This window comes from Oryctolagus cuniculus, chromosome 3 (genome assembly GCF_051225735.1).
Source record: "Oryctolagus cuniculus isolate XC-2025 breed Fujian yellow rabbit chromosome 3, ASM5122573v1, whole genome shotgun sequence".
NCBI lineage: Eukaryota > Metazoa > Chordata > Mammalia > Lagomorpha > Leporidae > Oryctolagus > Oryctolagus cuniculus.
This window is the reverse complement of record NC_142869.1, coordinates 104339198-104483376: the sequence shown is the minus strand read 5'-3', so window position 1 is coordinate 104483376 and position 144179 is coordinate 104339198. Positions and strand designations below refer to the sequence as shown.

At 39.2% G+C, this 144179-nt stretch overlaps 1 protein-coding gene, 1 long non-coding RNA gene and 1 pseudogene across 3 annotated transcripts; 2 read left to right on the top strand and 1 right to left on the bottom strand.

The window, feature by feature from the left end:
• Positions 1 to 10561: 10561 nt before the first annotated feature.
• Positions 10562 to 17875, bottom strand: LOC149127448 (uncharacterized). 2 transcript variants are annotated; one of them, XR_016231575.1, is made up of 3 exons: positions 17761 to 17875; positions 11599 to 11762; positions 10562 to 11111 (listed from the first exon to the last, which is right to left on the bottom strand). It is a non-coding gene; the product is annotated as an uncharacterized LOC149127448 (long non-coding RNA). The 2 variants fall into 2 exon arrangements; XR_016231574.1 differs by lacking the exon at positions 17761 to 17875 and adding an exon at positions 16852 to 17024.
• A 41616-nt stretch (positions 17876 to 59491) lies between these two features.
• Positions 59492 to 124793, top strand: SPOPL (speckle type BTB/POZ protein like). Its single transcript, XM_089329245.1, is given in 14 exon segments — positions 59492 to 59632; positions 97061 to 97196; positions 97385 to 97506; positions 97766 to 97917; positions 99567 to 99694; positions 102166 to 102203; positions 102205 to 102226; positions 102228 to 102257; positions 110792 to 110969; positions 111050 to 111105; positions 113269 to 113391; positions 116445 to 116587; positions 116676 to 116729; positions 120621 to 124793. Coding segments are annotated over 13 exon segments (1269 nt in total). The 5' UTR covers positions 59492 to 59632; positions 97061 to 97118; the 3' UTR covers positions 120766 to 124793.
• A 14718-nt stretch (positions 124794 to 139511) lies between these two features.
• LOC127491919 (small nucleolar RNA SNORA51) lies at positions 139512 to 139636 on the top strand (annotated as a pseudogene).
• The last annotated feature ends 4543 nt before the right edge of the window (positions 139637 to 144179 follow it).

Genomic DNA, 144179 nt, shown 5'->3' with positions numbered 1-144179 from the left:
GTCAATCTCCTGAGAGGGAAATGGGATTTCTGCATAGCTTTAAATTGTTGAGTTCTTTACCAATGATGTTGTAGTTAAGTTGTGGTATTTCTTTTGGTGCCTAGTCTTTATCTAAGCTTCATGGTCAGTTTTCTGGAGGATCTATATCTCTATGCTTAACATTTCAGTTCCATATGTTTTCCTATGTCTTTAATTATAAACTACAAATGTTTTGTCATATTTACTTTGCTCGTGGTGAGCTTTGTTCACTTGGTTTTTGTGTATAAATGTTTGTTGATGTTACTGTTACTTTGAATATTTTATACTACCAAGTTATCAACATTTTCTCTTACTTCTGCTGCAGTTTGGGTCTTAGAAAACTTTCCCCTATGCCTAGGGTATAGGGTATTTGTCTTGTTTTGCTTTAGCAACTATATGATTTAGTTTAACTCTGACATATTTGGAATTGATCCTCATGTGCAGTATGAGAATTTTACCAATTTTCTTTTACTCTGTTGCCATCCACTTATGCGAACATTAGTCATATAAGTAAATTCAACTTTTCCTCCACTGACTATTAGATTATTTCATATCACATTTGCATATGTACTTGGATCTACTTTTTCTTTCTATCCATGCTGTAGCTATACTAATTATAATGACTTTCCAGTATGTTTTAATATATTTTAGGCTTAGTTTCCTTGTACTGCATTTTTAAGGTTGTAATTCTATTATCATTTTTTGTCTTCCAAATCAACTTTATAGGCAAGTTTTCTAATGGCACGAAAGAAAAAAGCTTGTGGAATTTTTATTAAGGCTGTGTTGAGCTCATTAATTAATTTAGGAATAACTGAATTCTTTATAGTGTTATATTTTCCTATAACAGAATATATCTTTCCCAGTTGTTCAAGTATAAAATTTTTCCATTGGAATGTTATTTCTATGAAGAGAACAGATTTTATGTATTTTGTATATAGGATTTTTAAGAATATAATGATATCAAGGGTAATTTTAAGTCTCTCAGCAGTGCTTTGGGATTTTCTTTTCCTTTTCTAGAATTTATTTATTTATTTGAGAGATAGAGATAGAAACAGGCAGACAAAGAAAGAGAGTGCATCCAGCTATGCACTCCCCAAATCCCTGCAACAAACAGAAGAGCCAAAGCAGGGAACCAGGAACTCAATCCAGGTCTCCCATATGGCTGGCAAGGACAACTCTGTGAGCCATCATTGCTGCCTCCCAAGGTCTGTGCTAGCAGGAAGCCGAAATTAGAAACCAGAGCCATAAGGCGCTAGGATGTGGGACATGGCTACACAAGCTAGTAGCTTAACTACTAGGCCAAATGCCCTTCTCTGTAGCTTTCTTTATAGAGCCTTGGAACATTTGTTGTTGAGCTCATGTCTATGAATATACAGGATCTTCAAAAAGTTTATAGAAAATATGTAGTAAGATAAAATTAAGCATGCATTTCAAAATAATTTCTGCACCAAAATAAACTAATCTTTTAATTCTATGCCACAGCACCGGCCCCCACTATGAACTTTTAAAGCACCCTCATATCTGTGTGTTTTTAATCATCTGTATGTTTTTTTTTTTTTTAAAGATTTATTTTATTGGGGTGGATGCTGTGGCATAGCAGGTAAAGCCACTGCCTGCAGTGTCAACATCCCATATGGGCGCTGGTTCAAGTCCCAGCTGCTCCGCTTCTGATCCAGCTTCTGCTATGGCCTGAGAAAGCAGTTAGGAGATGGCCCAGGTCCTTGGGCCCCTGCACCAGTGTGGGAGACCCAGAAGAAGCTCCTGGCTTCTTGCTCTAAATGGGCTCAGCTCCAGCTGTTGCCGCTAATTGGAGAGTGAACCAGCAGATGGAAGACCTCGCTCTCTCTCTGCCTCTCCTTTTATCTCTATGTAACTCTAACTTTCATATAAATAAAAGTCTTTTAAAAAATGATTTATTTTATTTATTTGAAAGAGTTACAGAGAGAGGTAGAGACAGAGAGACAAAGCTCTTCCATCCGCTGGTTCACTCCCCAAAAGGTTGCAACAATTGTAGCTGAGTCAATCTAAGCTAGGAGCCAGGAGCTTCTTCCGGGTGTCCAACAAGGGTACAGGGGCCCAAGGATTTGGGCCATACTCTACTGCTTTCCCAGGCTCATTAGCAGAGAGCTGGGTCGGAAGTGGAGTAGCTGGGACTTGAACAAGCACCCATATGGGATGCTGGTGCTGCAGGCCTGGGTTTTAATTTGCTGCACCACAGTGCCAACCCCTAATCATCTGTGTTTTTAATCATAAATTGGGTCTCCTATTTCATTACAACTTCAAGTAGTTTTTATTTACATATATATTAATTCTAGCTTTTTGTGTGTCAACAAAAACTGTTTTCTTTTAGTAATTTTTAAATCATCTGAAAACAGAGATAATTCAACTTAATGCTTTAACTTATTGCTTAAAATATAACTTTTATTTACTGATTATAAAATTCATCTGATTACCTAGAACTGAAAAATCTGTTTTTCTCTCTCAATCTAAGAATCTGGTTTTAAATATCATTTTTTCTTTGTTGTTACTAATCCCATAAATCAAGTGCCAAATGAGTAGCAATTTATCAAAAAAACTTATAATGGTTACCCTTAGAAATATATTGAAAGATCTCAAATATACTTTGACTAACTATGTGTGACCTCAAGTTTGCAGACATTATCTGCTATTTAGATGCACAAGTTAAAATACAAGAACAAGTTCAGCCTTAGGCAGAACTGTCAGATGGTTAAATTTGGAATTCTTTTCTTATTCGTTTCTTTTCTTTTTCTTTGTTTTTTTTTTTTTTTTTTTTTTTTTTGTAATCCTTTCTTAAAAGGATCTTTGGTTGCCATTATAACTAACCCCTTACCTGCTAAGAACATCTGAAAAGGAAGCCACAGAATCATGGTAATCTTTCCTCTGTTCTTCATGGCTGCCATCTAATGTGGCAGAGGCTGAGTTGGTGTCAGAATAAGAACTTTTTCCAAAGCACTAAACATGTAACTAGATTCTATTTCATCTAACATGCAAATATGTTCATAAAAGGAGCCAAAACACAGACAAACAAAAGCTAATGTGAATAAAGGAATGATGATCAGGTAAATTCAGAATGTCAGAACGGCCTTTCAAACCTTCAGTATAAATGACATTCCTTCTTTTTCAGCTTGTAGTCTTTTACCAGCCATAAGGATCTGAATAATGATCTAGCTTCATTCAATTCTTCCACGTTCTTCTCCCCTTTTCAGGCTTAACTTTTCTAAGCAGCTCAAAAACTGACAACAAAATTTCCTGCCTCTAATCATGACAGAGATATTCTGTGACTTTTTTCTATCCCCGTAGTTAAAACTGAAAATTGAAAAATTAAAACCCTTTAATTCAAGTAAGATCAAGCTAGGATATGTTTTAGTAAAAAAAAAAAAAAAAATCGCCGTTACTGTTGAAACAAAGATGTTACATGCTATCTATTTAATAAATGCATGAATGATACATTTGTGTAAACAATATCACATTTTCCTATGAAGGATGCTACAATTTTAAAATATCCACACAGGTTAATAAGTGGATGTTAGGACCAAAATCAAACACTACAGTAAGCTTTATACATTCATTTTTTCTTATATGTACAGTGAAATATAAGTAAAGGTTTCTCTTCAACTTTGGGTAGGGTCACTTTCAAGATTCAAAGTTGAGAAACAAAGACCCTCACATGCATTTGTCAATAAGTGCTTTGAAGAACCCAAACAATGAAGTTGGAAGTATAAAAATAGTATTCATGTGAGGAAAAGGCATACAGATTCCTTTTTATCATATACTTCAGAAATTCTTAGATTTCAATTAGGAGCCACATTTGGATAAATGTAAAAAGTCACAGCTTTAATGACTCAACCTCAAATCACCTCTGAATTATAGTGAATGGGCCTACCCAATGAGGGAGGCAATTTAAATCACTTTTTGTTTTAGCAAGAGGTCTGGGAGATTCTGGTGCGTAGCAGACTTTGAGAACCAGTGTTTAGCTTACATGATTTGCTTTGCTCAATCTCACACAGATGGGAAAGGTAGAGCTGGGAACTGAATCAGGGTATCCAATGCCAATCTTCCACTCCCTGTTGTACCCTACTTCCTACTTCCTACTCTCCACACTTTGCTCTCCACTGATGGCCTAAAACTGAAATTCAATAAGGGAAAAGATGGAGCCAGTTCCTAGGAGAGCCTCACAATTTCCAAATGTTAAGAATCAGTTCACACATAAAGTCCAGAAAAAGTAAATGTATCATTTTCCTGATTAAAACAAAATGCTTGATACAGGAGTTTGGCACAGTGGCTAAGACACTGCCTGAAAAGCCTGCATCCTATGTTGGAGTGCCTATGTTCAGGTCCCTGAATCTGCTTCCGATTGTTCAGCTTCTTAATTCACACATCGGGAAGCAGCAGGTGATAGCTCAAGTGCCTGGGTCCTGGCTACCCATGTGTGAGATAGGGATTGAGTGCCAGGCTCCTGGCTTCTGCCTGATTCAGCCTTGGCTGTTGCAGGTATTTAGGGAGTGAACTAGCAACTGGAAGATCTCTGTATCTGTTTCTCTTCTTTCATAGATAGATAGATAGATAGATAGATAGATAGATAGATAGATAAGAAACTAGATACACTAGGAAAAGACATCTAAAAATTATAATTTTTTCTGAAAATACAAAGATCATAAAAGACTTTCTAAGCACTCATTCAGTGTTTACTTTAAAATTTCTTCTTATAGAATAAGTGTTTCTCTTTATTTGATCTGATCTTTACAATGAGGTTATTTTTAAAAGGGACACTACTAGTTCATAGAATTCATAGTCTGGATATACGTGATTTATGTCCTAATTAGTCATTTCCCCTTCCTTATTGTAAGTAGACCTGTGTAATCCTCTAAGATAAAAAGAAAATTTATAGGAAACTTTGAACTTTGTTGAACGTAGCATTATACTTGATTAACAGCCTTTTTTTGGCATTAGAATCTCCTAGATTTGACCCAATTTTGATAGTTTGTGTTCAATGATTTATTTAGATGATCTGAACCTCAGTTTCAAAATCCAAAATGGAAATTAGAACTGCTTCTACTTCATAGAATAGTTAGATAACGTTGTGAAGCACTTAAGAAATTCCTACATACATTAAATACTCAATAACAAGTGTTATCATCATCATTAGGCATGTGAGACTTTTACAACTGAGCTCCAGCCCTACTATTTGTGCATATATTTATTTGTTCAAAGTGCCATTTCCTTTAATTTCATCCATCAGAAGGTTTTGTGTAGACCTTTTAATTTACAGTAGGTATTTCTTACACATGTGCTTCATTTCTCCCAGAACACAAACCTATACACTTTTATGACTCATGCTGTCACATTCACAGCATAGAGTCCGGGCCTCTTTACCAAAGCTGATTATAGAAGTAGTAATTACTACAGAGAATGCTTTCTCTGAAACTGTCATTGCCACCGATCACTGTAGTTTTGTCTTTTGTAAATGACTCATTCTATTTATTGTATTAAGATCCCAATTTCCTCCTTGTATTCCGCCTTTTAAACAAAAAATGCTACTGAAAGTAGTAATTTACTAAGTCATCAGTGTAAGCAAATTATTAGATTGAATGAAAGAGAGAACTGTGGATTTTGAGTATGTTGTATTTTGCTGGGAGATGGTGACTTGAGGTGTCAAAAGCAAACCTCAAAAAAAAAAAAGCAAACCTCATGTTAGGTATTAGTCTGTAAAAGCTGGCAAATATCTTTGCTTTCGAAATCTATACAAAGCTGCAAAGGTGTCTTTCCATATACACAGTGTATCTAAGACCTGTTAGCTCTATGATCTACCTAGGATCAGGATAAAAAATGTTGAGCATTATCTCCAATCATACCCATATGGGTAACCCACAACTAACTTAGGCAAACCAAAACAATAAATGGAAAGAAAAAAGAAAAGAAGAAAGGTTGGATGGAAAGTGAGGAAGGAAGTAAATAAATACAGGTTCAGCATCTCTAGTATAAAAATTCAACAATCAGAAATGCTCCAAATGAGAAATACTTTAAGTGCTGGCATGATGCTACAAGTAAAACATTCTAGATCATGAAACTGTTTCATGCAAAAATTACTTTAAATAATTGTATGAAATTACCTTTAGACTATGTGTAAAAGGTATATAAGACATACCTGAATTTTATGTTTAGACTTGAGCCTCATTCCTAGGATATCTCATTATATATATGAAAATATTCCAAGATCTAAAAAAATATACAATCAAACACTTCTAGTCCCTAAGAATTTTGGATAAGGGACACTACCCTTGTATGTAATTTAATACACATGTACCTCCATGAAATGTTTAAATACAACCACACACAAAGAATATGAAAATTAAAATTAATGGGGCCGGAGCCATGGCTCACTTGGTTAATCCTCCACCTGCGGTGCCAGCATCCCATATGGGCGCTGGGTTCTAGTCCCGGTTGCTCCTCTTCCAGTCCAGCTCTCTGCTGTGGCCTGGAAAGGCAGTGGAGGATGGCTCAAGTTCACCCACATGGGAGACCGGAACGAGGCACCTGGCTCTTGGCCTCGGATCGGCCTGGCTCTGGCCGTAGTGGCCATTTTGGGGGTGAACCAATGGAAGGAAGACCTTTCTCTCTATCTGTCTCTCACTGTCTATAACTCTACCTGTCAAATAAATTTTTAAAAAAAAGAAAGAAAATTAAAATTAAGCCACTAGTGCCTTCTTTCCATCAACACATATCAACCTAGCAACGTTAATCTAGTAGACACCATACAAGTACCCAATCTAAGCAAGTTTAATACTAACATTAAGGAGACAAACAATGGTAATGGCTAATTTCAAGAGAGTCTGTTTCACAGTAAGGAGTCTGGGTCCTCATTAAATTATCTGACTTGAGATCCCAATGTTGCAAAATTAGCATCTCCACCCTCCCAAAACCATCACTAGGTAGCATGCCAATTACACTCAACAAGCATCAACATGTCTGGGCTTTAAAAGCTGTAGTCAGTTTCTGTGAATGAACTTGGCACAGTTCCAATGCCTTACTAAGTATGAAAATAAGTATATTCAAATGAGGGTAAATAATGACCTAATGGGAAACATTCCATGAAGCATCTGACGCTCGTTCAGACTGGTACCTTTATCCCTTTCAGTTTCATCTGTCCCTGCCAGTCAGTTGAATGACTGGGCATCAGCACAGTGTTGAGATGCAGAGGGGTTGGTGGGCCCTGTAGGAGTCCAGGTGTTTTGCCTAAACACTGATTATGACAATATATCCAACAGTAACAGGCATCCTATCTGCAAAAGTGTGATAACTCTATCAGACCCTGCTCAATGGAGCAACTCCTGAGGCCTCCTTTTCATCCTCTGCTTGAGGCCGATCTCAAGGGGCTGAAGGAGTATGAGAAACTGAGATAAGTGCTAGCTACAATTACAGAGATACATTTGTGCTGCTGCAATTAGGGTTGTGTCAGTGCTTCTATGAACCTTTGCATTGCCAGCATTTTCCCATTTGGCATTCCACATGAGTAATAGCATTTAAATTAAAAAGAAACACAAGCCACTGTCTGGGTTACAGCCCCATGAAAGGGGTGAAAATGGACAGCAACAGATAGGACAGCCTCCATCTAGTTGTTAAACGAGTAGAGCAGGGATTGGAAAGGTTTATGAGAGTGGCTCCCAAACTGCTGGTCTCTTGTGCTTTGATGTTGAAACAGCGTCAGGTGATGAGGTAGACTGTTCCTGCGTCACTGAGAGAGTTTGCACACTGGAAGCATCTCAGGAGTTTATTGGGGACTTTCCCTTCCCTGGGCGGAACCCTGTTAGGTTCCCGGACTACATATCCCTTTTAAATACTTTAGAATAATCAGTGTCCAACAGTTTTGAAACAAAATATATGGAATTTGTGATTACCAGGTGAGTTTAACAGCTCTTTGCTTTTTACCCATTATCTCATTCATGCTTCACAAAGATCTATATGATAAATAGAATATGTGCTGTATGTTTCTTTGGCAGAGATTGAAAATGAAAAACAGAACAGTGAAGTAAATTGCTCAGAATTGCACAGAAAGTTAATTGCAGGACTAACAATCCTAAACACGTTGATTAATATCTAGGATAGATTATACTACATAAGACTTTAATGCTAAGGATGGGAAAGTTAAAACACATTTTCTTCCCTATACCACAAACTATCTCTTAGTGACTCCATGAAAAAATATAAACAAAAAGCTAGAAAAAATAATCACCATTAAGAAATACTTATCAAGCACATTTTTATGTAACATAGTTTTCATTACTCACCTCCTCCAAATTTGAAAACTTTTTCACCAAAATGCTTATTCAACCTTGTTACTCAACTCTTAAACTGTTAAAACTGAGAATAATATTCTCCTAGAAATGAGATTGTATCTCTCCTCCATGTTTTATTTGCTTCAAATATCGATGCTTAAAGTTAAATGAGAGGCCAGCGCATCACATAGCAGGTAAAGCTGCCACCTGTGGTGCAGGTATCCCATATGGGAACCAGTTCAAATCCTGGCTGCTCAACTACTGATCTACTCTCTGCTATGGCCTGAGAAAGTAGTGGAATATGGCCCAAGTGCTTGAGACCCTGCACCTACATTGAGACCCAGAAGAAGCCCCTAGCTCCTGGCTTCGGATAAGCCCAGATCCAGCCATTGCAATCATTTTGGGAGTGAATCAGTAGATGGAAGATCTCTCTGTCTCTGTCTCTGCCTCACTGTAACTCTAACTCTGCCTTTCAAATAAATAATCTTTAAAAAAAATTAAATGAATGGTACTGAGGTGGACAATGAATAGATTATTTTCTAATCCAGGTTCTTGTCTCCCACAGAGGTAAAACTACTGAACAGAGACTAGAATCCTGTGCAAATAAGAGCAGAATGTATTTTTTTAAGATTTATTCATTTATTTGAAAGAGTTCACATAGAGGAAACGCAGAGAGAGAGAGAGAGAGGTCTTCCAACCGCTAGTTCACTCCCCAGTTGGCCACAATGGCTGGAGCAGTGCTGATCCGAAGCCAGGAGCCAGGAGCTTCTTAGCTTCTTTTGGGTGCAGAGGCCCACGGACTTGGGTCATCTTCTACTGCTATCCTAGGCCACAGCAGAGAGCTGGATAGGAAGTAGAACAGCGAAAACGAACCAGTGCCCATATGGGATGCCAGCACTGCAGGTGGCAGCTCTACCCACTACACCACAGCACCACCCTGAGCAAAATGTATTTAACAATGAAGGAATAAACATGCATTCACACATGAGTTTGGGCTGCCCCACCCTGAGAAATATCCATCATGAGCAGATCATGAACAAAAGAAAGAATACGGTACCTCCAAGCAAAAACAAGAATGATACATCTGAGTGCAGTCCTCAGTGGAACTTTTTCTCTCCCCCACTTTCTACCTCTTTTTAAGAAGTGGCATCCCAATCAGATATACAAAGTGGTGGAGTCTTAGCATGTGCCCTGCTCCTGAATGTAACAGGGCATCATGGGAAGGTGGGTGGATCAAGCCCACAGTTAAGAAAAGCATTACTTTTTACTTCCTAGTTTTACCACATCAATACCACCACCATTCTATTTTTATCCACCTCATCTGATTTTCTTCCTTCAAAAGGTTAGTCATAGGAGTTTAGAGACACAATGATTTGAATTCAGTTTTTTTATGTTAAAGAATTTTAAAAAATTGTCAAATTTTGCTCACATAAATCTGGTTCAGAATGTCATTTTCCCAACAAAACTTAAGGCCAATCTCAAGACCTTCTAGCCCAGTGATCTGAATGATACCTGCAGCTGTGTTTCAATCCTGTTTGGATTGTGCAAACCTGAGTTGATAATAAAGGAATACAAAGATAAGTTTCAAATGGCTTGGGCTAAACTAGTGATTCTTAATCTTGCTAATGATAAGAACCTAAGGCCATTCTTAAAATAGGAATTCCAAGACTCTTGTGAAATCTCTGGCTTGAAGACACATCCTAGGTGAGTATTTTTGCTCAACTAAAGTTGGAAAACATGCTAAGTGTTAATTTTAAATGGAAATCAAATTGAAAGCCAGAATCTTGCTTGACTTTCTTCAAGATCTTAGAAAGTCAGTTTAAGAATTTGGGGGCCGGCATTGTGGCGTAGCAAGTTAAAGTCCTGACCTGCAGCTCTGGCATCCCATTCAAGTCCTGGCTGCTCCACTTCCAACCCAGCTCCCTGCAATGTGCCTGGGAAAACAGAAGATGATGGTCCAAGTGCTTGCTCCTATGTGGCAGACCCAGAGGAAGCTCCTGGCTCCTGGTTTCAGATCAGCTCAGTTCCAGCCATTGCAGCCATTTGGGGAGTGAACCGGCAGATGGAAGACCTCTCACTCACTCTCTCTCTCTCTCTCTCTACCTCTCTCTGTAACCCTGACTTTCAAATAAATAAAATTAGTAAAAAAAAAATGTTAAATACATAACATACTAATAATATATAATATAATAAATATTAATATTTATTATATATAATATTTGAAACATTATAAAAATTACTATTGCCTACACAGAATATATTTCACAAAGTGTTATAATTTTTCTGGAGGTATCATTTTTGTTTACAATTTATGTCTGAACAGACATTTGGCATGTTTAAGTTACTCCTTGGAATGTCTGCACTCTACAAGGGAGTCCTTGGGGGTGAGTCCTGGCTCCACTTCTGCTTGAGCTTCCTTCTGATATACATCCTATGCTCAAATACTTGAAATTATGCCATCCATATGGGAAACCTCGAATGAGTTCCAGGATCCTGGTTTTGACCTGATCCAATCATGACAGCATTCAGAAAGTAAATCAATAGTTACAAGATCTCTCTTTCTGTTTAAAAAATTATTTGTCCACCGCAGCTTCTAAGGTAGATCTGTATGCTGTTCTTGGCATTGATGTTTAATAAATATTTCATTGAAGAATGAATGGAAAAAGATGAGTCAAGTCCCTTCTTCTCCATGAAGTTCTCACCCAATCTTTCCAACAACCTATGATTATCTTTCTGTCACATGACTGCAATAAACATAGGCCACTCCACCCATATTTCATATGAATCCATTGTATTCTACTGTAAGGAATAATAAAAATAGACAATGAGTAAAAACAAATATGATTTTAGATTCAGACTCACAAATTTCTTAACTTCTAGTTTGCAAAATATAGATTACTAAGGATCTCCCAAAGTTACGGAAAAAATTAAATGACTAAAGTCTCCAGAGTACTAAATTACAACCTCTTTGAAGCCACAAATCTGAATCTTTTCAGTATTTAAAGCAATGCCAAGGTCACTGCAAGAGCTTGGTTTATCATGTATCCCTTTCATCTTTCTTTCCTTAAATAATCTACAAATCCCTCAATATCAAATTTTACATTTCTTTATGTTCATTTGCCTCTATCCATGATTGATTATTATACACAGTAAATAACACATTCTCAAATAAGTATTGACTTATAAAGAGTAACAACAAAATGGCATAGGATAATAAGAAAAGGGGAAGAGAGAAAGAGCACTGAAAAAAAAAAGAAAAGAAAAGACGTAAAGGAAAACAACTTACACGCTGGGAAGAGTTGTGTCCATCATTAATGCAGGCACCATAGAACCAACCCTCCGTGCCAATCCAAGTGGACATCCTGATTGCTAAGCAGGAGTTGTTTTTCTTCATTCACTTCCAGGAACTCAGGTTTCAGAACCAAGAGTATCTGAGTCTGTGTTCTGTTGCTAATAACATAAAGCCTCAGATGGGTAAGTTATAAAGAAAAGAGGTTTCTTTTGCGGCCGGCGCTGTGGCACAGCAAGTTAACGCCACGCCGGCATCCCTTATGGGAGCCGGTTCTAGTCCCAATTGCTCCTCTTCCAATCTAGCTCTCTGCTGTGGCCTGGGAAAGCAGTAGAAGATGGCCCAAGTCCTTGGGCCCCTGCACCCACATGGGAGACCTGGAAGAGGCTCCTGGCTTTGGATCGATCGGCGCAGCTCCATCCGTTGCGGCCATCTGGGGAGTGAACGGGAGTGACGGAAGACATCTCTCTCTCTCTCCTCTCTCTCTCTTCTCTCTCCTCTCTCTCCTCTCTGTGTAACTCTGACTTTCAAATAAATAAATAAATCTTAAAAGAAAAGAGGTTTCTTTTGCCTCACAGTTCTGGTCTAGGGTTGAGGGGCTGCATCTGGTGGGGACCTTCTCATTTACAGAGTGCCAAGGCAGTGCAGGGCATCACGTGGTGAGAGACAGGGAGTGAGTACACACATGCATGTACGTGTGTGCCTTATGGTCTCTCATCATCTTCTTAAAAAGCCATCAGTTCCAATCATGGGGGCTCTGGCCGGATGAATTTATTTAATCCCCCTCACCTCCTAAAGGCACCGCCTCTAAATGCTGTAGTCAGATTATGTTTCTTCCCTTTTGCTTAACACTTCACAGTAAGGATTAAATTTCAACATGAGTTTTCAGAGGGGACAAAACATATTTAGACTATAGCAAAAAGTCAATGCTTAGTTTTACCTATACTGCGCATTATTCTCTGTGCAATATAGTTTTTATTTAGTCAACTTCTCTGCCTACACAGCTCAAAGTTTCTTTCTAATATAATTCATGCAATTTTTAGTCTTTAAAGTCAAATGGAAAAAGTATCATATACTACATGTTCCCCAGAATTATTCACATTTCTAGGTCCAAACAAAAACTGAAAACAAGTAGGAAAAGGTTTTTCAGGTGGTTTTTGTTAATTAATTTCAGTGTTTTAGAACCAGAAAGTCAATAGAAGCAGTTGACAGTGCCTCATCTTTTTACAGATAAGACCAAAAACTGAAACCCAAAGGAAATGACTCACCTAAGAACAAATGAATCAAAATTCTGAATAGGATGAACCACTTTTATTTAGAGAAAGTTTATAGGATCATTAATTTTAGATCCACAAATAAACTTAGAAATACCCAAGTCTATTACTTCCAAATAAAAGTATCAACATAACATTCCTGATAGTGCTGCCAGAATAGTACCTGTGAGAGTTACCACCTGTAAATTGCCAGCTCATTCAATTTGTGAGATACTTTGTTTTTATATCAAACCATTATATCCCTTCTTCTACCTTTTATTTCTAGTTCTGACCTTTGATAAAACGGGTTAATTCTGCTTCCACCTCTTTAATATTTTCACTGTTCTTTCAAATATTTTCTGATGCTCCAGACATCCAAATATCTTGACTTTGGTCCCTTCTAGCTATTCTATAATTAGTCAGTATTGATGAAGATGGAAATAATCAGAACAATCTATACTTACGTGTGAAGCACTAAAAAAAAAAATCATTAGCATTTACTATCTGTCTTAGCCAGGGCTATATCCACAGCACCTGGAATAGTACCTGGCATACAATGACATTCAATTAATATTTTGGTTAACTGAAAATATCATCTTCAAATTCTTTGAGGTAGGTGCAATTATCCCTTTATCAAAGTACCAGTATATATTAAAGTTGGAATTTGAAGCTAGTGATTTTGACCATACTACTTTATACATGCACTTAACCACTGTTCTCTATGCTTATGAATGTTCTTTTCACAAATGTTAAAATCTGGCATCTGGAAATAAACTGTAGCATTCTAAAATTCTGTCCATGGGAGTTGATTCCCATTATTTCTTGATCTCTGACTCCTGCAAGCTTCCTTTACATTTTTTTAAAGATTTATTTATTATTTGAGAGGCAGAGTTATAGACAGAGGGAGAGACAGAGATGTTCCATCGCTGATTCATCACAGATGGCTGCAATGGCCAGAGCTGCGCTGATTCAAAGCCGGGAGCCAGGAGCTTCTTCTGGGTCTCCCACACCTGTTCAGGTGCCTGAGTACTTGGGCCATCTTCTACTACTTTCCCAGGCCATTATCAGGGGAATCAGAAGCGGAGCAGCCAGGACTTAAACTGGCACTCATATGAGATGCTGGCACTGCAGGTAGAGGTTTAACCTACTACACCACAGCACCAGCCCCTATTTATTTATTTGAAAGGCAAATTGAGAGAGAGAGAGAGAGATCATCCATGCACTGGTTCACTCCCCAAATGGTTGCAGATCTCCCTGCAGGTCTTCCAAATGGGTGTCAGCAGGCCAGGTACCTGGGCCATCCTCTGCTGCTTTCTCAGGTGCTTCAGTAGGGAGCTAGATTGGAAGTGGAACAGCCAGGACCTGCACCAGTGCCCATATGGAATGCTGGTGTCACAGGTAGTGACTTAACCCACGTAACAGACTGTACTACAATGTCAGCCCCTGTTATTTCCTTTTTAGAAAAATTCCCTTACAGAGTTATATACTTTGCTGTCCCCAATTCCTCTTCTTCTGTTTCCCTTTAAAACCACCTGAGGCAGGAGATTCAGATGTCACTTGGGATGCCTGTATGCTAGATCAGAAAGCTGAGTTTTAGTTCTAGCTTCTAGATTTCTAATCCAGATTCCTGCTAATGCGCACCCTGTGAGGCAGCAGATAGATGATGGTTCAAGTACTTGGGTCCCTGCCACCCACATGGCCTGTTCTAGTTTTGACTGTTGAGAGCATTTGGGAACTGAACTAACAGAACACCTCTCTCTGCCTCTCTGTATCACTGCCTTTCAAATAAATAATGAAAATAAGTAAAATGGAAAAATTAAAACAAAGTAAAACCACTTAATTTACTTTTTCCCCAAATCCTATATGAAAATTGCTTTTGTCAAGTTCTTCAGTGACTTCCAGTGTGTTAAATCCAGTAATCAGTGCACAAAATTAAGTTCACCTGATTTGTCAGCCACATTAAACACAGTTCATCGCTCATTAGCTAAATGGTGAGGTTATTACAACTGCCTAACAAAGAAGCAATGTGATTTTCTTTGCAGAAACCTCAAGAGACTCTGAACCTGGTAGTATGTGGTATCCCTAAAAATGGGAGGTGAATGTAGAGCTAAAAATAGAAAAATACATTAAAAATCTAAGATACCCATCTCCCTGCCATACAGAAAGGCAATGATTCCAAGTCCAGTCTAAAATGAGATAGAATCTTCCATATATTTTTCATGACTATTTCCATGAACATTTCAAAAACAATCTTTAGAATATTACCATGGAGCAGTGTAGACTTGGCTAAACAGCTTTCTCCAAAAATTAATGAAAATGACAAGTCTGCATGCAAAGACAAACTATTTAATGACTAAATTTTTTAATTGGTTCTAGGCTGAAACCTTTGTATAACACGTTTCAGCCTGGAGAAAAAAAATTTTATGCTACAGTTATGAACCTCTGATAATAGAAGATTTAATGGAATTTCAAATAGGCCATTAATTGTAACATGCCAATATAATAACAAGAAGATTAAAATATGTCTAAACCACACAAGTTCAATACAGCTTAAGTACTTTATTTGAAATTAAACTTTCCCAAGTATATATTTTGATATAAAATCTTGAAAGTTTAAATATTGATACAGATAGGAAAAGTTTTTGTGGTAAATTTACATTAAGTATGCCTGAATACCTTACTCTTTACAATTTTACGACTTTACAACCACATGAATTAGAAATTAGATCAAGCATAAAATAAATTGTGGATAAGACAGTCACAATATATGGATATTTATAATTTCTTTTAGAAAGAAATTTTTGTGGAAATGTAATTTTTCAGTGTAGATTTTGAGATGTTTATGATTAATTTTTTCCCACAAAATAGGGTTAAGAAAACAGGAAAAAAGTTCAAACATAGTGTTATTTTGTGTATTGAGTATAAGCCTTTAGAAAAACAGAGTACAGAAAGGGAACTCATTCTGTGTTTGCGAGATAAAGGAAAGAATGTGGATGGTAATAGCTATTGTGTTGTTTTTCTTAGGGTGGTGCAGTGGTGTTGGCAAGAAGATATAGATTCCAGCTGTATTTGGAGTTGGTGTTAAAAAGATATCCGGGTGGGTTGAATGTGGGAGGTGAGGAAAGGGAGGAATTAAATATGACGAACAAGTTTCTGGTTTGAGCAACTGATAAAATGATGATGCTATTTACCAAAAGAAGATGGGAGTGGGGCAAACAGGTTTTCAGGGTGTGGAATCACAAGTTCTGTTTGGGAATTCCTAAGTTTGAGATGCTTGTGAGTCAGCCAACAGGTGAAATCAAGTAGGCTGCTGAATATCTGAGTCTTGAGTCATCACTAAATTAAGGCTATTAGCTACAGTTGTTTAGGTTCAAGATTACATGAGCACCAAGTGGTTGCCCTGAAAACTGGTGTGATGCAATAGGAAAAGTTCAGCAGGAAAGCAAAGAAATCTACGTTGTTTTTCCTTCCATTTCACTACCTAAATGCAAGAATTACTGTGACTAGAATTCACATGATAGAAACTCCAAATTCAGAAAACGAGTCAAGTTCCAGCTGCATCTTTTACTGCATAACTTCGGAAAAGATATTTAAGCTCCCTGTACCTCAATTTCCTCATTTGTAAAAGGGGAATATCATTATAACATTTTTCCAAATTTTATCTGAGAAGATCCTTTGTTCAAAACAATAGCATGTAGAAATTCGGTATGTAACAGATACAAACAAAACCAATATAACTGGAAGATAGGACCTGGATCTCCACCAACCTAGTGAAACCGGAATTTGGGGTACCATATGATATCACTTTGTGCTTATTAATAAATTCCCAATATTAATAAGCCTGTGTGGGTTCTTGCCTAATATTCAGAGAAGAATTCTGAATACCGCATAAATGAATGAGGCAGCATGATTCATTTTTAAGCTTCTGTTCAGTGTGAAAGATGCATAGGAGAGTGAGGGCCCTGTCTATAGGAGAGAGGTAAATCTGGGTTCATACCGAGTACCAGGAACCAGCCACCTGGAGGAGCATCTAGGCCAGGAAGCATGGGGCGGGTGGCCCGAAGGCCACACGCCCTGGAGGCACAGAGCCACACAGACCCCTACTGGCAGAAGGCCAAGGAAAGGAGAGGGCAGGTACACTGTGTCCCAGGCTTTTAATCCACTTCCAAAGGGGAGTGGTTAATTAACCTGATTGGCTGGTGGGTGCTCAGATGTGGCCAGGTAGGGGCATGAGGTTACCCAAGGGTGTGGTGAAGGCATGGTCTTCCAGCTCACAAACTTGATCAATTTTTTTTTTTTTTTTTTTGACAGGCAGAGTGGATAGTGAGAGAGAGAGAGACAGAGAGATAGGTCTTCCTTTTGCCATTGGTTCACCCTCCAATGGCTGCCACGGCTGGCGCACTGTGGCCGGCACACCACACGATCAATTTTATTCTATATGCCTGCCTATAACATTAGCACACACCCTCCCTTTTAAAGAAGCCATTAAGAAATTCTCAGGCCTTCTGAGACTCTTTTGTGCAAACAACCAGACTAGGTAAACTTTGAAAAATGAGAAAGTAAAAATGTTTTCAGATCTACAAGCCATAAAAAGCCCAGCGCCATAGACCTTCAGTAAAATGACTACATGCTTTGGCAGTTAGAAGAGCGAGGCTGGGAGTTCAGCCCATGTTACAGGAAAGATGCTCCTCTCCACTCCTTTTGTTCCATCCTATGTGGGATTCCCTCCCCTTGTACCACAGTCCAGGCCTCTGTCCTCCTTCCCCTCCCTCAGCTCATTGAGTCCTCTTCTAAGGAAGATAGACTTAATCTGACTGGAAAATTTGAGAGGAGAGAATAGATTAAAGTAGGCCAGATCCTTCCTCTCCCCTCTGCTTAGGAGCCAAGTCGCCCACAGGGGAAGTACCTTATCCTGTGCTCCTCCATGTGGTATTAGCAGGGTGTATTGGGACCAAGTGTGGTAGGCGTGACCTCATCCATCCAGCACTGCCTGTGACCTGATTAGTATAACCACCTAATTCGGGGAACTGCTCTCAGGAGGCCCACTTGTCCACCAGTGGCAAATCTTTCTAATTTCAGCTCTATTGTTAGCAAAGGTCACATTTTGGCCCCCACAGGCCTTACATTTGTTTTATTTCTCCATTGATTCCCCAACAGTTAAGGAAAAAAGAATCAGTGAACTCAAAAGTGAATCAAATACTTTGGCATATTCCTGAGATTAGACGTTTCTGGATCACAAAAACAATTTATTCATCATGCCCTATAAAGAGTCAAAACCTAATAGGAAATGAAATAGTTTTACACATGGCAAAACTTAGTATATTTGATTACTTTCTTACATGAGGTCAGTGTACAAGAGAATACTGAAAATGGGGATCTGGCTAGAAAGAGAAGATTGCAGATTCTTAAGGCCCAAGGCACCTGGTTCTGTAACTTTGTCTATGGCTGTATCAAATGATGATGTCATGTTTTCCCAACCTATTGCTTAATTTTAAACAGCTGGTCGGTTTGCTCAGTAAGATTTCATTAAGTCAAGCAATCAGATAAGCAAGTCTTGAAAGGTATTTGGCATCCTTATCAGTGTTTCAAAGATGCTTTATAACTTTCCTTTTAAGGAAAAGAATGAGGTAATGTTTTTCTGACTTCCAAAATTTACATTTTTATGATATATCCACAATACATTATTTAGTGTTTTGAAAGGTAAACTATTGTTAGTCACAGATGGATGGCTTTAAAATGAAAATTTGTGGCTGTAGAGTAGGGACATTGGGCATTCACTAACTCAGCCCAATTGTAGATTTTGATACAAACCAATAACATTTCCCCACCCCCCAGAGACATTTTTAGTAATGTTAAAATATGTCAAGTGACTAATGGTGTCTCTAAGCCATAATCTGATACTTGGTACCTTGACCTTGAAACCTGTCCTTTGTGTAATTCATCTGATGCTTCCATCAGATGTAAGGTAACTGATTTTGACCCTGAGATAAAGTTAATGATTTCTGCCACATTGAAGTTCCATGATAATCCAACACTGTACAAAGCACTGTGGTGAACAAGCAAGAAAGGGCACAGTCTGTGGTTCCAAAGATCTTTCAATCTGCTAGGAAGATCAAACAAACAAAACACAGTAGTAATGACACCCTCATCATATTCTAAGTGTTTTCCCTCCAACAGAAAATTTCCTGACATGCACTGTACATGAGGCACTTTGTTGAGGAACCCCCCGAAAATGGAGGGATAACACACTCCACGGGCTACATAAAGCAGACAAATCTCCTGGGGCAGAAAACGTCATCCTTATAGGCTGCCCTACCTCCAAGAGGGGTCACTTGACTTAAATCATTCATCTCTTTGTTGTCACTCTTTGTTTTCATGTGTTCTCTCTCACCCAAATGCTAAGTACTCCCTCTGTTAAGCCCACTCATTCTACTCACCAAGTTATTTTGAAAAAAGTATGGGCTTAGCTATTTCAAAAGTCCAACTATTCTGCTCTCCACAGATCGCAAACATATAAAAAATATAAACATATAAAAAATTCATTCAGTAACAGAAGCCTTATTCAAACTAGTTGAAATAAGGACTTGTCTGCTTTTCTAAGTAGGAGGTTCAAGCAATGAACTTCAGCTATGAGTAGATCATGATCTTCAAGGATTTGACTTTCTTACTCTATCTTGTTTTTCCTCTGGGCAAACCCTCCCAACAGGGTGGCAAAGATGACTAACTGGAACTCCAGGCTTACAAATGTAGAATCCTTACAGCTAATCATAGCATCCTCTCTCCTCCACACCTGGCCAATTGTCAATTTCCTTACATTTTCAGCAAAATTCCAAGAATTGTTTCCAAAAGAAATACTAGGGCCCCCTGGTGCTGTGGCTTGGTGGTGGTGGTGGGGGTTCTGTAGACCTAGCACTTGGGCCATCTTCCACTGCCTTCCCAGGCCTTAACAGAGAGCTGGATCATAAGAGCAATACCTGGGACTCGATCTTGCACCCATATGGGATGCCAGTGGCCTGCTAAGCCACAGTCTGAAACATAGAGTGAAATAAGAGAAAGCATGCATTGCCAGTGTTCTCATCACTTATAAGCAGGGAATCGCTATTAAATTGAGAGCTTAAGAAAAAAAAAGAAAATTACTCCAATTTCTTTGAGTTTGTGTTTTATTTCCAAATTTTCGCCCACAGTCTTAGAAGACTTGTTAGGGGTATTTTTTGTGTTGAAAGAAGAAATATTTATTTGAAGTTCACCCTTCCCTCAGGGTGTTTTTAGATTTTGTTTGTTTTGTGTGTGTGTATGTGTGTGCCTTAGTCAAATAGAACTTTTTTATTTCTTACTTTAAAAAATTACAATACAGTCGTAAAAAATATTTTCTTTCCCTTAGCTATTTATTTTTTAAAGAAACTTGCCTTAGAAATTTATCTGATATTAACAGTTTATTTCTATTGATGAAATTTAACTGATTTTTAAATCTGCATTCTTCCTATTAAATACACTTAGAATTTATAAGAAAAAATAGAGTAATTTATTCCTTCAGAGTAAGATCAGAAACAAGACAAAAATGTTAACGATGTCAAACTAAATAACAGAGATTCACCAAAGAGTTTATTTGAGAATAAGTGGAAGCATTGTAAATATGGAACATGTGTGCCTTGGCCAACTAGGGGCATATCTGGGTAGGTTGAGGCAAGGGATATTTTAAAGAAGAAAGAGAACATGTAATTTGCTTTGAAATAAAAAGAACATTGGTTACTGTGACTTACTGCTGGAGCTGGGATGAGTTCATTCAAGGCAACAGTTTATCAGGCAAGTGTTCTTGTATATCCGGTTTGCTTTTCTTGTGACTCATGTAACAAGCTGCAGTTTGGAAAGTCCTTGGCGATGTTCTTGTTACAGGTATATGTACATAAGCATACCTCAAGGAATCGCTGTAATAGTTCTTATCATAAATATGTGTGTGTGAGGGCCCACCTTCACAACCTCCCAGCTTCATTTATTTTTTGTTAGGGCTTGACACCAGTGATTCCATTTTGATCTGAGTTTTCACAACAACTATTAATTTTTTTAAAATATTCATTTATTTGAAAGTCAGAGTTACACAGACAGAGAGGAGAGGCAGAGAGAGAGAGAGGTCTTCCATCCACTGGTTCACTCCCCAGTTGGCTGCAAAAGCCAGAGCTGAGCCGATCCGAAGCCAGGAGCCAGGAGCTTCTTCCAAGTCTACCATGTAAGTGCATGGGGTCCAAGGACTTGGGCCATCTTTTGCTGCTTTCCCAGGCCATAGCAGAGAGCTGGGTCAGAAGTGGAGCATCCAGGACTTGAATCGGCACCCATATAGGATGCCAGCACTGTAGACGGCAGCTTTTACCAGCTATGCCACAGCGCTTGCCCCCAACAACTACTAATCTTATGTGGAGTGAAATGAATTCTTTGTTTTCTTGTACTTTTTAATAAAAGTTTATTTCATATTTTGCAAAATAAAATATTGGACTTCATTTGAGGATCCACAAGAAAGTTCAATGATTTGAGACTGTGCATTTTGTAAAGAGTTTTCAAGCTTTAGATGGAATCTAAGTTAAATATTAATTATTTTGCCTAATAAATCACTACAAATAGTATCATAAAATGACAACTATTTTATATACTTTGAAGATCGGTATTTAGGCAATTCACAAGCAGGATGACTGTTTCTGCTCCATGGTGTCTGAATCCTAACCTGAAGTGGCTTAAATATCTGAGAGTTGGCTCAAATGGTCCAACTGAGGCCATATGTCTGGCTTCTGACTCTCAATTTGAGCTCCTCATGTCAAGAAAGTCTTAGGCTTCCAAAAGAAAGTGTTGCAAAGAAAACAAGCCTCCAAAGTACAAGTGCTTATTAAGTTTCAGCTTATGTCATGCTGGTTAATATTCCATTGGCCAAAGCAAATCACATGGTGAAGCCTAGACTGAGTGTGGGAAGGCAATTCACAAGGAATTTGAATCTCAGATTTCTCATTTTTGGCCCTGCAAGGTGATTTCACTTATCTGAATATCAGTTTTTTCCTCTAACTATCAGTTTTTTCCTCACACCTTCTAAATTTGCCGTTGAGTAAGTCTCTGTTATACAGTTGTGATGAGCATTGTTTTAAATCCGCTTTTCAGTGTTTTTATTTGTTTTAGGTCCCCCGTGAAAACTATGCATCCTTCCATGTCATGATTATGTTGTTTCTCTATTTCCTTTGTTTGTCATCTTATCTTTTATTTTTATAGGCTTCTAATTTGGAAGTACACTTGCCGTTGAACCACTTGAAAGCATTTTGTTTGGTTTTCATGCAACCTCATCTTCACTTCACAGTTTAGAAAAATTATGGCTACAGAAGGTTAAATGAGTATTTGGGGCCGTCCAATAGCTGAGGCAAGACTAAGTCCAAAGCTTCATTCTTTCCAGGCTTTAGAACTATTATCCATTAGAACTTTCATGAGCCTCTTATGAAATCTATGTGGACATGCCAGAAATATTATTGCTGCTATATTTCCACAAACTTACAATATATTGATTCAGTGCCTAATAGTAGGAATTCACCCTAGTTAATGAAGCTTAATCAATTTTCTTCAGATATCAAGCACAAACTTGTTATGAGATTAGTATGTATTTAGCATTGTGTTCCAGCTGTAAAACGGCTTTTGTTTTCATTCAACTAAAATGAGGCTAACAAACTCACCAATGAACTAAAAAAAAGTAATAAAGGGAGACTCCTTAGAACACAAAGTTTTCTATTTTGAGTCTAATAAATTCCTTTAAGAAAGATCAAGGTCTCCTACAGATTCTGGTGGGACCTTGGTATTTGCCTGTGTGTCACATATGCCAATACACATGCATGCAAGTATGCATGCATACACACACATCAGTGGAAAGGGGTATATATTTGACACCTACATGTTGATATAAAATGTTAAATTCTGTATAAACCCTTAGAAAGCACACAGATTGACGAGTGCAAGATCTTGTGTGTGGATTGAAGATCTGCAGGTGCACAATGAAAGCTAGCACTGACAAACTTGAAATCTACAAAAAGAATATTGAAAGAATATGAGTGGCTCAAAGATCCAAAGGAGTAACTGCAGAAGTGTGCTCAGAAAAGTGACCAGAAAACAACCAGGCCACTCCTGTGAAAATGAATTGGCTGTGGTTTTCCTATCTTTATATAACTCTAATCTTGGGCAGGAACATGTGATTGGTTAATTTCCTCACACCTTAGCCAGGTGAAGGGGGAACTTTGATAATGAGAACTGCAAAGAGTGAGCAGGAAGTAATTCCTGAAAGGATATCAGGATGCCATAAGCAAAAGAAAGAAAAGGAAGCTAGACTGCTAAAAATAAAATCAAATTAAATTAAATGCCAATGTCTTGTTTAGATTTCACACATTTCATAGGTGGAAAGATTTGCCTCAGGTAAATCCAATAAGTTAAGCTGATTTAAGATTATCCCATTTAAACATTACAGAGACTTTTTCTAGAAAATCTTTAGTATATCAAGTTAGATGTAATTTTATGTTATTCTTTTAGTATGTTACTTATAGTTACCTGTTTTATTGTTATTAAGCCAGTCATTTAAAAACATAAGCAGCACAATATAGTCCATTCTAAACTACACTTTCTTTCATCACATAATTACATTAGAAAACACTAAGCCTTCTGCTACAATGAGATAATACAATTCCTACATGTTCAAAGACACATGGCAAACAATGCCTAAAAGAGGAATGTTATCTTACAGTAAAATATGCATACCTCTGAGGGCTTTGTTTTACCACTGCAAATGTGCTTTTGGAACTCTGACAGAGATGTACATGTAGGAATGCCATTGACAGACAAACCATATCCTACCAAATATCCAGAGAAAAATGATAGTAAGAATTCAAAACAAGGGGGTGAGTACATTTTTAAAAACACACATGGAAACTGTTTTGCAAACTGCCTTATATGTTTTCAAAGTAAGATATATCGTAGAATTAAGCATTTGACTTCTACAAATCATTTTAAAGGAGGAGTAGGAATGGGGAGGCCAGCGTTGTGGTGTAGTGAGTTAAGCAGGCACATGTGACACTGCATCCCATATAGGCACTTGTACAAGTCCTGACTGCCCCACTTCCAATCCAGTTCCCTGCTAATGTGCCTGACACAGCAGCAAAAGATGGCTCAAGTCCTTGGGCTTCTACTATCCAAGTGGGAGATCCTGAAGAAGTTCTTGGCTTCAACTTGGTCCAGCCCCTGCCATTGCAGCCATTTGAGGAGTGATTCAGTGGATGGAATAATAGCTCTCTCATTCTCTCTCTCTCTCTCTCTCTCTCTCTCTCTCTGTGTGTGTGTGTGTGTGTAATTCTGCCTTTCTAATATGTTTTTTCACTTATGGCAGCTAAGCAAGACTTTCATATCCTCCTAAGCTCTCAGCCAGAGTAAATAGATATAATAAAGAAAACATGAAATTAGATCTTTCAGTAAAATAAAAATACGAAAATCTAAAACCAACTGTTTCTCATAAAATGGTTCTCACACAGGGGGTGGCATATAGGGAATGGTGGCAGCTATGAATAAACTATTAGCCAAGAAGTTCAGAGAAAAAATGAGAATAAACTCTGTAACAATGATTTCACCAATTATATATATATTGTGTTGAAATGTTTAAAATATTAAAAACTGGTCAAAGTGTAACTCTACTTGAAGGGATTAATGTTGGATCTGGGAGTGAGTCAGGTCTCTTAGGACTGGGTTTGTTCCCTTGAGTTGGATTTATTATAAAGAATGAGCCTGTCAGCACTGTGGTATATCTGGTATATGCCTGCAGTACCGGCATCTCATATGGGCGCTGGTTCAAGTCCAGGCTGCTCTGCTTCTGATCCAGCTCTCTGTTATGGCCTGGGAAAGCAGCAAAAGATGGCCCAAGTCCTGGGGCTCCTGCACCCATGTGGTAGACCCAGAGGAAGCTCCTGGCTCCTGGCTTCAGATCTGCTCAGCTCCGGCCATTGTAGCCATTTGGAGAATGAACCAGCAGAAGGAAGACTTCTCTCTCTCTCTCTTCTTCTGTCTCTCTGTAACTCTACCTTTCAAATAAATAAATAAATCTTTAGAAAAAAAAAAAAAAGAAAGGAGCTGGAATGATTGGTATTTAAGTGTTTGCCCTAACATTGTTAAAGAATGAGGTATTGAGATGTGATTCTGTAAGTTCTTTGGCAAAGAAGATAGTTTTTCTTTTCTTTTCTTTTTCAAGGACTTGGATTTTTATTTATTTGTGATGCAAAGTTACAGAGAGAGAGAGGAGGAGACAAAGAGAAAATTTGCTCATTCACTCTCCAAATGAACACAATGGCTAGGGCTGTGCCAGACCAGAGCCAGGACCCCAAGCTTGCTCCAGGTCTCCCACATGGATGCAGGGGCCCAAGGACCTGGACCATCCTCCACTGCTTTTCCAGGCGCATCAACAAGGAGCTGGATCAGAAGTGGAGCAGCCAGGTCTCAAACCGGGATGCTGTCACTGTAGGCTGCGGCTTTACCTGCTACACCACAGCATCAGCCCCAGAAGACAGTTGTTCACGAGGGTGGGCAAGGATTCTGTGGGAACACCTAGAGTTTTTTTAGAACTTAGAGAACTTAGAATTAAAGAGACCTTAGAGATCACTCAGTCCATATAACCAGTTATGTAGTTTACGTGTCTCATTCACATTCAAAGTTGGTAGCCATCCTAGTCATACGGACTCCAAATCACTACTGTATTACCCACAGTAGAGAGGAAAGTTTTATAAAAATATCTAGAAAATGTTTTAAATTGTTTTTTACTACCAATATATCTCCAGGTTGAAAGAAGTAAAGGAAAATTATGAGGAAAATATAAGCTAGTTGTCTGTCTTTTAAGTACTTTAAAAATCTCACAAAGAACTTAAAAAATCTCATAAAGAATCGATGAGTTGGTAGAACTCTAAAGAGGTTACTTCTTTATAAATTATTTTTTGTTCTAAAAAATATTATAATGGCTTTACAAGTCAACTAGCAAAACCTTCTTTTCCAAAAAGAAATTTCCTCTATGCCATCTTAATGATGTTTCATTTTATTTTCTTCAATGAGAAAACACATGTATTCACAAGCAGTTTTCCTGTGATTTGATAAAGCTAATTAATGGGGAAACCCTCCCATATGAGAAGAAATATCCTGTTTTGTGGAATGTATACTCCGTTTGACTTAATATAGTTTCCAGGTCATTCTCTGTCCACAAATGTCTCACCAACCCTAGAAATTTTTGTGCTGGTATCAAAGACACCATCTAACAGAACCACTCATTCATGCTCAAAAGTAAAAATGTGTCTTCCAATTCTGAATCAGCATGAGAATCACTTGCTATACAACTTCATAGCTCCAAACAGACATAGAGAGTTGGAATCTCTGGAGATAAGACCAGAAAATCTACATTTTTACTTTTAAGATCTATTTATGTATTTAAAAGAGAGGAAGTTATCTTCCATTCTCTGATTGACTCCCCAGATGAACCATATTGCTGGGGCTGCACTAGGTCAAAGCCAGGATCCTGGAGCTCCATCTGAATCTCCCACTTGGGTGGCAGAGGCCGAATTACTTGAGCTATCTTCTACTGCTTTCCCAGGCTCATTAGTAGAAAGCTGGATAGGAAGTGGAGCAGCTGGGACTCTAACCAGCCCAACGCCAGCGCCAATAATCTACATTTTAAACAGAACATTCTGATTTTTGCAAACACTAAAATCCTTCAAGAAGGTCCCATGGGATAGAGCTAAAAAGCTGATGTGGATTCAACTGCCTTGAACTCACTCTCAGAAAATCTACAAGGAAAAACAAAATAAACACAGTTATCTAAAAGTTCTAATGTTCCACAAAGCACTACATTTACACAGGTGTAGAAATCCAATGCTTGACTAGTACTTTGTCTGTTGGAAGCTAGTTGTTCAATGAGTTGTGGTCTTTGTGGAGGAACTGCATAGATACAATGAGGAACAAATTAGTCTCTGACCCTGGATGTTGGATTGAGGGTGGGGTAACTCTGTAAAATGTTATCCCTATTTTATACCATGAATACAAACAATATCCCAACGTACCTGACATTTGAAGCAAGCTTATCTGTTTGAAATCAGAGTTACACAGAAAGAGAAGGTGAGGCAGAGAAAGAGAGGTCTTCCAGCTGCTGGTTCACTCCCTAGTTGGCCACAATGGATGCCAGGAGCCAGGAGCTTCCTCCAGGTCTTCCAGGAGAGTGCAGGGGCCAAAGCACTTGGGCCATCTTCTACTGCCCTCCCAGGCCACAGCAGAGAGCTGGATTGGAAGTGGAGCAGGCGCCCACATGAGGGATGCTGGCACTGCAGGCATTGGCTTTACCCGCTATGCCCCAGCTCCAGCTCCAAAGCAAGCTTATTTTATAATAAACGTTGGATTCATGACAGCCTCTTGTGAAATTACAGATTCAGTAGCCCAAAGTAAAGTCAAACCAATTACATGAGACTTAATCCAATATTCCAGTACATATTTTGTTGACAACATAAAATTGATTTTTAGATTCAAATACCAATTGTTTCCCAGGGCTTAATCTTTGGAGCTCTCTTCTTTTCTCTGTCTATACTCACTCCTTTGGTTTCTTGTGATTTCAAATAACACCTGTACTGTGATGACAGCTAAATTCTCTAGCTCACTTCTCTTACCTAACCTCCAGATTCATATTCAGCTGCCTGTTTGGCATCACCACTTGCATAGACATCTCAAAACTAAATATTTCTAAATCAAAACTGTTCATCTCACTCCAGATGTGCTCTTCTTGAAGCCTTTGCCAACTTAGTTAACTGCAAATCTAACTTTTGAGTTGCTCAAGTTAAAACTACAGAGTCATTTTTCATTTATCTCTTCCTTTTCACCCTGAATTCAATCCCTCAGCAAATCCTCTTGGTTCCACATTTAGAATCAGATCTATTTTCATAGTTCCTACCACCACCCTCAATTCTGGACCATTATCTTGTCTTGCTTGTATTATTGCAAGAAATTCCTAAATGGTTTCCCTGGTTCTACTCTAGCACTCATTAATCCATTCTCCAACCAAAAGCTGAGTAATCTGTGCTCAAAATCCTGCAATTTCTGGGCCCAGCACTGTGAAGCAGCAGGAAAAGCTGCATGCGGCAGTGCCAGCATCCCATATGGGCACCGGTCCGAGTCCAGGCTGCTCCACTCCAATCCAGCTCTCTGCTATGGCCTGGAAAAGCATTGGAAGATGGCCCAAGTGCTTGGGCCCCTGTGTGGGCAGCCACAGGCAGTCGCCCCTTTTGTTTACACTTAAACATATGGATGGAGACATCCCAGCACAGACAATTAGGCTAAGGAGATTCCAGGAAGAGGCGGGAAGAACCGTATCTCACTGCTAGACTTCTCACAAGAAATGATGTAGATAATCAGCCACACCTGAAACCTGCATTTATCACCTGTGTGTTTTATTATACCCTTGTAATCTATGGTTGATAACATTTTGTGATCTGTTAAGAACTTTTTTGGGATCTCTGTGAGAACTCTTTGTAACCCCAAAAGAATTTTAGGTATGTAAATCCTCTGTGTGCCTTCTTGTGTACAACTGGTCATGTTTAAATACTACTGGACTTGTTGAATAAATGAGCCTTGATCAGGATTTGTCTTGGCTCCATTCTTTGCGTCCTAGTCTCCACATTCCCACTCTCTGTTTCAGGAAACCTGGTTCATTGTGCTGCAGGCCGGCACACCCCTGCACCCACATTTGGGACCCAGAAGAAGCTCCTGCTCCTGGCTTCAGATCAGCTCAGTTCCAGCCACTCCCTTTGGGGAGTGAACCAGCGGATGGAAGACTCTCTCTCTCTCTCTCTCTCTCTCTGCCTCTGTGTCTCTGTAACTCTGCCTTTCAAATAAATAAATAAATTTCTAAAAAAATGCAATTCTTCTGATCTCATGCACTCAGAGTAAAAACCATAGCCCTTTCCATTACCTGTAATGCCCTACACAGATCTGCTTTCCAGTGATTTCTATGACCTCATATCCCATTATTCTGTACTTGGTTCATTCTGTCCCAGACATCCTGGCTCTGGGCACCCAAAGATGTCATCAAGATCTTGCGTGTGCTTTCTCCAGATAGTGTCATTATTTACAGCTTACGTCCTCTAAGATACTGCTCAGAAGTGTCCCCTTCTTGTTTACCCAGTGCCTCCAGAGTTCATTACCCTACTTTCTAGCTTTTTCTCTCATGTGTTGTCACCTTTTAATACACTATATAATTTAATATTTTCCTTTTGCTTATTATCTGCCTTCTTCCATTGGAATGTAAACTCCTTCAAAGCAATGATACTTATCTTGTTTGTTCCCCACCCCTACTCCTTCCTTTGCTATATTTATAGTACCCAGAACAAATTCTGTAACCAAACAGGTTTTCAGATAAATGTTTATCAAGTGAATCAGCTAATGATTAAAGAAGCCTAACCGGTTCCATGGCCCTGATAGAAGAGATCACTTAACCTTACATCCTTTGTATTCTCATTTGTAAAATATAACTCATGATCCTTATTAAGATCTCTTCCATGCTCTGAAGTGAAAGTCCTGATCACAGATATACAACTATGGGGTAGAGACTCACTATTTGAAGATGGTTGTGAGACTGAGCTGGAGTGCTATGAGAAAGGCTCCCAGTGGTCCCTCTGATAAAAACTAAATGTGAACATAACTTGGTGTCGAGATGGATCTGAAGCTGCACTATCTTTTCTCAAAGACTCAAAATGAAAGCTGTCAGATGGTTTTGTCCTTGTATCTTTTTGCCACTTTGGGCAACCCAAGCAGTGTTCACTGCCTCCACTCAGCATGATTTTGTAAATGCTAGCCACACTGCAGAGTTTAAAGGGATGAAATGTCTAATTAAAATGAGACTTCTGGTGGGAATAGCTTTCAGAGAGTAGTAATATGACTAGACAATTTTTAACAAAAAATGCCTTAGTATAGGAGTCAGGGGAACTGGATCTTAAATCTGGTTCTGTCACTGTGACTTCAGAGAAGACATTTAACCTTTAAGCCTCAGTTTCCTCATTTGGCATGTAGGGATTTTCTATCTGTCAGAGGGTAGTTGTGAGATTGCATAAGATAACAGATATAAAATCACTTTTAAAGCTTATAAATGCCCTACACATGTTTCATCCTTTTAAAGCACTAGCCATGTGTTAAGTGCTGAAAATGACAGAGAATTAAATGTGATCTTTGCTCATAAAACTATGAGATGAGTCCTAAGCTCACAATTTACCTAACAGGATATGACATGAACACTGGGAGCTACTCCAGGAAAGAGGCTGTTGACAGAGTGGAAAAGTCAGGCATATGCAATTACAATGTTTAATCCAATCATCATCATGAGTTCAGCGTAGATATTTATGGATCATCATGGGGCTGGAGAAGAACCTGGCATTCTAAGTGGATGGTAAGAGAGGATTTTCTTCAGAAAGACAAAGTTATCAAAGACAAAGTCACTGGCAACTTAAGAATTGGATATTTTACTAGTTGTACAGATCATCTCTTTAACAGTTCCTAGCATTTGCTACATACAGAAATTCAGTTTGGTTGCCATGAGCGTAGAGGAGATGTTCTGTACACCTCACTTGGTACCAGCACAGCTGTAATGAGGACAGATTGCAATCAGTACACTTTTCTCTGGCTCCGTGAATACTGACAAAATCCATGTTTTCTGTTCCCAGGGCCCAGCTCCGAAATCAGTGCTGATCAAACAAAGCACACATTCTCTTTGGCACTAAATTTGACTCTGCAGAGTCTGTATAGGGATCCTGGCAAGCAAGAGAACTGTTTTTTCTAAGCTGTGACCAGTCCTGGAAGTGAATCTAATCATAGTGTGGTATTCCAAGAAGAGAAGTGAGAAATTTTCAGAGATGGGCAGAAGGGAAGATGTAAGAATAACCATAGCAAGATCCTTAGGGAGAAAAGCCATATTGGATTAAACTTTATATGTCCTATGGCAGCTATACAGTGTTTATGTGTCTATAAAAAAAACTAAATACATTTGTTAAATAATGAAAAGAGGAAATCCTAATCAAGGACAGCTAAGTCTCTATAATTGTATTAGTTTTGCTACAGAATCACTGTGGATGGGATCAGCATTGTATGGGGATACAACAGCTATTTCTGAATATCATTCATGTGACACAGCCATGGAGATGAATCCCCATTCAGAAAAAGCAAATATGTCCTCTATATTACTCCCTATTTGATTCAGCCAAGGTCACACAGAATGGTTCCACAAAAGAAGCATTATTGCCATTGTTGTTGAAACATAAACCTAGTTTCAGAAGATAGGTGCCTTATAAATAAACCAATAAAAAAACAAGCAAAGTGAATTTAAGGCAATGTAGGCATGAAGAAATTCCTTAACAGAAGCGCCCTCTTCTAATTTTCTCGCCAAATTTTCTTTCAACACATTTCTGCTACATGTCCTTTATTCTGGCTCTTCAATGACTTTAGCTATTTTTTAAGCACTTGTACAGTGGAATTTCTCTTATATAAACAGCCAAAGAATGTGATATCCAGGCTCTATAATAATAATCTAGCAACTGGAAAGTTATGCTTCTGACATACCATATAAGGTGTCCAACGGATTTCCAACAATAATAATAGTTTATTACATATTATATTATGTTATATTATAGTCATTCAACTATACCTCTGTTCAATATAGTGTAATATTCTCCTAGTGCATAAAGTACTTTAGGATCATGGTGTGTGTTTCAGTTTTATTGACACAGAACCAAAAAATTGTGTCAAAGTGTTGGTGAGTAGAGCATTGTATTTAATAGATTCCTAGTAAAAACAACAACATCCTTGCCCCAAATGTACCTATTGAAAATCGTAAGCATTTTCTATTACTATACTTGTTAACATTAGCTCTATTCGGTTTCCTAGACCAAATAAGATCAAGTGTTTTCTATTTAGTGAATTTTTAAGCATTTTCCTATGATTATATTCATTTATGCTTTAATTTTTTTCCTATGGCAGTATTCTTTTTTATATTTCCATTTCAGATTGTTTCCAGGCTCCAAGATATCCACAGCAATTTCTTCCTTTCAATGTTTATTTTAAGACTCTGCACAATGAATTCTCCAAAAACCACCCACTAACTTGGTGCTTGCTGGCTATGTTTTGTATGGCAAATTATTTATAACAAACATTTTATTAAGAAAATAACTAGGCCGGCACTGCGGCTCACTAGGCTAATCCTCCGCCTGCTGCGCCGGCACACCGGGTTCTAGTCCCAGTTGAGGCGCTGGATTCTGTCCAGGTTGCTCCTCTTCCAGTCCAGCTCTCTGCTGTGGCCCAGGAGTGTAGTGGAGGATGGCCCAGGTCCTTGGGTCCTGCATCCACATAGGAGACCAGGAGAAGCACCTGACTCCTGGCTTCAGATAAGCGCAGCACCGGCTGTAGTGGCCACTTCGGGGGTGAACCAACGGAAAAAAGAAGAACTTTATCTCTCTCTCTCTCTTTCTCACTGTCTAACTCTGCCTGTCAGGAAAAAAAAAAAAAGAAAATAGCTAAAAAGTGCTTGCAAATAATACAGATTTATTGCTTTCCTAGCGCATTCTGCAGAGCTCTGGGATTCTATAGATATGTTTTGCTGGAAACCACTAAATCAAGAAGAAGCTAAACTCACTTGTCTCTGTGTACTCCCTCTACCTCAACCTGAGCTACTCTGTCCTTATCTGTTTTATATATTAGAATTACACATAGGTTTATTTGTGTTTTTTTTTTTAAAGATTTTATTTATTTATTTGAGAGGTAGAGTTACAGACAGTGAGAGAGACAGAGAGAGAGGTCTTCCATCCATTGGTTCATGCCCCAAATGGCCACAATTATCAGAGCTGCACCGATCCGAAGCCAGGAGCCAGGTGCTTCCTCCCGGTCTCCCATGCGGGTGCAGGGGCCCAAGTACTTGGGCCGTCTTCTACTGCTTTCCCAGGCCACAGCAGAGAGCTAGATTGGAACAGGAGCAGCCGGGACTAGAACCAGTGCCCATATGGCATGTTGGTGCCACAGGCAGAGGATTAACGAACTGTGCCATGGCGCCAGCCCCAAGTTTACTTGTAAAATGGATTACACAGTATATGAATAGTTTGACAATAAGTAATGTTGCCCCAAGTACTGATTATTTCACCAAAGTGAAATACTTTACTTTGGTTAATTTACTTTCTCATTGACAAAATTTCTATTGCACAGTGACAGTGATGTTGACAAATCCTTTTCTGTGGTGTGGAAATATTTTTAAATGCTTGTCAGGGGTTTAATGCTGAATAAAACCCATGTACTCCCAATGCTTACTCCCAAAAGTAGCATTATGCAAAACGTTTAACTGAGCTTCCACTCCACAATTGTAAAAGCTTAGCAAAAATGCTCCTCGTTGCATTGAAAATTTGGGTTAGAATTATTGTAGAAGTACATTCATGTGCAATTGGACTCTTCTCCACATTGGAGTAATTACCTTGCATTGTGGCTGGACTCAAGGGATTTTGAATGTAGTAATGAATTGCTGCAAACCTTCCAAGAAACACAGAACCATATGTCTAGGGAACTGGGTTGAAGGCTGCAGCAATAGATAAGGATGTGGGATTGGAATGCTAGCTCTTTCTTCTAAAGCCAACTGTGTAAGGTTATGAATTGAAATTCATTGCTAATGTGGATGAAGTTGAATGTAGTTTCCCCATGCTTCTTTGGGTGAAATTTGTCATGGTAGAGTAGGAAATTGAATGGTAAACTTTATAAGTTGCTTTCTAATTATTACACAATGGAAAATCCAGGTTCTTCAAATTTTGACACTAGAAGTTCAGCTTTTGACATGGCTTGTGTTATCTAGGGGGCTACAATGAGAAATTCTCAGATTCTTAGGACTGAAAAGAAAAAGCCAAAAATATAAGACTGGACCTGAAGAGAATTAGAATACAGTGGATGAAAGTAGCCAGCTGTAGAAGTTCCATATTTGAGGTATACTTTCTTTTTTCCTGGGGAGATCAAAATCTATTCAAGAAATCAAGAGTACATTTTTGAAGGTGTGATTTAATCAATCAGACCATGTAGAAAAGATGGGATGTGCTTATAGAAGCATAATAGGGGGCCGGCGCTGTGGCGTAGCGTGTAAAGCCGCCGCCTACACTGCTGGCATCCCATTTGGGTGCTGGTTCAATCTTAGCTGCTCCACTGCTTCTGATCCAGCTCTCTGCTATGGCCTGGGAAAGCAGTAGAAGATAGCCCAAGTCCTTGCGCCCCTGCACCTGCGTGGGAGTCCTGGAAGAATCTCCTGGCTCCTGGCTTCAGATTGGCACAGCTCTGGCTGTTGCGGCCAATTGAAGAGTGAAACAGCGGATGGAAGACCTCTTTCTCTGCCTCTCCTTCTCTCTCTGTTTAACTCTGACTTCCAAAGGGGTAAATAAAATAAAATAAAAAAGAAGCATAATAATTCCCATCGATGCTAGAAAAAAAGCACCAAAAATAAAGATTTATGAAAAATTATTAAATATATTAGATATGATCCATAAATAAGGCTATATATCTAGGTCACCTGGAAAATTCTAGCAATGAATAACAATAGCTCATCAAGCTTTTTTTTGGTAGCTTTTAGACAGTCTTTAGGATCTCAAGAAAAAAATGGAGAAAACAGATATCTCAAATCAGTTGATTAACTGAAACAGATATCCTAAATGATCTACAGGGCCTGATTCAATCAGAGGAAGCTTTAGAGCAGATCTGAACTTCTTGGATAAAGAGGAAATTCTACGTGCATATGGCAACTTCAGCCTTGGTCTGAGCATTCTGGCCTGCCTTATGGATTTTGGATGTACTAATCAGCTCTCACAACCAGGTAAGCCAATTCCTTAATATAAATCCTTTAGTTTATGCTGCCTATTGATTCTGTTTTTGTGTTTGTACTCAGGCGGCTAGACCCCCACACAACCTTTCTCAGACAATTAACAGACAATATGTTTCATTAAACCAGTGTAAATAAGAGAAAGACTAGGATGAAACAAACATTGATTCAACTTGAAAGAGAAATAAGGGAATTCCAAGATGATTATGATGACTGACTTGAACTCCCTTGGACAAAAGCTGTGGACCATGTTTAACAGGATGTCTAATATTTATAAGGAAAATAGGAACACTTATTCATAAACTGAAAATTACCAACACCTATCAGGTTAGTGGAGATCAGTAGCTTGAGCTAAAGCCAAAAGCCAGGCAGATTTTAAAATAATATTGACAGGAGTTTTTAGTGACTAAAGCAAAACACACAGTTGCCTGCAGTTTATTTGTGTAACCACAGAGGTTTCTTTGTAGTTTACCATGATCCCAGGAAGAAAGAACACAGCTAAAACTTTTCCAGAGCCTTGTGTGTGCTGCAATTATGGATTTATCTGAGATTATGCTCATCTTTTGTATGATTTAGGAGTTATTTTATTTATTTGAAAGGCAGAATTAGAGAGAGAGACAGAGAGAGAGAGAGACAGAGAGGTCTCCCATCTGCTAGTTCACTCCCCAAATGGCTGCAATGGCCAGGGCTTGGCCCAGCTCAAGCCAGGAGCCAGGAGCTTCTCTCAGATCCCCAAGCACTTGGGCTGTCCTCGGCCGCTTTCCCAGGCACATTAACAGGGAGCTGGATCAGAAGTGGTGCAGCAGGCACTCTGATGCTGCAGGTGGCAGCTTAACCTGCTGGCCTTCATTTTTGTGTTCTGAAAAAGGGTCCAAACAATCAGGCAGAGAAGCATAAATAATCCATTTGATATTGATTATACCTCTCTTCACAGCAAAACTTTTGCCAGGCTTCAGGAAAAAGGTTTTGAACAAGTCAGTTATGGAGTTGTGGTCACAGCCAAAGGAGTTTCAACATAGGGAAGATGTCAAGTACAGTGAAAAAGAATAACAAATTCATGGTAGACTTGAATATTCTGTTCCAGGAACTTGGCAGGATGATGCCAATTACAAATCCGGAAGAATAGTTCTGGACTTTGTCTATAGGTGGTGCTAGCAAAACTGTTCTAGCCTCCTGACTGGGTGAGGCTCTTTCAGGGAACTGAAGTCAGCTGGGTTCAGCTTGAGAATGACATTGTTTACTCCAGCTGGGAGGACCTGGGATAACAAAGCAAGGTAAATTAGATCTTTGAGGACAACAGGTACATGTCTACAGTTACATAGAAGGAACTGACACTTGAATCCCATTTCAAAGCTATAAAATATACTGAGACTCCAAGGAACCCTGTCCAGTGAGGAATGGCATTGTGGGAGTTCTATGCTATACATTTCCAAGAACTGTGCTCCCGAACAGGTGAGTGAAAAGAAACATTTGCACATTTACTCAGGCAGACATTTTTCAGAGTGGCAACAGGAATTTTTATATTTTGATCTAACTAATAGTTTATGAAGCCTGCACAGGATCATTGAAATAATGATCAAAGTAAGGATACAAATAATCTATATTTTCTTTCTCCTGTAGAGCCTGAAAAAAATTTTTCTTTTTAACCCACCTTTCATTATCCTTTGAAAAAAATTTGTAAGGAAATAAAAGCAGATGTCTGGAAAAGTCATCAAGAAAAGTCACAAATCAAAATGAGATTTCAAACATATATGTTTTAATGAACTGATTGAAGATTTTTTTTTTTTCTCCCCAGTTCCATCCCAACTGATCCCAGAGCGTTGGTGGCAGGTGTTCTATCACTCATCACTTTCCCAAATTAGATGTGCTGTCAATCTAGTTTCTTTAGTAAGGGGAGAATTGAAGTGGATAGAAGCACGCATTGGAGTACCAAAGGTGCTTTCTTTAGCAATCCAGTCCAAAAATATTCCTTTTAGTCCATACGTATAGTAATGGGAACCTGGAAAACTTGGACTAAATCCTAATCCATTTCTCCACTTTTTTCAAAGAAGAAAAGATGAAATGACTTCTTATAAAGGCTTCCCTGATTCATAGAACTTTCAGTCAGTGGGGAGAAGGCAAAGAGAGAGAGAGAATCTTCATTCCACTGGTTCACTCCCCCACTGCCCACAGCTGCCAGGGCTGGCCCAACTCAATCATATGGATAGTAGGGACCCAAGTGCTTGAACCATTACCTGCTGTCTTGGAGTACCCATTAGCAGGACACTGGAATTGGAAGGCGAATTGGGACTCTAACCCACGTGCTCTGATACGGGATGCAAGCACCCCACGTGGCATCTTAACCACTGTCCCAAATGTTTTCCCTCTTTATTCTATTTCCCAGGGTCATACTAATCAACAGTAACATTAAAATTAGAAGATCTATTAATAGGAAGGAGTTTTTTAAAATTCTTTTTAAAAACATAGGCATTTCTTTTTCTATATAGTTAAAGGTATTGGATAAACAGACATATTATTTCTTAATAAATAGATTTCCAAGAGTCAATTACAACTCTCATTCCTAATGTAATCAGCTAATGGTTTCAGTGCTACAAGAGGCCTGAAGAAATAATCTTGCTCTTTCCCCTAGGTTCTAAGCAATAAGATTTAATTATCTCCATGTCTTCATTTTATGGAGTGAAATCCAGTGTTAAGCTGAGGTCTCATGGCAAATAAGAGGACATGAGAATCCAAGGCCCTCTTGTGAAGGGCCTTGCTCTCCCACACCATGTTTCTCTTCTGGAACTATGGCTGATTTAAGCCATATTATCATCATTATTATTATTGGGATTTTTTTCAACTTTAATTAGTTCTCATCCACACTGACTGTAGATTTTTTAAAGTGGTGACAGGTACATAGGTAAACAAAGTGTAGAGCTTATTTGGCAAATCTTCATTCTCATTACATGGTCTGGACAATCTCACACAGATGCAATATGGGACGTTCCTTATTCCTTTGGCCCAGACAGCTTTGTTGAGCCTGGTATCAATGTGCAAGTCTGGACTCCCTATCTCCTTCATGGCAAACTTCTGGGTCTCTTTGAGTACCCAAAGGGATGCTTCTCGAAGCCCACTCCATGGATGCACTTGTGAATGCTGATGCTATACTCTTGGGTCACCACTTTTTCTTGGACAGCCTTCTTTATGGGAGCCATCTTGTAGGGCCCAAGTTGGAAAGGAAGTTGTTTTAAGCCATATTATTACAAAAAAAGAAATAGACATTAACTTGGTAATTTAGTTTTGTGAAATTTCCAAGCTAGATGAAGATGATTAAAGAGTGTCTTTGCAATAACAACTTCATAATTTTTACAAAAGGTTTTGTAGAGTGTGGGCAATTGTATACTTTCTTTTAATAAAGCAGTAAGTATTAATAGGAGGAAATAATAGGGAGGAGGCATTACTAGTAATTTTTTAGCTTCTCACCCAAATGCATAAAATTACACAATTCCTATATGTCATAGTGAATATATTCTTGTCTGAGATAAAATTCAAGTCAAAAATCATAATCAGAGAAACAGAAATAATGGAACCTCTACACATAAAGATATGGTAGTACACACTGGAGCAGTATGGTAAGACTTTTTTTTTTTTAATTAGTTTATTTATTTTAATGACAGAGTTACAGAAAGAGGTAGAGCCAGAGAAAGAGAGAGGTTTTCCATCCACTGGTTCACTCCCAATTGGCCGCAATAGCCAGAGCTGAGCTGATCTGAAGCCAGGAGCAAGGAGCCAGGAGCCAGGAGCCAGGAGCCAGGAGCCAGGAGCCAGGAGCCAGGAGCCAGGAGTTTCTGGGTCTCCCACATGGATGCAAAGGCCCAAGGACTTGGGCCATCTTCTACTGCTTTTCCAGTCATAGCAGAGAGCTGGATCAGAAATGAAGCAGCCAGGACTCGAACGGGTGCCCATATGCAGCTGGTGCTGCAAGCCAGGGCTCTAACCAGCTGCACCATAGCACTGGCCCCTGTAAGACATTTTCTTACACTCCCTATGGCCTTGGATAGAGGGGACAGGAAAGGGTGAGCAAGAGGGGTATGGGAAATCTTGGACTAGACATGTACAGATGGGAAAGACAGGTTTTATACTACACTAACCTTGCTTCAGAGAAAGTCATCAAACTCCCCCAAGAATCCACAGCTCAAAATCCTGATTTTCCAAGGCAGCATGTTACTGTACAAAATACGTGAAGCAAATGAAGTAGCATTTCCAGTTAGTCTCAGGAAGTTTGGCTAGAGGTCGACAATGTAGCATAACAAGTTAAGCCAATGTCTCCAGCGCCGGCATCCCATGTAGGTGCTGGTTCCAGTCCCAGCTGTTCTTCTTCCAATCCAGTTTCCTGCTAATGTGCCTGGGAAAGGAGTGGAAGATGGCTCTAGTCCTTGGGCCCCTACAACCATGTGGGAGACCAGATCAAGCTCCTGGCTCCCGGCTTTGGACTGGGCCAATTCCAGCATTGCTGCCATTTGAGGAATGAAACAGCAGATGGAAGATCTCCCCCCGCCCCCTCTGTCTCTGCCTCTCCCTCTCTGTAACTCTACCTTTCAAGTAAAATAAATAAATCTTTAAAAAGAAGAATGAGGAAGAGGAGGTTAGATAGTGTCCCAAACCAGACTTTGAAAAATCTTCATATACAATAGAAAATGGGGATACAGAAAACACAGTTTAGTATAAAAATGTTAATAAAATGTTATTAAAGTAATTGAAGCATAGTGTTCATATGTTTTATGGAACTGAAGATTTGATTTTTTACATTAACAATGTGGATGAAGATCTCTACCTGGTAAATTAACATTACTAAATCTTTGTGCATGTGATCATGTGCATGCTTACTTGTTTTTCAATAAAATCATTTTATATTTCTTGTAAAAATGTTAATTTTTAAAAAAAATTTATTTATTTATTTATTTGAAAGGCAGAGTTACAGCGAGGCAGATGCAGACAGAGGCAGCATTCATATGGGATGCTGACACTACAGGGGCGGTTTTACCCGCTACACCACAGTGCTGACCCCAAAAATGTTGATATTTTAAACACAAGATCTACAAATTTAGTTTTCAAACACTATGGTAATGATGTTTAAAAGTGAATTAGTAGGCCGGTGCCACGGCTCACTAGGCTAATCCTCCACCTTGCGGCGCCGGCACACCTGGTTCTAGTCCCGGTCGGGGCGCCAGATTCTGTCCCAGTTGCCCCTTTTCCAGGCCAGCTCTCTGCTGTGGCCAGGGAGTGCAGTGGAGGATGGCCCAAGTGCTTGGGCCCTGCACCCCATGGGAGACCAGGAGAAGTACCTGGCTCTTGCCATCGGATCAGCGCGGTGCGCTGGCCGCGGCAGCCATTGGAGGGTGAACCAACGGCAAAGGAAGACCTTTCTGTCTCTCTCTCTCACTGTCCACTCTGCCTGTCAAAAAATAATAATAATAATAAAGTGAATTAGTATAAGTTATATGATTGATGATATTAAGAAATTATAGGGAGCCAGTGCTGAGGTGTAGTGCCTGTGGCACTAGTATTTCATATGGGCGCTGGTTCAAGTCCCAGCTATTCCACTTTCAATCCAGCTCCCTGTTAATGTGACTGGAAAAACAACAGAGGGTGGCCCGAGTCCTTGGGCCCCTGCACCTACATGGGAGACTGGAAGAAGCTTCTGGCTCCTGCCTTCGGACTGCCCCAGCTTTGGCCTTTGTAGCCATTTGTTAGTGAACCAGGGGATAAAATCTCTCTCTCCCTCCTCTCCCTCTCTCTCTCTGTAACTCTGCTTTTCAAATAAATAAACCTTAAAAATTATGTTTGTTTCCTAAAAGTAAATTCTATACTTGTGGGCAAGATTCCAGATTCCCTCATTTTTGTGTTATTTTATATATTGTCTGTCCCTAAAAGATATTATAAAGATATAAATCATATGAATTTATATGGTTCGGTTAACTCAAAAATATAGTATTACAGATAGTTGCATTTGTCTGTGCTGACTAGATTACACTTTGGCTACAAAAAAAAAAAAAAAAAAAAAAAAAACCAGAACAAATCTTTCTAATCTTTCTAGCTTAACAAAAGTAAGTTTTCTTTCACGTTCATTGTAAGCTAATTATGAATGAAGGTGGCTCTTCAGGCAAATTTCCTTCATATGGAGATTGAAAAAATTGAGCCTGTTTTTGCTATCTTTTTTTTTTTTTTTTTTTTGAGAGTAAAGCAGGATTTGTTTAAGTTGGAAACCTGCCACAGCTGCCAGGAGGGGCCTCCAAGAAGAAGACCCGGTGTTTTCCAGAAAGTGAGAGAGCTGCTGTGGAGGAGAGTGAAACTCCAGAAAACAGAAGCAAGAGCAGACGGCATACTCACCCATGGCAAGATGATCCAATACCGGCTGGAATTGAACTCAAGGAGGATCCAAGTCACATTGGAGTTGTAATCTGAGTCATGGCACCAAAATGTTGTTGGTGAAATGGCAGTGGAACAAAGATTACTTCAGTTCTTTGTCTCACTTGGCAGAAGAATTTCCAAGTGGGCAAGGCAAAGAGAAAAGCAAAATTTATTTAAGTCAGAACCCTCCATGGGGCTGGTGCTGTGACACAGTAGGCTGAGCCTCCGCCTGCAGAACTGGCATCCCATATGGGTGCTGATTTATGTCCCGGCTGATCCTCTCCCAATCCAGCTCTCTGCTTATGGCCTGGGTAAAGCAGTGGAAGATGGCCCAAGTGCTTGGGTCTTTGCCACCCACATGGGAGACTATGAAGAAGATCCTGGCTTCTAGCTTCGGATCAGCTCAGCTCCGGCCATTGAGGCCATTTGGGGAGTGAACCAGCGGATGGAAGATCTTTCTCTGATTCTCTCTCTCTATATATATATATCTGTAACTCTGCCTCTCACATAAATAATTTTTTTTAAATCCTTAAAAAAATAAAGAAAAAAGGAGGAGGGGGCAGGCGCTGTGACATAGAAGGTTAAGCCTCCACTTATGGCGTTGGGATCCCAAATGAGTGCTAGTTCGTGTCCCAGCTGCTCCTCTTCCCATCCAGCTCCTGTTTTTGCTATCTTTTTACAGTTTTCAGAGCATATCATTTTGACTTTTGTCAAAAAAATTTTAAAGTATTTTTTAAATGTGAATGACAGGGAGAAGGCAGCACTGTGGCACAGCAAATTAAGCTGTCTCTTAAGAGGCCAGATATCAGTGCACAGTTCGAATCCCAACTGCTCTGCTTCCAATCCAGCTCCCTACTGATGTGTCAAGTGCTTGGGCCCCTGCAATCCACATGGGAGACCTGAATAGCTTTCTTGGCTGCTGGTTTCCACCTAGCTTAGTTCTGGCTGTTGTGGGCATTTGGGGTATGAGCCAGCAGATGAAAGATCTCTCTCTTCTCCCCCATCCCTCTGTGATTCAAATAAATAAATAAATAAATCTTTATAGATAAATAAATAAATTCTCTCAATTGTGATTTGTGGTCTCACCCACAAGTATATATTCACGTGATTTTTGATAGTTTTTTTGTTTGCTTGAGTTTTTTTTTTTTATTTCTTAAGGATGATTGTGCCCAAATATTTGCACAATGAAACAGCAAGTAGGTTAACAAATGAGTTCTATAAGCACTTTTTAAAAATATATTTATTTATTTATTTATTTGAATGGAAGAGTTACAGAGAGAGAGAGAAAGATCTTCCAACTGCTGATTTACTCCCCAGATGGCCACAACAGCCAGAGCTGGGCCAATCCAAAGCCAGCAGCCAGGAGCATTCTCTGGGTCTCTCATGTGGGTACAGGGGCCAAAGTACTTGGGCCATATTCTGCTGCTTTCCCAGGCTCATTAGCAGGGAGCTGGATCAGAAGAGGGGCAGACTGGTCTCAAACCGGTGCCCATATGGGATACCAGCGCTGCAGGCAGCAGCTTAACCTGCTGCACCAGAGCACTGGCCCTTATTTAGTCTAATATTAATATGGCCACTCCAGCTTTCTTTTGACTAGTGTTAGGATAGTATATCTCTTTCCATCTTTTTAACATATTTATGTCTTTATATATGAAGTTTGTTTTTTTCTTGGCAATGTATACTTGGGTATTGCCTTTCCAACTTTAGTGTATGTGCTTCCGAAGCGAGCACAGGTATTGCCTTTCAATCCAATCTGCCAATTTGACGTTTTAGTAGCAGTTACATAGACAATTTACATTTAGTGTGATTAGTGATGTGGTTGGGTTTGAGGCTATATTTTGCTATTTGTTTCCTGTTTATCCAATATCTTCTTTGCTCCTCCCTTTCCTTTTTTTCTGTCTTCTTTAGGATAAGTGTATTAATTCTTTATGAATACATTTTATGTGCTTTGTTACATTTTTTTAAAGATTTATTTATTTATTTCAAAGTCAGAGTTACACAAAGAGAGGAGAGGCAGAGAGAGAGAGAGAGAGAGGTCTTCCATCCACTGGTTCACTCCCCAATTAGCCATATTGGCTGGAGCTGCACCCATCTGAAGCCAGGAGCCAGGAGCTTCCTCTGGGTCTCCCATGTGGGTGCACGGGTCCAAGGATTTGGGCCATCTTCTACTGCTTTCCCAGACCATAGCAGAGAGCTGGATAAGAAGTGGAGCAGCTGAGTCTCAAACCAGCGCCCATATGGGATGCTGCTACTTCAGGCCAGGGCGTTAACCAGCTGCATCACAGCGCCGGCCCCCTTTTACATTATTAATTATAATTTTTTTTGTTATTTCAATGATTGTTTTATCTTATCACAGTCTCCTTCAAGGGATATTATACCATGTAAGTGCTAGTATAATAACTTTACAGGAGCTGGCAATCTGGTGTAGCGGGTAAAGCCTCTGCCTGCAGTGTCAACATCCCATGTGGGCGCTGATTCGAGTCCTGGTTGCTCCACTTCCCACCCTGCTCTCTGCTATGGCCTGGGATAGCAGTAGAAGATGGCCCAAGTCCTTGAGTCCCTGCACCCACATGAGAGACCTAGAAGAAGCTCCTGGCTCCTGGCTTCAGATAAGTGCAGCTCCTGAAGTTGTGGCCATCTTGGGGAGTGAACCAGCAGATAGAAGACCTCTCTCTTGGGCCGGTGCCGTGGCTCACTTGGCTAATCCTCTGCCTGCGGCGCTGGCATCCCATATGGGTGCCAGGTTCTAGTCCCGGCTGCTCCTCTTCCAGTCCAGCTCTCTGCTGTGGCCCCAGAAGGCAGTGGAGGATGGCCCAAGTGCTTGGGAGCCTGCACCCACGTGAGAAACCAGGAGGAAGAACCTGGCTCCTGGCTTCAGATCAGCATAGCTCCGACCGTAGTGGCCATTAGGGGAGTAAACCAACAGAAGGAAGACCTTTCTCTGTCTCTCTCTCTCACTGTCTAACTCTACCTCTCAAATTAAAACAACAACAACAACAAAAACTCTCTCTCTTCCTCTGACTCTCTGTAATGCCGCCTTTCAAATAAATAAATAAATCTTTAAAAAATCAACTGTACAACAGTATATACACTTCTATTTCTCCTTTCCTGGCTTTTATACTTTTGTTGTTTTGCAGCAAATGATGGTTCCCGTGCTTGAGCTCCTTCTACCCACGTGGGAAACCCTGTTGGAGTTCCTAGTTCCTGGCTTTGGCTTCAGATTGGCCTAGATTGTGCTGGCCCAGCCCTGGCTAGTGCACCCATTTAGGGAGGGAACCAGTGCATGAAAGATCTCTCTCTCTCTCCCCTTCTCTGCAACCCTGCCTTTAAAATAAATAAACAAATGTTTTTTTTTAAAAAAGTATCTTTTAAAGGAAAGCAATGTATAATATTAATAATCATAGTGATATAATTATGAATGCTGGTAAGTACTTCAAAGGGGACTCATAGTCCCCCCAAAAAGATTAGCCAGCAGATTGCAAATCATACATTGGAAAATAATTATCTTAGAACAATGTTCTTTTTAGCAATCTTAGAGACATATGTCTACAGAACTTAGCAATATACTGATGTCAAGGACAACACATCTCTTCTGTTTTCCTAGCAGAAGTAACCCTTTTACTTGCCTTGTAACTTGCTTTGGGCAATGTTTTCATGAGCTAAGAAGAAAGCTAACTGACACAGTTGGAGTTAAGAAACTGTCTTTAGAAACTAGTTGATATAAGATGGGCTGGGAGAGACATGTCTGTAAAGCTGGGATCAATATTTTGAGCTTCCTAATTTCTAGGCTTTAAATAGTTGTTGCATGGCTTCCAGTTTTCTTGAAATTCAATGACAGCTAAGAGAACCATATTAAGAATTATAATAATATGAAAGGCTTTACAGATCATGGCTGGCTGTGATGCTCATAAAATTCTAACTCCTACAGCTATTTGAGGTAGTCTATACAAGAATAGAACCAGAATATGAGTCATGTTATGAGTGAAATATATGTTCCTACTAATTTTCAGTTCAAGTTTCCTCACCTTTTCAAGGACATCAAAAGATTTCAACACACAATAGTCAGATACAAAGTACTAGTGTGGTTTTTAATACCTGGCACAAATAATAAAAATATTAGTTGTTTGAAGAAAGCCCCATATTTAGTAGGAATATTAGCCTCTCCTATATAAACGTTTAACAGATACCACTCTGTGACAATAGTCACCCTCTTTCTCTGCAGGGTTTATGGGTCTCTAAGACAGGTTAGATCTCATGACTAAACTGCATTTGGAAAAGCTCTTTTCCAGAATCATATCTGGCAATTCAGATTGCATTTAGTTATTGTTTGTTTCAACAACTTAAAAAGTGCTGACATTTTCCCAAGTTAGGTCACTGGTTTTCAAGCTAGGGTACTTTTATTTTCTTTCTCCCAGGGAATATATGGCAATGTTTGAAGGTATTTTCATTGTCACAGTATAACCATAGAGTGCTACAGGAAGGGATGCAGCTAAACTTCTTAACAATGCATAGGACAACCCCAAGAAAAAGAATTATTCAGCCCCAAACATCAATGGAACTGAGAGTGAGAAATAATGAGCTACATCAAGCCTGTGTCATGATATTACATTTCTGTATAAATTCCAGATGAGAAATACTTTGGCTTGCTAACTTGAAATTACATTTACTTCAAGAAAAATAACTAATTTAGGTTGATTTACTTCTTCAGAATAATAACCTCTCACAGTGGCTTAGCATTTTGTCATTTACAAATCTTTTCATACTTTTTTGTTATGTTATCATCATAGATCTGTGGTAAACTTATCTTTCCCCCATTAGACTACAAAGGCACTGTTGTGCAGGAAGAGCATAAGGGATTCAACCAAGGTCCAACAGATTCAAATTCTGAGTGAAGACTCCAGTGCTTTTCTCCCTATGCTACAGCCATTGCACTCTTGTTAAGAACATTGCATAAGGGGTGGGAACTGTGGTGCAGAGGGTTAAGCTACAACTTGGGACCCCTGCGTCCCATACCAGAATGCTAGCTTAAGTCCCTGCTACCATGCTTCCAATTCAGCTCCCTGTTAATGCACCTGGGAAGGCAGTGGATGATGGCTCAAGTGCTTGAGTCCTTGCCACTAAAGTAGGAGACCCTGATGGAGTTCCTGAATCCTGGCTTTGGTCTGCTCCAACCCGTTTTTGCACCCACTCTGTGAGTAAACCAGAATATGGAAGATCTCACTCTTTCTCTCTGCCTCTCAACTAAATAAATAATCTTTCGAGATAAAAAGAACAGTTATACAAAGATTTAAGGGGGGAGCCAAAGAGGGTAAAGCTGCTGCCTGCAGTGCCAGCACCCCATATGGGCACCGGTCCAAGTTCCAGCTGCTCTACTTCCAATCCAGCCTGGGAAAGCAGTAGAGGATGGTCCAAGTCCTTGGGCCCCTGCACCCATGTGGGAGACCTGAAAGAAGCTCCTGGCTCCTGGCTTCAGATTGGTGTAGCTCCGGCTGTTGCGGCCAATTGGGGAGTGAACCAGCAGATGGAAGACCTCTCTCTCTCTCTCTGCCTCTCCTTCTCTCTGTGTGCAGCTCTGACTTTCAAATAAATAAATAAATCTTAAAAAAAAGATTTAAGATTTAAATGCTGTGGCACTGTGGCATAGTGGGTTAAACCATGGCCTGCAGCACCAGCATCCCATTTGGGCACTGGGTTCAAGTCTCAGCTGCTCCACTTCCTATCCAGCTCCCTACTAATTCACCCAGGAAAGTAGCAGAGGATGGCCCAAAGTCCTTGGGCCCCTGCACCCATGCGGGATATCTGAAAGAAGTTCTTGGCTCCTGGCTTTGGTATGGCCCAGCCCTGGCCATTGAGACCATTTGGGGAGTGAACCAGCTAAAGGAAGACCTCTCTGTTTCTCCTCAAAAAAAGAAAGAGAGTGAAGATAGAGACAGATTTAAAACCACACAGAAACAAATCATTGTGCATCTTTAGGGATGTGGCCCCAGAAGAAAGATGCCATATGCTGTAAGGATGGAGAGAGTGGGAGAAGAGAGGGCATGGTTTGGTATGGAAGATGGGGAGAAAGTACAGGGCAGACAAGTAGAAAAAACAATGACATTAGTCAAACCATCCGGGGTTACACAGATTCCTAAATTTAATATGCTGCTGTCAGATGAACATCATCCTTTCTCCTTTTTTAAAAAAATTAATTTATTTATTTGAAAGGCAGAGTTACAGGGAGAGAGAGAGAGAGAGAGAGAGATCTTTCATTCACTCGTTCATTCCCTGAATGGCCACAACATTTGGAGCTGAGTGAGACTGAAACCGGGAGCACAATAGTAGGGAGCTGGATCAGAAGTGAAATAACCGCCTCTGGGAATTAGTGCTCATATGGGATGCTGGCATTACAGGTGGTGGCCTGACTCACCCTAACACAGTGGCAGCCCCCATTCCTCCTCCTCCTCCTTCTTCTTCTTTTTAAAGATTTATTTATTTATTTGAAAGTCAGAGTTACACAGAGAGAGAAAGAGAGGCAGAGAGAGAGAGAGAGGTCTTTCATCTGCTGGTTCACTACCTGATTGGCCACAATGGCCAGAGCTGTACCAATCCAAAGCCAGGAGCCAGGAGCTTCTTCTGGATCTCCCATGAGGGTGCAGGGCCCAAGGACTTGGGCCATTTTCCACTGCTTTCCAGGACATAGCAGAGAGTTGGGTCAGAAGTGGAACAGCTGGGACTTGAACTGGCGTCCTTATGGGATGCTGGCACTTCATGAGGCTCTACCCGCTAAGCCACAGCACCACTGCCCCCATTCTTTCTTCTGTAAGACCCTTATGAAAAAAAATAAAATGGGTAAACCAGCAAAAGAGAAACTACACTCATTACCTCAAACTAAGGATTTGGTGCAAGGAACACCCATTGCACAAGTGACACAAAAACTGAGAAGGATCCACAGATTAGCAGTAACAGGAAGACATTGCACTTAAAGATTTATTATTTATAAATAAATATATTTTTGATAAGGTGAGTGACAGGGAGAGACAGAGAGATCAAGATTCCATCATCCACTGGTTCAATCCCAAATGCCTGCAACAGTCATGGCTGGGGCAGGCAGAAGCCAGGAACCCAGAACTCTATCTGAGCCTTACACGTGGGTGACAGGGTGCCCAAGTACTTGGACCATCTTTCATTGACTTCCTAGGTGCATTAGCAGGAGCTGGATTCGAGTAGAGCAACTGAGATACTGGCCTTGCAAGTGCTAGCTTAACCCACTGTACCACGATGTTGCCTCTCCACTGTCCACCCACATTGCACTTTTAAACAGGTGGGAGGGAGCAGGCAGTATTGCCAGTGCCGAGGCAGACTTGATTACAGGTAAGCAAAGATGGAGACTCTGAGGAGAGAGAATTGCTGAAGGGAATAGAACTCAAGGCAGAAAAAGAGGTGGAGGATACATTTGTTTGTCCCACACTCCAGTCCATTGGCCGAGGCCAGCAGGTAACCAGCTGCTATAGAAGAGTAGGAAACAGCCGAGATACAAAGCAGTGGAATCTGAAAGCAAACAGACTCGGAGTCGTGGCATGTCCTGTGGACACTATACCAATTGAAGGAAACTATAAGACATCAGGTAAATAGCCCAGGTCCTTTATTTTTTAAAATTTTATTTAAGGTAAACCAATTACATGTATTTCATATACACAGATTGAGGAACTTCCCACCCTACCCTCCCTCCTGCCCATTCCCCCATCCTTCCTCCTCCTCCTTCCTTTCTTATAGATCAGGTCTTTAATTATGTTTTCCTTTAAGGTAAGATGTCTTAAGTCTGTTCGGGATCAAATCCATAAAAAATAAAAATCAAACACAAAAGAGAAAAGGAACTTGGCAAATCAAATACAGCAATATTTCATATAAATGCCCACACCTTTTAGGGTTAAATGATTGCTATTAAGAAAATTAGAAGAGGAAAACAAAAGAAAAAATAGAATAAAAAGAAAACAGCTTGAATAGATGTTTGAGAAGGAAGTTGAAATTTTTGTCACACTATGTTTTGCACATAGTAGGCTCCATGATCAAAAATAAAAGCCAATTTTTGCTGAGCTCTTGATAACATGAAAATAAAAACATTAATCACCTAAATTCTCAAAATTGCATCTGTGGCAGAACACAATTTCTAAAAAGCCAGACTAATTTTCTTTCTGGAAAAAAAAAATTGAGACAGGAGGCTGAAGGGGCAGTAATATATTGTTGTTGGCTTTCTCAACAGGCTCATGGTATTCATGGAATAAATGTAATTTAATTTTAATAAATATATGAAAATTGCAGAAGCACTGGAATGAAGATCACAGAATTCCTGAAGAGTCAAAGCCAAACAACTAATGGCTATTTCAACTAGAAATGGTTAATACTTGATGCAACATAGGGTAATTGCTGGACGCACTTCGGCTTTCTTGTATGTATTCTTGATCTGCATATTGAATAATCTGGAAAGCAGTAGGGTAATTAATGCAGCAGCAACGCTGTTCATAACTGAGGTCCAGAAACCTCCTTTGAGAAGGAGACATTCTCAAGCAGAGAGAAATGTGAGCAGGCATTTAAGGACAGGTTTCAGTTTTTTAGCAGCTATCCTACCTGGGACATAAGTGAGCATTGCTGGTCAGTCCCAGCAGGCAGGACAGGACTGAAGCATCCAATATGCAGAACCGGGCCAGGTTTCAAAGGAGGGGAAAAGGGAGAGACAGACAGTGGTGGCCACAGACTTAAAAGCATCCAGTCTGAAACATCATCACTCCTTTGGGGTCAAGAAAATAGCATAGTCCAAAAACAATGGTGTCCTGGCTGTAGGGTCCTCAGAGAGGGAAAGAAAGCTGAGGAAAGGACATCAGGGGCTGGTGATCTGCAATCCAGATAGCGTAGCTCACATTCGGAACACTGGGAAATGTCTGTGTGGGCACTGATGGCGAAAGATGAGTGGTCAAGACAGGAGATCAGGCAGAGAAGCCTGTTAGGTTAAGCATATTAAAAACTTGGTAAAGAGGAGCTAGCATTGTGGTCTAGCAGGCTAATGAAATAAACTCTAGCTCGAGGCCCAGCCTCGCCAATTCTGATCCAGCTCCCTGCTAATGCGCTTGAGAAAACAGCAGAAGGTGGTCCAAGTGCTGGACCCCTGGAATTCCAGGTTTCTGGCATTGGCCAGGCCCACCCTTAGTGTTTGCTGTCATCTGGGGAGTGAACCAGTGGTTGGAGGATCTCTGTCTCTCCTCTCTCTGTAACTCTGCCTTTCAAACAAATAAAATAAATCTTTAAAAAAAAAAAAAAAAGGCCGGTGACGTGGCTCAATAGGCTAATCCTTCACCTGCGGCTCCAGCACCCCCAGTTCTGGTCCTGGTCGGGGCGCCAGATTCTGTCCTGCTGCGCCAGATTCTGTCCCAGTTGCTCCTCTTCCAGTCCAGCTCTGTGCTGTGGCCCGGGAGTGTAGTGGAGGATGGCCCAGGTCCTTGGGCCCTGCACCCGCATGGGAGACCAGGAGGAAGCACTTGGCTCCTGGCTTCGGATTGGCACAGCGCACCAGCTGCAGCACACTGGCCGTAGCAGCCACTTGGAGGGTGAACCAGCGGAAAAGGGAAGATCTTTCTCTCTGTCTCTCTCTCTCTCTCTCTCTCTCACTGTCTAACTCTGCCTGTCAATAAAATAAAATAAAATAAAATAAAATAAAATAAAATACCTCAGTAGCACACCACAGGGAGGCAGGTGGCCCCTCAGTGCAATGTGGGGCTATGAAAACAGAATTGACAACACCGAGGCAGAGGACTTACTTTGTAAAGCAGGGAAGTAACAGGAGGGAAATGAGAACTGAGCAGGAGAACTTGGTGCTTCTGAGGAAGCATAGAGTGGAAAATCAATGAGTCAAGGACCCCTGAGACCCAGAGGTTCCAAGGCTCCTGGGTTCACATGGTGTCTGATTGGCTGCCAGGCCATCCCAAGAACACAGCAGAAGCTCAACCAATAAGACTGGACTTGTTGATTGCTGGTCTCAGCTCAGGACCTAATTCTATGTGTTTGCTTCTTAGGAGTGGGGCCTGCATCTTAGTCAAACAGGAGGCAATAATGTGTTCTCAGAAACTGGCCATGGAGCTACCATTTCTTGAGTTGGGTTCAGAGGCAAGTGAAGTGGCCCCAGTATGGGGGAGAAGGATACAGAGACAGAGAACCACCTAGTGGATGGTGTATCGGCAAATGTTTAAACGTCTCTAGCTAAGTATTGCCATGATAGGAATAAGAGTGTGCCTTTCTGGGAGGGGTCCACAGCCCCTGCCCCTGAGACATTGTAATGACTGAGAAGAGATAAAAGAGGAGGAGAGTTGTGTGTCCCGAGCCATTTAGGCTGCTGTAGTGATTGGTGACCTCTGGCTAGAGAGCAAAGTAGAGAGAGAGCGCGAGCTCTAGGATTCCCCTGGGAGTATCTCCAGGACCCAGAGTCTTCCCAGGCTACCTGAGATCAGAGAAGAAACCGGGCCAGGACACCAGAAAAGGAGAGAGAGCTTAGTTGGCAGAGCTGAAGAGGGGTCATCAGGGACAAGTTGAATGTAGCAACAACCACCTCGCTCCTGTAAGCAACTGTAAGTGACTGTGGATGAGAGTTTTCAAGGGGTTTCTGGAGGGATGCTCTAGGGGCTTTGGATATTCCTGTAAAAGGGACTATTCTTTGGGGTTTGTTGTTGTTGTTTTGTTTTTTAAGATTTGTTTATTTATTTGAAAGTCAGAGAGAGAGAGAGTCTTCCATCAGCTGGCTCACTTCCAAAATGGCTGCAATGGCTGGAGCTGGGCCAATCCAAAGCCAGGAGTTAGGGTGGGAACAGATGGCCCAAGTCCTTGCTTGCTTTCCCAGGCACATTAGCAGGGAGCTGGGTTGGAATGGAAGCAGCCCAGAGTCGAACCCATGGCTGTATGAGCTGCCGGAGCTGCAGGCAGCCGCTTTACCCCCTTTGCCACAGTGCCGGCCCTTTGTTTCTTCTATTACATTATGAATAGAGAAAATGCAGATAGGGTACCCAAGATTTTTCCAAGATGTTATATTCCCCAGCATAGGTACTGCCATTCCTGATTCACTAGGCTGGAGCAATGGTTCAAGTCTCGACCATTCTACTTCTAATCTAGTTCCCTTCTAATGTGCCTAGGAAAGCAGCAGATGATGGTCCAATTACTTGGGCCCCTGCTAACTGGGAAATCCGGGGTGGGGGAGTTCTGGACTCCTGGCTTTGACCTGACCCGTCCCAGCCATTGCAGCCACTGAGGAGTGAAATCAGTGGATGGCGGATTCCCCCTGTCCTCCCCCTCTCTGCCACTTTCCTCTCCCTCTTCCTCCCCTCTCCCCCTCTCCTCCCTATTTCCCCTGCCCTTGCCCTTCTCCTTCCTTCCTTTTCCTCTTCCTGCTTCTCCTCTCACCCCTCCCCCATCTGTATCTGCCTCTCTGTCACTCTGCCTTTTAAATGAAAAAAAAAAGGGGGGGGGGAGACATCAATTAGGGACTTAGAGAATTTAAAATTTGTCCTTTTCTTGGGGTGGGCTCTGTTCACACATCCTGGAGAACACTTTGGGAATGATTTTTCTGAAAGATTTATTTATTTACTTGAGAGGCAGAGTTACAGAGAGAGGAAGAGACAGAAAGAGAGAGGTCTTTCATCTGCTGGTTCCCTCCCCAAATGGCCACAATGACTAGAGCCTGGCCTATTTGAAGCCAGAAGCCAGGAGTTTCTTTTGGGTGTTCCATGTGGGTGCAGAAGCCCAAATACTTGGGTCATCTTCCACTGCTTTCCCAGGCCATCAGCAGGGAGCTGCATTGGAAGTGGAGCAGCCAGGACTCAAACCGATGCCCATATGGGATGCCAATGCTGTAGGCGGAGGCCTAACCTACTATACCACAGCGCTGTCACCATGGGAATGATTTTTTAATGAAAAGTACTTCAAATTTCTAAGCTCATTTTTGCTATTAGCATCACTAACAAGGGTTGTAGTTGAAATATTTGAGTTCTGAGGTTCTTATAACCCTAAAAAGTACTACAGAGGGGTTGTAGTTAAATGCTTGAGTTCTTAGGTTCTTGTATCCTTTTTTGTTTTTAAAGATTTATTTATTTATTTGAAAGACAGAGTTACACAGAGAGAGGAGAGGCAGAGAGAGAGAGAGAGAGAGAGGTGTTCCATTGGATGGTTCACTCTCCAAATGGCTGCAACAGCTGGAGCCACGCTGATCTGAAGCCAGGAACCAGGAGCTTCCTGCAGGTCTCCCACGCGGGCACAGGGGCCCAAGGACTTGGCCCATCTTGTACTGCTTTCCCAGGCCATAGCAGAGAGCTGGATCGGAAGTAGAGCAGCCTGTTCTTGAATCTGCGCCCATATAGAATGCTGGCGCTTACAGCAAAGGGCATTAACCCACTGTGCCACAGTGCAGGTTCTTGTATCCTTAAAAAGTACTAGAAAACCAGCAATTCACAAGCAAGGTAAAAAGCCAGAGATAAGATAAAGAAATGGAAATAGAGGAAGAAAAAATAAATTGGATGTCCAATAATTTATATACTATTAAGCAAGGATTTTAGTGCTTCTTTCCAGAGAAAAGGCCTAGTATTCATAAAGCTGAAAAATAATTAGCAAATGAGGTGTCCTTTTCTTTCCACATTAATTCTGAGAAGCAAATGCCATCTTAAATGTCTGATGACAAGTGTTAGCTTCTGGAAGTAAGGGTTGCATTTGATTCCCCTGAAGAAAATTTAAGATAGCAGTGGATAATAGAAAAATATGTGGAAACCAGATTAAAAGCAGGAAATAGCTTGATGTACCATATTTAATAAAGTAGTATTAGCAAAATTTCCAGGGGTAACAAGGCCCAAAGACTACATCACTTAGGATTCAGAAAGTATTACAAATTTGCTAACAAGTATATTGCTACCTTTTTGTAAACCTTTACATAGAATATGGATTTGTGAATTTTACATGGCAGTTTTTCAAAATTGGAACTGGAAAATGATAGTGCAAAATAGGTAGTGGCATAGAGGGCAGTGGTGAGTTCATTGTGCTTACCCAGCCATGAGATGGGAGCACTCGTGGTGTTAGTTTAGAAAAGACAAGTAAGGAGCTGCAGTCCTGAAAATACCAAAGTGGGAATCTTGGTTGACTTTGCAGACAGAGCCTCACAGGGTTGAGGCAAGGAGGTCCAAATGCTGGAATGCCCCTGTGCTCATTAAGCTCAGAAAATGGCTGTTCTAAACTGCTTCTTCACTAACTACCAACTGGAGAACTTCCAAGCCATTTCCAAACATTGAGGAGTATGAATGGTTTCATATAGAAAATTGAAAATGAGTAGCAAATAAATATCTGAAATACTTAAAAGTTTGGCATCTAAGAAGATGAATGATCTTAATTAATGGTAGTGTCCTAGGTGATGAACACTGAATATCAGACTGTGGGAGGCACACAATGCTCCACACTAGTGATAAACCTGTTCTCACTTTTCTTTTACTTATGGTAGCAATAAACAAAATGTTCTTGTAATAGTCTAGTTTTCCAATAGGTATCCAGCAAGTGGAAAATCAAATCAAGAAAGGTAGTTCTTTAGCAGATTGGAAATACAGCACCATATTTTAACCCAAGCTTATTGACCTTAAAGCCATCTTTTACTTTCCTAAACCATCACAGATAATTAGCATCATTTACAAGCCATGTTCACACTTATTATTTCTATTTACTATCACTTTATTAATGGATGAAGTCTGAATACTGCAAGAAAGGGAGGAATGGTACATTCTAATACTAAAGGCAGGGAGATTAGGCCTATGGAAAATATTTTATTTTTTTAAGATTTATTTGTTTGAATGGCAGAGTTAGAGAGAGAGGGAGAAATGGAGAGAGGTCTTCCATCTGCTATATCACTCCCCCAAATGGCCACAATGGCTGGAGCTGGACGGGTCCAAAGCCAGGAGCCAGGAATTTCCTCCTGGTCTCCCACATGAGTGCAGGGGCCCAAATACTTGGGCCATCCTCTTCTGCCCTCCAAGGCTATTATGGATGGGAAGTGGGGCAGCTAGGACTCGAACTTGCACCCATATGGGATGTTAGCTTTGCAGGAGGCAGCTTTACCCACTACGCCAAGTGCTGGCCCCGGAAAATATTTTTTTTTAATATTTACTTATTATTTATGTGACAGGCAAAAAGAGATAGAAGAGAGAGAAAGAGAGAACCTTTCAGCCACTGGTTTACTCCTCTAATGGCCACAACAGCTAGGTCCAGGTCAGGCCAAAGCCAGGAGCTAGGAACTCCATCTGGGTCTCAAACATGGGTGGCAGGAGCCCAAGCTTTTGGACCATCTTGTTTTGTCTCCCAGACACATTAGCAGGGGGCTGGATCAGAGGTGGAGCACCTGGAATTCAAACTGACATTCTGATAGGGGGTGCTGGGGTTGACGCTGCGGTTGCAAGTGGCAGTTCATCCCACTGTGTCACAACACTGGGTCTTAAGAAAAAGATTGTATGAGAATGCCTCAAGGAACAATCTGAAATTCTTGTGGTGGAAGTTTATTGAATCAGTCCCCAACTTGAAATTAGTTAAGTTGAAGGGTCAGCAAGTATCACTCATACTTTAACTCCTGATTGGAAATGTCCCTGAAGGAGTCAGGAATATCATTTGATGCCTTTAGCATATTTCATTAGGTCCTTACTAATATTTAATTAGTGGAAGAGAGGAGGTGATAAAAAAATAAGGGGTTGTTGCCGGCGCCGTAGCTCACTAGGCTAATCCTCCGCCTGCGGCGCCGGTACCCTGGGTTCTAGTCCCGGTTGCTCCTCTTCCAGTCCAGCTCTCTGCTGTGGCCTGGGGGGGGGGGGGCAGTGGAGGATGGCCCAAGTGCTTGGGTCCCTGCACCTGCATGGGAGACCAGGAGGAAGTACCCAGCTCCTGGCTTCAGATGGGTGCAGCACCGGCCGTAGCGGCCATTGGGAGAGTGAACCAACGGAAGGAAGACCTTTCTCTCTGTTTCTAACTCTGTCAAATAAAAAAATATATATATAAGGGGTTGAAATAGCGAAAGGACTTGATAAAAAATTCTATGTGATTTTCACTGTTTCTATCACATTACAAAGTTAATAGAGCCCTACCGTATGTGTGTGTGTGTGTATTTTAACTGGTCTTTGTTGGTGTTTGGGTCTGTTGAAATACTTTTTATTGAAACTTCCTCCCAACCAGCCCCCTTCCCGGCTGTGCTCACTTCCACTTCTGCTTTTTAACATTTGGAGCTGCTTGATCTGCATAAATATTCTACTAACTCAACCGAAGGCAACTTCAAACTTTACAGTGAAGCCAATCTTACTTTAGAAAGAAAAACTTTTGGTAGAGAATGTAACCCTAGTTCTGTGCCTTAAATATGTGACTGAGGTTGTCATACTAATTTGAAGTGAGGGGACTCTGCCAGTCCAATTTTTTTAAGATTTATTTATTTTATATATATATATATATATATAAAAATTTTTTCCCAAAGAAACCTTTTATTTAATGAATACAAATTTCTTAAGTACAACTTTAGAAATATAGTGATTCTTCTCACCATACCCGCCCTCCCACCCCACCTCCTCCTCCCTCTCCCATGCCCATTCTCCATTAAGATTCATTTTCAATTAACTTTATATACAGAAGACCAACTCTATACTAAGTAAAGATTTCAACAACTTGCATACACACACGCACAAAGTTTGAGAACAAGTTTTACAATTAATTCTCATAATACAACTCATTGAGTGCAGAAGTCCTGCATAGGGAGTAAGTGTACAGTGACTCCTGTTGTTAATTTAACAATTAACACTCTTATGTATGACATCAGTAGTCACCTGGGGCTTGTGACATGAGCTGCCAAAGCTATGGAAGTCTTCTGAATTCACAAACTCTGTCAGTATGTAAATAAGACCATAAGCAAAGTAGAAGTTTTCCTCCTTTTAGAGAAAAGTACTTCCTTTGATGGGCACTTCTTTCCACTGGGATCTCTCACAAAGATTCTTAATGTAGGACTTTTTTGCCTCAGTGTCTTGGCTTTCCATGCCTGAAATGCTCTCATAGGCTTTCAGCCAGACCAGAATGCCTTAAGGGCTAATTTTGAGGTCAGAGTGCTATTTAAGGCGATTGTCATTCTATGAGTCTGCTGTGCGGACTGCTTCCCATGTTGGAATATTCTCTCCTTTTTAATTCTATTATTAGTAGTAGTACCACAATTTGATCTTATTTATATGATCCCTTTAACAATCATATCTATATGATCACTTTAGCACTTAATATGGTCAAAGTTTAACACTAAAGATTGCATTTTTACCACCCAGCTTAATGGGATTTGGGGTCCCATGGCAAGTTTTTAAACTGTACTCTTAGAAGTAAGTCTGGGGCCGGCGCCATGGCTCAATAGGCTAATCCTCCGCCTGCGGCGCCGGCACACCAGGTTCTAGTCCCGGTTGGGGCGCCGGATTCTGTCCCAGTTGCCCCTCTTCCAGGCCAGCTCTCTGCTGTGGCCTGGGAGTGCAGTGGAGGATGGCCCAAGTGCTTGGGCCCTGCACCCACATGGGATACCAGGAAGAAGCACCTGGCTCCTGGCTTTGGATGAGCACGGTGCGCTGGCCACAGTGGCCATTGGAGGGTGAACCAACGTGAAGGAAGACCTTTCTCTCTCTCTCTCTCACTGTCCACTCTGCCTGTCCAAAAAAAAAAAAAAGTCTGTAGGAATGTATGCACAACTATAAAGCTTTACAGTTACAAACTTCCTCCTCCCTCTTATTTTTTACTGGGATCTATTTTCAATTGACTTTATACACATATCATTAACTCTCTGTTAAGCAGAGTTCAACAAATAGTATAAAGAAAAGTCACAGTTGCAGAGAGAAAGGGAAAGATGCGCAGGCAGACACACACAGAGAGAATTTTCCATCTGCTTCACTCCTCAAATGGCCAAAACATCCAGGTCTGGTCCAGGCTAAAGCCAGGAAACCAGAACTTCATCTAGGTCTCCCACACAGGTGGCAGGGTACCAAGCTGCTGTCCCAGGTGCAGTAGCAGGGAGCTGGATCATGAGTAGAGCAGCCAGGACTTGAAGAGGCGCTCAAATGGGATGCTGGAGCCATAGGCAGCAGCTTAAGGCCCGACTGCCTGCCCAGTTTTCAAACTCCAATAATCTTGGATAAGTTACTTCTCATTCCCGGTCCTAGTTACTTAATTTCTAGGCTGGGAATGATTTCAAACATAGAGTGACAGAGTTGTTGAGTGCCCTAAAGGAAATGATACAAGTCTATGCAGGGCGTGACACACAGTAAACTATTAAAACATATTTTTCCTCCCCTGTCCTTTTTCTTGGGAAGGCAGGTAAGCAATCAAAAGTAGGTTAACACTGAAAGTTAAAAAAAAAAAAAATCCTTCAATGACATTCACGCCTGCTATGGCAAAACCCTTCAAACCTCTGTAAATGGTTTATTCCTGTAGCCAAATTAAGGACCCTTCTCTCATGCATATGTTGCATAAAAAGGTTTTGGCCGCCCGTTCTCTGAATTCTGAAAGTCTGAGGACACGAAGCCATCCTCTCATCTCTGTAGACACTGACTTGTCCCGTCCAGGACTGCCGCCTGCTCTACACACATCAGGAGTCCTGGCCCGCCCGTCCCCTCCTGAGCCTGAGCCTGAGCCTGAGCCTTCCAGGCAAGGCTTATCCCCTCCAACTGGACACCAGTCCACTGTGGCACTGCTCCTCTGTCTACACGGGCTCCCGCTGGAGTCCACAGCGCTGTCTGAGTAGTTCGCGGAGTTCTGGGCTGGCGACAGGAGCTCAACAAAAAGGTGCACCGTGGCTTTCCTGACAGCCACGGCGCAGGAAAGCTGGAGCACTTCAGTTAGGAGCCTTCTCGGTGGGCAAGGAAGGTTTTATGCTTGCCTGAAAAACGGTCCCAGCAAAGCGAGACCCCTCCTCGCGCCTCGCCCGGACGCCCCGAGCTGCACAGCCCGCCCAGCCGGGCGCCCTGTGCCAGGCGGCGGCGGCGCCTCCCAACACCCGGCGGCGGATCCGGGCCCGCCCGGAAGTGCCCGGGCGCTGGAGGGGGAAGAACCTCGCGAGCCGGCGCCGCCGCCGCCGCCGCCGCCGCCGCGCACGCGCGCTCTCGGGCTAAGGGGCCGAGGCTGGAGTCGTAACTCGGAAGCCGGAGCCCGGACGGTCCCGGGGCGGGAGGGGCAGCGCGGGGGCGGGAGCGGCGGAGGCGGCCGCCCCTGGTGGCGGGTTTGTTTATCCCGGGGAAGAAGTTTAGGAGCGACAGATAGGGAAAAGAAGAAGGGCGGACCGGGGAGGAGGGATGCGGTTCGGCAGAGGCGGCCGCCACAGCGACTCGCCGCCATCACCCCTGCCGCTTCAGCCATCACAGCCTCGGCTCCTGGGGCCGCCGCGGCCGCCGCCGCCTCAGCGGGAGAGGAGCCGTCGCCGGGACTGCCCGCCGCCGGCCCGCACGTCAGGGTAGGTGCCCCTCCCGCGCCGGGGTCCCCGCGCGGCCCCGGGCGCCCGCGCCTCCTCCCCGGCCTCCCCGTGCCTCGCCGGGCCCCGGCGGCCTCCGTCCGCTCCCGGGGCCCTCAAGCCACGGCTCCTGCGGCGCAACCTGGGCCTTTTCGGGGGCTGCCTCCTGCCTCTGCTGCTCGGCCCGGGATGTTCCCCGGTCTCTGGATTTCCCGGCCTCCGCCTGCCAGGAGCCCCTTAGTTTCCTGCGCGGCCTCTCTGCCTCTTCTCTGGCTGTATACGTACCTCCAAGGCTGCCCCTTTGTACAGGTCTTTTCCTGCCCGCCGGGAGTGTTGCTCATATGGAAAATACTCCAACCCCCCACCCCCCCCCTCCACCAGCGTCCAGGTTCCTTCTTCCGCATGCCCGACCCCCGGAGCTCTCAGCCTTGTCTGCCCATTTCCTGGTGCGGGTTCAGCTCTGCAGACCACCCAGTACCTGCACCGCAGTGGCGGTGCGCTCAGCCTCCCTACCACTAGCACGCTCTTGCCTCCCCGCACATGCTCGTTCCCATTTACCAGGCTACAGCGAGCTAACCCTGCGGGCCAGGGCCCAAATGCTGAAGACTCCAAATCTCTGTCATCTCCTGCTGCTTACCCTTTTTCCCTAGTTCTTCCTCTTCAGTCTGCATATTTGTGTCCTGACGGACATAAAGGAAAAGGATGGTGGCGTTTTCTCTCCCCGTGCAGTCACAGGGCCCAGTAGAAATAAGATTCACTTTTCTGCTTGTCCTAACTTTTTGCTTCTTTACCTTCCCTGACTGGACACTGTCATTCAGCCATCCTTAGGAGGCTTCTGAGGCTTTGTCTATGTATGAATAGTCCTGGGCCTAGTTTGGCCTACTACAGTGGTCATGCTCCTACTTCCCTTTAAATTGAATCTAGTGTTTCTTAGTCTGGGAACCGAAGTAGTTTAAAGGATCATACATTAGAAAATTACATCTCTTCTGGACTATTGGGAACTACTGGAATATTTCGGATTATCCCATCATTCTTGAGAGAAGTGTTGCCTGCTGGTTAGTAGATCATTCTCAGTAGTAGAACTGCCAGGGTCCAAACTCCTGCCCCGCCATGAGCTCCTGGGCAAGTTATTTTCTGGGCCTCACTATTTGTAAAGCTATAAAGTGGGAGTAGGGATATACCTCATGAAATGGTGGTGGTGGTGATTGCACAAGTTAATGCAGACAGAGTACATAGAACAGTGCTGCCACATGGTAAGGGGCTGACAAATGTTTTCTCTCACTTCTTAGCCTGGCTTGGTAAGTGAATTTAAGAGAGGAGAGACTGGGACTGAAAAGCTGTCTTCTCATTCTTCACTTGGCACTTTTTTGATGTAGATATGGTTTGTGTTTTGTTGTGTAAATTAATTTCTTCTGATTTGGAAAATACGGAAGTATAATTCCATATTTTCAAGTAAATTATCGAGCTGTAGACAAGTCAGATACTTATTTGGAGCTTCTGAAATTTTGTTTTTCTTTTGAGAATAAGAGAAGTTACAGTGTCTAGCAGATATATTATAGTGGGAAATGAGGGTTTTAGAAGAATTTTAGCATTGCAAATTAAATGCTCAGAACTGGCGATACTCTTCATATCCATAGACTTTTAGCTGGAATCAGTAGGGATGATAGAGCTTTGGCTTCATTCAGAGAAGACTGATGGCTTTTTTCTCTTAACCTGTTAGATTCGTTCATTTTCACATAACTTTGTTTCGTGTTTACTTAATTTTACTCACTTTTTGAAATCCTGAAAATTTTTGACATGTTTGCCTATCTCATTTAGTTACTACATCTTTAGGTTATTCACTTAAAATCTAAATAGACATTATTTACTTCAGTGTTGTTCTGATGGTAAAAATTTGAAGTACTAATTCCATTGGAAATATGTGCATATGTTAACATTATCAAGATAATATTTTCTTATCTGTATCCTAGAGTCATTTTTGTACCACCAGTGAAAAGGGCTCCATTCTTTGGGTGACATTACATTTGCTAATGCTATTCCTTGGCCTACAGTAACCTTTGCTTTCTCTTACATATCCATATTTAACCTTCTACCTCTTACTGTTTCCACATAGTTCCTGCCAGCATTGGTATTTTGGTTTCTTACTGTCTGTATTCTGCATTTTTGGCCTTGAATAGTGCAAGACAGCATGAATTGAAGAAAAATAATGCCTCTAGAATCTAATTTTTACATTAGATTTAAATTTTTAAAGCTTATAGAAACTGAAGTGGTATAATAAAATTAACATTTAGCATCAACTCTGCTTAGTACTGTGTGGTTACTTCTAAAAGTTTGTAGAATAATGAACTGAAAAAATTATTTTGGTGCCCAAAGTTTTGAAATGTATGCATAGTTTTTTCATATTACACATTTTCCATGAACCCTTCAGTTTCCATTTGAAAATTCCTGGTTTATTTGATTTCAGTGTTTTTCGGCACAAAAATGAACTTCTAATTCATTTCCTCCTGCATTTTTGGATGTTTCTGATATTCACTCTGTCTCAAAGTCATTCTTTCCAAAAATATTTAAAGAGTACCTGCTGTGTGCCAGACATTGAGAATGGTCCTTCTCAATGATAGTTTCTGGGAAAATCAAGCCCCCAATCCTCTAGGCATCCAAGAAACATTATGAATTATCTCAGCTCCTGGATACCTAGAATGGTGCTAGCTGTATGTCATTCATGACATTACTGAGATGTAACAGTCACCCAAACCAGTTTTCAGGTTTAATTGCTGCAGAGCTCTGGTTAAAAAAAAACTCTGTCAAAGAATAATAGCAATACAGTTACTGGTTTGTAATCTAGTATGGCACTGACATGACAAACAATAAACAAGCAGATAAAATTTTAAGTGAGGGTTGATATTATTAGTGAAGATCGTGATCGCCAACACTTTTTAAAACAGTGTGCCAAGCGCTGTTTTTCAGTTGGTTACGTACTAATTTTCAAATAAGGCATTGTTGTTATCCACATTTTACAAAGGAGGAACCTGAGAAATTACTTAAGTTGCACAGTCACATACTTTAGTAAGTAGTAAGCAGTGCGGTCAGGCAGTATGGTTTTAGAGTCCGTTACCCTCTTTTTAGTCACTTGTATGTTCTACTTTTTTGGTGGAACATTAGAGAAAATTCTTCACTTTTCTGAAAATTTGTGTTTTATGGGTTCAAGATCATTTTTATTTTCGGAGGCTGCAACAGTTGGTTAACAAAGTTGGTACAGGCTGAAGGCCAATCCGCCTCCCTCTTCAGGCATGTAACCAACAGAATCCTTAAGAAGACCAGAGACCAAATGGTATGTCTCAGTAAGTGTAGGATGAGGGCCCCATCCCTCTCCTCCCCACTGAAAATTTATTTTTGAAAATTTAATCTCGGGGGTCGGTGCTGTGGTATAGCGAGTAAAACCACTGCCTACAGTGCCGGCATCCCATATGGAGTCCGATTGGAGTCCTGGCTGCTCCATTTCCTTTCCAGCTCTGTGCTGTGGCCTGGGAAAGCAGTAGAAGATGGCTTAAGTCCTTGGGCTCCTGCCTTTGGATCGGCACAGCTATGGCCATTGTGGCCATCTGGGAAGTTAACCATTGGATGGAAGCCCTCTCTGTCTTTCGGTATCTGTCTGTCTCTCTCCCCCATCCCCTCACCCCGCCCCCAGTAACTCTGCCTTTCAAGTAAATAAATAAATCTTTTTTACAAAATTTAATCTCAAGAGTGGGCTTTCCCTATCTTCTTAAGATGCTTAGGGAAATAAAGGAGAGTTAGCTTTTGTAAAATGCTCAATAAGCAAGTTTCATTGCCAGTCCTATGTATACCACCAGATATTGAAGGAATTACGTTGGTGGTCCTGTTCACTGTATTGTTTCATGATTGAATTTGTTTGCTTTGCAAGTGATTGAATAACTTATTTGTGCCAGGTACTCTGCTAGGTTCTGGTGACACACGTTAATGAATGAAAGAATACCTGTATTCATGCAATAAGGTTTTAGTCAGGCAAAAGTTCATTGGGGAATAAAGAAACTAAACAAAAAATTACAAAACTATTTAGTGATCACTGTTATAAAGGATATTTATTTTGTAAGTAATAAATGCCCACGAGTTCATCAAGGAATGCTTTTTAAAGGAATCATGTTTAGGGGCCTGTGTTGTGGCGTAGTGGGTAAAACTGCCCTCTGTGATGCCAGCATAACTTGTGGGCACTGGTTCCTGTCCTGGCTGCTGCACTTCCAATCCATCCTGCCTGCTAGTGGCCTAGAAAAAGCAGCAGAAGATGGGCCAAGTGCTTTGGCCTGTACCATCCAGATTGGAGTCGTGGATGAGCCTCCTGGCTTTTGTCTGGCCATTGTGGTCATCTGAGGAGTGAACCAGCAAGTGGAATATCTGTCTTCTACTTTCTCTGTAACTGGCTTTCAAATGAATACATCTGTCTGTCTGTCTATCTATCTATCTATCTAAAGAAATCATGTGAGGGCTGAAACCTAAAGTATGACCTTAAATTACCCAAATGATGGTGGCAATTTCAGGTTTCTACAACTGTGAAATCCAGTAGGAACTAGACATTAGCACAAGAGGCAGGTTTATGTGAAATGAGATTAGAACAGATCACAATGGCCAGAATCCATGCTAAGCATTTTGTACTTAATCCTAAAAGCAATAGGAACCTGTCAGATTCTTAAATAGCTAAATACATTGCTCACAGTTTTGTATTAAAAACATTACTCGGCTGTTCTGTAGAGGACATATTGGAGAGAAGCAAGTGTAAATGCAGGCAGTTAGTTTGGCTTTTCAAACATACCTGTGGTGAGGGGCCAGTTTTATTTTAATTTCCAGTTAGTAATACAATAAAATGCTATACAAGGTTTTGTATACCAGTTTTAGTTCATAGGTCACACCTTGAATAGCATTGAGCTCTGCTTTCACAGTAGTTTATGCAGAAGATGATAAAATTTTGGTCCAGAATGGCAGTGATTGAGTAGCTTGATTTGACAGATAATCTGAGAGGTAAAATTTATATGATTTGGTGTATTAGATTTGAATGGAGAAGGCCAATTTTCTGGGCTAACAGCCCTTGTGTCTTATATAGGGAATACTGGGAGAGGAATAGTTTTTGGTTTCAAGGAAGGAGAGATGTTTTGAGATTTATTAAACTTGACAGTGAGATATAAAAGCTGGGGTGGTTAGTAAGTAGCATTTGGATATATAAGTCTAGAACTCAAAAAGATTTGGACTGGAGATGAATTTGGGAATAGTCAGTGCATAACCTATAATAAATGTCTAGAGGTGAGGGATGGGATGGTCTAAGGAGAACATATACAAAGATAAGGGGGCTGATCCCAAGGAGTCTTTAACATTCAGACAATTGGGACAAAGGATCAAAGAGACAGCACTGAAGCCAAGGCAGTGGAGTAAAAAGAGGAAGTAGCTAGTTAACTATTTTGAATGCAGCTGAGAAATCAGTTGAGAAGTAAAAATATACATTGGATTTAGTTGCATGAAGGAAATTATATATTACTTTATCGTCAGTCCATCTATAAACTATTTGATGATGAATTTTGTTTTAATCTACCAAAGCTACCATTCTAAATTTAGAATAAAATTATCTATAGCATGAGCCATGTATCTTCCCTACTGAGTTCATTCCCATGTTTGTTTATTGCCATCTGGATGTTCTATAAAGGATCTCAAATCTTTTTTTCTCAACTTATTAGGAGTATATTTTTAAAATACTATTTATCAGACACTCAATACTGGACTTTTAGGTCAGTGTTTAGAACTCAGAATTAGGGACAATGGACAGTTAAACAAATATTTGTTCTAGTGTGATTAGTGTTGTCATTTAATTTTTTCAGGTTCCTTGGAAGCATAAGGGCATCAGGAAGACAGTTTACGAAAATGATACTTGGGTAGAGTGTTTTTCTCATTTGAATTTACTCCATTTTTTGTGTTTGCTGTTTTGATTAATATCATCTTTCATGTAGTCACCAAATGTGAAGGTATTTTTGTTTCTTAAGGATTTTATTTATGTATTTGAAAGTCAAAGTTAGAAGGAGAGATGAGAGATATCTTCCATCCACTGGTTCACTCCCCAGTACCGTTGGGTTCCGTAGAATGAAAACAGTCGTCTGATAGCTTATTCTGTTATATATAGAGTTGTTTTGTATCACAGAGTCTAAAGGTTCCCAACATTTCTCTTGGTCCATGAGTAAAACATAATTCATCTATGGGAATTACTTTCTAAAGTACACTGTAATTGGAAAAGTTTTGTGGGCAAAGTTAGTTTTTTAGAAAATAGTGGGATAGTAGAAAAATGTCAAATGGATTTTAAAAATACAGCATATAAAAATTCTAGAAAATATCTACTTTAAGATAAAAGGGGGTGGGTTCTATCAAAAGTTTCTTCTGAAATACATTCTGGAGTAATTGTAGAAGCAATTTTATTATCTTATTTATTTTAATATCTTGCTTTTGTCTTCATCGCTTTTAGTTTCATAGGTCTTACTGCATGCTTATCTAACAACTGTATATTTTTCATATATTGTGTTTGTTACAAGCCTACTTTTATAAGCCTTTTGTCTCTATACAAACATAAGTATAGCTTCTATTTGATATTCCTTAGACTTGTCTGTATGAGTATGTTCTAAAGGAGTGCAGAATAATTATTAGCATTATATTCTAAATTGTGAAATATAGTTATGTGAGACTGAATTTTACATAGGAAAATCTAGCAGATTTTTAAATATATTTTAAAATACAAAATTGCCTTACTTCAAAGTGTGGTTGAGGTAAGTTGTACATATAACTGAAGCTAAAGTGTGATACAAACATTCATCTGTGCAATATGAATATGTTTGGAAAATTTGGGTGTGCTTTCTTCCAATATAATAATAAAAATGATTAAGGAAAACAATTAAAAACAAAAAGGGGAGTGGGCATTTAGCCTAAGATACTTGCATCCCCTATTAAAAAACCTGGGATCACTTCCCAGCCCCAGCTTCTGGCTCCAGTTTCTACTAATGCAGACTCCAGGAGGCAGTAACCGTGGCTGAAGTAATTGGGCTTCTGCCACCCATGTGGGAGATCTGGATTGTGCCCCTGGCTTCAGTCCAGCTGCTGCCTCAGCCATTGTGGGCATTTGGGGAGTTCTCTAAGGAGTTTCTTCCCTCTCCTCCCTCTCCCTTTCCTCCCCTCTCTCCCTGTGTAGCTCTCCTTTTCTCCATCTCTCCCCTCCCTCTTCACTACTCTCCCTCCCTGTCTTCCTCCTGCTCTCTTCTGCCTCTCAAATAAAATTATGAAAAAGGAATTCTACTCTAAATAGGTAATAAACAGCTGAAAGTTTATAGTACACCTAAAAAGTAGTATCCAGCTTTTAAAATACTATTTCAGATTTGTTAACAAAGAGGATAGTCCACTGTCTGAATGTTTGCTGAAGCAAATTTTAATGTTCTTCCTTCTGTAAAATGCATTTGTAACCTCTCCCCTCTGTTCTGCACACTCTAACAAGTATTTAAGTGTTAGAAAAAATATTTTATTTTTTAATGTTACAATATCTTGGTTATTGTGACTTACAGTAAATTTTTAAATTGGATAGTCTCAGTCCTTTGACTTTGTTCTCCTTCAGTGTTGTTTTGGCTATTGTGGTCCTCGGTCTGTCTCTCTGAACCTTAGAATCACTTTGCTAATATCCACAAAATAACTTGTTGAGATTACATTGAATCTGTAGATCAAGTTGAGGAGAGCTGAACTGATATTTGACAATATTCTATCCAATGAATATGGACTATTTCTCCTTTATTTAGTTCTTTGATTTCTTTAATCAGTTTTGTGATTTCCTTCTATAGTTCTTGCAAATATTGTGTTAGATTTTTACCAAAGTATTCCAACATTGCAGATGCTAATATAAATGGTCTTTCTTTTTAATGATTTGACTACTTACATATTAACCTTGTGTCTAAGAGCCTTGCTGTAATTAGTTCTAGCAGTTTTTTTTTTTTTGCCAGTTTAACCTTGAAGAAAAGCATTTATATTTTTCCCTTTCCTATCTATATCCTTTTATTTCTTTTTCTTGTCTTTTTGCATTAGCTAGGACTTCCAATGCAATGTTGATAAGCAGTGATGAGAGGGGACATTCCTGCTTTTTTCTGACCTTAGTGGGAAAGCTAGTTTGTTGTCATTATGATTAAGTATGATGTTACCTGTAAAATTTTTATATGTATTGTTTATCGAGTTGAGGAAGTTTCTTATTTCTCATAGTTTATGGAGAGTGCATGTCATGAATGGGTGATGGATTTTGTCAGTTTCTTTCCTTTATTTACTGATACGATTATGACATTTATCTATTTATTTTTAAATATTTATTTTTTATTGGAAAGTCAGAGTTACAGATGGTCGAAAAAGCCAGCGCTGGACCAGGCCGAAGCCAGGAGCTTCTTCCAGGTCTCCCATGTAGGTAGTAGGGGTCCAGGCATTTGGGCCATTGTCAGGGAGCTGGATCAAAAGTGGAGCAGCAGGGACTCGGACTGGTGCCTATATGGGATGTTTTCTGTGCAGGTGGCGGCTTTGCCTGCTATGCCACAAAGCCGGCTCCTATCATGATATTTAAAAAATGTTTTTATCTATTGTTTGAGAAGGAGGGTGGGGATTGGGGAGAGAGAACGATGTCCCTTCCCCACCCCCCCACCCCCCATTTTGCTGCTTCATTCCCCAAAGGCCTACAGTGGCCCTAACTGACCCAGGCTAAAGCTAGAAGTGGAAAAGTCAGTTCAGATTTCCTACGTGGGTGGTAGGGACCCAGCTACTTCAGCCATCCCTCCAGTTTCCCAGGTCTGCATTAGCTGGAACTGGGACAGGTCTGGGACTGTTACCCAGACACAGTGATATGGGACATGGGTACTTAACTGGCATCTTAACTGGTAGGTAAACTGTCCCATATTTTTCTTCTTTAGACTGTTGATAACCCTTATATAAAATTCCCTATATAAAATACAGAGTATTTGCATATTACCTATGCACATCCTCCTGTATACTTTAAATCATTTCTGGATTAATTGATTTTCAAGTGTTGAACCAGCCTTGCATACCTGAGATACATTTTACTTGATTGTGGTAATTCTTTTTTAACATTATTGGACTCATTTGCTAATATTTTGTTGAGGATTTTTAGCTCTTTTCTCAAGAGATAATTATCTATAGCCTTCTTGTAATGACTTTGTTTGATTTTAGTATTTGGGTGGCTGGCTTCGTAGAATGAATTAGGAAATAGAAGGATACTTCAAAATACTCATGAAAAATGGAATTAAATATCCATTTTAACACAAATATAGCTCTTTAAAAATATTATGGAAAAATTATGTATGAGTTTAAAAAATTTTTGTACTAAAATGAACTCATATTCAATTACATTTTCTGTGAACTTTTTGAAGTACCCTTGTATTTTCTCTAATCCTGTTTTCTAAATGATACTGTAAAGAATTGGTATCGTTTCTTAAATGTTTGTTGAAATTCATCAGTATCATCTGGGGCTGGTACTTTCCATTTTGGAAAGGTATTATTGATTCAGTTTCTTTAATGAATAAGGACCTATTTATTGTCTAGTTCTTGTGTGATTTTTGCAGATTATGTCTTTCATGAAATGGGTCTATTTCTTCTAGGTTATCGAATTTGTGGAAATAGAGTTGGTCATATTGTTTATTATCTGTTAAATGCCCATGGAATCTGTTGTGATGTTCCCTCTTTCATTTCTCATGTTAATAATTTGTGTTCTCTCTTTTTTGTTGTTAAGCTTAGCTAGAAACGTGTCAACTTTATTGATCTTTTCAAGGAAATAAGCTTTTAGTTTTGATTTGCTTTTCTTTGTCTGCTTGCCTAAGGTGCAAGTGTGGATGATTGATTTTAGATTTGTTTTTGTTTTGTTTTTTAATACAGCCATACCTTGGTATCCCTAGGGTATTGGTTCCAGGACTACTGTGGGCACCAAAATATGTAGATGCTCAGTTCCCTTATAGAAAATGGTGTAGTGTTTGCTTATTAAGCACATTCTGCTATAGCTTTTAAATCATCTCTAGATTATTTCTAATAATGCTGTATGTAAGTAGCCATTATTCCGTACTCTTTAAGGAAAAATTCATGTTTAGTACAGCTGAAATTTTTTTGTTTCTTTTGAATACTTTAGATCTACCATCAGTTGAATCTTTGGATGTGAAACCTGCAGATAGGAAGAGCTAACTATATATGCATGCAGTGTTAAAAATTTTCCACTAAATGTCACTTTAACTGCATACCACACATTCTGATATGTTCAATAAGTTGAACTGAATTTCATGTAGCTGAAAATATTTCTAAATTTCTGTTGAGATTTCTTCTTTGATCTTTGTGTGTTATTTAGAAATGTGCTGTTTAACCTCCAAATATTTTGGAATTTCCCATCTATCTCTCTGCTGTTGATTTTTCATTTATGTTCATTGTGGTCTGTGAGCAAACAATGTATGATTTCTGAGATGTGTTTTTTGGCTCAGAATGAAGTCTTTCTTGGTGAATGCTCTGTGTGAGCGTAAGAAAAATATGTGTTCTATTGTTGGATGAAGCAGTCTGTAATGTCTTTTACATCCAGCTGGTTGATGGCATGTTGAGTTCAACTATGACCTTAGTGACTTTCCACCTACTTATATCTGCCCATTTCTGCAGGAGGCTTGCTGAAGTATCCAGCTCTAAGAGTAGTTTCACCTAATTCTACTTGCAAGGCTTTCTGTTTTTCCTTATGTTTTGTGATACTTTCTTGTTAGATGCCTGCTTGTGAAGAATTGTTAGGTCTTCTTGCAGAATTAAACCTTTTTCATTGTATAATGTCCCTCTACCTGATAACTTCATGAGTGTAAAGTTTTAGTTTTTAAAGTAAAGATTGATTTAAACTAAGAGTGTATTTTTAGTTATCATTTGGAATTTCTTGTGTTTTAGGGGGAATTTATTTGAATGATTAAATAGTTACTATATAACACACAGAGAAAATAGTGGATAAAAATTTACTGTGAAATTGCCATGTTTTGTAAATACAGTAAACATCAAATACTTTATTAAATGGATTGAATTTCATTTAATTAAATTTTTGATTGGCAACATTTATGATCATTTTAAATCTTTATTAACTAGTTACTTACTGTAACAAGTTGACTGTTCCAGTTTTGTTAGAAAAGCCCTTTGGTACATGGACACAAACTAAGGTTGGTCTTTTCATATTACATTTCAAAGTGCATCTTTTTATTTGAAAATACGTATTTTATCAATGACATTTGAGAACTCACTTCAATCCAGTAGTATCGTTGGGAATATCTTGGATTATGTTTAATATTGTTGATAATGTCTGATTTATTTTCACTCTTATTATGCCTCTATCTTCCTACTTTCATAAACAACATTTTCTTCTTCAAGTTGTATAATGAAGCTAGTATATTTTTTCTCAGCAGAGTATAGCCAGGTTTATTGCAACATGGACTTGACAGTTCATTACAGTGTAAAGATAGCTTTATACTGGATCTCCTCACAGATCCTTTTAGTTAAAAGGAAGAAAGTATCCTTTTTAAAGCATTTGCTTGAGACGTTGTGTCAAGTACTTCAAATATTTTATCCCTTATTACTAACCCATGAGGAATGGATAATACTACAATTTCTTGAATTGTAGTTACTGTTAATTACTAGATGCGTCATTATTTTATGTACTCTGGAGAGAGAGAATACGGTTACAATTGTAAGATAGTATTAATTTCAGAATTTTAAAAGTGTGACAAAAATGAGTGTTTTAGAATTAGTGAATGGTGGAATTATTGCTCCCTCATTTTATGATTATCCCTCATGGTTCTCATAACAACTAACCTCTCAACATCAAATCTGGACAATTTAGCCCTTTTTTTCCCAGAGCTATCCAGGCAGTAGAATGTAGAGGTTAAGAGCATGCAGCTGTCATGCTCTTTAATAGCTTTGTGATTTTTATGCAAGTTACTTACAGTTTCAATTTTCTCCTCTGTGAAGTGGAAGTGATAATGATACTGCCTCATAGTTAGAACTAAATGAATTATATGTGCATTTAGAGTAGTGCTTTTCATGTAGTTGAATGCTTTGTGTATGTTTTGGTTAATTACAGTAACCTAAATAAGTAGGTGATCATTTAAAGGAGGGAGAAAAGACCTTATCAAATGTTTCATTGATACTTTGTACATGCAACAAAGACTATTGATTTGTCTCTTAAAACCCATGTGATTAAAGTCTGGACAGTCTTGACATCTAAACTGTATTTTTATTTTCCTAAAAATAATACTACATAGACAGTTTCAGTTGAAATCTGCTTTTTCCTTTTATGTGTTTAGTCACAGTATTGATGTGTTACTGTGGACATCTTGAAAATAACCTTCAATATACTTAAAATTCCTATCGATCACTTTATAAACCTATTCAGAAGTATTTTCAAAAGATTTTACTATTACAGACCCATGTTTCTTTAAATTTTTATTAATTTTAATTGAAAGAGGGAGAGAAATCTTTTTGGTGCACATATATTTATCTAGGGAACATAGTTTATGGTATAACTTGTGGGTCATGGGTGTGCTTTTATTCAGTTTATTGTGTGTTTCTCAGTATTTCTGAAATAGTCGTGTCAATAGTTCAAAAATAGTTGGCTAGTTGTTCCATATACTCTATGATATTTGCTTGATGTTGTATCTCATTTAGTTAGCCATTCCAGTGGGTGCGGGTAGACTGTTTTCTGAAGGTAAACATGGTTGCATTTTTAAAAAACTTTGTAAAGAAGTTTATTTGGCTTACAGTTCTGTATATTCTGATGGCCTTTTTGACATTCTGAGTCATTAGGTGGAGCAGAGCATCACCTGACTAGAGACAAGGGTTCTCACAATAAGCATGACTCTCCATCTACCCCTACCCCATTCCTTGCCCTGTAGGCCCTTCCATTTGCACACCAAAGAAAAGTAAAATACAGACCTATGTTGTTTTCATAAAACTAATCAGGTGGTTCTGGAGGCTTTGCAGATTGATGATATAGAATATGAAATAAGATTAATTTAATGAAAATGAGAGGTCATGAAAATTATAGTTTCACAGTATAGTTTATTGCCTTTCTGACAAATGGTACTTTTCTGCCTAACTTGCTAAATATAGGAAAGGTTTGAAGATTTTGCAAGCTAGTGGAGTTTGTAGACCCCTTCATTTTATTGAGTGAGTCTGTGACACTGGCCCAAAGATTTAATTACCCAATGCTGGAATGTACTTGGCTCTTACCTGACTGTCTACCCAGATTATTAGTTGTATTTATTCATTATTTGGTGAGGTTTTACTACCCTTTAAAGAAGGAAAACACTTAGCTACATAATAGAGCTTACTCAGTTTTCAGAACTTGAAAGTAAAGTTGAGATAATAAATGTTATTATGTGCCCACAGTGTACTCTCTGTACATATGAATGTATTTATTATTTGAAAAAGAGAGACTGAGAGAGAATTTCCCATCCTCTGGTTCATTCCTCAAATGCTGCCAACAGCTAGGCTGAAGCCAGGAACCAGGAACTTAATCTGGTCTTCCACATGGGGGGCAAGAAACCAAATACTTGAGCCATCACCTGCTGTCTCCCATGGTGCACATCACCAGGAATCTGAATCAGAAAAAAACTGGGACTTGAGCCCAGTCACTCCAAATATGGGATATGGGCTTCCTAAGTGGCAACTTAACTGCTATGCCAAACCCCCAACTTGTATGTTGTTTTATATTTAACTTCTTACTTGTGGAGTTTTTTGTAAAGTTTCACAGAAGGAAGTGTTGCTAATCTGTATAATTCATAATTAAATTATATAGTGAAAACTAAGGATGCAAAACATATTTCTGTCTGTGTATACTTTCCAGTGTTAGGATTGTAGCTATTTTTTAATGAGTACAGATTATGTTAGAATCATATGGAGAGAAGTGCAATTCCTGTACCTTTTGGGGATAATTAGGTTTTTTTTTTTAACTTTTTTAGTTTTTTTAATGACACACAGATAGACTCTTAAGTAAGCCCATAATTTGTCCTAACATTTTCATATGCCTAACCTAAAAAAAAATTATTTATCTGAAAGAGTGACTCTCTCTCTCTCTCTCTCACACACACACACACAGATCTCTCTGCTGGTTCTCTTTGCAAATGGCTATAACAACCAGGTCTGGGTCAGGCAGAAGCAAGGAGCCAGGAATTCCATCCCGGACTGTAACATGGATGGCAGAGGCCAAGTACTTGGGTCATTATCCACTGCCTTCCCAGGTGCATTGTTAGCAGGAAGCTAGGAAGTGGAGCAGCTGGGACTTGAGAACCACCACACTGATAGTTGATGCCAGTGTTACCAGCAGTGGCTTAACCCATTGTACCACAATGCTGGTCCCTGCCTAACTTTTTTTGTTTTGTTTTTAAGATTTATTATTTGAAAGGCAGAGTTACAGAGAGGCAGAGGCAGAGAGAGAAAGAGAGATCTTTTTTTTTTTTTTTTTGGCAGGCAGAGTGGACAGTAAGAGAGAGAGACAGAAAGGTCTTCCTTTTGCCATTAGTTCACCCTCCAATGGCCTCCGCGGCCAGTGCTCTGCGGCCGGCGCACCACGCCGATCCAAAGCCAGGAGCCAGGTGCTTCTCCTGGTCTCCCATGGGGTGCAGGGCACAAGCACTTGGGCCATCCTCCACTGCACTCCCTGGCCACAGCAGAGAGCTGGCCTGGAAGAGGGGCAACCGGGACAGAATCCGGCGCCCCGGCCAGGACTAGAACCTGGTGTGCCAGCGCTGCAAGGTGGAAGATTAGCCTAGTGAGCCACAGCGCCGGCCTTTTTTCTTTTTAAAGATTTATTTATTTGAGAGATCTTCCATTGCTGGTTCACGCATCAGAAGGCTTCAACGGCCAGAACTGTGCTGATCCGAAGCCAGGAGCTTCTTCCAGGTCTCCCATACGGGTGCAGAGGCCCAAGATGTTGGGCCATTACTGCTTTCCCAGACCACAGCAGAGAGCTGGATCAGAACAGAGCAGCCGGAACTTGAACCAGTGCCCATATGGGATGCTGGCACTGCAGGTGGCTGCTTTACCTGCTATGCCACAGCACCGGCCCCAAACCCTTGCCTAACTTTATAGCCAATATTTTATATCTGTCTTCATTTCTTACTGCTACAAAGTACTTTTTCAAGATAGAGCTGTCATTTGAGAACTGTTGTGCTCTTTGTATTCGTATAAGTAGTTACTGATTTTTCCCTAATCATAGGGATCTTTAAATTATCAGCTCATCATCAGAAGAGCTGAGATGGAATTCAGGTATTCCTGTGAATTTTCTTTTGTAAAACATAAGACTGAAAGGTAGATGGCAATGACTTCCTTTTGGTAAGTCTAATTTGGCCATGTGTAAAGTCATTGCAGAAGAAACTACTAAAATATAGGATTCTCCTAATGCATCACTTTCTATGGCTCATTTTCCTTTTATTTATCTATTTTGTGAGGCAGAGGCAGATAGACCTGTCATCTGCTGGTTCATTCCTCAAATACTTTGATCTCAGATCAGGTCTCCCTCAGGGGTGGCAGGGACTCAACTACTTGAGCCATCATCTGCTGCCTCCCTGGGTGCACATTAATAGGATATGCATTAGCAGGAATCTGGAATCAGAAGCAGAGCCAAGACTGGAATCCAGGTACTGCAATATAGGATTCAAATGTCCCAAGCAATGTCTTACCCCCTGCACCAAACACTGTATTACTTTTGTTTCTTCCCTTCTCCTTATTTCTCCTTCCCTCTCTTCCCTCTTTCCCCTCCCCATCCCATCTCCTCCTCCTCCTTTTTCTCCTCCCTCTCCTCCCCTCTTTGTCGTTCCCCCTCTTCATGGAGGAACGACACTAAGTCCTGCCTAGGCTTCATATCCGAGTCACGGCACCATTGTGTCGCTCCCCGTCTTCGTGGAGGAACGACACAGGACCCTGCGCTGTTCTTTCGTCTGCTCGGCCCTCCCCGGGTTTGCTGCTGGTTCTTCCCGGGTTGGCTACTATCCCTTCCACCTCCGTGGAAGGGCAGTTCCCCCTGGCCGCATTCCCCACTTCCGCAGGGGAGCGGCACACCGCCGGCCGGCTCTCTCGGGGGCTGCACGGGTGTTCCTTCAGCTAGATGTTCCCCATAGATGTTCCTGGTGCATGCCGTCTCTCTCCTCCTTTATAGTCCTCCTCCGCCAATCCTAACTCGGCTGCCCACACGCCGAGTACGCTGCTCTCCTCCAATCAATAGCAAGTCCTACAGTTTATTAGTTGAACTGGAGGCAGCTGTGCGGAAGCTGTTTACTTCTCTCCCAGCGCCATATTGTGGGAGAGCAGATGCATAGAATAAGTCTTAATTCCAGTAACTCAGTCCAGTCCGGATTGCTCCCCACACCTCTTGTCTGTTTTTTCTTTGTAAACTAAACAGCTATGTGGTTTTTAAAAATGAGAGTTAAGGCATTTTGATGGTTATGGACACTCCATGTCCATAATATACATACATTTTTACTACCTATTATTCTAAGTCATATTTTCTTCCTAGTACTTTCATAACTTAGAGGTCTGAAAAGGTACCAGTGCCAACTTGGGCCTTTTGTCCTGTATCCTGTCCAGTTTAGCATTTTGTACTAGATATTTATTTTTTAATGAAATAGTAGTATTGGTAGTTGAATTAAAATTAAAATAATTAAAATAAACTTGGTGTTTTTGTTTAACTATTTACATCTAACTTCTGCCATAGTCTAATTTAGTGATATGGAGATACACATGCAAAGATCAGAGTTTTGTCTTCCACAGGTGATAAAACTTGAAAGGCATTCACTAAGTATACTTCTGTTTCCCTAACTCTTTCCAGGTACAGTGTAACCAGTACCTTCCTTTAATGGCAATATTGGGGAGGGGTTCATCATCATGATTAGAAATGGGCTAGGGCACTACTGATTAGGGGAAGTTAATTCCTTTCTGTCTTTGGTAATGGGAAGAGATGTATTTGATGGTGCTGCCCTTATTGGCAACTTAGAGTGCATGAACATAGAACATGTTCAGTGCTGTGCCTTGTAAGATTCATGAAACACCAGAAAGGCAATACATGGAGTCAGTGGGAAATAACTGGTTATGTGAACTGAAATAGTAATTAAGTCCTGCCATAGAACATGTGGAGTAGCACTACTTAATAAGGCTTTATGCTGTGATGGAAATGCCCTGTCATCTTTACTTCCCTATATAGTTGCCAGTAGCTCCTTATGAATATCAACCACTTAAAATGAGTCTAGTGCCACTGAGGAATTACATTTCTAATTTTTTAAAGAGGTGGCTTTTTTTTTTTTTTTTTAAATTTGAAAAGCAGATTTAGAGAGAGGCAGAGGCAGAGAGAGAGAGAGGTCTTCTATTTGCTGGTTCACTCCCCAGATGGCCGCAACAGCTGAAGCTGAGCCCATCCAAAGCCAGGAGCCAGGAGCTTCTTCGGTTCTCCATTCACATTCAGGGGCCCAAGAACTTGGGCCATCTTCCACTGCTTTCCCGTGCCATAGGTAGAGAGTAGGATCGGAAGAGGAGCAGCCGGCACTCAAACTGGCGCCCACATGGGATGCTGACAACTGCAAGCGGCGGCTTTACCTGCTAAGCCACAGCACTGGTCCCTGCATTTCTAATTTTATTTAAGTTAAATTAACTGCCATATTGGAGAGAGTAATCTGAAAGCTCTTACTATGGTATTTTCATGTGTAAATGTACAGATAATTATTTCATTGTTTGGTAATACTTTTATTTTGGAACGAATTGTTTTGTTAGCAGTTGACTAAATACTGCAAGTACATGTTTAAAGAAAGCACACACTTATGAAGCTGCTATTCTGCTTTTTTAAGATTTTCTATATCATTGAATTCAAATAAAGGAGCAGAGGTAGTTAGACTGATATGTAGAACGTAGGATTTATAGGATGGTAGTAAAAGAATAAAGCACATTAAATGTTAAGCATTCATGCTAGAGAGTATTTGAAGTGATGCATTGTGAGTTTGGGGTTTAATAAAGAAGGAAATGAAGCCATAATGGAGATCATGATGAAAACTGGGAATGGGTCAAGGAAATATTAGTGATGAGGTATTGAGTGATTAAAACTGACAGAATGAGAATGTATTGTTTATTTATATAAGGTAAACAAATTCCATATATTTAATATATAAAAGTTTGAGAGAATAAATTCTATTATAAAAAAGATATACTAAGGTTTATTTTCCGAGTTGGTTAAGCTAGTCTAGGTAGTAAGTTTATTTTGGAAAACATTGCCAATTTAAATAGGTGAGATTATTCAGGAAGGTAGATGAACTTTGCTGGTGGCATGAAGTGTTATCCAAGGTGATGTTAGGAATAGTGAAGGAGATTATGGAGGGAGACAAGAGCTGAAGTTCTCAGTAAGGCAGCCTCACTCAAAGACAGGTGTGTAGTTGATAGCAAGAGAGAAGAGGATAATATTTGACTCATGCAGGTGCCAAACAGTTTGGGTAGAAGTATAGAAAAGTGGTCTGGGGGCCGGCGCTGTGGCGTGGCGGGTTAAGCCAAAGCCTGCAGTGTCGGCATCCCATATGGGTGCCAGTTCGAGTTCTGGCTGCTCCACTTCAGATCCAGCTCTCTGCTATGGCCTCGGAGGGCAATAGAATATGGCCCAAGAGGATCCTGGCTCCTGGCTTCAGCGTAGCTCCAGCGATGGAAGGCCCTTCTCTCTCTGAGTAACTCTGACTTTCAAATAACTAAATAGATCTTTAAAAAAACAAAAACAAACAAAAGAAGTGGTCTCGAAATAGCAGTAGCAAGTTGGAAGAACTCTCACTGCTCCCAATTCCTTTATCTAGATCTTTCACAGAGGTAAGAAGGATCTGTTTATTATTTTAGCAGTTCTGCTTCATCTTCTTTAGTTAGGAATTTACTTCTCTGACCTTATCTTTGTAATCGTCACTTAACCATTGCCTGAGCTATTTATATATTTAATAAATATTTGTTCAGTAAATATTAGACAAATACGAAATTGTTCCAGAGTCCTGGAACAAAGAGCATTTCTTAGACACTTTGAAAAATTAATTGAATACCAGTAAAAGGAACTGTTACTTTAACATAACACGATTAGTCTCAAAGAGTAGAATTAAGACCCTCTTAAAAGATATGTTTGTATTCAAAAGGGGAATGTGGGAAATAATAATGTAGACTGGTAAAGGGTAATTTCTTGATAAGTTTTTAAGGCTAGTTGAAATGGTGAGGAGGGATTATTTATTTTTAGAGGCTGTCAGGAACATACTGCAAAATTGATGCATATCTTTCAGAACCTTCACCAGTTATTAACAACTGTAATTTATGACAACTGGGTACTTTGTTGTTTCTTTCAGTGAAGCATTAGATTTTTCAGGAATGAACTATGGTAGATTAACCTTGGGGCAAGTTATGGATAAAGAAGTCTTAAGTAATTTAAGGTAACAATTTCTCACCATCACTCAAGGAATCAGAAGAAGAAATAGGAAGACCTGTGGGGAGCAACTCGGACTAGACTGTTACTGGAATTAAGACTTATTCTATGCATCTGCTTTCCCACAATATGGCGCTGAGAAGGGAGTAACAACTTCTACGCAGCTGCCTCTCGCCAACTTGAGTGATGACTTGCAGGAGCTGATCCTGCTCCTGATTGGAGGAGAGCAGCGTACTCGGCGTGTGGGCAGCCGAGTTGGGATTGGTGGAAGAGGACTATAAAGGAGGAGAGAGACAACATGCACCAGGAACATCTATCCGAATAACACCTGAGCAGCCCCTGAGAGAGCCGGCCGGCGGTGTGCTGCTCCCCCGCGGAAGTGGGGAAAGTGGCAGGGGGAACCGCCCTTCCACGGAGGTGGAAGGGACGGTAGCCAACCCAGGAAGGGCCAAGCAGACAAAAGAACAGCGCAGGGTCCTGTGTCGTTCCTCCACGAAGAGGGGGAGCGACATAATGGTGCCGTGACTCGGATATGAAGCCTAGGCAGGGTTTAGTGTCGTTCCTCCATGAAGAGGGGGAGCGACAAAGACCAAAATCCATTTTGATTTTGTAAAAAAACTGTGATGAGGTAAACTTTGATCAAATATTTGGTCATATTTTCCCAAAACAAGAATTTGGGAAAGAATGGGAAAGAGAGAAAAAACCTAGGTTTTATTTTGGCTGGATATTTTAGGGCTCAGGTAAATTTGAAAAATGCCTAGGGTTAATATTAGATCCAGAATTGGCAGGTAACTATGCAAGAACTCCCCTAAGTACTTTATAGACCTTAACCTCTTTTACATAGTTTTTCTGTGAGTTGGAATACATCTGAGAAGAGAAAGCCAAAGGCCAGTAAAGGAAAGTAATTTGTTCACCTGTAAATCAACAGCCCAATTAAGATACAGATAGTTTTCATTACTCCAGGAAGTTCCCTCAAAAATTACAGAGTTCCAGAGAGACATTTTGAACACCGATCTGTTTGAAGCTGCACTTCTCCATCACTTGTATTAAAAGGCAGATAGAAGCTGTTACAGATAAGCAGCATGGGGTTAGTGCTGTGGTACAGCCAGTTAAGCCACCACCTGCAACACAGGCATCCCATAAAGGCACCAGTTTGAGTTCCAGCTTCTCTATTTCCAATCTAGCTCCCTGCTAATGTGCCTGTGAAAACAGCAGAAGAGTGCCCAGGTGCTTGGGTCCCTGCCACCCACTTGGGAGAGCCAGATGGATTTCAAGGCTTTGGACTGCAGCTTCCCTCATCCCCAGCCATTATGGCCATTTGGGGTGTGAATCAGCAGGTGGAAAGTCTCTCTCTCTTTCTCTCTCTTTGTTTCCCTCTCTAACTCTGCCTTTCAAATAAATAAAGCATTAAAATATATTTAAAAATATAAAAAGAGAGATAAGCAGTGTGAAAGCAGCAGAGTTAATAGCTGATGTAATAGTTGAAGGAGAGCCAGGTGAGAAAAGTTGAAAAAGCAATGAGTCATGAAATTATTGTATTTTGTGTATTAGTTCTTTGAGTTTCATTCTGATACATATGAAACTAATTTATTGAGTGCTTTCTATGTAGCAGACACTGTAATAGTTGTCTTCTTTATATTTCTACAACACAAGAGTAATTTGCAGTAATTGCCATTTATTATTCCCATTTTATGGATGAAAAAACTGAGTTCCAGAGAGTTTACGTTGTCTTAGAATTAAATTCAAGTCTAAAATCAGGACCCAAACTCTTAACCGTGATGGTGTTCTCTGGATCATTCTGTAATGCTGAATTACTTTTGAAGGCAGTAAAATAAGTACTGTTTTGTAAATGGTATTTGTTTTTTTACTTCAGATTTAGTCGGTAAGAGTAGGCTTCAGAAATTTCATGGAAAATGTACAACATCTTTTTTTTTTTTTAAGGTTTTTTAAAAGGCAGAGTGACAGTGATGGGGTTGGGAGTAGGTAGAGAGGGAGAAAAAGAAATAGAGATTGATAGGTAGCTTCCGTCTGCTGGTTCACTCCCCAAACTGCTGCAACAGCCAGGACTGGGCCAGGCAAGAGGCAGGAGCGAGGAACTCCATTGTGGCAGTGACCCAAGTATTTGGGCTATCATCTGCTCTGTCACCTTTGCTGGCATATTAGCAGGAAGCTGGATTGGTAGTAGAGCAGCTGGGACTCAAATCAGTGCTCTAAAATGGGATGGCAGCATTGCAAGCAGAGTCTTTTTTTTTTTTTTTTTTTTTTGGACAGGCAAAGTGGACAGTGAGAGAGAGAGACAGAGAGAAAGGTCTTCCTTTGCCATTGATTCACCCTCCAATGGCCGCCACGGCCGGTGCACCGCGCTGATCCGATGGCAGGAGCCAGGTACTTGTCCTGGTCTCCCATGGGGTGCAGGGCCCAAGCACTTGGGCCATCCTCCACTGCACTCCCTGGCCACAGCAGAGAGCTGGCCTGGAAGAGGGGCAACCGGGACAGAATCCGGCGCCCCGACCAGGACTAGAACCCCGTGTGCCGGCGCCGCAAGGCGGAGGATTAGCCTAGTGAGCTGCGGCACCAGCCGCAAGCGGAGTGTTAACTTGCTTTGCCACCACACTTCCCCAAAAATGTACAATATCTTTTAATTCCTGCAAATTGGTCACCACTGTCCCTGACTTTCACGTGCTTATCACCTCTTTTCCTTCTCTTCCTAGCTCTTTTGATTACCCCTTTTTAGGAATGCATAGAGCTGGGAAGGAAAATATTTTTCCTCATCCCCAGTGAATTTTTTTTCTTGATGGCTCAGCTATTGCCATTGCTGTATCCTTCACTATCTTCTGGACCTGCTTCTCTATTCCTCTTTAAAATTGTTTTTCTTATTTTATTTGAAAGGCAGAGAGATATCATGTATCCCCTGTTTCATCCTCAAGTGCCATATAGCTGGGACCAGGCTAGCCCAAAACCAGGAACTGAACATTTAGTCTGGGTCTCCCACTTGGGTGGTAGGGACTCAAGCTGCTGAGCCATTCGCATGAAGCTGAAATTGGAAACTGAGCTAAGACTTGAACCCAGGCACTGTGATTTGGGATGCAGGCATTGCAAGCCTTGTTTTTTTTATATTTTTTCCTTTTAAGATTTATTTATTTATTTGAAAGGCAGAGTTACAGAGAGAGGAGGAGAGACAGAGAGAGGGATCTTCCCATCTGCTGATTCACTCTCCAAATGGCTGCAAGGGCCAGGACTGGGCCAGGCAGAAGCCAGGAGCCAAGACCTTCATCAGGGTGGGTGCTGGGGCTTAAGGATCTGAGCCATCTTCCGCTGCTTTCCCAGGAGCATTAGCAGGAAGCTGGACTGGAAGTGGAGCTGCCAGGACTCTGACCAGTGTCCATATGGGATGCCTGCATCACAGGCAGCAGCTTAATCTACTACTCCACAACGCTATCCCCACAAGCAATTTCTTAACTGCTGCACCAAACTTGTACCCCTATAGTCTTTTTTTGGGGGGGGGTAGGCAGAGTTTGACAGAGAGAGAGAGAGAGAGAGACAAAGAGAAAGGTCTTTCTCTTCCTTTTTCCATTGGTTCACCCCCCAAATGGCAGCCATGCTGGCACACTGTGCCGATCTGAAGCCAGGAGGAGCCAGGTGCTTCCTCTAGATCTCCCATGTGGATGCAGGGCCCAAGCACTTGGGCCATCCTCCACTGCCTTCCCTGGGCCACAGCATAGAGCAGGACTGGAAGAGGAGCAACCAGGACAGAATCTGGCACCCCAACCAGGACTAGAACCTGGGATGCCAGTACCGCAGGTAGAGGATCAGCCTAGTGAGTCGTGGCGCCGGCCCCTCTATAGTCTTAATAGTGGTGGTATCCAGATATGCTGCTGTTTAGTATACTTATTCAGCTGAAATTCACAGCTATTTCTGTTTCAGAGATGTTCTTTCTGTCGCTCCCCCTCTTCGTGGAGGAACGACACAGGACCCTGCGCTGTTCTTTCGTCTGCTCGGCCCTCCCCGGGTTTGCTGCTGGTTCTTCCCGGGTTGGCTACCGACCCTTCCACCTCCGTGGAAGGGCGGTTCCCCCTGCCACATTCCCCACTTCCGCGGGGGAGCGGCACACCGCCGGCCGGCTCTCTCGGGGGCTGCACAGGCGTTCCCCTTAGATGTTCCCCTTAGATGTTCCTGGTGCATGCCGTCTCTCTCCTCCTTTATAGTCCTCCTCCGCCAATCCCAACTCGGCTGCCCACACGCCGAGTACGCTGCTCTCCTCCAACCAGGAGCAAGTCCTACAGTTTATTGGCTGAACTGGAGGCAGCTGTGTAGAAGCTGTTTTCTCCTCTCCCAGCGCCATATTGTGGGAGAGCAGATGCATAGAATAAGTCTTAATTCCAGTAACTTAGTCTAGTCCGAGTTGCTCCCCACACTTTCCATTTAGTACACACTTTAGTCAACTGCAGGTAAACTAGTTTTAAGTGAATAGAACTACAAGATGATGGTTATTTTTGTGTGTAAGTTGAGTTAGCTGTTTCATTAATTCTTTCAAACTGTATACTTAGGCTCTTTTCCTTTTTATTTTTAAACAAACATTAAGCATTGTGCTAGTCTTTGTGTTTCAGAAATTTTAGGTAACCATGTACCTAGAATTCTGTAGTGAAAGACAGTATGTGAAAAGGGGCTAGGTAGTAGAAACGTTTACTGTGAGTTGACTGTGGTAACCAGTAACTGATTTCAGTTTTCTGAATTGACATACTGTATTATATACTGTGTACAATTCGTTTTTCAAAAAATTACATTTTTTTTCACATTACATAAGAGAGTAAAATGATAGGAAATCCCTTTCTGCTCTGCACTGTTAATTGTGCTTGCTTTTAGTTATATTAGTGATTTTCTGACAATAATGTTATTTTTTTAAAGATTTATTTATTTACTTGAAAGTCAGAGTTACACAGAGAGAGGAGAGGCAGAGAGAGAGGTCTTTCATCTGCTGGTTCACACCCCAATTGGGTGCAACAGCCGGCGCTGCGCTGACCCGAATATAGGAGCCAGGAGCTTTTTCCAGGACTCCCATGTGGGTGCAGGGGCCATATTCTGCTGCTTTCCCAGGCCATAGCAGAGAGCTGGGTTGGAAGTGGAGCAGCTGGGACTAGAACCGGCGCCCATATGGGATGCCAGCGCTTCAGACCAAGGCATTTAACCTGCTGCACCACAGCACCAACCCCAATAATGTGGCCCCAATAATGTTATTTTTATTAGCCCTTTGTGAATGATAGTCTCGTTCTCTTTATTTCCCCAGTCTACCAATTGTTAGTATTAGTTCATTTTATATCATCAAAGTATTTGCATTTTGTCCTTTAATTTCTCTTTCACTTTTAAAACTAGAAATAATAACTTGAACAAAATATAATGCTTTGGAACAAAAAGGAATAGCCTCAGAGAGCATGAAATAAAATATTATGTGCAAGAAAACTTTACCAATAGAAACTTTCCAAATATCAAATTCCAGTGGATTCTTTTTTGTTGTGTTTTTAGTTTCCTTCTCTTCCTCTGCAGTGTTCAGCTCTAATTCATGTTTTTTCTTTCTTGGATTTCTTTCTCATGGATGTGGCCTTCACAATGAGGCATCCACATTAAAGGGGGTTCCCGGGTCCAGTGCCGTGGCTCACTTGGCTAATCCTCTGCCTGCGGCGCCAGCATCCCGTATGGGCACTAGGTTTTAGTCCCTGTTGTTCCTCTTCCACTCCAGCTCTCTGCTGTGTCCAGGGAGGGCAGTGGAGGATGGCCCAAGTGCTTGGGCCCCTGTACCGTATGGGAGATCTGGAGGAAGCACCTGGCTCCTGACTTTGGATTGGTGCAGTGCCAGCTATAGCGGCCATTTGGGGAGTGAACTAACGGAAAAAGAAAGACCTTTCTCTCTTTCTCTCTCTCTCACTGTCTATAACTCTACCTGTCAAATAAAAAAAAATTAAAAAGTGGGGGGTTCACAAGAAAATGTGGTAGAGTGTCAGAATATTATAAGTGAATTATGTGAAATTTTTTCTAATTATGTTAATTTTGGTGTATTTTGCAGTAAATATATTAATTCAGCACAAGGATATGTGTTTTAATTTGTAAATAAATGTATGTTGAGAGTATGTTGAACTTTTTATTTTTTAAAGATGTATTTGTTTATTTGAAAGAGAGAGGAAAAGAGAGGTGGGGGTGGAGATCTTCCATCCACTGATTCACTCCCCAGATGGCTGCAACAGCCAGGGCTGGACCAGGCTGAAGCCAGGAGCTTCTTCCAGTTTCCCCACATAGGTGGGAGGGCCCAAGTACTCGTGCCATTTTGTGCTTTTTTTGCAGGGAGCTGGATCAGAAGTGGAGTAGCTGGGACTCAAACCAGTGCCTATATTGGATGCCAGCATTGCAGGCTGTGGTTTACCCACTACACAACACCAACCCCCTAAATTTTTTTAAACTCATCAGCTGTGTAACATAAATATTTAAATTCACTGAATTTGGAATATCAGATTAGTAGTTTTCAGTGTAAAGTGGAAAACTTTTCATATAGTTGTGTCTGAAAGTGTCCATTTGGCCTTCATTCTTAAGTAAATATGATGATGAATGAATTCACTTTAAAAAATTTATCCCTGTCTCAGCATTCAAATTTCAATTTGATTTACTTCTTTGTAGGTAACTTGAGAAGTTTTAGATTTTCTTTCTTTCTTTTTTGTTTGTTTCTAATGTAATTCTGAAGTTTTACCAGCATGTGTTTAGGTTTAGTTCATTGCTCAGTAGTTGTTCTTGGCAGCTGATGAGGCCTGTCTATGAACTTGTGTCATCCTTCAGATCATGAAAATTATCCTGTTTTTTTCTATATATATCTTTGTTCCTGTTTTTATCATCCTCATGAGTACTTTCTAGATAAATATTGTTATGTCAGTTTGGCCTCCAGGTCCCCTGTTTCTCATATTTCGATATTTGTGGTTTTAGTCCATCTCCTCAAAAGTAGTCTTTGCCTTGTATTTTCCGCTTATGTTTCAGTTTTATCCATTTTATGATTTATCATGCACAATGATTTTGTTATTTATTCATTGATTCATTTGAGAGAGAGGGAGAGATGTGGAGGGACAGGGAGAGAATCTGAGAGCATGTGCTCCCATGTGTTGATCCCCAAATGCCTGTTGGAGCTGGGGTGAATTAGGAACTTGATCCAAGTCTCCCACCTGGGTGGCAGGAACCTATTTACTCCCATAGTCTGCTTTAGCAAGAAGCTAGAATCAGAAACCAAGGCTGGGAGTTAAACTCTAATATTCTAATGTGGGATGTGAGCATCATCACTGGCGTCTTAAGCACCACACCAAACGCCTGCCTCTTGTTATTTATTTTAATTAAAAATTATTCTTTCTGTCTGACCACTTTTTCAAAGCAACGTGTTCTTGATTTATTCAAGAGTATATTATGTAATCTGGTGCATCTGGTGCCAGATTCCACCTGGGCACCTGTTCGAGTCCCAACTGCTCCAATTCCAATCCGTCCCCTGCTTAAGTGCCTGGGAGAGTAGCTGAAAATGGCCCAAGTACTTGGTGTCCTTCACCTTGAAGAAGCTTCTGGCAGGATTTTCTTTGGATTGGTCCAGCTTCAATTGTTGCAGCCACTTGGGGAGTAAACAAGAGGATGGAAGATCTCTGTCTCTAACTCTGCCTTTCACATAAATAAATAAATAAATCTTTTTTTAAAAAAGAGTATATCATGAGAATCTTGTTTTTAAGTTTACCATTTTACTTGCTGAATTGTCTCCATTTCTATAAAGGTTATTATTTATTTACTTACTTGTTTTCTATTTTGAGCCTTCTCTTTTGTGCTGTTAGGTTTTCCCCAAATGTCTGTTGTCCTTGGTTTTTCATTCATATTTTAGGATGAAGGATTATGTTGCTAAGTGTTTGGCTGGAAAAGTCTGTTTCACAATTAATCTTCCTCCCTGAATAGGCAGGCTACAGACATGTTCACTATAAGTGGGCAAGGGATCTCACCATGATTTCCCTGTAGGTTGTATAAATGTTAGGAGCCTCCACACCATATTAAATTAATGGAGGCTTACTTTGTGTGGTAAAGTACTTCAGTGTTTAATTTCTGTTAGGAGTTTATTTCTCCTTTTCCCCCATCTATTGTCTGTTGTGATATTCAGAGTTAGTCCAATCTGTAGCTCTTGGTCTGTCAGGAACTGACATTCTCACAAGAAACTTCCCCAGACAGGTGTTCCACTTGCTTTAGAAGGCAGTTCTTAAGCTTTGGCATGGTGGCAAAAGCCACAACTGCCAGTCTTGGGAAAGGCCAACTGTCTCAGCTATCCTAAATACTGCTTTTCTAAAATAATTATCTTGATGATTGCTGTTTGACCTTTTTCTACGCTGTATTTGAGGAAAGTTAGTTTTTCTTTGGACCTCCTTGAAAGAACCAGGGATACTATGATTATCTTGGATTGTGTTTTTTATCCCTTTCTCTGTCAGTCTGTTCCTAACTCATTGATTTCTTCGCTAATTTGTTTCCATTTATCTGCCTTAAAATTTTGAGATTCTTATCTACTAGTCTCACTCTTTGTTATATTCTACCTCCCTACGGTTTCATTTTTGGTAAAAAATTTGTCATCTCAACAATGACAAATTATTGGGAAATGAAAGACACAGATAAATGTGCTTACTTCACTGCCTTGAACCATGTACTGTTTGCAAAGTTTCATCTTGGGTGCAATTTCTGATCCGTGTATCCAGTCGTTAGAAAATTGATAAAATGCTCTATACCATTGTCAAATATGAATTGAGAAGAGAGTATGAATCACCTTTTAAGCCAAAAATTATTTTTTGTTGTTGGCATGCAATATAGGATATGTCTTAAAGTATTTAGTGCAAGCTTAGGCTCAAATCAGTCAGTCATTGCCAAATTTTACTGTTTATGTATGACTCTGGGCAGGCTACTTAGCTTTTCTACACCCTAGTTTACTCATCTGTACCTTTGCAGGGGCAGCTATTACTTTCCTAATAGAGTTATTTTGATAATCAAGTTAGAAAAATACCTAAGGCTGAAATTTACAAAGTTTTTAGAAAATACCTAGTCTCATTATTTTTATATTGTGTCTATTTAGGAAATGTTAATTACATCTTTTAGAAACCCTGTTCTGCCAAGTTGACTATGAAGCAGATTATTCTAAAATGAGATTTCACTGTGGATTCTGTTTTTTAATATTGAAGATCTTATAGGGAAAAAGTCCTTCATTTATATGAGCTGAAAACTTTTGGTGAAGAAATTTGTTGGCTTTTTGAATCAGTAGCAGGCGTCTGAAGAGTCTTAAGAAAGTTCATGGAAGGGCCAGCCAGCATTGTGGCATAGAAGATTAAGCCTCTGCTTGTGACCCAGGATCCCATATGGGAGTACTGGTTCAAGTCCCAGATGCTCTACTTCTTATCCAGGTTCCTGATAATGCACCTTGGAAGGCAGCAGGTGATGACCCAAGTGCTTGGGCCCCTGCCACCCATGTGGGAGAAGTCAGTGGAGTTCTTGGCTCCCAGCTTCAACCTGGCACAGCCCTGGCTGTTGTGGCCATTTGGTCACTGAATCAGTGAGATCGAGAGACCTATCTCTTTCTCTATTTCTCCATCTGTCTGACACTATCCCTTTTAAGTAAATGAATAATGAAATTTTTTTAAGTTCATGAGAAGTCTGTATTGTGAACAATACTAGTCATAGATTTCAATTTTTTTACACCAAAATAAACAATAATTCCATTTTCCATGAATTTTTTGAAGCACTCTTGTAATTCTGGAGGTTAGCTAGAAGTGTTTGTTGTTCCCTCTTTATTTTAAAGATTTATTTATTTATTTATTTGAAAGGCTGAGGGAGAAACAGAGACAGATATCTTCCATTCACTGACTCTTTGCCCAAATGGCCTCAACATCCAGGTCTGGGCAGGGATGAGGCTAGGGGCCAGGAAGTTCATCCTGGTCTCCTATGTAGCTGGCAGCAGCCCAAGTACTTGGACTGTCTTCTACTGCCTTCTCAGACACATTAGCAGGATGCTGGATCAGAAATGGAGTAGCTGGGTACCTGTACTCTATGAGTTGCCAGCATCAGTGTCTAAAGTGGATGCTTAACCCTTTGTACCACAATGCCAGGCCCCTGTTCCCTCTTGGAAGCCAATCAGTAATACCCTTCACATTGTATAATTTTTCAGTGTGTACGCCTCTGTAACTCTGTAACAAATCAGATGTCTATCTCTATGGTCATTTTGAATATTTTGGTAATTTTCCTCCATTTTATTTCAAATGGTTATATTGTCCCAGAGCTCAAGTTGTTATTTTCTTTCTTACATTGAGTCCCCTTTATCAGTGAATTTAATTTCTCATTTTCTAAATTACAAACCTTAAAGTCCTATCACTTCTACCTCTGCCAATATGTTATCTTATAATAATACCTGACTTTTTGTAGTAAATTAGTTTTACAACTTTGTATGAATGCCATTATATGGCATGTACTCTTTTATGTCTGACTTTTTTGTTCCATCAGTTATATCTGAGGTTCAACCATGTTGTGTTATAACATCTTTCATTCTCATTACTATATAGTGTTTCATTACATAACTATATCACAATTTACCCATCTGTTGTAAGTGGACATTTTACTTTGGCTTGTGGCCATCAAAAATATTTTATTGTTTTACTTTCATAATTATCTAGAATCCATCTATAGACATTCTTTTATGTACTTTTGGAGAACATTTGAATTTATACTATTGGATGTGTTTATATAATTTGGGGTGGAATTATTTGGTTGTAAGTTTCATTTGTTTAATAATAGTGCATTCAGTTTTCTAAAGTGGTTATAATAATTTATACTTTATCACTGTAATTTTAGTGAGGCATTGTCTCTTTCATGTTACCCATTCTATTTAGAAGTAGGTATCACATTGTTACTTTAATGTATTTGATGCCTAAAGAAATTTAATTCATATGTTTTGATCTTGTGAGTACCTTTTTTTTAATTGTCTTATGCAATATTTAACTCTTTGGACATTTTTTTCTGCTGGATTGCATTTCAAAAACTAATTTGTAGTAATTCTCTGTATATTTGGGGAAGTCCTATATTATAGATACCATCTTCTACCTTATGTACTGTTGAAGAATATTTGCCTACTCCACAGTTATAAAGATATTTTCCTATTTCCCTCTCCTAAAACTTTTTTTTAGGATTTATTTATTTATTTGAAAGGCAGACTTACAGAGAGAGAGGGAGATCTTTTATCTGCTGGTTCACTTACCAAATAGCTGCAATGGCCAGAGCTGGGCTGATCCAAAGCCTCCTGGAGGCTTCTTCCAGATCTCCCATGTGGTAGGGGCCCAAGTACTTAGGCCATCCTCCACTACTTTCCCATGTGCATTAGCAGGGAGCTGGATCAGAAGTAGAAAAGCCTGGACTTGAACTTGCGCCCATATGCCTGCTGGTGCTGGAGGTGGCAGCATTACTCACTATGCCACAGTGCTGGTCCTCCAATTCATATTTCTGCTCCTGTTTCCACTCCCAGTTCTGTAGATAACAGTGATCATTTTACCATCCTGGAGCTAGCAAAATTTACCAGCAGCTTTGCTGCCAGATGGAATGGAATTGATTTGGGGCTGAAGGGAACTAGGATAAACCTGTGGATTTATCAGCTGAAAGTAGCTAAATCAGTTTGAAGGGAAGGGGATATCCTACAGCTCTGCCAGCCAGGCTTAAAAAAAAAAAAAAAGGAGTTGAAAGCTAAACAGAGACCTCAGGAGCCATACAATATGAGTGAGACAGATAAATTCAGTTAAATCCAGGCAACTTACTAAACAACTTACAGAAAAGTCCAGATGGGAGATCTTTCTCTATGTCTCTCCCTCTCTCTGTAACTCTACCTCTCAAATAATTGAATAAAATTTTAAAAAATCCAGATGGAGTTGTTGAAGTGTATTAACTAAAATGTCTAGTTTTTACCAAAAATTGAAACACTAATGAGTTCCAGAGAAAAATCAAAAGCCAGACATAAGGTTATGTATTATTATAAGTTCCGCTTACATGAAGTTTCTAGATAAATTTTAATATGAAAGCAGATTAGTTGTTTCCTAAATTTTCATGTATAAAGAACTTTTTGGAGATATTTTTCAATTATATTGTGTTGATGGATGCACAACTGTATGTAGTCACTAAAAATCTTTATACTTTTGAATTGGGTGAATTTTGTTACATGTAAACTATACTTCAATAAAATTCAAGAATGGGATGGGGAACTAACAACCTACTTACAGTACTCATATTATTGATTTTAACTGTTGTGATTACCTGCGTGCTGTTCTGTTTTCAAATAAAAGTAAATAATCATCTGTAGTTTATGAAAGTAGTTGAAGATAACAAACAGCTGGAAGTATTTAAGAGGCGTATTTTTTTTAATGTAGAAATGAATAATTGTTGCTAGAAGCAGCAAAATATGTCCTTAAAAGTCTCCTTTGCTTTTTCTTAAGTCACTCTTAACTTTCTTTCCCTCTAATCTTGCTGTGTTGTCTTTCCTTTAATGCTGATTGTTGACTTAAAAATAGTTGTTTAACCTAGCAGTTTTATTCAGTTTTTAAAGTTATTTTATTTATTTGAAAGGCAGAGAGGGAGAGTATTCTAGAGAGCTCCCCTTCCCTGTTTCACTCCCCAAATGTCTAGAACAGCTGGAGCAGGATCAGGCCAGCAGAAACCAGGAGGTGGGAACTCCATCGAGAGAGAGAGAGAGAGAGAGAGAGAAAGAGAAAGAGATTGAGAGAGAGAGATCTTCCATCTATTTATTGGTTCACTCTGCAAATGGCCACAACAGCTGGGGTTAGGCCAGGCGGGAGCAAGGAGCCAGGAGCTTCTTCTAGGACTCCCATGTGGGTACAGGGGCCCAAGCACTTGGGGCATCTTCTGCAGCTTTTTCCAGGTGCATTAGCAGGGAGCTTGATCTAAAGTGGAGCATCCAGGACATGAACCAGTGCCCATAATGGATGCCAGCACTGCAGGCTGTGACTTAACTTACTGTGCCACAACGTTGGCCCCAGTTATTTCATTTTTAAATAACATTTATTGATTTGAAAGACAGAGCATCAGAGATAGGGACAGAGAGAGACAGAGATGGAGCTATCATCTACTGGTCCATTCCCCAAATGGCACAACAGCCAGGTCTGGTCCAGGCCAGGAGTCAGGAATTCCATCCTGGTCTCCCAAGTGGGTGCTGGGGCCCAAGTGCTTGGGCCATATTCTGCTGCCTTCTCAGGAGCATTAGCAGGAAGCTGGATTGTTTGTGAAGGATCCTGGTCTAGAACTGCATTGTGCTATGGGTTGCTGGCAATATGAGTGACAGTTTAACATGCTGCACCGTGATACCAGTCCCTGTTTTAAGAATCATTGAAAATTTTATTCTGTTATTTGTTTTGATACAATAATTATATTTTACATGTCCAGTTTTTTTAAAAAAATATTTATGTATTTGAAAGGCAGAGTTACATAGAGGCAGAGGTTGAGAGAAAGAGAGAGAGGTCTTCTATCCACGGGTTCACTCCCCAAATAGCCACAACAGCTGGGGCTGGGCCGATCTGAAGCCAGGAGCCAGGAGATTCTTCTAGGTCTCCCATGTGGGTGCAGGGGCCCAAGCATTTGGGCCATCTTCCACTGGTTTCCCAGGCCTTAGCAGAGAGCTGGATTGGAAGAGGAGCAGCTGGGACTCGAACTGGCTGGGAGCCAGGATACCGGCACTGAAGGCGGCAGCTTTATCTGCCGCACCACAGCACCTTCTCTTCCATTCAGTTTTTTTTTTTTTTTTTTTTTTTAGATTTATTTATTTATTTGAAAGAGTTACACAAAGAGAGAGAGAGGTCTTCCATCCGCTGGTTCACTCCCTAGATGGCTACAACGGCCGGAGGTGTGCTGATCTGAAGCCAGGAGTCAGGAACCTCCTCCAGGTCTCCCATGTGGGTGCAGAGGGCCCAAGGACTTGGGCCATCTGCTGCTTTCCCAGGCTATACCATGGAGCTATATTGGGAGTAGAGCAGCCGGATCTTGAACCGGCGCCCATATGGGTTGCCAGCATTGCAGGCGGTGGCTTTACCCGCTACACCACAGCACCAGCCCTCCTTCTATTCAGTATTAAAGCATATTTGTTGTATATTTTTAGTGGTATAAAAATCAGGAGGCTCTCTATTAGAGAGGTTTTATTTTTCATTTTGATTCCTCTGTCTTTGGGAAATAACTACACCCCCACCAAATAATTATGAGAGTAGAAAACATAATTCATATATCTGTAAATGCGTTTTTACCTTTTAAACATGAACAAAAATGATTCAGTGTAAAAACCCTTAAGCTATAGCATTTTTCTTCTTAGAACTCTGTAGTAATTATATTGTTTTCCTTAGACTTTCAGGAGTGAAGAGAAATGTTAGCCATCTTGGTTTTTGTTCCTTGTATATGTTCTTTGAACATTTATATGAAGGTGCTTCAGACAATTTCAGGAAAAATGGAATTGAGAGAGAAATTTATTTTCTTGTAAAAGCATTCGGGGCCGGCGCTCCGCCTTGCGGCGCCGGCACACCGGGTTCTAGTCCCGGTTGCCCCTCTTCCAGGCCAGCTCTCCGCTGTGGCCAGGGAGTGCAGTGGAGGATGGCCCAAGTGCTTGGGCCCTGCACCCCATGGGAGACCAGGATAAGCACCTGGCTCCTGGCTTTGGATCAGCCCAGTGCGCCAGCCGCAGCGCGCCGGCCGCGGGAGGGTGAACCAACGGCAAAGGAAGACCTTTCTCTCTGTCTCTCTCTCTCACTGTCCACTCTGCCTGTCAAAAAAAAAAAAAAAAAAAAAAAAAAGCATTCGGAACCCGTGCATAGTTTTTTCATAATGTGAATTTTCCATGAATTTACTGAAGATTGCTCATACTTTCACATTTTTTTTCCTCTTTTTGAATTTCACAAAAATATATTTCAGTGGTGGTTTCTTATTTTGGTTAGTTATTGTGGAGTTTGTTCATATATACTAAGTTGTTTATTCAACTCAGGAAAATCTGCTTCTGTTATCTTTAATTTATAATTACAAATCTGTTTTGGTGCCTTGTAGAACAAGCATCTATTTAGTAGGCTTTTTAAATGAATTTATTTATTTGAGAGAGTAACAAAGAGGGAGAGATAGAGATCTTCCATCTTCCAGTTTATTTCCCAAATAGCTACAACAGCCAGATCTGGGCCAGAAGGAAGCCAGGAGCTGGAAACTCCATTCCAGTATGGATCTAACTTCATTCTTCTACATAAATACATCCAGTTTTGCCTACACCATTTATTGAAGAGATTATCCTTTCTCCAGTGTGTAGTCTGGGCACTTTTGTCAAAAATAAGTTGGCTCTATATACATGGATTAATTTCTGGGCGCTCTATTTTGTTCCATTGGCTATGTTGGTTTTTATGCCAGTACCATGCTGTTTTACTGTTTTAGTTACTATACCTTTGCAGTATATTTTGAAGTCACATATTATGATGCCCTCAGCTTGAGGTTTTTGTTTTTGTTTTTTTTTTTTTTGCTTAGGATTGCTTTGGTTATTTATGTCTTTTGTGATTCCATATGAATTTTAGGATTGTTTCTCTAATTCTGTAAAGAATGTCATTAATATTTTATAGGGATTGCATAGAATCTGTAGGTATCATTAGGTAGTATAGACATTTTAATGACATTAATTTTTTCAATCTATGAACAAGGAATGTGTTTCCATTTTTTTGTGTCCTTGATGATTTCTTTTGTCAGTGTTTTATAATTTCCATTGTACAGATCTTTCACTTTTTTGGTTAATTTTACTCTTAAATATTTAGGGTTTCCGTGGGTGGGGGGCTGTTTTGAACGTGATTTCTTTGTTTTCTGTGTCACTGAGTTCATCATTAGTGTATACAAAAAACTGGGTTTTTTTAAATGTTGATTTTGTAACCTGCAACTTTACTGAATTGGTTTATCAGTTCTAACAGCTTTTTACTTGGCTTTACAAGCAGCTGTTTACCCATAACACAGCCTCCAAGTAGTTTTGATGTTGTTCTCTGTCTTGGATATCTGTGATCTCTATTTATCATTTTTCTTTGATTCAGAAAATTTTACAGTGGTATATTTTCCCCCAGTGCTAAATACATTTCTTATTTCTAATGCAAATGTTTAGTTGTGTATTTATTCACAATTGCTAGTAAATATTTTGATTTTTTTAGCTGTTTTTATTTCTTTTTTTCTTTCTTTTTTTTTTTTTTTTTTTTTTTTAAAGGCAGAGCGGACAGTGAGAGAGACAGAGAGAGAGGTCTTCCTTTGCCGTTGGTTCACCCTCCAGGCCGCCGCGGCCAGCGCGCTGCAGCCGAAGGCAGGAGCCACGTGCTTATCCTGGTCTCCCATGCGGATGCAGGGCCCAAGCACTTGGGCCATCCTCCACTGCACTCCCTGGCCACAGCAGAGAGCTGGCCTGGAAGAGGGGCGACCGGGACTAGAACCCGGTGTGCCGGCGCCGCAGGTGGAGGATTAGCCTATTGAGCCGCGGCACCGGCCTCTATGTATTTTTCAGACAACATCTTCCTTCAATCTTTGTTTTCCCATTTTATATTATTGTTTATATGTCAAGATAAAATAAATATTTTACTCCTCATTTTGAGTAAGGTCCTTCCCTTTACCCTGGTAGTTTTTCTTTTTCCTGATAGAACTCATGTGGTTTTCTTCCCTCATTAATTATTCTCTCTCTCTCTCTCTCTCTCTCTTTCTTTCTTTCTTTCTTTCTTTCTTTCTTTCTTTCTTTTTTTTTTTTTTGACAGGCAGAGTGGATAGTGAGAGAGAGACAGAGAGAAAGGTCTTCCTTTTTGCCGTTGGTTCACCCTCTAATGGCCGCCACTGCCAGCGTGCTGCGGCTGGCGCACTGGGCTGATCCAAAGCCAGGAGCCAGGTGCTTCTCCTGGTCTCCCATGCAGGTGCAGGGCCCAAGCACTTGGACCATCCTCCACTGCACTTCCAGGACATAGCAGAGAGCTGGCCTGGAAGCGGGGGGGCAACCGGGACAGAATCCGGCACCCCAACAGGACTAGAACCCTGTGTGCCGGTGCCACAGGTGGAGGATTAGCCTATTGAGCCGCAGTGCCGGCCTCTCATTAATTATTCTTAAATGAAAAGAGAATTCTCCAGACCTGAGTCCATATATTGGAATGTAGTCTTGAAATCCCTTTGCTCCTGCAAAGTACTCTGCCAGTGTCATTCTTTCTTCCATTAATTTTCCAAGTTGCAAGACAGTATCATCTAGTCACTAATACCTTGACCATACTATGGGTTAATGATGCATCTAGATGGAAATATTACAAAAGCAGATAACTGGATAGGAATTTTATGTGATACATCTCCATAGGAAGCACTGTGATAAGGGTAAAGTCTTACCAGGTAATTCATTTGAGATAGATTTAGACTTTTGTGGAAATCTAGGTAGTTCTTAGAGAGTATTGCCTATTATATTCTATTCTGTTTTTTACTTGATGAAAACTTATGGGATCTGATGTATGAAAGACCAGTGTTTGTAGTTCTAATTTTGCAACTCTGTGGCTTTCATGAATGTGATTGTTGAAAAGATAAAGGAAGGTGAATCAGATATTAATTGATACTAAGCTTTCATGAATGATCTTATTTATTTTATTTTTTGATTGATATATTGGAAAATACACTTTGACAAAATAATGGCTTATCTATAAATATTAAAGTTGCCTAGATTTCAGGTTGATAAGTTACAAATGCTTATGATTTCATTTCTTTAAAATTATTTGAACTCCTCATATATTTTTTCATAATCTAAGACAAAGATTGCTTTGTGACCCTTTAAATATGGGTATTTCTGTAATTGCTGGATCAGTCAGTTGAACTTATCTGTAAATTGCTTCTTTTCTTTTTAGGTACAGTACTCATCTGTGTGAGATACTATTTAAATCCTAAGACTATAATAAAGTGGCAATGTCTCGGGAACCTACCCCACCTTTACCTGGAGATATGTCTACTGGTCCTATAGCAGAAAGCTGGTGTTATACACAGGTATACGCTGTTAATCTTTTCTTACTATATGTCACTTAAATTTTATATTAGTTTGAGAATATTATTGAGAAACACTTTGAATATAGTTATTAGGGTAAAAAAAGTAGATTATAGGATGTTGAATAATGTGACAACTTAAAAGCATAAGAATCATCGTTATTATAATAGTGGTCTTCTGAATCTCTTAGGTTAAAGTAGTAAAATTTTCCTACATGTGGACCATTAATAACTTCAGTTTTTGTCGAGAAGAAATGGGTGAAGTGTTAAAAAGTTCAACATTTTCATCTGGCCCAAATGACAAAATGAAATGGTAAGATTTTTGGTTTTTTGTTTTTGATGTGATCATCATCTGTTTATGGTTTTGTTGTTATTGTTCCTGAAAGAGTATTAGTATAATTTTTAGTAGATTGGTAATAAATTCCTAGTATTATGGAGAACTGTAAAGAACTGTGGGGAGGTTGGCAGGAGTACTATTGGTGATGATAATTGACGTGATTTCAGTATTGCCTCTTTTTTTTGCATGTTTCAAGTATTATATTCCTCCAAGTGAGCCTATTGTTTTATTTTAGGTGCCTGAGGGTAAACCCAAAGGGATTAGATGATGAAAGTAAAGACTACTTGTCCTTATATTTGCTTTTAGTCAGCTGCCCCAAAAGTGAAGTTCGAGCAAAATTCAAATTTTCCCTTCTGAACGCTAAAAGGGAAGAAACAAAAGCAATGGGTAAGTGATTTGCAAACTGAGTGAAGAAGTCTCTGTGTAACTGCATACTGTGACTTCTGCACCTTTACCTAGAAAAATTTGGCATTTTTTCCCACTAAAATCTAAGTTAAGTTGTAGCTTAACCTAAAACTTTGAATTTGACCATTGTTTAGTTTTTTAATTTCAATGTAGAGCTATAGTTGTTTTATGAAGTCCTAAATGTCATGACATATAAAACTGGATGAGAGGAATATTAAAATTTAACTTCTTTGTGTTCTGAAATGACATTCCCTTGTCACTTAGAAAAATAGTACAGGGTTCCTCATTGATGCCTGGCCATGCACAATAGGAATTTAAAAATATTTCTTCTTCCTTGCCATTTTTGTCATAAAATCTGAAGAACAGTATGAATGAGATGGAATGCCTTGAAACTGTCACTAAAACTTCTTAAGAAATGGACTGAACACTTACTGAAAGTCAGTCAGTTTTTCTTAGTGTCAGAGCCTATTAAATTCAGCCCAAGATTTATGTATTTTAGCCAGCTGAAATGCTGTAGCCTCAAGCTTCATAAAAGAAATGTGCAGTATGCAAGAAACTACCTTATAAGCTGCCATGTTAAATTTCAAATATTTTCTGATGTAAGTCCCAGAATCAAGTAGTTTTATTACAAAAAAAAATCTCCACACATTTTAGTAGTATGTTTTATTACCAAAGTAATATATATTTTCATATTGTCTGTCATTTAAGATAGCTGAGTATTTCATTTAGATTTATTACTGATTGTCTACGTCCAGTTTGTTCTTTGTATAATAGATGAATAATTTCTTTAGTGGATCATATTTATTTCCTAGTATACAGTTATGTATTACTTGAGGAATTTGAAATATTTCTTTGTGATACAAGGATACTTAAACAAGTTCATGGCAAAAAAATTGTACTTTGATGCAAAAATTTTGGAATCCATGTATAGTTTTTTCATAATATGCATTTTCTATGAACTTTTTTAAAAGTCTTATTTACTTATTAAATCTTTTAAGAATTATACTGAGTCTTCTAGATTCTTAATGAAAGTTGTTCTAGGGACAGGGTGACTATTTCTAAAGCAGGACTATTTCTTTAGCCTTTTCACCAGTTAATGGATTTTTCTGTAATTCAGTAAAACTTAAAATTAGTGCAAGGAGTATCCCAGGAAAGATCTTAAAAGATGCCTTGATGATTTAGGTGTCTATTTTTAAAGGGAGAAGCAGGAAATGAGAAATATATTTGCAGCCAGGTTCTGATATTAGATGGAGTAGTATTGTTTATGCCAACATATTTTGAAGCAATTCAGAGCCTTTTAGGGTCTAGATTTAAAAAAAAAAAAAAAACAAAAACGAACAAACAAACAAAAAAAACACCTCTTCCATCTCCATGGGATTTGATCTGGCTTTTCTACTTAAATACTCAGAAGTCTTAAATTGAGCTTATTGATGATGGTCAAAATTTGAGTAGTGATGTGGGGCAGTTCTACCTGACTTAACTCTTAGGACATTTTATTTATGAACACACATATCTATAATATTTGAGAGATATAAAGGCCAATTTCTGCATATTTCATATAACTGCTATCATTAAGAAACATGTCTCTTAAATACTTGTTTTATTTAAGCTTCTTTTCTGTTTTCTACCAGAAAGCCAAAGAGCATACCGATTTGTGCAAGGGAAGGACTGGGGTTTTAAAAAATTCATTAGAAGGGATTTTTTGCTTGATGAAGCCAATGGTCTTTTACCAGATGACAAGCTTACATTATTTTGTGAGGTGGGTACATTTTTACTATAAGGAACATCATGATTTTATTTAGTGATATGACAAAAGTATAAACTGGATTAATATTATACATACTTTAAAAATTATGTAATTGGTATAAATGTTAGGGTTTCATGGGTAAATATTTGAAAAAGCTGACTAGATTGTCTGAAAAATCAATATAGTGTCCTGGTCAGAAAAAGCTTTGTCATATTTTTACTCATAAATTGGATGTACAGTTACACTGCTACATATTAAATCCTTACTCCTCTTGAAAAGATTGAAGATGTGCACATCATTGTATGAACATTTCTAAATATCTTCTTGCTTCTCCATAACTGTGACATAGATAGTCAACATACTTTTTTTTTTTTTTAAATTTATTTATTTGAGAGGTAGAGTTATAGACAGTGAGAGGGAGAGACAGAGAAAGGTCTTCCATCCACTGGTTCACTTCCCAAATGGCCACAATGGTCGGAGGTGTGCTGATCCGAAGCCAGGAGCCAGGAGCTTCTTCCAGGTCTTCCACGTGGGTGGCAGGGGCCAAAGCACTAGGGCCATCTTCTACTGCTTTCCCAGGCCATAGCAGAGAGCTGGATCAGAGGAGGAGCACCTGGGACTCGAATTGGTGTCCCAATTGGATGCTGGTGTCCCAAGCAGAGGATTAACCTGCTGCGCAACAGCGCCAGCCCCACAGTATACTTTTATATTTTCAGGTTGATCATACTGAATATTATTACTGGAAGTTTACCAGTTTGAGCTCAAAAGTACCTGAAAAAGATTGGGAAGATTATGTAAACAATTGGATTATCTAATGGGTGTTGGCATTATAAATAATAGATCAACACTTTTTAAGATATATGTCTGTTGACAAATTTATATGCTAAATTTATATACATCAAATGTCATATTTTGAAGTTACTGCTCCTGCCAATAATTTACACTATGATTTGTCCTAATTTGAGATTTGAATTTGTTCCTGTAATTTTGTCATTAGGAACTTTAGCTTGACGAACTTTCGAGGTTCATCCTTGGCATGACATGAAGGAGTATATAATATTACTGGTACAGCTTACAAAGCATATATACATTATTAAAAATCTTAAATGTTCAAGGTAGTTGAGAATTTTCATAATAAAGTCCATTAAAATGTTATAAGCACAACATGAAATATATTTTGACAGATTATTGTAGACTGAAGAGTATAGTAAAAGAATGATAACTTCCTTAACTGCTGAGTTAGTTTTAATCTCTGTATAGTAAATATGTAAAAAAAAAATTCATGGCAGGATTATAGACTAATTGTAAATCATTATATTGTGTTAGAAGAATAATTGATATATAGCCCAAGAGACCATGTAGTACATCTTATTTTTAGTTAGAAAAGTTAGATGAACTGTGTTACAAATCTGTTATAAATATAATTATTTGACTAATAAAGCATGAACTAGAAGTCCCTGGAACAGATCTTATCATTAATTTGGGAGAACAAAAACTAAAACATATATAGGCAGATAGTTCAAATATTAGTCTAAATAAATACAATTTAAACTACTTAAAATTTTTGGCACTCTTAATGTAGAGTCTTCCAGAATTTTAACAGTCTATTAAATTTTAACTTGTTAATTTTAAAAGGTATTAATTTAGAATTTAAAGGATATTTAAATTAGAATTTAAAGGTTAACCCAATTTTTAAATTGACTACAGTTATAGTCTTTATGAATGCATCTTTTTAGAAAATATTTTTCAAAATTGAAACAGTGTACAAAATTAAAACAGTGTTCAAATATTTTGATAATGTATTATACTGGAACCTAGACAATTAAGAAATTCAGAATTGAGGCTGAAATTAAGTCTAAGATCATTTTTAGATGTATTTTTGAAATTTTTGAAGTGTGCTTGGTATCTATATACTAGATTGCACATACTAGTGACCCCTTAAGAAATAGAATCCACCATCACTTACATTTTTATGTTGGCGTTGATCAGATCCACTTTTGGGACTTTTTTTTTTTTTTTGACAGGCAGAGTGGACAGTGAGAGAGAGAGACAGAGAGAAAGGTCTTACTTTACTGTTGGTTCACCCTCCAATGGCCGTCAAGGCTGGCGCACTGCGCTGATCTGAAGCCAGGAGCCAGGTGCTTCTCCTGGTCTCCCATGCGGATGCAGGGCCCAAGCACTTGGGCCATCCTCCACTGCACTCCCTGGCCACAGCAGAGAGCTGGCCTGGAAGAGGGGCAACCGGGACAGAATCTGGCGCCCCGACTGGGACTAGAACCCAGTGTGCTGGCGCTGCAGGCGGAGGATTAGCCTGTTGAGCTTCGGCGCCGGCCCACTTTTGGATCTTGAAGTACCCAACTTTTTAGGCATTTGTACCCTGGGCACCATATTTAATATAGATGGGCAAAAAGTATTTTTAATCAATAGTCTTCATGCCCTCCATCATTTCTGCCACCCCTCTCACAATGCCCTTCCTTCTACAGCATCTCCAGCACTGCTTGCAGAAGAGGAGGAAGCACTGCCCTACCTAAAGAACTGCCTCCTCTCCCTCCCCTGCAAGTGGTGCTGTAGACAGGTAAGGCAGTTGGATGCTACCCATTTTGTGCAAGACAGCTTCATCTTGCAAGTTCTAACACTAGTTCAAGTGACCAGAGGTAGATGGTGATTTCTGGCAGTGTAAAGAGCTCTGTCTCCTCTTTCCCCAAATGATGAAGAAAATAAGAATTGAGGAATACATAGGAAAATTAGAACACTGGCTTGATCAGTTTATCTTTTGAAATCCAACAGTTTTTAAATACTCTATAAATACTCTAATAGTATACACATACAGACCCATGCCATTCCATTATACACAGAGAAATATTTATATACAGATAAAATATATATAATGTGTTTTGTCATTAAGTTAAAATAACTCATTGTTGAGGATGTGTCTTTTTTTCCTATCCTCTTTTTCTTTGCTAAGATATGAGATAATCCTTCAGTTTTGAAATACGTGTTATAGTAGATGGAATTTAGATTTTATTTTCTAAAAAATCCTTATTGGCAAAATGAAAAGGTGATTACTGTATTTAAAAATGACACCTGTATTTGAAAGTCATAAAGTCTTTAAGATCCACTTTCATAGATGACAATGTGAAATTGGACTATTAAAATTTTCTTACTCTGGAACCAGTGTAGGGGTTGTATGTAGTTGTTAAGTGAGGAAAGATTGTAGTACCATAGAGATTTGGAAACTTCCTAGCTTTCAGAATTAATTTGGAAGATTTATATTTTTGAAAATTGTGGAGCTAGAAGTCAATTACTTTCCATCTAGTGGAGACTCAGCTTTTCAGGATAGTCACAGGGTTTATTAGATCCCTAATGTGATCATTTTCAGTCTGAATTATATTTTATTATCAGATTGAGCCAAAAGCAAATTTGAAAAGGGCTTAAAAATAAGTTTGAGGTTTTGCCTTCTAATGTTTGATAATTTTATGTATTGTGCATTTTCCTTTTTTTTTTTTTTTTTGGGTGGGTGTGTGTGTGTGTGTATGAAAAAATAAATTGAAAGAATTTCAGCCTTTTTCCTGAATTTTTTAATTTTAGGTTCCATTTAGTAAAAGGTATAAGTATTCATTACCTATATTTGAGTATATAATAAGGAAAACTAAATTTTAATCATTTTTTTAATTATAGGTATCAAGAAAACAATCAGAACTCATTGTATATCAATTTTAATTGGATCATTAAATTCTGCTCTATAAGTAGTTCCTTGAATACCCTTTCTAGTATAAAATGTTTGTTCTGTTTCTTAAAATTTGTGGTTGCTTAGCCAGCGCCGTGGCTCAATAGGCTAATCCTCCACCTTGCGGCGCCGGCACACCGGGTTCTAGACCCGGTTGGGGCACCGGATTCTGTCCCGGTTGCCCCTCTTCCAGGCCAGCTCTCTGCTATGGCCAGGGAGTGCAGTGGAGGATGGCCCAGGTGCTTGGGCCCTGCACCCCATGGGAGACCAGGAAAAGCACCTGGATCCTGGCTCCTGCCATCGGATCAGCACGGTGCGCCGGCTGCAGCGGCGGCCATTGGAGGGTGAACCAACGGCAAAGGAAGACCTTTCTCTCTCTGTCTCTCTCTCTCACTGTCCACTCTGCCTGTCAAAAAAATTAAAAAAAAGAAAATTGTGGTTGCTGTGATAATACTATGTAGATGAGAATGTCAGTAATACAAGTTTGAATTTTGCTTGTGTATGCAGAATGAAATATGCTATCAACAGTTTCTATATCAAATAATTTCTGAATTGTTTATCCTTGTATTTTCTCTATAACCTGTTTTTTGCCAAAATTTTATATCAATTGTATTGAGTTAAGAGACATAAACAGAACCTCTCAAAAAAAACAAATCCTTTCCTAAATTAATCATTTTCATAATTCTGCATACTTTATGCAAGTAAAGATCTAGTTCCTTCTGTCTAAAAATTTCAAGAACAATGCTTGATATGAAGGAATAAATACTGTATGGGCTACAAAACTGATCCCTAAATAAACCTGAATATTGACCAACATTTTTGAATTATGTATCATAACGTGTAGAGGAACAAGGCAATCAGGTAAGGTTTAGTGAAAATTTTTCCCTGTTTTGTAGTTACTAAAATTTTAGAAATTATTTGATTTAAAAACTTAATAGAATAACCTTTATTGGTGGGTCTATTTTTGTGTATAGTAGCCTGGCTCCCATACTTAGAAAAACATCTCACAAAATTATTGTGATAAATATTTTCTCATTATGACTGTATTAAGCTAAAATCACTAATTTTAAGTAATATTAAAAAAGAACTGTGGTTGAACACTGAAGACATAAAAAACCTAAACTGACCCATAACCAAGTCAGAAATTAAATCAGTAATAAATACCCTCCCAACAAAGAAAAGCCCAGGACTGGATGGATTCACTGCTGAATTCTACCAGACATTTAAAGAACTAACTCTGATACTTCTCAAACTATTCAGAACAATTGAAAAAGAGGGAATTCTCCCAGATTCTATGAAGCCAGCATCACCTTAATTCCTAAACCTGAAAAAGATGCAGTAGAGAAAGAGAATTACAGACGAATTTCCCTGATGAACATAGACGCAAAAATCCTCAATAAGATTCTGGCCAATAGAATGCAACAACACATCAGAAAGATCATCCACCCAGACCAAGGGGATTTATCCATGGTATGCAGGGATGGTTCAACGTTCGCAAATCAATCAATGCGATACACCACAGTAACAAACTGCAGAAGAAAAAACATATGATCCTCTAAATAGATGCAGAGAAAGCATTTGATAAAATACAACACACTTTCATGATGAAAACTCTAAGCAGATTGGGTATGGAAGGAACATTGCTCAATTCAATCAAAACAATTTATAAAAATCCCATGGCCAGCCATCCTGTTGAACGGGGAAAAGTTGGAAGCATTTCCGCTGAGATCTGGTACAAGACAGGGATGCGCACTCTCATCACTGCTATTCAATATAGTTCTGGAAGTTTTAGCCAGAGCCATTAGGCAAGAAAAAGAATTAAAGGGATACAAATTGGGAAGGAAGAAGTCAAACTATCCATCTTTGCAGATGATATGATTCTTTATTTAGGGGATCCAAAGAACTCTACTAAGAGACTATTGGAACTCATAGAAGAGTTTGGCAAAGTAGCTGGATATAAAATCAGTGCACAAAAATCAACAGCCTTTGTATACACAGGCAATGCCATGGCTGAGAAAGAACTTTTAAGATCAATCCCATTCACAATAGCTACAAAAACAATCAAATACATTGGAATAAACTTAACCAAGGATGTCAAAAATCTCTATGGTGAGAATTACAAAATTTTATAGAAAGAAATAGAAGAGGATACTAAAAACATGGAAAAATCTTCCATGCTCATGGATTGGAAGAATCAATATCATCAAAATGTCCGTTCTTCTCAGATCTGGGAAAAATGATACTGAAATTCATATGGAGGCACAGGAAAACTCGAATAGCTAAAGCAATCTTGTGCAACAGAAACAAAGCTGGAAACATCACAATACCAGAATTCAGGACATACTACAGGGCAGTTATAATCAAAACAGCATGATACTGGTACAGAAACAGATGGAAAGACCAATGGAGCAGAATAGAAACACCAGAAATCAATCCGAACATCTATAGCCAACTTATATTTGATCAAGGAGCTAAAACCAACTCCTAGTGCAAGGACAGTCTATTCAACAAATGGTGCTGGGAAAACTGGATTTCCACATGCGGAAGCATGAAGCAAGACCCCTACCTTACACCTTAGACGAAAATCCCATCAACATGGATTAAAGATCTAAACCTATGACCCAACACCATCAAATTATTACTGAACTCGGAGAAACTCTGCAATATATAGGCACAGGCAAAGACTTCTTGGAAAAGACCCTGGAGGCACAGGCAATCAAAGCCAGAATTAACAATTGGGATTACATCAAATTGAGAAGTTTCTGTACTGCAAAAGAAACAGTAAGGAAAGTGAAGAGGCAACCAACAGAATGGGAAAAAATATTTGCAAACTATGCAACAGATAAAGGTTTAATAACCAGAATCTACAAAGAGATCAAGAAACTCCACAAAAACAAACCAAACAACCCACTTAAGAGATGGGCCAAGGACCTCAATAGACATTTTTCAAAAGAGGAAATCCAAATGGCCAACAGACACATGAAAAAATATTCAGGATCACCAGCAATCAGGTAAATGCAAATCAAAACCACAATGAGGTTTCACCTCACCCCAGAATGGCTCACATACAGAAATCTGCCAACAACAGATGCTAGAGAGGATGTGGGGAAAAAGGGACACTAACCCACTGTTGGTGGGAATGCAAATTGGTTAAGCCACTATGGAAGTCAGTCTGGAGATTCCTCAGAAATCTGAATATAACTCTACCGTACAACCCAGCCATCCCACTCCTTGGAATTTACCCAAAGTAAATTAAATTGGCAAATAAAAGAGCTGTCTGCACCTTAATGTTTATTGCAGCTCAATTCATAATAGCTAAGACCTGGAACCAACCCAAATGCCCATCAACAGTAGACTGGATAAAGAAATTATGGGATATGTACTCTATAGAATACTATACAGCAGTAAAAAAATAAAATAAAATCCAGTCGTTTGCAACAAGATGGAGGAATCTGGAAAATACCATGCTGAGTGAAATAAGCCAGTCCCAGAGGGACAAATATATGTTCTCCCTGATCGGTGACAACTAACTGAGCACCTAAAAGGAAACCTATTGAAGTGAAATGGACACTATGAGAAACAATGTCTTGATCAGCCCTTGTCCTGAATGTTGAGGAACTACTTACTATTTCTTTCCTTTTAGTATTTTTTTTCTACATAATACCATTGGTTGAACTTTTTAACACACAGTTATTCTTAGTCATTTAAATTTTACTGAAAAGTGATCACTTTTAAATATTAGAGTGGGAATAAGTGAGGGAAATGTACAGTTCGGCACATGCTCACTCAGACTTACTCCTAATGGTAGAGCTGTTAACATGCCTAGGGGATTCCAATTCAAACGCATCAAGGTGGCATGTACCAATGCCATCTTACTTGTTAAACTGATCAGTTTAAGTTCATAATTGATCAAAAAGATAGGATTAAGTGTCAAAGGGATTACATAAATAAGATCAGTGTCTGCAAATAATAATTGATAGAACTAAAAAGGAGAGAATGATCCTACATGGGAAGCAGGATACACAGCAGACTCATAGAATGGCAAATGCCCTAAACAGCACTCCAGCCTCAGAATCAGCCCTTAAGGCATTTGGATCTGGCTAAAAAGCCCATTAGAGTTTCACAGGCATGTAAAGCCAAGACACTATGGCAAAAAAAAAAAAAAAAAAAAAAACCAGCTACTAAATGAAAGATCTCTGTGAGATCCCAGTGGGAAGAACGGGCCACCAAAGAAGGAGGTACCTGTCTCTGAAGGGAGGAGAGAACTTCCATTTGACCATGGCTTGGTCTAAACAAGATTGGAGTTGGTGAACTCAAGAGGCTTCCATAGCCTTGGCAGCTCATGAGAAGAGCCTCGGGTGATTACTGACGTCATAAATAAGAGTGTCAATTGTTAAATCAATAACGGGAGTCACTGTTCACCTGCTCCCCATGTAGAACCTCTGTTCTTAATGTGTTGTACTATGCAAATTAATGGTAAAACTACTACCCAAACAGAACTGTATACTTTGTGTGTCTTTGTGGGTGCAGTCTGTTGAAATCTTTACTTAGTACATACAAAAATTGATCTTCTGTATATAAAGATAATTGAAAATGAATGGTGATGAAGAATGGGATGGGAGAGGGATCGGGAGATGGGATGGTTGCGGGTGGGAGGGAGGTTATGGGTGGGGAAGCCACTATAATTCACAAGTTGTACTTTGGAAATTTATATTTATTAAATAGAAGTTTAAAAAACTGTGAGAGTAGGTGTTTAGTCTAGCAGTTAAGATGCTCATAGCCCACATCAAAGTACCTGAGCTTTATTCCTGGCTCCATCTCATGACTCCAACTTCCTGCTACTGCTGACCCTGGGAGGCAGCAGTAATGGCTTAAAGAATTGTGTTTCTCTCAGCTATGTGAGAGACCTGGATCATGGTCCCAACTCCAACTTTGGTCCTGGCCCACCTCTAGCCATTGGAGGCATTCAAGGAGTGAATCAGCAGATGGGAATTTTCTCTCTCTCTCTGTCAAATTAGTATTATTTTTGGGTACCAGTGCCGTGGCTCACTTGGTTAATCCTCCGCCTGTGGCGCAGCATCCCATATTGGCGCTGGTTCTAGTCCCAATTGCTCCTCTTCCAGTCCAGCTCTCTGCTGTGGCCCGGGAGTGCATTGGAGTATGGCCCAGGTCCTTGGGCCCTGCACCACATGGGAGACCAGGAAGAAGCACCTGGCTCCTGGCTTCAGATTGGTGTAGCACGCAGGCTGTAGCGGCCATTTGGGGAATGAACCAACAGAAGGAAGACCTTTCTCTCTCTCTCTCTCTCTCTCTCTCTCTCTCTGTCTCTGTCTCTGTAACTCTACCTGTCAAATAAAAAAAAAGAAAAATTAGTATTATTTTTAAAAACAAGTAGTGTGTACTACAAGGAGTTGTTTGGAAAAAGAAATGTGGAGTTTAGTTGTAGTCTTCCTCTGATACTAATAGCAGTGTGACTAAGGACCGTTTATTTACCTTGTCTTGTACTCACTTTGAAATCTCTTTAAAACAAGCTGAGTAGATTATGTAATTTTATGACACATGATTCCAAGAGGTGTGGATGAGAAAAAAAAAGTGATTTATAAAAATATTCTCTGAAACTTAAAGGTTTTCTAGTTTTTCACTGGAAATGTTCACTCATTCATGTGGGATTCATGGTTGTATATCTGGATGAATAGGGACTTCTGAGACTTAATACTTGAAATATTTACATTGTACTATTGTTATACTGCATGTGTTAGTATGTTGGCAGTTTAGTCCAGTACATCCATTTCTAATTAAAATTTCCTATATCGTTTATTTATGGCTGTTCTTATTTATACCCTTATTTAATGAAAGCCTTATTTTTTTTTAATAATTGCCGCTATCTATTGTTATGTAACAAATGACCTCAAAATTAGTGCTCAAAAACAATAAATTACTGGGGCCAGAACTGTGGCATAGCAGGTTAAAGCCCTAGGCCACAGTGCCAGCATCCCTTTTGAGTGCCAGTTTGAGTCCCCACTGCTCTGCTTCTCATCCAGGTCCCTACTAATGCACTTGGGAGAGCAGCAGAAGATTTTCCAAGTCCTTGGGCCCCTGCACCCATGAGAGAGGCCTGTCAGAAGCTCCTTGCTTCAGATTGGTTCAGCTCCATCCGTTGTGGCTACTTGGGGAGTGAACCAGCAGATGGAAGACCTCTCTCTGTTTCTGTCTCTCTCTGTAACTCTCACATAAATAAAATAAATCTTCAAAAAAAAGATTACTAATATAGCATTTTTTATTTAAAAAAATGTTTCATTAAATCCAAAATGTTTTCTTTACTAGTTGAGGAAGTATTTAATAATTAAATATAATGTGAAGTTTCCAGTAATAGAGTATCTTTTCTTAAGGGTGATGTGGAAGACTTAGTCAGTAGTGTTTAGGGTTTTTTTCAGTAGATATTCATCCTTATAGGAACATAATTTAATACTTGTTATATTAGAATCTTAGAATCTACACAAAAACAACAGTGTAGTCGTACCAACTTTTATTGTTTCAAATCAGTTTTACTAGAGTGGAAACCAGTAGAAATAACACTTTAAAAACTTCCCATTTGGCCTTTGGCCCAGCAGTTAAGATACCACTTGATAACCCAAGTCATATATTGGAGTGCCTGTGTTTAAGTCCGAGCTCTGCTTCCAGTTTTAGCTTCCTGCTAAAGGGTGCCTTGGGAGTTGGCAGAAGATGGTTTAAGTACTTGAGTTCCCAGTTTCTAGCTTCCACCTGACCCATGACCAGCTATTATAGGCATTGGGGAATAAACCAGCAAATGGAAAATCTCTCTGTCCTGCCATCGTGTGTGTGTTTGTGTGTGTGTGTGTGTGTGTTTCCACACATGCGTGCACATCCATCTGCTTTTCAAATGAATAAAAATTTGACTTTCCATTTGCATATCATAATTTCATTATCTTTTTTATGCTCTAAAAGTCATTATAAGCCTTGAACTGTGAATTTTAAGTATAGTAAATTTAATTGTTATTAGGTCTGAAGTGTAAATGAAAGGATAAAAAATTTCTTCCTCCACTTCATAGAAATAAATTCTCCTTGTTTGACACGTTTTGGCTTTTCCATTGAGAAATAATTTTTGTAGTAACTTTAATAATCAAACATTTCAGCTAATCAGTGAGCCATTTATTTGAATAAGCTGCCACTGTTTAAAAATTCTGGTTTGTTTCTGTTTTTTAAATTCCTAAATTTAATTCCCTGGTATTAGGATTTTTGACCAGGAATACACTGATTTATCCAAACGATTTTAAGGATAAAATATGTAAGTACAGGCTTAGTAGTTAGTTATTGTTACTAATTTGTGAAAATGTTTTTCTTGTTATCTCTCTTTTCATTAGGTGAGTGTGGTCCAGGACTCAGTAAACATATCAGGACATACTAATACAAATACCTTGAAGGTGCCTGAATGTCGACTAGCAGAAGATTTAGGTGATCTCTGGGAAAACACAAGATTTACAGATTGCAGTTTTTTTGTGAGAGGACAAGAATTTAAAGCTCATAAATCTGTACTTGCAGGTACTTTCTACTTTTGGATATTGTAATATGTTTTTTAAATAGATCTGTGCAGTAAACAATGATGCTTAATCTTGTTACAGCCCGATCCCCAGTTTTCAATGCAATGTTTGAACATGAAATGGAAGAAAGCAAAAAGGTATGGCTTAAATGCTAATATTTTTTTGAAATATAAAAAAGTGGAATATGTATTTTAACAGTACATTGGTTTCCTCTCACCTACCTGGGAGATGTGGGTTGAGTTTGTGACTCCTGGCTACATCCCCTTGCCAGTCCGAGCTATTGTGAGCATTTGAGGAGTGAAGTAGCAGATAGGAGCTCTCTGTGTCTCTCTGCCTCTCAAATAAATAAATAAAAATGTAAAATAAAAATAATTTGTGTGTTCTTATACTATGATAAGTAAGAGGAATTTTTAAATAAATTAGAAAGATGGGGAAGAATGAAGACCTTGCATCTGTTCCCCCTTTCTGTACTCAGGGATTGATTTTGAAATTTGCTTTCTAGTGATAAGAAAAGTTTGTCACCAATTGAGAGGATATTTAGGATATATTTAATGTAAAGGATATAGATTATGTCAATATTATTACACTACTGACTCTAATCAAGATATTACCTGTTTGACTTCCTCAGTTTGTTTTTTTTTTTTTTTCCCACCTGTCATCTTAAAATGTGGTTATATTAGAGATTGGAGATTGATTCTTTGCTGGTTGCATAATATGTGTCTTTACAACTCCATTTGGACAGCTCCAGAATTTATTTTTAGCTCACTTTATTCTTTCTGCAGAACTAGAGGCTGAAATAAAATAACTTTTCTTTCCTCTGATAGAAGATCGAAGGAAGTACTATGATCAGCCTTCTAGTTGTTTACAAGTGAGGAGACATCAGTGATGTCAGGTGTTACTGGCAGCAATGGGTCAGAAAAGTTTGATATTACTTAATGTTAGATCTTTATTTATTTATTTTAAAGATCAATTTTTATTTATTTGAAAGGTAGAGTTAACTGAGAGAGAGAAATCTTCCATCCTCTGGTTCACTCCCCAAATGATTCTAACAGCCAGGGCTGGGCTAGGCCAAAGCTAGGAGCCAGGAGCTTCTTCCAGGTCTCCTACATCGATGAAGGGATCCAAGGACTTGGGCCATCCTCTGCTGCTTTCCCAGGCACATTCACAGGGAGCTAGATGGGCAGTGGAGCGCAAGTCCTCCAACCAGCTGGCATTGCAGGTGATAGCTTAACCCACTATGTCACAACACCAGCCCCAATGTTAGTTATTTAGATTTATTGATTTCAGGAGAGAAACAGGAAACAAAGATTTAGAAATTTAAAAGCAACTATCTGGGGCTGGCACTGTGGCGCAGTGGGTAAAGCCACCTCCTGCAGTGCCAGCACCCCATGTGGGTGCTGTTACAGTCCCGGCTGCTCCACTTCCAATCCAGCTCTCTGCTATGACCTGGAAAAGCAGTAGAAGATGGTCTAACTCCCTGGGCCCCTGCATCCGTGTGGGAGACCTGGAAGAAGCTCCTGGCTCCTGGCTTCGGATTGGTGCAGCTCTGGTGATTGTGGCCAACTGGGGAGTGAACCATCAGATAGAAGGCTCGCTCTCTCTCTCTCTCTCTCTCTCTCTGCCTCTCCTTCTCTCTCTGTGTAACTCTGACTTTCACATAAATAAATAAATCTTTAACAAAAAGAAAAAGCAACTAGCCCTTTCTGGACTTGAGTATGTCTCAAGTAAGCACAGAAATGCCAGTTGATAATAGGATATGCTATTTTTGCAAAATGGAGAGCCCTGAGAGAGTGAGTTCTGTTGTCTTAAATACTTGGTCTTCTTTTCCTTTATTTTGGGACCAGAACTGTCAAATCTTAGGCATTCTCAGGACCTGTGAATTTGACAGAAAGTTAATAGCCAGCTATCCTAAGTTAGAGGTCAGAAACTGAACAACGGCATATTGGCTTACAGCTTGTTTGTGTAAACCCTTTTTACTAGAGATTGGGGCTTTTATTCCCACATAGTTGTTCTTATCTCGGTCTGAGCAAGTGTCAGGGTATGGGCTCTCCAGTTCATCGTGGTCCTTACTTCTTACGTGATGTATGTTTTTCCTCTTATGTCCTACTTCACTTTGCTTGAATAGCTTACTGAAAACTACTTACCTCAGTTTTTAAGTAGAGTTTAGAAATACGTGTTGTATATGTGTTTTTGAGTTGTAAAATACTTCAGTGAAGATTTGGTACTCTTAATATTAATAGGGATTTTTTGTGGGTTCATTTGTTTATGTGTATTCTTTTGTCTGTTGTTTTCAATATCAGAATCGAGTAGAAATAAATGATTTAGACCCTGAGGTTTTTAAAGAAATGATGAGATTTGTTTACACGGGAAAAGCACCAAATCTTGATAAAATGGCTGACAACTTGTTGGCAGCTGCAGACAAAGTAAGTAATAAGGGCTTAAAGAGTTGAAAAATATCTTTAAGCTTGATATTTTATGTAAAATGCTATCATCAAATGAAAATTTCAAATAACTTTAAATATAATATTATATTATTTGTAGATGCTCTTGAGAATTTTATGAAACAGCATAAGACTTTAAAAATCGACAAGATGTAAAAATATCTTGAATCATGAAAAAGCTGATTTTTTTCCAAAGGAGATTAAACTATAAAAACAATAGTTTTAAGTGTATATTCCCTTTTATAAGAACAAACACAATATCAAAATTATTGCATTTTTCAGATATTCTTAGACTTAAGCTGTAATGCATGCAGGATCTTTGTTTTTAAAAAATGACAAAAGCATGTTATATTCTCTGTATTCATAGATTTAATTGTTACTATTTAAGCATAGAAAGGAAAACAATGCTAACAGTCTCATAATACTTTGTAAGTAGGGAAACTGCACAAACATTAACAATTCTCAGAAAGTCAGTAGTTCTCATTCCTAAAAGCAGATTTTGGTATTTAAAGCACATGTGTGATGGCCCAGGTGCTTGGGCCCTGCACCCCATGGGAGACCAGGAAAAGCACCTGGCTCCTGGCTCCTGCCATCGGATCAGCGCGGTGCGCCGGCCGCAGCGCGCCGGCCGCGGCGGCCATTGGAGGGTGAACCAACGGCAAAAGGAAGACCTTTCTCACCTGTCTCTCTCTCTCACTGTCCACTCTGCCTGTCAAAAAAAAAAAAATAAATAAATAAAAAAAAAAAAAAAAAAATAAAGCACATGTGTGTATACCATTAGATAAATGTTACTATTGAAGGAAATGGGACAAGATATATACAGAAATCTTACTTCTTAGATCTGCACATGCATATGTAACTATCAATAAAACATTTTAAAAATATAAATTATTTTTAATAGCAAATATTAAATACATTGACATAAATCTGACAAAAGATGTTCAAGGTTTATATACCAAAAATTACAAACTAATGCCAGGAAAAATTCAGGAATCCCCAGATAAATGGAGAAATAGATCTTGTCCCTAGACTGAAAGTCTCAATATTATTAAATTATCAGTTCTCTTTAAAATATTTCTTAGAATAAATATGTGTATTTATGATCTTCCATTCAAAAAAGAGTTGATTAGAAATCAATATGTGCCCTTTCAAAATCTTAACAGACTTTTTTTTTATTAAAATTGGGAATCTATTTAAAGTTTTATATGTAAGTACAAGGATCTAGAATGATCCAAAACTTTGATAAAGAACATTAAAGTAGAGGACTAACTTTTTGCCTGTTTTCAGGACTTATGCAGCTTTAATAATAATGACAGTGTGGTGTTGGTGTCCAAACACAAATACATTCGTATATTCACATATCTGAAGATCTAATTTTCTACAAAAGTACAAAGCAAAAGAGACAGAAGTCTTTTCAACCAGTGATATTAGAACAATTGAATACTCATATATCCCCAAAAGGAATTTTGATGCATATTTGTAGCACATACAAAAAGTAATGCCAAATGGCTCATAAACCTAAAAATCTAAAACTTCTAAAAGAAAACCATAGGAGAAAGTCTTTGTGATCTTAGTTTGGGCAAAGATTTCTTAGCTATGGCACCGGAAACCTCCATAAAGTAAATGGATGATAAAATAGAACTTCATTAACATTCTAAACTTTTTTTTCCTTCAAAAGACATGGGAGAATAAAGGAATTAGTCACACATTGGAAGAAAATATTTGCACAGCATTATTGAATGACTAGCTGTTACCCAGGATACATCTGACTTTGGTTTTCAAATTTTGTAAGGAATTCTCAGAACTCAGTAATAAGAAGACAATGCTGTTTCTAAAAACAAAATGTTTGTGTGGATACTGTTTTTAAATAATACAAGTGAAATACATTAAAAGTTGTTTGACATCAGTAATTACGTGGGAAAATTTTATCATGAGGTACTTACACATATCTACCATAATGGCTAAAATTACAAAGACCATACTGAGTATAATCCAAGCAGTGGAAGAATCAGGACTCATGCACTGCTAATGGGAATGTAAAATGGTTCAACCATTTTGGAAAATTGTTTGGTAGGTTCTTAAAAAGTTGGAATATGATCCAATGAGTCTACTTTTCAAAACTAAGGTAGAAGAAAGCACATGTCCATGTATGTGGATGACTTGTATATGGGTGTTCATAGTAGCTTTAATTGTAACAACTAGGAACTGGAAGCAACCTGGCTGTTAATCAGCAGTTGAATGGATAAATAAATTGTTGTATTTCCATATGCAATGGAATACTACCATGAAATAAAAAGGAAAGAAATGTTGATGCACAGTTGGTGACATGCATGAATCTCAGAACAATATCAAGTGAAATAGCCAGACAAAAATGAGTCCATCCTTTATGATTCCATTTGCAGAAAGCACAGACGAATGTAGAGTGATAGAAAACATTAGAGGTTTTACCTGGGGTGGGGTGAAAGGGAAACATTACAAAGGTAGAGGAGAAGCTTTTTGGGAATGATGGATATGTTTATTGTGTTGAAGTGATGATAGTTGTGTGACATATAAACTTAACAAATTATAAAATTTATGTACCTTTTATTGTCTTTCAAGTGATCCTCAATAAAACTGTGAAAGATGTTATATAATGTTAATATATACACTAATAACTGCAAGGATTTTTAATGATTTTAAGATTTGTTTAACTTTATAATGAATTCATTCTTCATGATTGAGTAGTGATAAGATACAAGGGTAGAACACTGTGGTGTTTGAAATAGTAAAGAAATATTAAGCATTTTGAGTAATAGGTAGCTTTTTAGCATAAAATTTAACTTTAAAAAATATACTGGATTTTGCTCCTAAATATTTTCTAAATAAAATTATTCTTTATTTTAGATGCATTTGTGTTAGGTTAAAACAGTTATTTAAAGGCTTTTGAAATAACCCTAGTTCTAAGAATAATCTACTTTATTTTCTGTTACAAATACCATGTATTTGAAAACTTGGTTGGAGTTAATGTATAATGATTATATTTTCCTTTTGGATAGTATGCACTGGAACGACTGAAGGTCATGTGTGAAGAAGCTTTGTGTAGTAACCTCTCAGTAGAAAATGTTGCTGATACCCTTGTCCTTGCAGATTTGCACAGTGCAGAACAGTTGAAAGCACAAGCCATAGACTTTATTAATAGGTAAGCTATGCTTGTATTTCAGTGTGCTTGACACCTTCTACATTTTTTCACCAGACTTTTTTTAAGTGTGCTTAAATCTTCAATGCAGGTGCAGTGTACTTCGACAGCTTGGGTGTAAAGATGGGAAAAACTGGAACAGCAAGTAAGTTGACATTAGTTTCTGATCTGCATAAATGAAATTATTTGCATAGTCTTTTGTTCAGCTATAATAAGTATGAATCCAGATATTAGTTTTATGATGCATACTAGCAATTATTTTTGAAAAGTAATTTGACTGCTTAGTAGATTCCTGATGCTGTGTTCCGTTGGTAGATCAGCTTCTAATGCTAACTAGGATAGACACCCTTAATTTCTTAAGCACATATAGCCAAGTGCAGATATTATAGGGACTGCTAGAGATCCAGCTTCTGCCTCTCCAGAAAGCAGTTCCAAAAATGTGGGAAATTGTTTATTTAATCCTATGAAGAATGTACCCTCCAGATTTTTTTAGAAACTCTTTATATTTGCTAACTCACTGCTTCTTAGCTTAGTCAAGTATCTTGCATCATTTGCTGTATTAAGCTAGCTGGCTACAGTTCCAAAAATGGTAGCAGGTTGATCTTTCCTTTTCTCCAGAAAACCTGTAGGGAATTGGATAGTTTCTATATCCTTCTAAGCCTGATTTTCCTGAATATGAGATATTAGAACTTAACTATTGCTTACTTCTCCCCTTCTAATTTTTAGGTTGACTTTTGTGTTCTTTGTGATTATTTGAAATCAAAAAGGGAAAAGAGCTGTTATGTTAAGTATCTTGCATCTACTTTCGATTAATTTAGCCTGTGAACCCTTACATTCCACTTTCGTAAATTAGCAAGAGTTGATATTTATGAAAATGAAACAAAAGGACAGTGGTAAAAACAATGAAATGACTTATTCCCCTTACTTTCATCTGTTTTGATATATGTGAAGTTGGTTAACTGAATTGCCATTAGTTCGTAAATTCTATTTTCTCAAAGTGAGAAGTAATAACTACCTTTAAATAATTGATTGTCCTGTATATTGTTCAGTATATGGCAATATAATACCATAATGGTATGTGATCCTAGAAAATAATCCTTTTGAATTTAAAATATGCCATATTAGCAGCAAATGGCAAGTCTAGGATCCTTTGTACTTTTCCATATTTTTTTTTAAGATTTATTTATTTGAAAAGGTAAAGTTAGAGAGAGAAATCTTCCATCCGCTGATTCATTCCCCAAATGGCTGCGATAGCCAGGACTGGTCCAGGCTGAAGTAAGGAGTCCAGAACTCCATCCGGGTCTCCCACATGGGTGGCAGGGGCCCAAATACTCAGACCATCTTCAGCTGCTTTTGCAGGCCCGTAGCTGGATCAGAAGCAGAACAGCCAGAACTCAAACTGGTGCTCATATAGGATGCCAGTGCCACATTGTGCCACAGCACTGGCCCCAGTACTTTTGTCAATCTCAAGCCCCAGTTTTTTATTCTGTTAGGAAAATACATTATATAACTTTTGTAATTTCAGAAGCAAAAAAACTTATTTTATACACTGTATAAAGCTGTACTGTATGTACAGACATGGGTATTAATTGAATGAATAAGTGAAAAGATCAATTCTGTTAACAGATAACTGTGATTCTAAACATCTAGTGGAAAGTTTAAACATAATAACACACTGATAATTCAATGTTTGGCAGTTAAAAGTTTTAATATCAGTAACTGTTTAGTTCAGCTAACAAACATTCTGTTCTGTCTCAGTCTACGTTCTTGAGAAATTCAGTATCTGATAGGGATAGATACATGAATATCTCTTCATTTTAATACGGTAAGTAATAAGTTTGAGGAGGCTGTATGTACAGGTTCTTGACATAGCCTGGAGATTTAGGGATGGCTTTCTGAAAATGGTTGAGCTGAGTCTGAAAACAGGACTAAGAATAGCAGAATTAGGAAGGAATCAGAAGGTATTATAGACAAGAAGAATAGCATGAACTAAAGAAGAGCATGAAGCACTTGTTGATTTTTCATGTGTTGGATACTTACATTTTATTATCTAGCAAATTCATACATCACTGTGTTCAGTATGAGAATATAGTGGTGAGTATGGCAGATTTTTATCCCTGCCTTCATGGACTTTTATGGTTTAGCAGATTAATTAATAATTAAATAAGTAATTAAACAGGAATTTGCAATAAAATGATGATAATGTATAGCAATGTGCCCATAGGAGCATGTAACAAAGGGACATAACTTAATCTAGTGGTCAAAGAAAGCCTTTTTAAAAAATTGCTGTAAGAATAGAGACTTGTGGTGTTGGTGGGCATTACCCTGGCATACAAACAGGGAAGAGAGGAAGGAAAGTGTATCCTAGAAAGGGGGAATGAGATGTGCAAAATGTTGATTAAGGAGAGTAGTATAGAGTGAGAGGCAGGGGTTAGGGGAGTAGTAAGGAGATAAAGCTGGAGATTACAAGGAGAAATCAGATCCTGGAGGGCCATGTAAAAATAATAGGACTTTTAGATGGGTTTCAAAGCATAGTGGGCATCCAGGAAAGGATTTTCTCCTAGGATATAGCATGATCGGGTTTAAATTGTTAACATGCTCTCTACCTTAGGGATGGAATGGAGAAAGGACAGGAGGTTGGAATTGTGGAGGAACAAGGTTAAATATAGGTAGAGCAGTTTGTTCAGGCAGGAGATGAAAGGTAAAATTAAACTTGATAGATGACAGAAACTGGGAAGAAAGAAAAGTATATAGTATTTTTGAAGGGAGAGTCTATAATATTTGAGTATAATTTGGATAGTGGGTAGTGTAAGGAAGAGAAGAGAGGAGGCAATGAAGGGTATCTAGATTTGTTGCTTCAACATTTGATTTTGTTTTTCAATTTTGTTGTCTTTTTAAGGAATTTATTAGACTCAGGGTCACAGCAAATGCATAATTACTACAACACAATTATCAATTCTCATGTTAATGTGATTTTAATAAAAAGAGAACAGATTTGTATATAGTTCATAGATAAAATTGTAAGAATATAATGAAACTTTCCTCTGTTTTCCCTTTTCTCACCGTCTCTTCCTTCCTCCCTCCCCTCTTCCCTCCTATCTGTCTGTCTCTCTAACTGTTCAGTGACAATGTGTTGCATGTATTGTACTATAAGCAATTTATGATCCCAGCATATAATGCTAGAACATGGAAGTAGGCAGTAGAAAGTTAGAGGAAGTAGGGAGCCTACAATAAGAAGTCAGATTTCTCTTTCTAAACAACTTGGGTATAGACTGTGGTAAACAATATAGAAGAGAACATGGCATAGTCATGTTTATGTAATTGAGGCAGCATTGTAGGAACAGAGCTTGAGATGAACAAGATAGGAACCTGAAAGACAAATTAAGAGACTGCTGATAATCTGTGAAATGATATGGGCCTTAACCAGGAGCTCCATTTGTCTTTGGGAATCAAAATAGGGTTTTGGTGATTGATTCCAAAGAACAGAGTCTAGGATATCTACTAGGTTTCTGGCTTGAGTCACTGAATATTGGTGGAAGCTTCCTTTAGCTGATTGGAAATGGGGGAGGAAGAATTCAGGACTTAGGGAGAGGGACAATGAGTTCTCATCTGACAGTCTTGAATATATGAGTCTTGAGGCACATTCAGGTAAAAAGAACAAGTAGTTGGAATGATCTTTCAGGAGAGGCCAACCATTTAGCAAATCGCTAGGTAATTATTGAATATGATCATTAAGACTGTGAAGAGTAGATGAGGTAGAAGGAATGATTAGCTGTTAAGGGAAAAGAGGAAATGGCAAAATTGGAAAGGAGAAAATCTTCCTCTAAGAGTGAGGTAAAAGGGCCCTTGAATGAGCAGGTACATTAAAATGACCAGAAAAATTTAGTAGTTTGTGTTGCAACAGAAAATACTGTTAAGATTGATAATGTTGTAATAAACTCAAATGATTTGAATACATGAAATCCACTAAGAAAAAAAGTTGACAGTGCATTTCAAATGTATTCTTGCTTAAACATTTTTTAATTTTATTTTTCAGTCAAGCAACTGACATAATGGAAACATCAGGGTGGAAGTCCATGATTCAGTCACACCCTCATTTAGTAGCCGAAGCCTTCCGAGCACTGGCGTCTGCACAGTGTCCACAGTTTGGCATTCCTCGCAAACGGCTAAAACAGTCCTGAAATCGTCCATGAACAGTAGAAAAATGGAATTGACCTTTACTCCTCCAGGTCCAGAAGGATGCTAATACACAAACCATAAGCAAGAGTTGTATCTGTTTTCTTGTCCACAGAACAGATGGTGAAAAGCATATTACTTGCATTTCAGGTGGATAATTTATGGTTTATTCTTCAGCTTTAAATTAGACTGATTAATTCACTTCAAGGCCTTAAATTATCTTCAATGACTTCTCTTGTTCATACAATACTTTAATTTTTTTATTGTGCCTTGTCATTTTGACCAGGCTATGCAGGATTGCACTAGCTCCATAATGCAGTAATTCTGATAACTGAAAATACTAAGTTTCAAAAGGATCTTCCATTATTTTGAGAAAAGGAAAATGAATTTAGAGGTTTTGTCCTGTGCTATCTCAAAGTTTAAATGTAGGTTCTCCTTAAAAGCACTTGTATTGGAGATTACCAGTAATGTCTCCAGTCTGAGTTGTATAAATATAGAAGAACCTGCTTACCTTCAAGGTAAGTTATGGCAATACACTGCTTCAGTTCTAATTTATTTTTCATTTCAGGGGGCAAATATGCAATGAGTTGGCCCAGACTTTTAGTAAAATTTGTGGTGTTTGTTAACTATTCAACAAGCTGTGGGTTTATCCAAATTTACAATGATTGATAACTAATTGAGGTTAAGATTTCAATAAGAAAGCATGTTTTCTGCTGAAGTATTTTTTTTTAATTTATAGTGACCTACATTTATATGAGGAATTCTGTACATGTTAAAAGTTAAGGATGACCAAATGTAAATTTAATGAGTGGGCCAATTAAGAAAGATATATATGCACTTTTAATGTGTAACTTTTGTATGCTGAATGGTACATATATTTTTCCTGTTTTTGAAGGAATTAATAAGGTGTAATTAATTGTGTCTTAACTTTTGAAATAATTTTTTAAGACAGATGGAAGCAACTGGGATGTTTGTGATAATAGATAAGAAGGGTCTCCTTGATTACAGTTAAATTGGTTTGAATTTCAGATATTCATATTCCTGTTTTTTCATACTTTGGAAAAGGCACCTGAACAATAAACAAATCCTGGACAGTCTACTCTCTTTCAGATAGTGAACTAATAGAATTTGCCTGTGCAAGATGCATACAAAGGAGAGAACTCTTAGATTGTTTCAGGCTGCACTATGAAGCTTTTCTCCCCTTGTTTTCTCCTTTGTGTTTCAGTTACTGTACTAACATTGTGGATGATATTGAAATTCTGCATAATGTGAACAGGATAAACTATTTATAAACTGCTTTTCATGGGCCAGTTCTTTATTATAAATGAATTTTAGCTTTAAACACATATATACATGTTCAGTGTTTGTTAGTTGTGTTCCTAAAGAAGGTCTGTTTTGGTGCATTGTCCCAGAGAAGCAGGAGCAATCAGTGTCAGGCTGTTGGATCTGACTTACTGTAGCAGTGCAGTGTGCTTCTTAGGTAAGATTTATATTTGGCCACAAGAGAAAAGTGTGTCACTGGGGAAAAAATGCATATAACTATGTGTTTGCATATATAACTTTATTCTGCAGATTAGAATTTATATAATTTGTTTAGTTTTTCAGTTCAGGGCAAAAGGAAAAAAATGAAGCTTGAGAATAGGTTTTTTGTTTGCTGTCTCTTTACTAGGTGTTAACTGAAGGAATCAAAACATATCAGGACTGATTCATAACTTACTTTGAGCAGGCACTATCAAAATAAGCGTTTGTTATCCACAACAAACAGGATTTTGAAAGGTCACATTTTCAGATTTAGCTTCTTTCTCTGATGTTTAATTGATGCTTAATTGTTGTGGTAACTTAAATTGGAAGAATCTCTTGGAATAGGAGAAATATTCTTCCCTGGTAATGGACTTCGTCCTAAGAAAGAATGTTGTGGAGAATAGAAATTCACTTCCTTTACTCCACCATTAAGATTGAGCCTATTAAATTTACATGTGGAATATAAAAAATAAGTGTACACATGTATGTATACACTTTTAAGATTTTAACAGTCTTACAGTAAAATAAATTGATAATTAATGTTGTCATCTATCAAGAAAAAGTGGATATATCTAAAGGACAGCACAATGGCACATTGAGAATTGATTCACTGCTCTAATCTACATTTCTAGCCACAATGACTTCAATAATCATACTGTATAGTGAACGTTTCAGCTTACCCTTGCCTACTGTAGTGTTTATTGCAAATCCTAAGGATTTCGTAAGGATTTTTAAGTTTGGTAGCACATTTTGTACCAAAAATGTCAAACACTGTGCTATGAGAATATCCATGGTTATAAAAGTATCCACTTTTCAGGTAATACAATGCCTACCATTGTACTAACAGAATCTTATGGTAGTTGATTTATTTTTTTATTTATTATGTATATTTTTGGTATGGTGGGTTCTTGAGACAATGATAAAAAACTTAATGTATTCTGAAGCAAGTGCTCTAATTGCCTTTTTCTTCTTCCATTTTTAAAACACATTATTTTCAAAATAGGCACAGATCTTTCCAGAGCAATCTTGCCTTTCAATTTATCAGCCTGCTCCTGCTTCCCTTTTGTCACCCAAGTAGGGCTTTTCCTTAGAAAGTAGTGAGTGGTTTTAAATACATGTTTAAAAAATAACCATTGGATAACTGTTCTTTAAGATCTAGAAATACTGTATTTGTGCCTTTTTCATTTTTAAAATTTAATGTATATTGGTATTTGGAGCACAAATATGAAGGTGCCATACTATGGCTTGCCAATGTTACCTCCTTGAATACTCATGTGTCATTGTCTTGAAATAGTAATTGGAGAATCTTGCATGAATTATGTGATTGTGTGTGTATGTGTGTGTGTGTGTGTGTACGTATGTATGTGGGTACCTGTATTTCTTGGGCTTGTGTGTGGTTTGTTCAAAGAGTGTATTTCTGAAACTAGGACTCAGTTTAATGTTGAAAGTTCAGGTTAGTTGAAATATTTCACTTAAATGTGCTTTATTTGGAGACACAGTTAATTGACAAATTATAATTCTTAAAAAAATGTGTTCAATTTACTGCATGATAAAATGTGAAGATAGTGCCTTTTTAGGTCATCAGTTATAACAAAATTAAATATTATCAAAGATCTCTGAAAAAGTTGTCATGAACATTTTTATTTATTTTTAAGCTATATCTAAGTGAGAGCTTAAATTGTCAAAAGTATAATTACTAACTAACCTATCCATTTAAGTTTTGTGTATAACTTTAAAATCGAAGCAGAACTCTTTACAAAATTGTGGATCATAGAAAGTACCTAGTGTTACTAAAATACAAGGAATTTGGTATGTTAAGTTTGTGAATATCCGACAACAATTTTGCATTTTTCCTAGCCAGTTATACTCTCAAAGTGGTTAATTCTGACTTTTGGATAGCATGCTCTTGATGGGTGAAATAAAAATATTCAGTGTATTCTTGCAAAAAAAAGTAGGTGGATGAGTGGGTTTGTTTTAGTGTTCTCAAATTATAAAGACAGCACTTTCAGCACACATAAGAGTATTTTGCAAACCTTTTTTATACAGATTATGAGCTCTACTTTATTTAAGTGTTCATGGAATGATGTTAATGTTAGGTCCAGTTGAACAAATATTGAGTGCCTACCATATGCAAGACTTCTTCACTAGGAATGAAATCACACCTTGTCTTCTGTTTGCAGTATGTGAACTTTATGTTTAAAAAGGAATTCTTATATTTAAATCTTTTTCTGTTGTTAGTTTATCATTGTATACTGTAACCCAGTTAATTTTGCATTCAGTTTTTAAAATGAAGATATAACTTACTTGAGTCCCATTTTTGAAAATAAAATTCTGCTAAAATTATTTAATTATGGTGGAAATTAATTTTCAAGATTCAGATGTATAAAAGTTTATTTAACTTTTCAGCCTCATTTTTAATCAGTTGATGTTAACGAGATACATTTGTTGCTGAAAATATTTTTTGCATTTCAGCACATTGAGTTAAAATAAAGTTATTACTACTTATTCAGAATTAATTGACTTATTTTGTGTTTATTTTAAAAACTTAGATAAGTATGATGGCTTGGGAAAAAAACCTTGTATTTGATAGAACATGCAGAGTAATTATCTTTTCTACCTAGGAAATCTGTATTTTTTAGGCTCTACTAATGACTTACTCAACCGTGAGCTACTACACATTTATTTGTTTTAACATGTGTATATGATCAACATTGAATGCCTTATTCTTATATATTATTAATGTAAAACTTAAAGATCACCTTTTCCTTGGTACTGCCACCCCCCCTTTTAAAAAAAAAAAAAGATAAATTTATTTGAAAGGCAAAGATACATAGAAGAGAAAGAGAGAAGATCATCCATTGGTTCACTTTGCAAATGGAGCAACGGCCAGAGCTGGGCCAATCAGAAGCCAGGAGCCAGGAGCTTCTTCTGGGTCATTTTTTGCTGCCTTCCCTGGTGCATTAGCAGGGAACTGGATTAGAAGTGGAGCATCTGGGACTTGAACTGGTGCCCATATGGGATACCGACACTGCAGGCAGAAGCTTAATCTTCTAGGCCATAGTGCTGGCCCCATTCTGCTACCCCTTCTTAATTTCATTTAACCCAGACAGTTGAATCATTTGCTGTCATCAAAAATCATATTTGGAGCTGGATATTCCTGAACCCTCTTAATAACAAAATCAGTGTTTCAAAATTGTGGCCAAGGTAGGATAAAAGGTCATGAAGAAAAATTTCCCCTATATCTAACACTCACACACAATAAAAGATTAAAAAACTTGGAACATGTCTGTATAAGCACAGTAAAATAGGATGAGTCTTTGGTCACATTTCCACCTTTACCAATCAACTCTATTTTATATTTTCCATCCTACTCTGCTGCAAACAGCACCCTGAAAACTGCTTTAAGATTAAGACTTGTGTTTTCTCCATTTACTGCCTCAGAAGGCTAAGAGTAGTATTTGTGTTGGTCACTATTTTTTTTTTCCAGTAGTGGATAGTGGCAGAAACAAATTTGACATTTTTAAATTTTATTTCAAAATTTTTAGTAACATAGGATATTTGTAAAGTTAAGAGATTGTGCATCCTTCCCCCTTCTGCATTCTATTCTTCATCATTGTTCATTGTGTAAAAGATTCAGGTGTAGTCCTGTGTTAGTCTATGACATAACAGCCAAATAATTCCTATAGTATATAATTTTACCCTTTTGCTCTAATTCCAACCAGGCCTTAATAGATGGAAGAAAAGAAAAAAATGGTATTTATGAATAATAATTGCAGCACACAAAAAGCAACCAGTGTCTTAAGGACTCTGATGTTCATTTTAACCTAAAATAGATTTAACACCATGAATAAAATATTTTTAGAATATATACTTTATAAGGTGCTTTAAAAATACCAAACTCAAAGGGGCAATAATGAAAAATGACATGCAATTAAAAGTAAAGCTGGATTCATTCAATATGATAAGTGCAACAAATGATAAAACAGACACTTGAATCAGTAGAAGACAAGGTTGAGAAATGGTCCCACATCACCATGTAATAAAGAGATGAAAATAAACGTAATTCAGTTTAATTTCTATCAACAGTTAATGAAATGGAGTGCCAGGTATGTGCTGAACACTGTTTTCAATGATAAAGAGCTTTATCCTCTAGTGCTCTGTTTTCTTGAAGAAAGTGGGGTTATTTAATGCAGTGTTTGGTAACTGTTGTAATAGGAATCAAGGAGGTGGGAGTAGAAGTACCATTTGTTTTTCCTGAGGAAGTGATGTTAAATTGAGATTTAGCAGGAGTTAGGTAGCTTAGTTGGTAGTGTCATCCAACCTGTTAGTAATATCCCAGAGTGTGACTAAGGTTCATATGCAATATTTATGGTAATGTATGTGAATATGGCATATCTTAATGTGTAAAGGGAAACGAACAGTTGTAGACCCATAAGCCAGGGTCGTATTTTTGTAGGCCTTTTTAAAGGACTGAGACAACCTATGAACATAGAAGAATTTTTTTTTTTTTTTTGGACAGGCAGAGTGGACAGTGAGAGAGAGAGACAGAGAGAAAGGTCTTCCTTTTTCCGTTGGTTTACCCCCCAATGGCTGCTGCAGCCTGCGCAGCCACGGCTGGCGAACCGCGCTGATCTGAAGCCAGAAGCCAGGTGCTTCTCCTGGTCTCCCATGCAGGTACAGGGCACAAGCACTTGAAACATCCTCCACTCCACTCCCGGGCTACAGCAGAGAGCTGGACTGGAAGAGGAGCAACCGGGACAGAATCCGGCGCCCCAACCAGAACTATAACCCGGTGTGCCAGCGCCGCAGGTGGAAGATTAGCCTAGTGAGCTGCGGCGCCGGCCAACATAGAAGAATTTTAAACATGGATTTGTCATAAGCATCAAGAATCTTAAGTCTTCACATAGATAGTAGGGAGTTAGAGGAGAGGATTGTGAAACCCTTCTTAGAAGGTAAAGGATGTACATTGATCCGTACTGGGATGGATTAGAGGGGGGGAATTTAAGAAGAAATATTAAAAGGACTTAACAGTAAATTGCATATAGTAGAAGTGAGACTCGCAGGTTTTGCATTTGTGTAATCATGGGAGGGAAATAGCATTTGGTGATATAGGCATCCCAAGAATTTTCTAAGAAATACTTTTTTGGTTTGGAGTTTGTTGAGCTTAAGGTTGCTATGGGACATTTTTTGATAGGTGAATCTTTTTTTTTTTTTTTTTTTTTGACAGGCAGAGTGGACAGTGAGAGACACAGAGAGAAAGGTCTTCCTTTGCCATTGGTTCACCCTCCAATGGCCGCCGCGGCCGGCGCGCTGTGGCCTGTGCACCACGCTGATCCGATGGCAGGAGCCAGGTACTTCTCCTGGTCTCCCATGGGGTGCAGGGCCCAAGCACTTGGGCCATCCTCCACTGCACTCCGTGGCTACAGCAGAGAGCTGGCCTGGAAGAGGGGCAACCAGGACAGAATCCGGCACCCCGACCGGGACTAGAACCCGGTGTGCCGGCGCCGCAAGGCGGAGGATTAGCCTAGTGGGCCGCGGCGCCGGCCAATAGGTGAATCTTAAGTGTGAGTGTGATCCCAGTTCTAATGTCAGGAATCACCAGTGTAGAGATAATTAGTGTTGTGTGGGCTGAGGACAGGGAAAATCAGGGCAGAAACAGACAGAGAGAAGAGCCAAAAAAAAGATGAATACTCAGATAAAAGAAAAGTATCATTCTAAGAAGTTGGAGAAGAGAGTTTCAAGAGAAGAAATGGTCAATAATAAGACATGCTGCTGAGTAGCCAAATATAAAATAGGTTGGCCAAGTATAAAGCATGGGGCACATGAGATCTTAAGAGAGAAAATGGGGGCCAGGGCTGTGGCGTAGTGGGTAAAGCCACTTTCTGTGGTGCAGGCATCCCATGTAGGCATGGGTTTGAGTCCCAGCTGCTGCACTCCTGATCCAGCTCTCTGCTACGGCCTGGGAAAGCAGTGTAGGATGGCTCAAGTGCCTGGGCTCCTGCACCCCTGTGGGAGACTCAGAGGAAGCTCCTGGCTCCTGGCTTCGGATTGGTCCATCTCTGGCCATTGCGGCCATTTGGGGAGTGAGCCAGCGGATGCCTCTGCTTCTGCTTCTGCCTCTCTCTGGTTCTGCTTTACAAATAAATATTAAAAAAAAATGTACTGGTTCTGCTTTACAAATAAATATTTAAAAAAATGTAGGCATGAGATGGAATTTAACTTGGGTTTCTTTTGATTTGTTTTTCCTTTTTTGGTGGGCAGTACGAGTATGTTATAGTGATGATAAGACATCAGAAAGCAGAATGTAGATGGGTTACTGAGAAGATAAGAGGAATGGAATCAGATGCCAGACAGGGAGATTCCCATACAGTAGAGGGAGAAATGCATGGATGCAGAATCAGGTTTGTTTTTGTTTCTGGTCTGAGAGTCAATATACTCACTTTATATCCTGTGTTCCATGGAAGCTTGTCTGTTCAGAGAAAAGGGAGTAGATGTTAGGTTTAGAGCAGTCATCAGCAAATTTATTTAGTAAAGGACTAGATCGTAGGTATTTTACCACTTTGCTGACCCTTGGATCCCTGCCCCCTACTTCAGTGTGCCATTGTAGCATGAAGCAGCCACAGCCAGCAGGTAAACAAATGAGTGTGGCTGTGTTGCATTACAACTATTTCTGAAAGCAGGATGATGGCCAGATTTGATCCCTGTGCCTTAGTTTGCCAAGTTGAAAGGTTTGAGGAGAGCAAAGGGGCTTTGAAATAAATGATGTGGATAAAGAAACATTGGTGGCTCAATTGAAGCTGTAAGCCATGAGCTTAAGAGAAGAGCTGGGATTCAATGTTTGCATAACTGATGTTGCCAAAGAAGTAAGTGGAATAGAAGCAGTGATTAATGATACCAGAAAATAATTTTTTTCCAAAAAAATTTTTACAAATGAGAATTTTCATAATGTACCAGGTGGAATCCATGAATCAATATTCAAACCTTAACATAGTGGGTGACTCTTAAATTAGAATGATACGTAATGTGAACACCCTAAAATTTAAAAGTTCTATTTCTCTGACAGCACTTTTTTTTATCTCTGAAATTTCCTTTATTAAAAAAATTTGAAATTTAATTATGGGCCATCTACAGTCTCAATAAGCTAGTGTTTTTTTCTTACTCTTCATTAACTTTTTTTTAAAAGATTTATTTTATTTATTTGAAAGAGAGTTACAGAGAGGTAGAGAGAGAGAGGTCCTCCATCCTCTGGTTCACTCCCCAGATGGCCGCAACAGCTGGAGCAGCGCTGATCTGAAGTCAGGAGCCAGGAGCCTCCTCCGTGTCTCCCAGGTAGGTGCAGGGGCCCAAGGACATAGGCCATCTTCTACTGCTTTCCCAGGCCACAGCAGAGAGTTGGATTGGAAGAGGAGCAACCGGGACTGGAACTGGCACCCATATGGGTTGCCAGCACTTCAGGCGAGGGCTTTAACCCATTGCGCCACAGTGCCGGTCCCCATTAACTGTTTCCAATACAGTATATAATACTTAAAACTTTTATAGATACCTTGTTTTTTTAAAGATTTATTTTATTTATTTGAAAGAGAGAGGTAGAAACAGAGAGAGGTCTTGCGTCTGCTCATTTCATTCCTGCAGCAGCTGGAGCTGAGCTGATCCGAAGCCAGGAGTCAGGCGCTTCTTTCAGGTCTTCCACAGGGGTGTATGTGCCCAAGCACTTGGGCCATCTTCCACTGCTTTCCCAGGCCATAGCAGAGAGCTGGAAGTGGAGCAGCCAGGACTAGAACTCGGCGCCCATATGGGATGCCAGAGCTTCAGGCCAGGGCTTTAACCCACTGGCACCACAGCGCTGACCCCTAGACACCTTATTAAAATGATTGAAGGTGTCTAAAATATCATTAGTGGGTAAAATATTAACCACAAAAAATAACACTAGTATTTTTGAGACTTTTTTTTCCCTAACTAGGTAGCACAGATATAATGACACTTTAACCTTGTTGTTTTACAACATCAATAATAATAAATGCAAGAAGCACAGAAAAGAAAATCAGGATTTCAGGAGAAAGGTCTAAACACTTGAATTTTGGGTGCCTCAAACACAAAAGGGTTTACAGTGCTTACAAGCACTGTCATTTTCATCGTTTAAGTAATTCAGGTCTTTATTTCATTTCTAATTTTATCTAGAAATAAAAATTCATTATATAATGTATAACTACAGAAAAAAAAAACTAGAGTAAGTTAAATTTCCCTGCCATTTTTCCATAAATGTCCCTATTCTTTACTTTGGATTTCCTTTGAGGTTTTCTGCCTTCACCTCCTTTCATAGAGATGACCATGTTTCTGCATGTAGCACATACTGAAGCATCATTTGTAAGACTGGATGAAAGGTGACAGATTTCTTTTTCTACCCAAAGAAACTGTTTATTTAATGAGTACAGATTTCATAAGTACAACTTCAGGAATATAGTGATTCTTCAGGTCTTACCCACCCTCCCACCCCCACTCCCACCCCACCTCCTCCTCCCTCTCCCATTCTCAGTCACATTCTCCATTAAGGAAAAGAAAAAAAAAATACAGTTCATCCAGAGTCAAGACAAGGGCTATTCAAGTCATTGCTTTTCAAAGTGTCAGTTTCACTACTACAGATTGCCTTTTAAGTGCGCTATTAGTTATCACAGGTCAGGGAAAGGTATTTGTCCCTTTGGGACTGGATTATTTCACTAACTGATGTTTTCCAGATTCATTCATTTTTTTGCAAGTGACTGGATTTCTTTTTTTTTAACCATGGTGTACATATCCTATAATTTCTTTATCCATTCTTCAGTTCAAGGGCATTTAGGTTGATTCCATATCTTAGCTATTGTGAATTGAGCTGCAATAAACATGGGGATGCAGATAGCTCTTTTGTTTACTGATTTAATTTCCCTTGGGTAAATTTTCCTATATTCAGGTTTCTGAGGTTTCTCCCAACTGATTTCCATAGTGGTTTTACCAGTTTACATTCCCAACAACATTGGACTAGGGTAACTTTTTCCCCACATCCTCTCCAGCATTTATTGTTTGTTAATTTCTGTATGAAAGCCATTCTAACCAGGGTGAGGTGAAACCTCATTGTGTTTTAAATTTGCATTTCCTTTATAGCTAGTGATCCTGACAATTTTTTCATGTGACTGTTGGCCACTTGGATTTTTTTTTTTTTTTTTTTTTGACAGGCAGAGTTAGAACGGTCTTTCTTCTGTTGGTTCACCCCCCAAACGGCTGCTACGGCCGGTGCACTGCACTGACCCAAAACCAGGAGGCAGGTGCTTCCTCCTGGTCTTCCATGTGGGTGCAGGGGCCCAAGCACTTGGGCCATCCTCCACTGCCTTCCCGTGCCACAGCAGAGAGCTGGACTGGAAGAGGAGCAACCGGGACTAGAACCCGGCACCCTTTTGGGATGCTGGCTCCGAAGGCAGAGGATTAACCAAGTGAGCCACAGCGCCGGCCCCTGTATTTCTTTTGAAAAATGTCTATTTAGGTCTTGGCCCATTTCTTAACTGAGTTGTTTGTTTTGTTCTTGTGGAGTTTCTTAATCTCTTTGTAGATTCTGGTTATTAATCCTTTATCAGTTGCATTGTTTGCAAATAATTTCTCCCATTCTGTTGGTTGCCTCTTCACTTTCCTGAGTGTTTTTTTGCAGTACAGAAGTTTCTCAATTTGATGTAATCCCATTGTTGATTTTGGCTTTGATTGCCTGTGCTTCTGGGGTCTTTTCTAAGAAATCTTTGCCTGTGCCAATATCTTGCAGGGTTTCCCCAATGTTCTCTAGTAATTTGATGTTATCAAGTCATAGATTTAGGTCTTTACTCCATTATGAATTAATTTTTGTGTAAGGGGTAAGGTAGGGGTCCTGCTTCATACTCTTTGATGTGGAAATCCAGTTTTCCCAGCACCATTTGTTGAAGAGATTGTTCTTGCTCCAGGGATTGGTTTTAAGACCTTGGGAATATAAATTGGTTGTAGATACTTGGCTTGATTTCTGGCATTTCTATTCTATTCCATTGGTCTTTCCATCTGTTTTTGTAGCAGTACCAGACTGTTTTGATTATAACTGCCTTGTAGTATGTCTTGAAATCTGATATTGTGATACCTCCAGCTTTGTTTTTGTTGTATAAGATTGCTTTAGTATTCGAGTTCTCCTGTGTTTCTGTATGAATTTCAGCATTGTTTTTTATAGATCCAAGAAGAACGTCTTTGGTATTTTGATTGGTGCATTGAATCTGTAAATTGCTTTTGGGAGAATGGACATTTTGATGATGTTGATTCTTCCAGTCCATGAACAGGAAGAGTTTTCCATTTTTTTGTGTGTGTCTTCTATTTCTTTCTTTAATGTTTTGTAATTCTCATTGTAGAGATCTTTGACATCCTTGGTTAAATTTATTCCAAAGTATTTGATTTTTTTTTGTGGCTTTCGTGAATGGGATGGATCTTTTTCAGCCATGGCATTGTCTGTGTATACAAAGGCTGTTGATTTTTGTATAATGACTTTATATCCTGTTACTTTACCAAACTCTCTATGAGTTCCAGTAGTCTCTTGGTGGAGACTTTTGGATCCCTTATATATATAATCATGTCATCTGAAAATAGGGGTAGTTTGACTTCCTCCTTCCCAATTTGAATCTCTTTGATTTCTTTTTTCTAATGGCTCTGGCTAAAACTTCCAGTACTAAATTGAATAGCAATGGGAAGAGTGAGCATCCTTGTTTGATTCCGGATCTCAGTGGGAATGCTTCCAAATTTTCCCCATTCAATAGGATGCTGGCTGTGGGTTTGTCATAAATTTCCTTGATTGTGTCGAGGAATGTTCGTTCTATACCCAGTTTGCTCAGAGTTTTTATCATGAAAGGGTGTTGTATTTTATGAAATGCTTTCTCTGCATTTATAGAGATGATCATATGATTTTTGTTCTGTAGTTTGTGTCGCTCCCCCATTTGCAGAGGAACGACACAGAACCCTGCGTTGTTCTTTTGTCTGCTTGGCCCTTCCCGAGTTTGCTGCTGGTCCTTCCCGGGTTGGCTGCCGACCCCTCCACCTCCATGGAGGGGCGGCTCCCCCTGCCACTTTCCCCACTTCCGCGGGGGAGCGGCACACCGCCGGCCGGCTCTCTTGGGGGCTGCTCAGATGTTATCCGGATGTTCCTGGTGCATGTTGTCTCTCTCCTCCTTTATAGTCCTCTTCCACCAATCCCAACTCTGCTACCCACACGCCAAGCACGCTGCTCTCCTCCAATCAGGAGCAAGATCAGCTCCTGCAGTTTATTGGTCGAACTGGAGGCAGCTGCGCAGAAGCTGTTTACTCCTCTCCCAGCGTCATATTGTGGGAGAGCAGATGCATAGAATAAGTCTTAATTCCAGTAACTTAGTCTAGTCCGAGTTGCTCCTCACAGTTTGTTAATGTGATGTATCACATTGATTGATTTGTGAATACTGAACCCTCCTTGCATACTAGGGATAAATCCCACCTGGACCTTGTGAATGATCTCTCAGATGTATTGTGGGATTCGATTGGCCAGAATTTTGTTGAGGATTTTTGCATCTATGTTCATCAGGGAAACTGGTTTGTAGTTCTACTTGTTTATTGTATCTTCTTCAGTTTTAGGAATTAAGGTGATGCTGGCTTCATTGAAAGAATTTGTGAGGATCCCCTCCCTTTCAGTTGTTTTGAATAACTTGAAAAGAATTGGAGTTAGTTCTTCTTTAAATGTCTGGTAGAATTCAGCAGTGATGCCATCCGGTCCTGGGCTTTACTTTGTTGGGAGGGTATTTATTACTGACTCAATTTCTGTCTTGATAATGGGTCCTGTTAGGTTTTCTACGTCTTTATGGCTCAATTTAGGTAGTTTGTATGTGTTCTGGAATCTATCCATTTCTTCTAGGTTTCTCAGTTTGTTGGCATACAGCTCTTTGTAGTAATTTCTGATGATTCTTTTTATTTCTGTGGGATCTGTTGTTACATTTCCTTTTCATCTCTAATTTTATTTCTTTGGGTCTTCTCTCTCCTTTTTTTGCTTAGTTGGACCAATGGTTTGCCAATTTTATTTACTTTTTCGAAGAAATAGCTCTTCATTTTGCTGATCTTTTGCTTTTTTTGATGAAATTTTGTTGATTTCTTTTCTAATTTTAATTCTTTCTTTTTTCCCAGTAGTTTTGGTTTTGGTTTGCTGTTGTTTTTCTAGATCCTTGAGATGCATTAATAGCTCATTTATTTGGTGCCTTTCCAATTTCTTGATGTAGGTACCAGTTATGATAAACTTTCATCTTAACACTGCTTTTGATGTATCCCATAAGTTTTGATATGTTTTGTTGTTATCTTCATTTGTTTCCAGAAATTTTTTAGTTTCTCTTTTGATTTCTTCTTTTCAAGAGCATGTTGTTGAGTCTCCATGTTTGCATATGTTCTGCAGATCCTTGAGTTGTTTATTTCCAGCTTGATTGCATCGTGGTCAGAGAAGATGTATGGTATGATTTCAGGTTTTTTTTTTTTTTTTTTTTTTTTTTATGCTGAGACTTGTTTTATGGCCTAGCATGTAGTCAATCTTAGAGAAGGTTCCATGTACAGGTGAGAAGACTGTGTATTCTGCAACTGTAGGATGAAAAGTTTTTTAGATATGTTAGGTCCATTTGGTCTGTAGTATTGAATAACTCTGCTGTTTCCTTACTGATTTTCTGTTTGGTTGATCTGTCCATTGCTGAAAGTGGAGTATTGAAATCCCCCATTACTATTATATCTGAGTCCGTATCTCCCTTTAGATCCCTTAATATTTCTTTTCAATAGCCAGGTGCCCTGTAATTAGGTGTATATACATTTATAATTGTCACCTCTTCCTGTTGAATTGATCCCTTAATCACTACATAGTGTCCTTCTTTGTTTCTTTTAACAGTTTTGGGTTAAAGTCTGTTTTGTCTGATTTTAGGGTGACTCACTAGCTCCGTTTTTGTTTCTGTTAGCATGGAATATCTTCTTATCTTTTCACTTTCAGTCTGCATGCATCTTAATTGATGAGATGTGTTTCTTTCACACAGCAAATAGATGGGTTTTGTTTTGTTTTTTTTAATCCATTCAGCCAGTGTTTGTCTTTTAACTGTAGAGTCAAGGCCATTTACATTCAAGGTGACTATTGATAAGTAATGACTTTGTCCTGCCATTTTCCCATAAATATTCCTACTTTTTACTATGGATTTCCTTTGTACTTTTACTGAGAGCTTTCCTTCCTTTACTATCGTCCATACTGATGACCATGTTTCCGTGTTTCTGTGTACAACATATCCTTAAACATCTTCTGGAGGGGTGGTGACAAATTCTTTCAGTTTCTTTTTGTTATGGGATATCTTTATTTCACCTTCATTCATAAGTGAGAGCTTTGCAGCGTACAGTATTCTGGGTTAACATTTTTTTTTCTCTTAAGACTTGGAATAATATATCTCTCCATTCTCTCCGAGCCTGTACGGTTTCTGATGAGAAGTCCACTGTGAGTCTAATTGGAGATCCTCTGGAAGTAATCCTCTGTTTCTCTTGAGCACATTTTATAATCTTTTCTTTATGTGTTATTGTAGAGAGTTTGACTACAATATGTTGTGGTGAAGATCTTTTCGAGTCATATCTATTAGCAGTTTTTTGTGCTTCCTGTACTTGACATCCCTTTCTTTCTCCAAATTAGGGAAGTTTCCTATAATTATTTCACTAAAAAGGCCTTCTAATCCATTCTCTCTTTCCATGCCTTTTAGGAACTCCTCTAAGACCTGTATGTTGGGTTGCTTGATGGTATTCCATATATCTGCAACACTGTTTTGTAGTTTTCTAATTTCTTCTTTTTTTTTTTGGTTTGACAATAAAATTTCCAAGATTTCTCTTCTAACTTGTGTATTCTTTGTTTTGCTGTTGTTAAGGCTTTCCACCACATTTTTATTTTCTATTGAATTCTTCATTTCCAATATTTCATTTTGATTTCTGTTTTATGGTAATTTTATTTTATTTTTATTTATTTGCATGCATTTCATAAATACAACCTTAGGAACATAATAATTCTTCCCACCGTACCTACCTTCCCACCTACACTCCTACCCCTCCTCTTCCCTCTCCTGTTCCCAGTCTTGTTTTTACTTCATTTAACTTTATACACATAAGAATAATTCTATTCTAGGTAAAGAGCTCAGCACTTTTATGAGGGAGGAAAAAAAAAAGAGAGAGAAAGAAAAAAAAGCAAAAAAAACTAAAAAAGCATAAAAAAAAAAAAAACCACCAAAAACCAAGAACAAGACCCATGCCACAGCTCACTAGGCTAATCCTCCGCCTGCAGCACCGGCACCCTGGGTTCTAGTCCTGGTCAGGGCGCCGGATTCTGTCCCGGTTGCTCCTCTTCCAGTCTAGCTCTCTGCTGTGGCCCGGGAGTGCAGTGGAGGATGGACCAAGTCCTTGGGCCCTGCACATGCATGGGAGACCAGGATAAGTACCTGGCCACTGGCTTTTGATTGGCGCAGCATGCAGGCTGCAGTGTGCGGGCCACAGCAGCCATTTTGGGGGTGAACCAACAGAAGGGAAGACCTTTCTCTCCGTCTCTCTCTTTCTCACTGTCTAAATCTGCCTGTCCAAAAAAAAAAAAAAAAAAAAAAAAAAGAAGAAGAAGAAGAAAAAAAACAAGAACAAAAGCTGTTCCTCAGCAGTCCAGACAAGGGCTGTTCAAAGTCTTCACATCTCAATAATAATTTTGTAATAATTTTGCTTTTTTTTAAACTTTATTATCTTTAAAGATGAACTCAAGAATGATACATCTTTTGGGAGCACTTAGACATAACTGTAATTTGTGTGACATAAGAATATCTTCCACTTAATACACTAAAATGAAGTAATTCTTTGAGGATGAGTTTTACTATTAAGTCTCAATACAACTCTTTGAGGACAGAGGTCCTGCATGGTAAGTTGTTGCACAGTGACTCCTGTTGTTTGTTTAACAATTAACACTCACGACATCAGTGATCACTCGAGACTCTTGACAGGAACTGTCCAGGCTATGGAATCCTTTTGAATCCACAAACTCCTTCAGTATTTTCACAAGCCCATAGGCAAAGTGGAAGCTCTTTCCTCCCTTCAGAGGATTTCTCTTTAAAATCTCAATTTCATGGCAAAAATGTTCATTCATGACATATATGAATGTCTTAAATTTGTGAATTTGCTTCTGATTACTTCTAAGTAATTCTGTGATCAATTTTTCGAATTCTGTTTCCTGCATTTCTTTTATCTCTTCATTTTCACATTCTAATATTGAAGTGTTATTGTGTTCCTTTAGAGGTATCATGTTGTCTTCCTTATTTTTGTTTCTTGAGTTGCTGTGTTTATTTCTGGTGCATTTGTGGAGATACTTGTCCCCCCACCCCCACCCCCGTGATGGCTTTTATGTTGGGACTAACTATGCCTCTGTGGATTAGTGGTATGTCTGTTCTCTCAGTAAATACCCTGAGGCCTGCCCTGGGAGTGGCCAGGAAGCACTGTTCAGTGCTCCGTGGGGTAAGGGGAGTGTCCAAGGTGATACCCAAAATGGGCATGGTAAATCTCTTCTTCTTTTTTTTTTTTTTCTTTTTTTCTTTTGTTTAATCAGAGGGGAGGATTAATCAGCTCTTCCGGCATAGTCTCTTGCTCACCCCCTCTCCCCCAAAGAGGCCAATACCTGGTTGCTAGCTCCAGTGAGTATAATATTCTTTTACACTGCCACAAGAACCACACAAAGGATCTGTGCAGTCCTCACTGTGAGCATGACTCTGGCAGCAATGACCCTCACCAGGGAATCAGGGAGCCCCAGCGTGTGGAGCTGCCCATGGTGACAGCCCAAAGACCCAGCCGCACCCTGTGCCTTCACATGCAGGCACAGTGCATTCAGTCAGAAGTGCCCAACCCCTGTCAAATCTCCCAGCCAGATTCAGGCATCTCTGCTCAGCTGGTTGCAGGGCACATGAACACAACCTGGCGCCTACCCTCTCTTGGCTAGTTACAAGACAAAGGTGCTGGGTAGAGAAAGAAATATGCTCCCTTTTGTTTTCCCTCTAAGTTGTCAGGTACACTGTCCCTCACAGGGCTCCAAGCGCGACTCACACCAGGCTGTTCTGCAGCTTTATCGCCAGTGCCTTGTGCTGCTACAGGCTGGTCTCACCTCATTCTCCAAAGCTGTTGCTGAGGCTCTTGGCTGCTGGGGTCCTGAGTTGTGTGTGTCCAGACCCTTCATGTAGATCCACAGTGTCCCTCTAATCTTCCATTTTCTAATTCTTCCCTGAGATGGAACTGTCTCCATATTTTTTTGTTTGTTTGTTTTAACTATTTTTCCCTAGACTAGAGCAGAAAGCTCCCTGCCTATTTTGCCATCCTTGTGTCTCCCACTGATCTCAAGCAGCATCTTAACTGCATTGACAGTACTCTTCTCTAAATGAAATAAAATTTTTTTTAACTTAAGGAGCCATAGCTATTTAGCACTTCATTTCTGAAGTTAACATTGAAATTATACAGAAGTAATTTTTAGGTATATTAGCCAGAAAGCATAAGGAATCCCATCAGTTGAAGCTTAGGAGGTTGAAAACTTGACACTGAAAATAAAACTGTTAGAAGGCAGTGTAATTTATTATAACATTGTTTATACATACAAATGTAAAAGACAACATGGTCATCTGTTGCATGTAAAAGAGGGGATCTGAGTTAGGGAAGAAAAAGTGCAGATTCTTCCTCTACCATACATAAAAATTAAAAAAAATTCTTCCTGTTTTTTAAACACTGAGTCATAAATAATTATCAGATTACCTCCAGAAGAGGCCTTAAAGTAGGATGACTTTATATCAGAATTGTTTTAAATGTTCTAGGCACCGATAATTGCCATGATGAGTTAAATAAGGATGTTTAATCTGGTATTTTTAATCATGCTAGTATAAGCCATGTAACCTTTAAAACTCCTTAAAAATAATACATGGAAGATACTACATATATGAAGGTATTACTGCAGTTCCTTAGGGGGAAGCAATCACCTGGAAAGGAGCAGTTGCCAGTCCCTTTCCTCAGTTTGAGTCTATAATACCAAAACAGTGAAACTCACAGGTCTGAATGTGAAAACTCTAATTAAAATGCTAATAGCTGGACGTCAGCAAAGGAAGGAAAAACCAAATGACCAAAAGGTTAACCTAGGAACCTGAGGATGTTTCAATATTAAGAATATTGGCTTTAGGGCCTCCTCGTGCTTACCACAGGCTGTGTTCTTAACACTGTATGTAGAAAGAGGAAGCAGAGTAGACCTTCCCCATATACACCTCAGCTCGGCTCTCATTCCTGCTTGTGAATGGGGGGACATGGAGTTTAGGAAAATGGGGGGTGGGCTTTAAAACACTATTAAAATAAGCTATAAGCTGTGGTGATCTGATTGCCTTCTACTGAATTCCACATCCACTTTAAGTATGGGAAGAAATTCTTCATGTATCATAGAAGTTATCACTCTAATCTCAGTAACTGAAAATGTCATAATTGTAACAAACTAGAGGTGGTTCTATTCAAATCAAGACTAAGGAAAAGTGGCACAGTAGGTTAATCTACCCCTGGACACCTGCAACCCAGAGTACCTGGTTCAAGTTCTGGTCACTGCATTTCTGATCCAGCTTCCTACTGATGCACATCCTTGGATGTAGCAAGTGACAATTCAAGAATTTGGCATCTGGGGCCGGTGTTGTGGCATAGTGAGTATTGCTGCCTGCAATGCCAGCATCCCATATGGGCACCGGTTTGAGTCCCGCTTGCTCCACTTCCAGTCCAGCTCCTTGCTAATGCACCTGGAAAAGCAGCAGAAGGTAGTTCAAGTGCTGGGCCTCTGCACGCATGTGGGAGACCCAGAAGAAACTCCTGACTCTTGGATTCGGTTTAACCCAGCCCTAACCATTGCAGCCATTTGGGGAGTGAACCAGTGGATGGAAGAGCTCTCTGTGTCTCTCCCTCTATAACTCTGCCTTTCAAAAAAGTGAAATAAATCTTTTATAAAAAAGAACTTGGATCCCTGTCACCCACGTGAGAGATCCAGAATGAGTTCCAGACTCTTGCCTTCAGCCTGGCCCAGTCCTGTTTGTTTTGGGTAGCTGAGGAGTGAACCAGTGGATGGAAGATTTTTCTATCCTTTCCTCCCTTGCCCTTTCAAGTAAATTAAACATGTATTACAAAAATACTAAGAACAAAACACAAGGAGGTTGATAATGTGCTTATTATTTAAATTAGTCTAGAAATTGTAATATATGAAATGCATATGAAGCAAGTAACATAAATATGGGAAAGGAACATTTGGAAATTATGTATGTTTATTTCCCTAGGAGACTCAAATTAAATTTAGAATTAATGCTAGTTTGGTGTAATGACTAGGAAGATCTAGAGACAATTTACAAGGTAAATGTACTGGCAGAAACTGTTTATGGGAGATAAGATCCCAATTGCTATATCAAATAATAAAATGGAAAATGTGTAGGGAATGATCTTGGATTGAGATGTATGGAATCTGCAGGGGAAGCCTACAAAATTATACTAAAAGCAAAATGAGTTCTACATACCATAGAAAGATAAAACATATGTACCAATATTTAATTAAAAATATGCATGAGGAAATTAACATTAGCAGGTATTTGGCCTAATGTTTAGAATACTGGTCAGGACACTGGCATCCCATATCAGAGTGCCTGGGTTCAAATCCCAGTGCATCCTCCAATTTCAGCTTCCTGCTAGTGTGCATCCAACAAGTGATAACATCTTTCAGGTAGTAGCACAAGTAGTTAAGTCCCTATCACCCATGTGGGAGAGCTGGATTCAGTTCCCTGCTCCCAGCATCTTTGGCCTGACCCAGTCCTGGTCATTGTTGACATTTGGAGAGTGAACCAACAGATGGGAGCTCTAAGTCTCTCAAATAAATAAGATTTTTTTTTTAATTTGTCTTCAGCTTATGTACAGAGGATCATTTATTCTAATGTTCTGCATTTTACAAGATTTTCAGAAAAAAAGGTATTACATTAAACAAGAAAAAATATTTTAAAACAAATACTAAGAAAATAAAAATTTTTTGAATACCTTTTTAAAAATAAATTAATTATTTGAAAAACAGAGTTAGAGGGAGAGACAGAGAAAGAGAACTTCCATATGCTAGTTTACTCCCCAAATGGCTTGGGGGAGTGAGAAAGGGACAGGCCAAAGCCAGGAGCCAGGAGCTTCCTCCAGGTCTCCCACATGGTTGCAGGGGCCCAAGCACTTGGGCCATTGTCCACTGATTTCCCAGACACATTAGCAGGGAGCTGGATTGGGAGTAGAATAGCCGGGATTTGAACCAGTGACTGTATGGGATGCAGGAGACATACACTGCTCTCAACTACTGCTTCACTCCCCAAATTCCTGCGACAGCCAGGGCTGGGCAAAAGCAAAGCCGAAAGCCAGAAACTGAATCCAGATCTACACAGGAAGCTGGGATTAGGGTGGAGCCCAACTCAAACCCTCACTCTTTGATGTGTATATGGGCATAGGAAACACTATACCAATCTCCTGCCCCAGTACATTAATTTTTGAAAGTACAGGATTGATGATGGTGATAAAATTGAGAACAATAAATTAGACAAATGGCTATCCAGCTTGGGAAAGTTTTATTTATTTTTTTTCTCAAAGAAACCTTTTATTTAAGGAATACAAATTTCATAAGTACAACTTTGGGAATATAGTGATTCTTCCCACCATACCTACCCTCCCACACCCTCTCTCACCGTACCTCCTCCTCCCTCTCCCATGGGAAGGTTTTAATAAAGGCCATGTCGTTGATTTGCTTGTTTGTAGTTCACTATCAGCAGACCATCATTATAGATGAGACATCATCATTTGGAAGTAAAGTGGCATGTAATTGCTAGGATAAATGTATATTCTTATTATAAGACATTTTCCATAAAATGAATGATAGTTAAATGTCATATGTTTGTCCCAGTAATACTCAAGTTTAAAAGAACGTGGCATATCCAAATCTTGATCTGATCCATTCCTCTTGGGATTTAAGATTTTAGATTGAATAGGCCAGTGTTTCTTTTTAGTTACAATTATACTATTGAGCCCTTAGTGGATCCAAGATACTAGGAATTAACTATTAGTGTGTAACAACATGACTGATTTTTGTATATTGTATCCTTCAATTTCAATCAATTTGTTTATTCTAACAGCTTTTTGGTGGAATCTTTGGGGTTTTCTATATGTAAGATCATGTCATCTGTAAACAGTGACAATTTGACTTCCTCCTTTACAATGTAGTTGCCTTTCTTTCTCTTGCCTAATTTTTCTAGATGGGACTTCCACTACTATGTTGAATAGTGGCAAGAGTGGGCTTCCTTATCTTATTCCAGATCTTGGAAAGCTTTCAGCTTTTCTCCATTCAGTATGATATTAGCTGTTTGCTTGTTCTATATGGTCTTAATTATGTTGAGGTAATTTCTGCTGTACCTAATTTGATCAGAGTTTCTCGTGAAGGGATGTTGAATTTTATTAAATGCTTTTTCTTCATCTACTGAGGTAATTGATTTTTGCCCTTCATTTATTTGATGTGATATGTCAAATTAATTGATTTGCATTTGTTGAACCATCCCTGCATCCATGGGATGAGTCCCACTTGATCATGGTGAATGATCTTTTTAATGTGCTGTTGGATTTGGTTCACTAGTGTTTTGTTGAGGATTTTGACATCTGTGCCCTCCAGAAATACTGATCTGTAGTTTCCTTTTCTTTGTTGTGCCTTTGTCTGGTTTTGGTATCAAAATAATCCTGGCCACATGGAATGAATTTGGAAGAATTCCCTCTTCTATTTTGTTAAAGATAATTTAAAAAGGATTGGTGTTAAATATTCTTTAAATGTTTGATATAATTAATCAATAAAGCTATCTGGTTGTGGGCTTTTCTTTGATGTGAGATTTTTGTATTGCTGATTCAGTCATGTTATTTGTTAATGGTCTGTTTACATATTCTATTTCCTCATGATTCAACCTTGTTAAGGTGTATTTGTCCAAGAACTTGTCCATTTCTTCTAGGTTAGTGGGTGTGTTGCTATGTAATTGTTCAAATAATCTCAAACAATCCTTCATATTTCTGTGGTATCCATCATTTTCCTCTCAGATTCTGTATTTGAATCCTCTTTTTGTTGTGTGTGGTTATTCTATCGAAGGATTTATCAATTTTGTTTATAATTTCAAAGAGCCAGCACTGCTCCTCATTTCATTGCTGATTTATATTTTTTTCTTTATGTCATTTATTTATACTATGAATGTTATTATTTCTTTTCTTCTATGAACCTTGGATTTGACTTGTTTTTCTAGTTATGTAAGGTGCAGTGATTAAATTGTTTATTTGAGGTCTTTTTGCTTTTTGATGCAGGCATTGATTATTATAAAATTCCCTCTTCATACTGCTTTTGCTTTATCCTATAGGTGTTGGTATGTTGTGTTTCCATTTCATTAATTTCAAGAAATTCTTTAATGTTCTCCTTGATTTCTTTTTTGATCCATTAGTTGTCCAGGAGGAAGCTGTTTAATTTTCCTGTATTTGTGTAGTTCCTGAAGTTTTTCTTATTGCTGATTTCCATTTTTATTACATTGTAGTCAGAAAAGATACTTTATAATTTCTATTCTTTTAAGTTTGTTGAGACTTGATTTGTGATGGGCCATATGATCTTCCCTGTGCTATTGAATATAATATGTATTTTGCAGCTGTTGGTTGGTAAGCTTTATTGAAGTCTGTTAGTTCTAATTGATCTATGGTACCATTTAACTCTGCTCTTTCTTTGTTAATTTTCTGTCTGAATGATCTGTTTCTGAAAGTGGGGTGTTAAAGTCCCCTGCTATTACTGTGT